Source organism: Hyaena hyaena, unplaced genomic scaffold (assembly GCF_003009895.1).
Source record: "Hyaena hyaena isolate Hyena2069 unplaced genomic scaffold, ASM300989v1 scaffold_605, whole genome shotgun sequence".
NCBI lineage: Eukaryota > Metazoa > Chordata > Mammalia > Carnivora > Hyaenidae > Hyaena > Hyaena hyaena.
The window spans coordinates 317,215-461,393 of record NW_024081237.1 but is presented as its reverse complement, the minus strand read 5'-3'; the positions used below and the strand labels follow the sequence as shown (position 1 = coordinate 461,393).

Here is a 144,179-nt window from a genome sequence, read left to right as displayed (position 1 = left end):
GGCTTTCCAGCCCTGGTGCCAAGGGCTGAGGGTCGGATGCCAGCTGGCCCCTGGAGTGCCGGCGTCTCCTTGCGTGCCTCCTTCCTCGCGTCTTCATCCCTTCCTTCTGATCCTTACGGAAAGGTTGCTGTCAGAACTGATGGCTATCCCACTACACTCCAAAGCAGAATACTGGAAGTGACCGCTAACGATTTGCTGAGCTTTCCACTGGGGTCAGTCCCATGGCAAGCTACCTAGGCCCATTCGATGATTGGTCACATCCGTTCTACGAGAGAGGTACTGTTATCCTCATCTCACTGTTACGAAGACTCAAGTACAAAGAACTGAATTTTTCTGTGGTCCTGTAATTAACCAAGCAATAGAAGCTGGGTTTGAACTTGGGCGGCTCCTATCTTTAACCACGCCTCTATGCTGCTTTCTGCTGCGTCTTTCGGGCCCAAAACGGTGCCTGACATAGTCATCTCTGACTATCTGTGGAGAGGAAGGCATTGTTATTCTTGTGTTACTGATGATAAGCAAGCAGACAGACTTGGTGAGCTAAGCCCCCCCGCAGGCGGGAAGGGGTCTGATGCCTCGCTGGCATATGTCTTCTCCTCTGCATCCCAGGTGGACTTGAGGACATGGGATCGGCCGCCAGCCTGATCCACCCTGCCTTCCCTACCTGGGTCCTTCGGCCCCACCCAGAGCATGAAGTTCTGTGAATTAGGGCTCTCAGCACGGCGCCCAGAGGATGCTGATTTAGTTTTATTTCTGAGCTCCAGTCAGAAGGCCACCCGTTACCCTGGGCTAAACGTTCCCTCCACCTCATCCCCCCAAACACTGAGCGCTTCCAGGGAGGCCGCGGATCGAGAGCTAGGGGTGTATAAGTGTGGGTCGGGGGCTGCTCAGGGCGGCTGCGATCTTGATGTCCCCTAGCACCACAGGCAAAAAGGATGAGGCCAGGAATCCGGTCGCGGGTTGGTGTCTGGAGCAGCCTCGTGGGTGGGAGGGTGAGGGGGCGTAAGCCTGGCCTAAGTGGAGTGCAACGGGGGGGGGGGGGGGCGGAGGCCCGCGCGGGTGGGATGAAATGGGGCAGGGGCCACAGGCGCAGCTTGAGTTGGGNTGGGATGAAATGGGGCAGGGGCCACAGGCGCAGCTTGAGTTGGGTGGGATGGGGTTGAGGGGCGCCGCGCCTGCTCTCAGGAAGATCGCCTGGCCCTCTGCGCACAGACACCTGCCAGGCAAGTCCTCCCCTTGCCCCCTCTTGGCAAAAGCCACGCACGGTGAAGTTGGCCGATCGAGCCTCTGCCTTCAAGCGGGGCGCGACCAGAACGCCAGCCTCTGGGTCCCGGGGACACGAGGAGGGAGTCTCATCCCGGCGGCAGGTGGAGGGAGCCCGGAATCTCCGAAACCCTAGCAGCCCTGTGCTCCGCCGCACGCAGCGCTAGTGCCCGCACAGCCCCAGCCGCTCAGGGCCGCTGGCCACGTGGGGCTTTGGGCGCCCCCACCCCTCTTTGTGCTGCCGGTCACCCTTCTGTAAGACGGGGTGGTAATGTCTCTCTCGTTGAGAAGCTAAAGACGCTACTGAAAGGAAAACGCTGCGATCGGTCAGGGCCCAGCAAGCCTCCAATTTCAGCCCGAGTCAAGATTCTGCGGGGAGTGTGGCTGCTTTCACTGGGTGCGGGTAGACCCCCGAGTCCGCGTTTGTACCCCACGGGTCGGGTGGTCCGGTGCACGTGGTCCAGGGACCTCCCGGGGAGTCCGCCGCAAGCCGCGGGGCGGGTAGGCGCGTGCAGTGCAGTCCGGCCTGGGCTGGGTGCGCCTGTCCTGAGAGCCAGGTGCCGGGGGCGCACGGGCGACCCGGAGCCGGCCAGAGACTCGCCTTCAGGGGTGACGGTTCAGCAGTTGAGAGTCAGGTCGGGGTCCAGCACTCTGCATCTGGGCCTCTTCCTCCAGCCAGCCGGAGGCCGTGTGCCTCCGCCGGCCCCAGTCTCCCGGACCCCTTGCGGCCTGGGAGTCGCTCGCGCGCGGTTGTGTCGTGGCGCACGCGGTGCGCGGGTCCCGGGCAGCACAGGCGTCCCCAGGCCCCGGCAGGGACAGGACCCGCCACGCGCTGCAGCTTTGCTGGGGCCCTGAGCGCTTTGGCGGGGGGCCTGGCAGACACTCCATCCGGCGGGGAGGCCTTTGCCAACTTGGGGAGGGAGGTCACCAGCTGGGGAGCTCAGGGTCCAGTTTTTCCTTAACTCGGGTCTTGCAGCAGTTTGTCCCGAAGCACTCGAGCAAACTGGGTCCCGCTGCAGCCGACCCGCGGAGGCCTCAGGCTCCTTGCAGGGAACGGGAGCGTCGCTTCCTGCCAGCCTGGGCGGGGGTCACGTCAGGCTTCCCGAGCAGCGGCTTTGCGCGCGGCCTGGTGCCAAGGAGAACCACCTGCGGAGGCCGCCGGCGAGGGCCGAGCTGAACCCACACCTGGAACTTGCCCCTCCCCGGCTTCCTCCTCAAAGCCCATTCCCTGCCGCTCTGAAATGGAGCGAGAGGTTCGGCTCCTCCCTTGGGTACTGGGCAATGAAGTTGTCCGGGATTCACAAGCAAACAGTGTTTGCTCGCCTTTACCTATCCAGGTGAATTATTTGCGGTGACTTCTAATTTCCTTCCCCCAAAGAAAACCATGTTCTCTCACTTTTCCACCTTCCCCCCCCCCCGCCTTTAGCATAAATGCTTATGAAAAATTGATGGAAAAACATCTTCAGTGGCCTTTGGGTTTCTCCCAAACCCAGACCTTCACCAGTAATCGTGAAAACCTTAAAATTCAGCTCTTTACCCCATGCTTCCCCAGTTTTCAGCTGACAACTCAAACATGTTTGAACCTCAGACATCAAACTAGATATCTGGCTGGCTGTTTTACAGAGATGGCTTGGCTGAGAAAGGACGGAAAAGGTAAAATGTTAATTCTGACAGATATGGGGCTCTTTTTCTTTTCCTAAGCCGGCCATCGGCTTGCTGAGTGACCGAGCTAGTCATTGAAAATTGTGTGTCAATATATTGGCAGTTTATAGGGAAGAAAAATAAGGTGGAATATTGAGCTAATGAAATTTAGTAAGAATACCATTAGAATTTTCCCTCATTCGTCATTCCTCCTTGGTTTCTTTTACATGGAATTCCATATAAAACACAAACTATTTACATAAAAGTTTGCAGAGTGTTGCATTAACAGAAAATACAGGGAATGAAACAATTAAGGAGCACATATAGGCATATTAATTACCCCCACCTTGCACATGCTGCTATATGTTCTACATGGCATTTTTCATTACTACATGAGCTGTTAAATGTATAAAGTAGGTACATTTGTGGGCACATTAACACACTATGAGAACTTGAACTTGTTCATTTCCTGGCTTTTATGGGCCTGGTTGGGCTGTATGGGCTTGCTTTACACAGGCTCACATGCCCTGAACTCCCATTGACTTCTCGAGTCTCCACCTCTATGGACAGAGGGAGGCAAGTAGAAAAAGGCACCTTGAAATGTAAGCTGGCTAAATCTGTGTTGTCCTATAGCCTAACAATAGCCCTCCCCCCCTCCCCGCCCCCCCTCAGTGGCTGTGGCCCTGGCCCCAGGACAGAAGAAAGCTCTTGATTCCTCAGGAAACTGGGCCTGGGTAACTTTCTTCAATCAGTTTGTCTTTTCAGAGACCACATGGCAAGAACGTCATTGTATAGGAGGTGTGTGTGTGTGCCCGTGCTTTCCATTGGTTTGCCTGGGCTATTTTTTCCAACTTTACCTTACAAAGAGGAAACCTAAATTGAAGCTTCTCTGCTCCTTTAACAGCCTATCCAGTTATCTTCTTTAAAGTAAATAAGTATGAAGTAATTCTCACCCCTCTGGCAGACAGTGAACCATCTGGAGCTTTCATCTTGGGTTTCTCTACTCCTTTATTTGTAATCATAAAACTGAAAATAATTTTGATATGGAAATTAGACCCCAGAAATGGAGTACACAGTAAAGAACAGGTAGATTGGCATAAACATAAATAATCTTGGGTCCTGATGGGTGTTGCAATGTAAAAGGATTATGTTGAAGAAAATTGCTTGTGTATGCAAGCGTACTGAAGAAAAAAAAACAACCCTACCTACCATTAATACAGTTTTTTAAGAAATCAAGACTCTAGCAAAAAAAAAAAAAAAGTAGTTTTTTTTTGAATCTGGAATTAGAATAAAGAGCAAGGCTTGAGAACTCTACTTGACAATGGACAATGAAAAGAAATTTTAAAGTCTGCTTCAAGATAAATCTTGAAATAAAAGTTTAAAATACAATTTGGTTTACATGTAAATGGCATAAGAAGGAAAATAGCACAATTGTTTTTAAGATGGCAAAAGCCTTTGAAGAAAAGTGAAACATGCTTTTTGTCACTTTAAGCCCTGTTTATAGAAACAAATAACCAGAGGGGCGCCTGGGTGGCTCAGTCCAGTAAGCGGTAAGCGAGTAAGCATCTGACTTTAGCTCTGGGCATGATCTCATGGTTCATGGGTTCGAGCCCCATGCTGGGCTCTGTCTGTGTTGACAATTCAGAGCCTGGAGCCTGCTTTGGATTCTGTGTCTCCCTCTCTCTCTGCCCCCTCCCCTGCTTGTGCTCTCTCTCTCTCTCTCTAATATAAATAAACATTTTTAAAAAAGAAACAGATAACCAGATATTTTAGAGGGAGAAACCTAATGTGTGTGTGTGAAGTATCTTATGAATGATCCAGGTTTTCACATTCTATCTGGTGTGCATAAGCAGTCTAGGATGGGTCAATTGAAATCTGAACTGAGTACTGATAAGGTTTTAAAAGATGTGACTAGCCATTTTTAGTCTAAAACTACTCCATCTAATTTTTAAAAATAATCAAGTTGAGCATGGAGATAACTACCATTAGGGAGGGCTTCCTATGTGCTAGGCACTACGCTTGATGCCTCACATACGTTATTTCATTTCCTTCTTATGAAAATCTTTGATATCATCCCCACTTAACAGATGAGAAGGTGGAGCCTTGCAGGGCATAATTAACTTTCTTACAATCATATGGATAGTAAAGAGTGGACCCAGGAATCAGTTGACTTTCAGATCCAAATTTTAGCCACTACACTAAGCTACTCTCTCCATTGATATGAATAGCCATGTTTCACTGAACAGACATGAATTCACAGAACCTTGTATTAAAAAAAAATGTTTACTAAATTAAATGGTTCGAGCTGAAATGGAAGAATTGGCCATGAACTTAGACTTTGAGAAAAATTACCTGGCTTTCAAGAAGGTGGTCTTATTTGCAAGGCCTAAAATGTTTTACTTTACTGTTCGGTTTTGAAATGTTATTTTTTGGAACAAAACCAGTGGTAAGGTTCAGAAATGGAAATGCGAATATAAAGGATGAAATGCTGGAACTTTTTCAAGTTGTAAACCAGAGGGGTCTCAGCTAGGGGACTGAATATGCATATCAATTTCGTATCAGATCATTTCATATATCTGATAGATTTCATGTAGCCTCTTGCTGTGGAAAACATTTTTCTTTAACATTTGTTTGTTAAAAAGTGAAACTCCAAGCACCACATTCCCTGGCTTGTGTACTGAAGATATTCAGCGTTTTGACTGTTAAGAAGAGCTGTGAATTAATCCCCGGGAAAAATTCCTTCCATTTCCAAGTCTGCCAATGCAGGATTTTCAGAAAGGATAGTTGACCAAGGAAATTAAACTCCCTTTTACTATGCAGATGTCAAGAAAGAGCATGCTCTTCAAAGCAAAACTATGAAACAGAAGAATTTTTCCTTCCCTTTGAAATGTATTTTCTTCTTGCTGTTGGTATCTAAATGGAGTTCCCTAGGAAAGGTCTTCTTTCTTTATTCTCTGTTACTGTGTGACACTGATTTTTTTTTTTAATCACCCAGCAACAACATCGTGTAAAGGAAATTTAGAATTTCAATGGCAGCATCCACTTCTCTAAAATGGCAAAAGAGTAAACTGAAATTAACATACATACCATCGAAGGTTGGAATTTTAAGTTTGGTCCTAATTGTCCCGATTCTTAGAATTTGCAGAATTATTCTGTGGTTAAAGATTCTTTATTTGATAGTATTTCTAGAATGTGGTGCATGCTGATTGAGCAGGTTAATGTGCTGCCTTTTTAATAGGGAGCTCTTGCTACTGGCTTCCCTTCCATAAGGCATGCACTTGGAGCTGTTTTTCAGGGCTGTGAGCACTAATGAAGGCCAATTTAAAGCAATTTTCTTGAAGATTGCTGCTCAGCGCTGTCTGACTTGTAATTCCAACACTTATTCCAGGCAGGAGGGTGTAGCAAGAGGTTAGTAAATACAATTATATTAATATTGGTGTTATTTTAGTTACTAAGAGTTCAGTTATCTTGAAGGCAGATACAGACCCGGTATACTCAATGCACACATTACACCAATAACCCTAGCATTTTAACAGGCATTGAAACTAAGAATCTGAGGAAGGATCAGCATGCAAATATTCATGGTCAGCCTGAGCTTGCTCTGAGCTGATGAATGAGGGCAAAAGATCCTTCTAAGCTGTAGCAGATGAGTTATGGGCACACGTTACCTTAGACACGTCACTGCCATGTTTACTGTGGAATTATTATATTGTTAGTTTTGTTTTCTTCTTTCGAGAGGTGAAATTGTTTTGCTCTGTTAGAGATGTTATAGTTGTTTATATTTTCTGAGCAGGATGTAATTTTTCAGAATGGACTGAAGACAGGATCAAGCTGCTCAGTTGGACATACAGAATTCAGACAGAGGTTAGTTCAGTGATCTCTGCACCATGAAAACTCAGTAGGGTCCCTCTAGCCCAGTGACATCATTATTGGGAAAATAAAAAAGAGAAAAGATGGCTTTTATACATTCTTCTGTCATTTTGCAGCCTCCCAGCCATTTTCAGGTTCCACTTTTCATTTTAAAAACACCGTTTCATAGACTCCCTTCCCAACTATTTAATTCACTTCTGGCAACTAAAAAGAAAAATGAGGCATTAGTTGCTTTCGAAAACTTAGAAAGATACCTGTATTACTGAACATAATATTGTATATGACTTAATTAGTATATTTTATACTCTCAATTTCTCTGAGACCAAAATGAAAAAAATGTTCTCTTTGAGGCAAAAGATAAAACTGATTTCAAATGTAATGACTAAAATAGGGTATTTCTTTTTGTTCTTTCCTATTTCTAAATTATTCCTTCTTGATTAAGAGAGAATGAAAAGTTCCAGGTAAGAAAGCTTAAGGGTATCTAATATGCAATCAAAACTAGTAGGTTGGTACTTGTAAATTCTTTTGCAATTTTCAAGCTGTCATATGGACATTATTTGATTTATCAAAAACATTTCATGAAACTTAAATTGAAATGAAGATAAATGATGCATGCTACATACATTTTGACATTGAAGAAAATTTTTTCCCCTCCAAGTATCAGTTTATATTGACATGTAAGAATTGCCCTTTTATATGATGCCCCAATTATAGAAATAATTAAAACATTTTTTAATGTTTATTTATTTTTGAGAGACAGAGACAGAGCATGAGCAGGGTGGGGGGCAGAGAAAGAGACACAGAATCTCAAGCAGGCTCCAGACTCTGAGCTGTCAGCACAGAGCCCGATGCGGGGCTTGAACCCATGAACCGTGAGATCATGGACCTGAGTCGAAGGTGGATGCTGAACAGACTGAGCCATCCAGGTGTCCCAGAAATCATTAAAAAAAATTTTTTTTAAATGAGGTCATTTGAATTTCCATTGTTGTCAGTGATTTGCATTTAGTTCAATAATTTAATTTTTAATATTTGAATAATGGCAAGGTAAATCGGGATGAAGTTTCCACTTTGGGCCTTTTTTCCCAGTTTGTGTTGCATACAGAGCAAATGCAGTCTAAAAAAAAAAGTGAAGGCATTGAGGTTGGCATTCAAGGCTTCTTTGAATGTTAAAAGAATGAGATATTTTATAAGTGCAATGAGCATTTTTTTGGTGCTCACTTCAAAAGAATACCAGATTCATATCTGTAGCAAACAATTTTAAGAGATTTTATTACAGTGGCCCTTGTAAAAGTGTGAGAACACATCCTCTCTCTCAGAGTTTCTCTTTGTCTTTCCATTTACGTGGAAAATAAGGAAGTGTGTGTAATTTATTACTATTAAGGAACTTTATGAATGGTCTTTCTCATATTTCCCCCTTGGAAGCCATTAGATAATCTGTTTTTGTAATACTGAGTCAAACATTTGGTTTAATATTCTTTTTCAGAACAGACCACATAATCATAGGATTATTAGACATGTCATAATTTTTAGAGGCGTCTTAAACCCATGCATGGTTATTCCTGTGCTGAGTTTCCTAAAGTTACAATCTTTAATTCTTGTTCTCAAAAGCAAACAAACAAAAAATGTTACCCAAGATGCACATAAAACATGCATTAAAAGCGTTTCCTACTCTATGTTTTTTTATTATCCCTCTACCTTACCACCCACCAGTGTTGTGGATTTAAGAGAGTCGACATAATTGAGTAAGTAAATTACCAAAAACCTAGGCAGCTGCTGCAGACACCTAGCAATTGGCTGTTCCTTGGTTCTAATGTTCTCGTATTAGCACATTAAAACAAGCAGAAAGGGGGCTCTTAATTATGCCTTGCTTTATGGGAGCACAATAAATTCCTTTTGTTGACCTTACTGCAAGCTCAATGGTGTTTTTGTGCAGTGTTGAATTAAGAGATATCAAAAGTCATAGATTGAAGGATTATTCTGAGCATTTCAAGAACGTGTAAGTAGGTAGTAATGAACCCCCAGTACAACCCAATCTGCTCGTCTGAATGCGAAAGTACCAGTTATTCAACATTTCACACTGACAGCTTGTAAATGTAAATTTTATTAAATGCACAGCAATAAAAATTTGTAGGTTTCTGTCACTTTGAATTTTCGTGGCTCAAAATGAGGCCTCAAGCCTTTTAAATCACAGCAGGTAAGAGCAGAGCTCTCAAGCGTTCAGCATTTTAAAACGGGAACCTTTTTTGGGTTTCACGATGTGCATTTGCTCACATAATACCCTTTGCAGGATTCAAGAATGGATGTGTTATGTCACTTAACAGGCTTGCATTTTCCCCTGCCTTTATATCACAGTTCACGAAATGTTTCCCTTGCAACCCAGGAGAGAGGGAGCGAGATAAGAGAGAAAAAGTGTGTGTGTGTGGGGGGGGGGGGGGAGTTCAAAAGGAAATAAAGAAATTAAAGAGATAACAAGAATGATTAAGAAGGTTAGAAGAAAGTGTATCATGTTAATGTTTCGCGATGTGGATTTTTGGAACTAGTCAAGCTCCTTCTCATGGAGATTGTGGAAAATATAAACCTGACTGAAGTCATATAAGATAAACATATAGTGAGAAAATATTGTGGGGAATAAAATCTTGGTTAAAATGTCCCAAAGACTTGTAAAACCTAGAAGGAAAATCAAAACCATGAATGTATCAAGGCTCAGTTTGTTGGACAAAATGATAATTGATGTTTCATTTAAGGAAGTCTGATGCTAGACTTAAGTAACAATTATTTCCTACGTTCTCACCTTGCTTAGTAACATAAGTATTTCATTTCTCTATTTGTCCTATGGAGAAGCAGTTTCAACTGATAACCTGACAAATATCAGAGTTTAAACTAGTACTTGAATACGCAGTTTGTCAAATAATATTATTTTACCTTGGTGAATATTGTTGCCAGAGTGACTTTTCTGATGAGACTTACGAAAAGGCATTTGGCCACCTGCAGTTGTTAAATATCCCCCTGGCACTTTTCCTAAGAGTTGAAGTATTACCCCGTGTTTTGGCCACATTCCAGTTTGGGCTAATGGCATTCATCCTTTCGAAGTTTCCTTTGCAGATTTAATTGGGTCTGACCCTTTTCTTCACTTGAAGGAGACTTTCCCCCTCCAAACATTTCCATTCTGGCAGAAAGAAGACAGTCATCCCTTCTTCAACTAAATTTCTGAGTATGAGGATGTTCTGTACATTATCAAAGTGGTTAAGGGTAAATTTCAACACTGCACGTATTAGGATTAGATGACTTTTAGCATTTATAAATTATAAACATTATTTGGCGGGTGCATAGAATGTTCCTTCAAAAGATTTTACTTTTAGGATGCTTTAAGGGAGGATGAACAGCAGTTATTTTAATTTCAGAGTTTCAACAGCTTATTTTTATTTCTATTGTATCTTTTTAATGTTTATTTATTTTTGAAAGAGAGAGAGCAAGACAGAGCACGAGCAGGGGAGGGCAGAGAGAGGGAGACACAGAATCCAAAGCAGGCTCCAGGCTCTGAGCTGTCCCCACAGAGCTCTTCGTGGGGGTTTGAACTCATGAACCATGAGATCATGACCCGAGCCAAAGTCAGCCGCTTAACCAACTGAGCCACCCAGGCGCCCGTCAACAGCTTATTTTTAGAGTAGTGGAAGTCATGAATGCCTTATGGTGATAATTTATACATATTTAAAGATTGTGATTACTAAGATAGTGATCACATCTCAGGAGGCTAACTTTCTTTTCTGTATTAAAAGTCAAAATCCTTGGAATGCCTGGGTGGCTCAGTCAGTTGGGCATTCTACTCTTGACCTCAGCTCAGTTTGTGATCACACCTACTCGTGGGATTGAGCCCCACACCCCACATCTAGCTTTATGCTGACAGTGTGGAGCCTACTTGGGATTCTCTTTCTTCCCCTCTTTCTGCCTCTCTCTCTCAAAAATAAATAAATAAACTTAAAAAAAGTCAAAATCCTTTCTTAAAGACCTGTGGGGATCAGCTAACATCTATTTGAAGCTGTTCCAATTTTAATAACTCTTGCTATTGCTATGTCTGCTGAATCAAAACTGGAGTCAACTTTGGAGTACGTATCAGTCATATGGTTCTTACGTTTTCCTTAGCTAATATGTTTAAATTTGAGAGGCAGTCACTTTTGAGACTGTTTCTATTTCTGGTTTCTTACCTTCCCTTGTCACTTCCGGTTGGATCTGCTACCAAGGTCAACTCTCTGCCTTGGTTACCAATATTTTGGTGGATGTCTGTTCAAGGGAGGGAGGTGGAATAAACATGGACAAGTGGCCTAAAATCATGGAATTTCAGAGTTAGAATTTCAAGACTCCTTTTAATCACCTTATTTTAATCTGCTTCATGTTTTTTAAAATGTCAAATTGCATAAGTGATACATGACTATTAAAAATACATAAGTTACATAAAAATAAAATAATTTACTCTCCCTCCATCCTCCTCAATCCTAGAACCTTCCCAGTGGTGATTACTGATGTTACTTTGGCATCGGCCCCTCTAGACACAAATGTATTTTTGTACATAATTTTGTGTGAGTTATTTCAAACATCGATGGAATCATACCATACCTGTTATGCAACCTGCTTGTTTTTCACATTTTAAACATTACATCAGGGGCGCCTGGGTGGCTCAGTCGGTTGGGTGTCTGACTTCTGCTCAGGTCATGATCTCGCAGCTCATGGGTTCGACGCCCGCATCGGGCTCTGTGCTGACAGCTCAGAGCCTGGAGCCTTCTTCAGATTCTGTTTCTCCCTCTCTCTCTGACCCTCCCCCACTCACGCTGCCTTTCCCTGTCTCTCAGAAATAAATAAAACATTAAAAAAATTTTAAACATTACTTTAAAGTTTTCCATATTAGAGGCACCTGGGTGGCTTAGTCGGTTAAGTGTCTGACTTCAGCTTGGGTCATGACCTCAAAGTTGGTGGGTTCAAGCCCCACATCAGGCTCTGCATTGATGGTGGGGAGCCTGTTTGGGATTCTCTGTCCCTCCTCTGCTTGTACTCTCTTAAAATAAGTAAACTAAAAAAATATATTAAAAAATTAAAAAATAAAGTTTCCCCCATTAGTACACATAGATATACCTAATTCTTTTTGCCTGGGGCTTCTAAATTCATACTATGAGGCACCTCCCAAGTGTTGAATGTTTCATTATTATAACCGTGCTCCTTGCCTCTCTTTATATATATATATGTATATATGTGTATATATATATACATGTGGGATTATTGCTCTAGGGTAAATACCCATGGACTGTGCTGCAATCCTCTTATATTATAATCAAGGCATGCAGGCTCCACAGAGATAAAGTGATTTGCCTAAAGGACACACAGTTTTGGCAAAGCCTGGACCAAAGCCCCAGTCTCCTGCCTTGTAGTTTACTGACTTTTTGTGCCATGTATAGTGGCTACACAGGTGCTCTGCCCGAATCCTCTGTTCCCAGGAAATGCTCTCCTCCTCAGAGGCTGGGGCCGCTCCTGGCCGCTCACAGCTGCATTCCTCACAGAGAATTGCCCTTGGCTGCAGGAAACTGCTTGGGCCCAAGTTATACCTCCCCTCCCGGAGAGTGTCTCAGGGTGAATGATTGGCTGATTTCAGAATACAGACATCTGGCTCCCCTCTTTTAATTTGTGACAACTCTGAGGAGCCACCCCAGCCACCCCCCACCCCCCACCCTCCTCCAGCACCAGGTTGGGCTAAGGCCTCAGCTGCAGCCACTTTCAGGGTCAGGTTCGCTCCCTGCTCAGTACAGACTCCCCTATGGGAATATCACACGGAAGCACCCAGCAATCAACCTTCCCCCCCCACCTCACCAATCAACCTTCCACATGTGATTCTCTGGCTCAAAACCTGTTTTCAGGGAATCGCATCCAAGAAACATACAGCTTCAGGTATGTCTCCCTGAAATATGAACTTGGAAGATGAGAGGCAGCGAGAGAAGTGATGTTCAGAACTAAGGAGTGTCAACAGGATCAGCGGTTCCTTTAGGCTGGAAGGCTCCGTTTGAGCGTTTAAAGCTACGCATTGTGCGCAACTGGTAGTGGAGAAAAACTGCAGAGAGGGAAGAAGGAATGTGGGGCGGGGGAGAAGTAGAGATGAGAGGAGCTTCTTTTTAAAATAATTTTTGAATGTTTATTTTTGAGAGAAAGAGACAGATTGCGAACAGGGGGAGGGCCAGAGAGAGGGAGACCCAGAATTTGAGGCAGGCTCCAGGCTCTTGAGCTGTCAGCACAGAGCCAGTGAGGGGCTTGAACTCCTGAACCTAGAGATCAGGAGCTGAGCCGAAGTCAGATGCTTAAACCAATTTTTTTTTAATGTTTTTAAATGTTTTTTTTTTTTTTTTTACAAATAGTTTATTGTCAAATTAGTTTCCACATAACACTCAGTGCTCATCCCCATAAGTGTCCTCCTCTATGCCCATACCCCCCTCCCCCCCACATCCATCAGTCCTCAGTTTTTGTCAGCATTCAAGAGTCTCTCATGGTTTGCCTCTCTCCCTTTCCCCCACCATTTCCGCCCTTCTTCTCCCCCTTGTTCCTCCGTCAAGTTCCTCCTAATCCTCCTATACGTGCAAACATATGATATTTGTCCTTCTCTGCCTGACTTATTTCGCTCAGCATAACACCCTCAAGGTCCATCCATGTTGCTACACATGGCCAGATTTCATTGTTTCTCATTGCCATGTAGTATTCCATGGTATAGATAAACCACATCTTCTTGATCCATTCATCTGTTGATGGACACTTAGGCTCTTTCCATGTTTTAGCTATTGTGGAGAGTGCTGCTATGAACATTGGGGTACATGTGCTCCTATGCCTCAGCATTTCTGTATCCCTTGGGTAAATTCCTAGCAGTGCTATTGCTGGGTCATAAGGGAGTTCTATTGTTAGTTTCCTGAGGAACCTCCACACTGTTTTCCAGAGGGGCTGTACCAGTTTACATTCCCACCAACAGTGTAGGAGGGTGCCCGTTTCTCCACATCCTCGCCAGCATCTAGAGTTCTCTGATTTGCTCATTTTAGCCACTCTGACTGGCGTGAGGTGGTATCTCAGTGTGGTTTTGATTTGTATTTCCCTGATGAGGAGGGATGCTGAGCATCGTTTCATGTGTCTGTTGGCCATCTGGATGTCCTCTTTGGAGAAGTGTCTGTTCATGTCTTCTGCCCATTTCTTCACTGGGTTGTTTGTTTTTCGGGCGTGTAGTTTGGTGAGTTCCTTATAGATTCTGGATATTAACCCTTTATCTGATATGTCATTTGCAACTATCTTTTCCCATTCCGTTGGTTGCCTATTAATTTTCTGGGTTGTTTCCTTGGCTGTGCAGAAGCTTTTAATCTTGATGAGGTCCCAACAGTTTATTTTTGCTCTTGATTCCCTTGCTTTTGGGGATGTGTCAAGTAAGAAGTTGCTGCGGTGGAGGTCAAGGAGGTTGTTTCCTGCTTTCTCCTCTAGGGTGTTGATAGTTTCCTGTCTCACGTTCAGGTCCTTTATCCATTTTGAGTTGATTTTTGTGCATGGTGTGAGAAAATGATCTAGTTTCATTCTTCTGCATGTTGCTGTCCAGTTCTCCCAACACCATCTGTTAAAAAGGCTGTCTTTTTTCCATTGGATATTCTTTCCTGCTTTGTCAAAGATCAGTTGGCTGTATACTTTTGGGTCCACTTCTGAGTTCTCAATTCTGTTCCATTGGTCTATGTGTCTGTTTTTGTGCCAATACCATACTGTCTTGAGGATGACAGCTTTGTAGTAGAGGCTGAAGTCTGGGATGGTGATACCTCCCGTTTTGGTTTTATTTTTCAGTATTACTTTGGCTATTCGGGGTCTTTTGTGGTTCCATACAAATTTTTGGATAGTTTGTTCTAGTTTTGAGAAGTATGCTGGTGCAATTTTGATTGGAATTGCATTGAATGTGTAGAGTGCTTTAGGTAGTAATGACATCTTAACTATATTTATTCTTCCTATCCATGAGCATGGAATGTTTTTCCATTTCTTTGTGTCTTCTTCAATTTCCTTCATAAGTTTTCTATAGTTTTCATCATACAGATCTCTTGTATCCTTGGTTAGGTTTATTCCGAGGTATTTTATGGTTTTTTGTGCAATTGTGAATGGGATCAGTTTCTTGATTTCTCTTTCTGTTGCTTCATTATTGGTGTATAAAAATGCAACCGATTTCTGTACGTTGATTTTGTACCCTGCAACTTGGCTGAATTCTTGGATCAGTTCTAGTAGGCTTCTGGTGGAGTCTGTCGGGTTTTCTATGTAGAGTATCATGTCATCTGCGAAGAGTGAAAGTTTGACTTCCTCTTTGCCAATTCTGATGCCTTTGATTTCCTTTTGTTGTCTGATGGCTGATGCTAGGACTTCCAGCACTATGTTAAACAACAGTGGTGAGAGTGGACATCCCTGTCGTGTTCCTGATCTCAGGGGGAAAGCTCTCAGTTTTTCCCCGTTGAGGATGATGTTAGCTGAAGGCTTCTCATAGATGGCTTTGATGATGTTTAAGTAGGTTCCTTCTATCCCAACTTTCTCGAGAGTCTTTATTAAGAAGGGATGCTGTATTTTGTCAAATGCTTTTTCTGCATCTATTGACAGGATCATATGGTTTTTATCTTTTCTTTTATTGATATGATGGATCACATTGATTGATTTGCGAATGTTGAACCAGCCCTGTAACCCAGGAATGAATCCCACTTGATCTTGGTGGATGATTCTTTTGATATGCTGCTGGATTCGATTTGCAAGGATCTTGTTGAGAATTTTTGCATCCGTATTCATCAAGGATATTGGCCTATAGTTCTCTTTTTTTGCTGGATCTCTGTCTGGCTTGGGAATCAGAGTGATGCTGGCTTCATAAAATGAGTCCGGGAGTTTTCCTTCGACTTCTATTTTTTGGAATAGCTTGAGAAGAATTGGGATTAATTCTGTTTTAAATGTCTGGTAGAATTCCCCAGGGAAACCATCAGGTCCAGGGCTCTTATTTGTTGGGAGATTTTTGATCACTGATTCGATTTCTTCACTCGTTATGGGTCTGTTCAGGTTTTCTATTTCTTTCCGTGTGAATTTTGGTAGTGAGTGTGTGTTTAGGAATTTGTCCATTTCTTCTAAGTTGTCCAATTTGTTGGCATATAATTTTTCATAGTATTCCCTGATAATTGCTTGTATTTCTGAGGGGTTGGTTGTAATAAGTCTATTTTCATTCATAATTTTGTCTATTTGGGTGCTCTCTCTTTTCTTCTTGATAAGTCTGGCTAGAGGTTTGCTTAAACCAATTTTTAAGCAGGTTCTTAAAAATCATTTTTGGGGGGCGCCTGGGTGGCTCAATCGGTTAAGCATCCGACTTTGGCTCAGGTCATGATATGGTTCGTGGGTTCAAGCCCCACATTGGGCTCTGTACTGACAGCTAGTTCAGAGCCTGGAGCCTCTCTTCCGATTCTGTGTCTCCCTCTCTCTCTGACCCTCCCCTGATCAAGCTGTCTGTCTGTCTGTCTGTCTCTCTTTCTCTCAGAAATAAATTTAAGAAAAAAAATCATTTTTGGGAAGAGTGAAGATAAGCATCAATAAATGAACAGATGTATTAGGGTGGAGAAATTGTGTTCACTACAATTTTAGGTACAGGACTATCTTTATGGGCTAATGCGGTGATCAGTGTGATGTTCTCTCATTTCCCAACCTTCCCCCCAATACCCTCAACCTGAATATGTGGACATACGCAGGGTCCAAGACCTCAGAGTATAGAGAAGGAGAAATCTAAAGTTTGAAGGGAAATCAGAAAGAAGGAAAATGAAGACAGGGCAGCTAGGAGTTGTGTTGCTTAGAAAAAACAAACCAGAGAGATCTGGGCAGAAAGGAGGCTGAACTAGAGCCACTGAAGGACAAGTCTGAGGGACTTCTGTCAAGTTGTTCCCTACGGACCATAGTCCATAGCTTCCTCTCACCCTTTGTCAGGTTAAGTGTCCTCCCCTACCAAGGACTCTGCCCAGTGACCTCAGCCCCCAGCTTCAGTTGATTAGACCTGTAATGGACCCCTGAACTCATGTGGGCCAGTCACAAATTTGGAATTGGGATTCAGAGACAGAGAATTCATGTCCGCATGCAGTTGGAATTATAATAATGTAAGCCTGGGAGCTGAGGCATGGCTGTCTTCCAGACAAGGAAGCAAAGAATGCCAGGCTACATAGAGTGGACTAAATTATGTGCACAGAGAAAAATACGAGAGATAGGCAGAGAACTCTGCCTCCCTCATGGATTTCTAGGTCTTGCTTAAAGTCTTCTGTGAGGCTCAGCTCCATTCTGGTCCTTTTGTTTTAGAGGAAGCTTCTGTATCCCAATAACAAATTAAGTCTAGTCCAAGGTACGTTTTACTACTTTAATTAAAAGAGTTTTCCAGGAGGGCCTGGGTGGCTCAGTTGGTTAAGCATTCAACTTCGGCTCAGGTCATGATCTCAAGGTTCGTGAGTTTGAGTTGTGCCTCGGGTTCTGTGCTGACAGCTCAGAGCCTGGAGCCTGCTTTGGATTCTGTGTCTCCTTCTCTCTCTGCCCCCCTCCCCCCCGCAAAAAAAATAAACATTAAAAAAATAAAAAAAAGAATTTTCTGCTTTCACTATCTGAAAAAATGAAAACACTATCTCAGAAAGATATCTGCACCCCCATGTGCACTGCAGTATTATTTACCACAGCTAAGACATGGAAACAATCTGTGTGTCCATTGATGGATGAATGGATAAAGAAAATGGGGTACACATTGGAAAATTACTCAGCCATATAAAAGTAGGAAATGTTGGCACTTGTGACAACATGGAAGGCCCTGGAGGGCATTATGCTAATTAAAATAAGTCAGACAGAAAGAAAAATGTTGTATGATCACACACTTCTATGTATATATATATATATATATATATATATATACATGTATATATATAAAATATGGAATCTAAACAAAAAGAAACAAAAGAAAAAAGAAACTGAGCTCATAAATACAGAGATCAGATTGCTGTTTGCCAAAAGGGGGGGTGGAGGTGGAGGAAAGGGGTAAGGGGGTCAAAAGATACAAATTTCCAGTTATAAAGCAAATAAGTCTTGGAGATGTAATGTAGAGCAGGGTGACTATAGTTAATAATACTGTACTGTTTCCTTGAAAGTTGCTAAGAGAGTTGATCTGAGAAGTTCTTATTTCAAGAAAAATCATGCAACCAGGGGAAGTGATGAATGTTAACTAGACTTATTCTGGTGATTATCTTGCAATATATAAAATATCAAATCATTACATTTTATACTTGAAATTAATATAGTGCTGTGTGTCAATTATATATATATATATAAAGTCTTAATGAAGGATAGTGGTAACAGAAGTTGGGTTGCAAACAGTAATAGTCCTTTAGAGAACATGTAGAATTGATTCTGTTGAAGTGATATAAAATGGGGTAAATAATGGAGATTTCTCTTGAGTGGGACAGGAAAGCAGCTTGATTTTGTAACTTGCAACCATACACATTTGGCTCATGATTAAAGTGGGGAGAAGAAAAGTGCTGAGGGAAAACCATTTCACAAGTTCCCTCAGAGATCACTAGACAAAAGACATGGGCATGGAAAGGAAAATCCAGTGTGTATGGGTGAAAGTGTTCAGGAAGTGAGTTGATAGCAATACTTAGGTCTTCAGATGAAGGGAATGTTAGGAAGAAGTAAAGCCAATGTTACATTTATATTTGTGTCAACAAATGGAGGTGTCGTGTCTTAGTTTTCCAAGTAGCACAGGCTGAGTGGCTTCAAACGAATTTATCCTCTCATAGTTCTGGAGGTGAGAAGTCCAAAACCAAGAGCAAAACCAAGAGCATGACTAGAGGCCATGCTCCCTCTAGAGGCTCCGGGGGAGAACCTTCCTTTGCTTCTTCCCAGCTTCTGGTGGTGCCAGTGTTCCTTGGCTTGTAGCAAGATCACTCCAATCTCTGCCTCTGTCTTCACAGGGCTTCCTTCTCTTTACGTGTCTCTGTATCTTCACATGGCATTCTACTCTCTTCTCTCTTATAAGAACATCAGTTTTATTGGATTAAAAGTCCACACTAATGACCTCATTTTAACTTGATAACATCCACACGATCCTATCTCCAAATAAGGTCACATTAACAGGTACGTGGTGGGGTGGTGGTGGTGGAGGTGGTGGATGGTTAGGACTTCAACTTTTTTTTTTTTTTTTTTTTTTTTTGGTGGTGGTGGGGAACAATTCAACCCCAACTGGACTGTGTGGACATGTTTCATTATTCAGTAGACAAATGCTTTTCTACTGTGGATATCATAGCTCATATCTTCCAAAACAGGCTGCAACAATGTCTCCCATGCTAGGTCCTCTTCTGCATGTGTCCTTATGACTCCTCCATTGACAGATGGGGTGTAATTCCCCTCCCCAGAATACAGGCCTGCCTTCACTAACCAATAAAATGCAGCACAGGTGACACCAGAGAACTTCTGAGGCCTTGCCCGAGGGAGCCTGGCAGCTGCTGTCAGGGAAGCGCGCTGTCTTTGGGAATGCATGCTTTCTGGCCATACCTTCTTGGGATGCTCTCTCTGGGAACACAGCCAGTACTGTGAAAAGCCCAAGATGCAGTGAGAGGTTGCTTGTAGATCCTCCAGATGGTAGCCTCAAGTCATCCTTACACAGGATCTAGGCATTGAGTAAAGAAGCCTCCAAGTTACTCCAGAACTAAGGTATTTAAGTCATTCCCTAGCATTTGATTTCTTCCCAGCTGTAGCCCCAGGCATTGCAAAACAGACAAACCACCCCTGCTGTGCTCTGTCCAAATTCCTGACCAACAGAAACCCTGAATGTAAGAAATTGGTACTTGTTTCATGCTTAGTTTGAGGGGATTTGTAATGCAGCCACAGTCATTGGATGCTGGGTCGCAACTCATCAGTTGTATTGTAACATGAATTTAGTGGGGCACTCAAAGTTAAGCTAAAAATTAAAATTTATGTATTCTAGATCTTGATATTTTATATCAAAATATAAACAGCATATATTTGTCGTTAAAGTTCATAGTTAAGTTTATTAAATAGGATTGCCGGTATATCAATTAAGAATACCAGTGAGAGTGGGAATCTTCTTCCCAATCTCAGATGGAAACTTTCAATGTATATATATTTTAAGTTTATTTATTTATTTGGAGAGAGAGAGGGTAGTGGGGGGAGGATTAGGGGACATAGCAGAAAGAGAGAATCTCAAGCAGCTCCCATGCCCAGTGCAGAGCCCAGTGGGTTTGATCCCACAAACCAGGAGATCATGACCTGAGCCGAAACTAAGAGCTGGATGCTTAACCAACTGAGCCACCCAGGCCACCCAGAAACTTTCAGTATTTTAACACTAAGTGTAATATTTGCTGTAGGCTCTTTGTAAACTGCTTTATCAAGATAGGAGATAAAGTATTTTATCCTGGTTTGCTAAAAGTGTTTTTTAAATTTTTAATTTTTGCTTATTTATTTTTTAAAGTTTATTTATTTCTTTTAGTAATCTCTACACCGAATGTGGGGCTTGAACTCATGCCCCCGAGAACAAGAGTCACATGCCATTCCAATTGAGCCAGTCAGGTGCCCCTAAAGGATTTTTTAAAATCATGACAGGATGTTGAATTCTACTGAATTCAAATCTTTTCCTCCATCTATGGTCATACTTTATATCCTTTAATCTTTAAATGTAGCATAGGATGTTATCTAATTTTATATTGTCAAACCAACCTTATATTCCCGTGATAAGTGTTACTTCATCATGACTTTAAACCAGGTTACTCTATTTATGCCTCATATGCAACCATTGTCATGTATTTTAATCCTACCCTTTTAAATTCTACAGGTTATGATTATGATTATTATCCTATATATTCAATGTTTATTTGTTCACTCACATATTTATCCCTTTCTTTGCTCTTCTTACATGTCAGTCCACATGGGATCATTTTTCCTACCTGAAGTATATTTTTAAAAATTTTCTTTAGAGTGTGTCTAAGGTGGTAAGTCATTTTTACTAGTCTGGAAAAATCTTCATTTAATCTGTTTCCTTGTACAATATTTTCTTTGCATATAGAAACCTAGCATGACCATTATTCTTTTTTTTTTTTTTTTTGCACTTCCTTTTTTTTTAAAATGTTTTATTTATTTCTAGGAGAGAGAGAGAGAGACAGCGTGAGCAGGGGAGGACCATTATTCTTTCGTAGAACATTGAAGGTTCCATTCCTCAGTCTTCTGACTTCAACTATGGCTATTGAAAAGTCAAGGGTCAAGGTACCTCTCTTTCAGTGATAACTTTTATTTTATTTATTTATTTATAATAGTTTATTGTTAAGTTGGCTTACATATAACACCCAGTGCTCATCCCCACAAGTGCCCTCCTCCATGCCCATCATCCCCTTCCCCTCCCCCCATCTGTCCTCAGTTTGTTCTTGGCATTCAAGAGTCTCATGGTTTGCCTCCCTCCCTCTCCTCCACCATTTCCCCCCTTCTTCTCCCCCACAATCCTCAGTTAAGTTCCTCCTAATCCTCCTATACGTGCAAACATATGGTATCTGTCCTTGTCTGCCTGACTTATTTCACTCAGCATAACACCCTCAAGTTCCATCCATGTTGCTACCTGTGGCCAGATTTCATTCTTTCTCATTGCCATGTAGTATTCCATTGTATAGTAATAACTTTTAGATCCTGTCTTTGTCTTTGAAGTTCTGTATTTACATAGGATGCATTTGGGTGTGGATTTATTTTTATTTAACTTGTTTAAGGTTCACTGTGATTCTTGAATCAGTAGATGAATGTTATTTATCAGTTTTTGGAAAACTCTTCCCCCCCCTCCCCTTATCATGACAGCTCTCGCCCCTTAGCACCTGCTCTGTTTCCTCTTTCATTGTGTTCTGGAGCTCAGATTAGATACTTGATAGATCTTTTCACTTTATCCTATAGGTTTCTCAATTTTTATTTCATATTTTTAAAAATCTTTTTTCTTTCTTTGCTGTATTCTGGAACGGTCCTCTAGACTGCCTTCTAATTCACAAATTCTTTTATCATCTGGTCAAATGTGTTGTGTTTTTAGTCTTCATTATTTTAATTTTCATGTTATGAAATGCTAGTTTATTTTTTAAAATATCTGTTCTGTTGTATTTAATAAATTCCTTTCCCTGCAAATATATTCATGCTTTCAAGCTTACCTTTTATCTCTTAAAATTTTTTTTAATATTTATTTATTTTTGAGAGACAAAGAGAGAGAGAGAGAGAGAGAGAGAGAGAATGAGCAGGAGAGGGGCAGAGAGAGAGAGAGACATAGAAACCAAAGTAGGCTCTGGGCTCTGAGCTGTCAGCACAGAGCCTGACGCGGGGCTTGAACTTGTGAACCACGAGATCATGACCTGAATTGAAGTCAGATGCTTCATCTAGTGAGTCACCCAGGCGCCCCACCTTTTATCTCTTTAAATTTTTTTTTTAATTTTTTTTTTTTATTTCTAGGAGAGAGAGAGACAGTGTGAGCAGGGGAGGGTCAGAGAGAGAGGGAGTCACAGACTGAAACAGGCTCCAGGCTCTGAGCTGGCAGTCAGCACAGAGCCCGACGCGGGGCCCGAACCCACGAACCGCGAGATCATGACCTAAGCGAAAGTCGGACACTTAACCGACTAAGCCACCCAGGCGCCCCCCACCTTTTATCTCTTTAAACATATCAAGCAGATTTTCTTCATTATCTGTATCATGATTCCACTGTATTGGTCATGTTAGGTGTGTTTATGCTGTCTCTTATGTCAGCTGATTATCATTTACAATGATATTTCCTTGTGTCTCAAGATATCTTTGTGAATTATTTCTTTTTCTTAGAAAACTAATTGTGGGAATGCTTTGTGCAGAGGGTATGGGTGCCTACTCCCAGAAATAACTTGTTTTTGTTTTTTTCTACATGCCTAAGAACACTAAATTCGGCAATCCATTTTAAGCTAAATTCATGGCTTGAATTTTGTCAGTTATATATGTGGCATAGGTCTTCCCTCATAGCTTGCCTTTTAGTTTTGTTTATAGTGTTTTTTATTGAACTCAAGTTTTTTTTTTTTTTAATTTTAAGGAGAGCATTAAAATTTTCCTTTGTCATTTTGTTTTTATGCCTTAAGAGGCCCCTGTTCTAAGTCATATGTTCTATACTTTGTACCTAAAATACAAAAGTTTTAATTTTATGTCTGTAAATTATTTTTATTTATAGTGTAAGATAGAAAAAATTTTTTCCTAATGACTATCCAGTCACCCAAGTGCCATTTAGTAGATAGTTTATCCTTTCCTTGTTAATTTGAAGTACCATGTTGCAGTGCATGTAAGAGTCTATTTCTGGGTTCTCTAGTCTGTTCCATTGGTGCCTTTACCTCTGCATAGTCTACTTAATTTACTCTTCTTTTTCAAAATTACTTGACTACCAAAATGTAGGATCATCCTATCAAGTATCACATTAAAACCTGCTTGAAAATTAATTGAAATTGGGTAGAATTTTTGTAGATTTGGGTCTATTTTACAGTAATAACTTTAAAAAATGTTTGAGTCTAGGGGTGACTGGGTGGCTCAGTTGGTTGAGTATCAGACTTCAGCTCAGGTCACGTTCTTGTGGTTTGTGAGTTTGAGACCCAAGTTGGGCTGTCTGCTCTTAGCACGGAGCCCACTTTTGATCCTCTGTCCCTCTCTCACTCTGCCTCTTGACTACTCACAAAATAAAAAAAATAAAACATAAAAAAATAAAAACAGACTTTATTAAAAAAAATTTTAGTCTACCTATGAATATAGTATATATCTTCATTTATTTCTTCAATGATGTATTATAATTTTCTCAACAAAATACTTGCACATCTTCTGTTCCTCATTACCTTTATAATTTTTGTGTTTGCATGTAAATGGTATCCTTTTTTTCTTTATACTTTCTACCTGACTTAGCTGTTCTTTAGAAATACTATTATTTTTTGTATGTTGATCTTGTATCCAGCAACTTTAATTAACTTGTTTTAGTACTCTATGTTTATTAGAATGCTTCCTTGGCTTTTCTATGTCTTTGATCATATCATCTACAGAGACAGTTTTTCCTTTTGAATGTTTATTCCACTTAAAGTATTGATTAGTAAGCATTTTTGTTTATTCCCAACTTAAGAATGCTTCACTATTTTTGCCATTTAGTGTGATGAAGGCTGTGAGAGTTTTGAAGAATTTGAGAGGTTTTTTTTTATCAGATTCAGTAAGTTCCCTTCTATTCCTTTTTTCTAAGAGGAAATTTTATTTGTTTGTTGTTTTTAACCATGAATTAATATGGACTCTTGTTGAATGCACTTCTGGTCTCTGTAATCTTGAACAAGATCAATTCCTTTGTTTTTGCAAGACCTGAAGTCATTTATGCCCATAGTTTCAGTTCTATCTATGGTTTTAATCTTCTGGTTCAACATGATTTGCACCTTGAATTCTATCTTTATACTTTCTCTATATAATTTTATATTTACATAGTAAAGGAATTTGCCTCAAATCAAAAGGTTTAGAGGGTATTATGCTGAGTGAAATAAGTCAGGCAGAGAAGGACAAATACCATATGTTTGCACATATAGGTGGATTAGGAGGAACTTAACGGAGGACCATGGGGGAGAAGGGGAAAAACACTAGGGGAAAGGGAGGGAGGCAAACCATGAGAGACTCTTGAATGCTGAGAACAAACTGAGGGCTGATGGGGGTGGGGGAGAGGGAAAGGGGGGTGATGGGCATGGGGGAGGGCACTGTTGGGATGAGCACTGGGTGTTATATGTAAACTAACTTGACAATAAACTATAAAAAAATAAAAATAAAAAAAAGTTAGAGAACTATTTTAACTAGAAGTCTGATCAAAAGATGTAGTAGGTGTCTCCTAAAAAGATATGTCCATATCCTAATCCCTAGGACTTGTGAATGTGGCCTTATTTGAAATGTGTCTTTACAGGTCTTATTAAGTAAAGGATCTCAAGATGAGATAGATCACCCTAGATTATCTAGGTGAACTCTAAATCCAATGATAAGTGTCATTCTAAGACACATACAGAAGAGGAAGGTAGATCCTTTACATGGTCTTCTCCTTCTCTCTGTATGAGGCCACAAGCCAAGGACTGCTTGGAGCCACCGGAAACTGGAAGAGGCAGGAATGGTTTCTTCACTAGAGTCTTTTTTCTTTTTTAACTTTTATTTATTTATTTTTTAAAATTTATTTTTGAGAGAGTTAGACAGAGCACAAGCAGGGGCGGGACAGAGACACACACAGAGAATCCGAAGCAGGCTCCAGGCTCTGAGCTGTCAACACAGAGCTCCATGCGGGGCTCAAACTCGTGAATCGTGAGATCATGACCCAAGCCGGTTGAGTGCCTAACCAACTGATCCACCCAGGCACCCCTTCACTAGAGTGTTAAGAGATAGTGCAGCTCTATGGACAATTTGGTTTTGGACTTCTGGCTTTCAGAACTGTGAGACAACAGATTTCTGTCACGGCAATTTGTTATGGCATCCCTAGAAAACTAATAAATCTTTATTCTTGTTATTAATTCTTTCTCTACTTTATATGTTGCAAACCTCTTCCGTGAGCCTTTGCTTTTTAATTGAGTATGGGTGATTATTGTCTCTTTGCACACAGTGACTACCATTGTTTTCTGAGTTTTTTTTCTAGAGAGATTTAAAAAAATTTTGTAATTACCGTAAACGTGGAGTCATAACAGTCTCTTGAAAAGGTATGGTTCTTATTAGAGGCACTGATAGTAGATACGTCTATTGGCAAAAACACAAATCAACTTTGAAATTGTAACGTTATTGACAGTACTCATCAAGGAAGGATTGTACTCTCACACGGAACAGGAAGACAACATTTTTATTCTTCTAGGAGAATCAGAGAGGGAAAATAAATCTATAAGATGTATAGAAAAGTAGCTGAAATCTATTCATTCAGTGTGTACTCAGATGAAAAATTCCATGTGCATTTGTGTGTGTGTGTTAAAGTGTCATTGCTTATAGTATTTAAGATGTAGCCTTTTGTGATTTCCTGTGCACTCTTTTCTTAGTCTGAGACATATAACTTTGTTTTTATAAATATTTCCCTTTAGAATACTTAAGCCTAGAAAATCCCAGACAGATAATATGGTGCCACCAATAGTTATTATTATGCCATCGCTATTAATAGGTCACTATTCAGTGGCTCAATCATGAAGTGCATTATCTAAATAGAAAATTACTTTCAAGATTTTTAGGATAAGTATTACAGTGCCATCATCTATCAAAGCCTGCATCTTCCCCCACCTTGGGTCACCAGTAGAGGATCTTCATATGCTTTCCATCGGTTAGTATTTTTCTCATTCGCTAACAAAAAACATTGATATTTTGAGTGAGGGTTTCAGAGAAGAGAACCTGGAGTCTCTTAGCTTAGTGATCATACAGTGGAGCTCTGAGACGGGTATTTTTCCCTCAAGTACTTCAGTGGTGACCTGAACTCCTGGGGCTCAGATTCAACATAATTGCAGCACAGCAAGGGAGGCCCTTCTGGAAACCAGCTGCTTGATCAAGGATTCATTTATCAGGAGGATTATGACTCCACACATTTTTCTAAACTGTTGTGGCCATTTAAAGGGGAATAAAAGAGAGGAGTCTGGGGAACTAATTAGGAAGGAGTGGCTCCCCTCCGAGTCGTGACCTTAACCCCACTGAGAAAGTATGGGATTTACTTTACCTAAGTAAGAAAAGAACACAAATAGTTGGCAAAAATGCTTTGTGCTGGGAGTTCCAGCAGGTAATGAATTGGCCTGATACACAGACAGAGAAAAAAAACTGAAATGCAAGAAAAACTCCGAATGCTTTAAAAACAGCAATTAAATGTATTATTGTGGCCTATTATTTTGCGCTTTCCTGATTACAAGAAAATAAAGTGAGTCTGTGATTAGCGTACAGAGTATAACATGTAACCTTACATGTATTTTTTTTTTTTTTTGTCTTTGGTAGGTTATGAAGTTTTACCGCAATTTGTTATTCCCTTCTGTATATTGCGTTTTCTCTTTCTCCATTAAATGCCCTTCACTAATTTGGAAAACCCTTAGGCTTTGCCTTGCAGAATATTGCTTCTGCATCTTCTCTACCCTGTCCTTTTCCCACTCCTGTTGAATATTACACCTTCTCATCTTATTCTCCATGTTTTTTTTAATCCCCCTTTCATTGTTTTAATCTCCCGAAATATTTGTGTTATGTTCTGAGTAATTTCATCATATCCACCTTCCAGTTGCTGAGCTGTTTCAAATGTCCTGCTTAATCCATTCACTAAGATTTCAATTTCAATGGCTAGAGTTCTTCTTTCTCAAAGTTCCATTTTTAATAATAATAATAATAAAAAAAACCCAGAGCGTTCGTTTTTGAAAGTCTTTAGTTGTGTGTTGGGAGGACTTTAGAGAGTATATAGTTTGCAGCACTGCTAGACACAGAAATTTTGCCTCTTTTCAAGTCCATTTCTCTAGAATAAATAAACTGTAGACAGAAGAAAATGTAATAGCGAGAAAGCTCAAATTAACAAAAACAAGTACTTGCACATCCTTGTATAGTTTATAGAATTCCTTAACATATTGGCATTTAGTTTGATCTTCATGGCAATGTTATGACGTGCTTACTCTTATTTCCATTTTATGAGTAACAAAACTGAGGCTCAGAGACTTCCCTTAAGGTCTCCAAAGTAGTAATAAGCAGAGCTGAAATTAACACACATGTTCTGACTCTCATTCTATCCCATAATTTCCCACTTTATAATCCTTAAATAATGTTTGTGTACTTGCCATGGGATAGTGGATAGCTGAGTAAATAGGGAAAGGTGTCTTTATTCCTTTATCTAAAAATTAAACTTTCTTTGGAAAAAGCTAATTAGGCTCAGCCCAATAACTCCAAATGTTTCCTCAAAATGACAACGACTTTTCAGAGTTATTTATTTTTCCTTACTCATTATTTTTTTTTACTACTTCCTTCTTTATTTTTTCCCTACTTTTATACCCCTTCTTTTAGGATCTGATGTTCTATACAGCAATTTACAAATTGCAATTGATAATAATTTAAGATCTACTACTTTTTAATTTGTTGGATCTTTAGGATGAAGTTAATGATGTACATCCAGGTTCCTCACGAGGCGTCTGGTTGATAATGGGAATTCAAACAAACAGAAATTTATAAATTGTTTTATTTGCAAAGAAAGAATAAATGCTAATCCAATGAAGTCATAATTCATCTTGTGTCCCTTGCAGCATGTATCAGACATGGTTCTCCAGAGAAATGGAACCACTAGTGTGCACATGTGTGAGTGTGTGTGTCTGTGTTGAGAAAGAGAAGAGAGAGAGAGAGAGAGAGAGTCTGATTTTAAAGAATTGGCTCATGTGACTGTGGAAGCCTGATAAGTCTAAAATTTGTAGGGTGGACTGCTAGGCTGGAGACAGGATTTCTATGTTGCCATCTTGAGGTAAAATTCCTTCTCCAGGAAATGACGGTTTTTGAAAATTAGCCATCACACAGCGTGTAGTATTAATCCACAGCTTTGTGTAAACAGAGCCTATATCACATGTTTTTATTGAATTCAGTTAAATTAGTTTTTTAGGAGAATGTTTCTCATGTGTCACACCAAACTTTAATTTATCCATAGTTCATCGGAAAACTTACTCCCTCCCTGCACCCACCTTCCAAAAACGATATTTGAAAAATATTGGCACCACTGGCTTAACTGTATGGCTTGCTGTGTTTACTGCTTCTTGACAAATTTCAACTGGATATTTGTATTCTAATGTGCTTAATTGGTATTAACATGAGAAACTTTAAAATAGGTCCTAACATAGATTTGGTGTTGTACTAAGCACTGTATACGTGTTTTTTTGTTTTTTTTTTGTTTTTTTTAAGGATTTTATTTTTACGGTTGGCTCAGTCAGTTAAGCATCTGACTCTCAATTTTGGCTCAGGTCATGATCACATGGTTTGTGGGTTCAAGCCCCACGTTGGGCTCTGCACTGACAGTCTGGAACCTTCTTGGGATTCTCTCTCTCTCCCTTTCCCTCTGTCCCTCCTCTGCTTGTGGACACATTCTCTCTCTAAGTCAACAAATAAACTTAAAAAAAAGATTTTATTTTAAGTAACCTGTATACCCAATCTGGGCTCTAACTCATAATCCTGGGATCAAGAGTTACACACTCTACCAAGTGAGCCAGCCAGGTACCACTATATATATATTATTGATAAGCTTATAAAAACTCTATCAAGTAAGTACAATTACTAAAATATCTTTTTTATAGATGAGGAAATTGAGACTTATAGGATTTAAATTACTTGTCCCAGATCATAAACTTGACTACAAGATAAAATCAGATCTGTTTGAACCTAGGCTATAGCTTATAGGCTGAAGCTTTAACCACTAAGCTTGAGCATCTCTTCATGTTATGATACTAATTTATTTTAGTAATAATACATAAGGCACTGGAAAAGCTTTGAATACGTTCTTAATCACCTGTCTTCCGATTCTGTGTCTCCCTTTCTCTTTCTGACCCTCCCCTGTTCACACTGTCTCTCTCTCTCTCTCTCTCAAAATAAAAATAAAAATAAAACATTAAAAAAATTAAAAGTAAAAAAGGGTACCTGGGTGGCTCAGTCAGTTAAGCATCCGACTTCGGCTCAGGTCATGATCTCACAGTTTGTGGGTTTGAGCCCTGCGTTGGGCTCTGTGCTGACTGCTCAGAGCCTGGAGCCTGTTTCAGATTCTGTGTCTCCCTCTCTCTCTGCCCCTTCCCTGTTTACACTCTCTCTCTCTCTCTCTCTCAAAAATAAAAATAAAAAAACATTAAAAAAAATTTTAAATACATTCTGAATCAAAGCATTTGTATACAATAACTGAACTCTTGAAACATGTAGGAGAATTGAGGCCTTTTTCATATGAACTTCTGTACAATAAGGTTGTAAATAATGAAAATCAGTTTCTTAACTACTTTTAAGATTTCTCTCCTGGAGTTTTTTAGTTTAAAAGTAGGATTTCTGAAATAATGTTTTATACAACATTAGTTCTATATGACATCAGTAAATATAATTTGGAAAAAGGGTTCTTTGGTCAAATACATTTGGGCAAATTTGGATTAAAAAAGTCCAAAGAGACTGTTTTCTTCAGTATTTCTCAGAGTATGACATGCTGAAAGGGCATGATCACTTTCCAAATGTGGAGTAAAGTATAGCCGTTTCCAAACTTTATTTAAAAAGCCGTTCAGGGGACTAGTGTCCCAAAGAGCACACTTTTGGGAAATGCTACCCCAATGTTAAGATAACGCTTTGTAATAGCATTTTGCTTGTTGGAATGTTTTAAACCTACATTTAACAAAGGAGATAAGCTGGAAACCCAGACAGCGAAGGGACACCACCAGCAAAGCAGTTATGCGGTAGAGGAGAGCTGTGTAAAACAAGGTTCCAGAAGGGATCAAAGTCAAGGATATTATGCCTCAGAGAGCATTTGTGCCACGACTCTCCATGGAATCTGGAAGTGCAGCGTTTCCTTAAAATCACTGACTTCTCTACGCTCGCTCTTGACGGTCAGGGAAATCCACATTCCCAAAGCTCCCACAATCAAGTTTCAAATAATATTTTGCATGTGTACCATAACTTCTCTTTTTCAAGCCATGTCTACATGTATTACCTTATTTAACCATGTCAGACTCACTGGTAAGTTGTGATAGGTCTGGTTTTCACAGCTGTAGAGGTGATTTGAGAATTCTCCTGCTTTACAAATTTTTGGTTTTGTCTGGAGTTATGCTTTAGGAATCAGTGAAGCAGATCCCCAAGCAATGAGGCAGAACTACGGACAGCTGGGAAACTGTAGCTCACACACCAGCCTGGGGATCTGTTACCAGTGAGAGGTGTTTTTTGTTTTCTTTCTTCCTTTTCAAACAAAGGCTCTTAGATGATTATGAAACTAACAAGTTTTCCGTATTCGTGGAATCTACTCACATCACAAAGTTCTCATCTTCCCACTGTGAGAAGGACTATAATGAGTCTATTTAGTCTTTTACTGTTGTTGATATCTTTTTCATGTTTTTTTTTCCCTGATTATAACACACATGCATGCTCACTATAAAAAATTCATACAAGGCAGAAATGTATAACATGGAAAGTGACAGTTCTTGATTAATTTCACTGCTATCAATGGGTACTAATATGGTTTTTATTATTCTAGACGTAATTTTACTATTTATTTACTTTTAACTATATATTATATTATGTATAGATAAAAAAGTTTGATTTAAGAATAATACACAGAAAGTTGCACTATCTTAAGAATATGCCCTAGTGAATTACAGGAAAGTGGACACATTCATGTGACCCACATAAAAAAATAGAACATTACTGGTACTCCAGATCTCCTCTTGTGCCCTTCTCTGGATCACTACCTTCTTCCTTCCCAGAGGTAACCATTAATTTGACTTTGAATACCAGAGGTTAATTTTTTGAACTCTATATAAACGGAATCATGGAGAATGTGTTCATTTGCATCTAGCTTCTTTTCATTCCCCATTATATTGATGAGAATGTTCCACATTGTAACATGTAGCAACCCATTCAGTGTAACTGCTGCATAATTTCCCGTCTTGTGACTATACTACAATTTCACCGTTGATGGACATTTGGAATGGCCCCAGTTGTGAGGTATCATGAATAGTGCTGCTGTGAACATTGTTGGGTATGTGTTGAGGTGCGTTTTGGTAGGATGGGCACTAAAAAATGAACCTGTTGGTCTCTTGCACAGACATTCAGCTTCAGTTCATGATGCCACACTTATTGCCGAAATGGTTTCAGAAATGTATACTTCTACAAACAGCACGTGGAAAGTTGAAATGTTCCACATCTCCACCACTTGGCAATACCAGTCTTTCTCATTTTAGCCATTCTGGTGTGGGTGTAGTGGTAGTTCATGGTGGTTTACCTTCACATTTACCTGGTTATTAATGAAGTTAAGAAACTTTTTTGGTTATTGGTTATTTTCTGAAGTGTTAATTCAAGCTGTCATTTCCAATGTTCGATGGGGTCACTTGTGTCTTTTTCTTATTGAAATAGGTGTACTTTACAATTCTAGATACAAATCCCTTGTGAGTTATGTGTGTTGAAAATACATTCTTTCACTCTTGAGGTTTTTAATTTTCTTAAAGACATCTTTTGATGAGCACAGTTTTATTTTATTTATTAAATGTTTATATATTTATTTTAAGAGAGAGAGAAAGGGAGTGAGGCAGAGAGACAAGGAGAGAGAGAGTGAATCCCAGATTCCCAAGCAGACTCCAATCTATCAACACAGACTCCATCCCACAAACCGCGAGATCATGACCTGAATGGAAATCAAGAGCTGGTCACTAATGGACTGACTCATCCATGGGGCGCCTGAGTGGCTCAGTCTGTTAGGCATCGACTTCGGCTCAGGTCATGATCTCATGGTTCCTAGGTTTGAGCCCCACATCGGGCCCTGTGCTGACAGCTAGCTCAGAGTCTGGAGCCTGTTTCAGATTCTGCGTCTACCTCTTTATCTGACCCTTCCTTTCTTACGCTGTCTCTCTCTCTCTCTCTCAGAAATAAATTTTTTAAAAAAATGAACTGAGTCATTCAGGGGCCCCTTGATGAGCACAATTTAAAAATTTTAATATAACTCATTTAATTATCTTTCCCTGAAAGATTGGTTTATCTTGTGTCTTTTTTAAGAAATCTTCACCTAGCCCAAGATCATGAAAATACTTTCTTGTGTAATCTTTTAAAAAATTTTTTAAATGTGTTTTTTATTTATTTCTGAGAGAGAGACAGTGTGAGCAGGGGAGGGTCAGAGAGAGAGGGAGATACAGAATCCGAAGCAGGCTCCAGGCTCTGAGCTGTCAGCACAGAGCCCGATGTGGGGCTTAAACCCATGAACCATGAGATTATGACCTGAGCCGAAGTCAGACGCTTAACCAACTGAGCCACCCAGGTGCCCTTTTGTGTAATCTTTTTAAAGCTTTCTTGCTTTATTATATTTATTATTATTATTTTTTTTTAAAAAAGCTCTACATCAAATATGGGGCTTGAACTCATGACCCTGGGATCAAGAGTTGCATGCTGTACTGATTGAGCCAGCCAGACATCCTGAAAGCTTTGTTATTTTAGACTTAGCTTTACAAAATACCTGGGATTGATTTTTGAATATGGCATAAGGTAGGAGTCAAGGTTCATTTTTGTTCTCTATGAGTACCTAATTGGTCCAGGATTATTCATTGACTTCTCTCTTCAACTACATCTAACCTGCTATTAAAACTTACTCATTCGGTTAATTTCAGTTATTATATTTTTTATTGCTAGTTTCCATTTGGTCCTTTTTTAAAATAGTTTCCATGTCCCTAACAAAATTCTCAATCTTGTACTATAAACCCTTACACATAGTAGCTATTTAAAGTTCATGTAGCATAGCTCCATTATCTGGATCTCTGTGGCATACTTCTCTAGCTCATGATTTCTTTAGATTTTTAGTAACAAAGTCTTTCTCCTTATATCCAAAGTGTTTGATGGAGATGGACAATGGAAAATTGTAGAGCTACTCCAGTATTCCTCCAGAGAGAATGTAGCTTTGCTTCTGGTAGTTCACTTAGGGGCACCAGCAAACCCTGTCATCTGAGTCCAGTGAGGGCTTGAGATAATGCAAAACTTGACTTTAGTTTCTGTGGAGATGATTGCTTTCTGGTTCACCTTCCATCACTTCTAAAATGGAGCTTTCAGGGTCTTAAAAAAGATGAGTTGGTTTATGAGGGCTCCTCCTCGATGTGTGCTTAACTCTTATGTTTGCTCAGACCTATGCTCCTGGCTCTTGAGAGCACTATTCACTTATCATTCAACTCAACTCCTTTTTTTTTAATTAAAAAAATTTTAAATTGTTTATTTATTTTGAGAGAGATGGGGGGCATCTCTCCTATGGATGGGCATATGAATGGAGGAGGGGCAGAGAAAAGGAGACAGAGTCTGAAGCAGACTCCAGGCTCTGAGCCCGACATGGGGCTCAAACTCACAAACTGTGAGATCATGACCTGAGCTGAAGTCAGAGGCTTAGCCGACTGAGCCACACAGGTGCCCCATTAAAAAAAAAAATTAATGTTTATTTATTTATTTTAAGGGAGAGGGAGAGAGAGAGCAAGGGAGAGGCAAAGAGAGGGCGAGAGAGAGGCAATCCCAAGCAGGCCCCTGTGCTGTCATCGTGAAGCCTGACAGAGCCTCCATCTCATGAGAACCCTGAGATCATGACCTGAGCCTAGACCAAGAATCAGAGGCTTAAACAACCAAACCTCTTAGGTGCGCCTCAGACTCAACTCTTGAATCGGCAGATGCCTTCTGGAAAGAGTGGCCCTATAGCTGCCTTCTGCTCTTTGGACTTCCTTTCCCCATTAGATCTTGGAAACTCTCTGATAACTTCAAACAGATAAAAATAAATGTTTTGGCCAGCTTTTCTAGTTTGCCTCAGTGGGAAGATGGGTCCTAACCCAGACCTATTGCTGTTGGAAGCTTATATGCTCCTAGTGGTGCTTTTTGCCACATGGATACATAAAGTTTTTGGTACACAAATTATTGGTATTTAATTTTTTGACTTGAATTGTATTGGATGCTTACAGGAGCTATTTCCACTCAAAGTTACAAAGTTACAAAGCCCTAGTGGCTTTATTTAAAAGTATACTTTAGGGGCGACTTCAGCTCAGGTCACAATATCACGGTTCATGGGTTTGAGCTCCCCGTCGGGCTCTGTGCTGACAGCTCGGAGCCTGGAGCCTGTTTCGGATTCTGTGTCTCCTCTCTCTCTGACCCTCCCCTGCTCAGACTCTCTCTCTCTCTCTCTCTCAGAAATAAATAAAAAATATTTTAAAAAATAAAAATATGCTTTAAATTCATGTGGAATTTATTTTGGAGAAATGGATGAGGCAAACATCCAGTTTTGAAAATTAACACCCAGTGGGTAATAACATGTATTCCCCACTGACTAGACAGACACATCACCTTTACCATTTACTTAATGGCTTTATATATTGGAAACTTTCTAAGCTTTTCTGTTGCAGGAATTCATCTATCTAGTCCACTGTCTTTTCCATATAATATTTAAACAAATAAAAAAAATTTTTTTTAATGTGTATTCATTTTTGAGAGAGAGACAGAGCATGAGTGAGGGAGGGGAGAGAGAGGGAGGGAGACACAGAATCCGAAGCAGGCTCCCAGCTCTGAGGTGTCAACATAGAGCCTGATGCAAGCCCAAACTCAAGAACTGCGAGAGCATCACCTGGGGTGAAGTTGGACGCTCAACTGACTGAGCCACCTAGGGGCCCCTAAACAAAAATTTTAAGTGTATTTATTATGAGAGAGACAGAGAGAGACAGAGAGAGAGAGAGAGAGGGAATCCCAAGCAGACTCTGCACTGCCAGTGTGGAGCCTGACACAGGGCTCAAACCCACGAATTGTGATATCATGACCTAACCCCAAATCAAGAGTCGGATGCTTATCCGACTGAGCCACCCAGGTGCCCTTCCACATAATTTTAATTATAGGAGTTTAATAGTACTTTAAAAATATCTGGATGTTCTAATCTCTTTTCAGTATTTAAAAATTAAGCAGGTATCACTTATTTTTTTAGATACTGCTATAAATTGTATTCCTAATCTGGTTAGGTCAGCTTGGATATTGTAGACGGGGTAATGCAAACAGCAGAAGTTTTTTTGTTTTTTTTTTTTTTTTTTTCACCTCACTGTTTTAAAGGCCAGAAGTCTCAGGTCCAGCAGGTCAGTGTCCGGTGAGGGGTCTGGTGTGGGATCTCTATCTGACTTCCAGATGGTCAGTCTTGCTGTTTACTCATGTGGCCTTTCCTTGGCATGTGCAGACGTCGGCAGGGAGAGCACCCTCTCTCTCTCATTTTCTTATAAGGGGTCTTGGGGCGCCTGGCTGGCTCAATTGGTGGAGCATGTGACTCTTGACCTTGGGGTTGTGGTTCATGCCCTACATTGGGTGTAGGGATTACTTAAAAAAATTAAAAAAAAAAAAAAAAAAGGACACCAGTCCTAGGACCACACCAATGACCTCATTTAATCTTAATTACCTCCTAGAAGCCCAAATCTCCAAGTGCAGTCACATTGGGAGGTAAAATTTCAATATATGAATTTGGTGGGTGGGTGGGGGCAAGGACACCATTCTCATGTTAAAGACCTAATCCCCACTGTGATTGTTTCTCTTCTGTTTATTCCATCTTCTTCCCATCTTGAGGTTATCAGTAACTAGAATTTTATGTTTACTATTACCTTTTTGGGACACTTTTTATCATATATATATGTATATCGGCATATACGTTTAGTTTTGAGCCTCTGTTTTAGAGCTTTATAAATAGGGTATCACACTGTATGTAGTCTTTGGGGATTAGCTTTATGCACACTCAATATTATGTTTCTAAGGTTAATCTACATAGCTGTAGTTTATTCATTTCCCCCTCTTATATAATATTTCCTTATGTGAGTATTCATTTTGCTGTTGAAAGATTTTGGATTTTTTTTTAAATGTTTATTTATTTTGAGAGAGAGAGAGAGAGAGAGAGAGCGAGCATGCACACAAGTGGGAGAAGGCCGGAGAGTGAGAGGGAAAGAGAAAATCCCAAACAGGCTCCACACCACCAGCACAGAGCCCAACATGGGACTCGATCTTACGAACTATGAGATCATGACCTGAGCTGAAACCAAGAGTTGGGTGCTTAACTGGCTGAGCCACCCAGACGCCCTTGGATTATTTCTCAGATGAAAATGAGCTTATGAACTCTTGCACATTTCTCCTTGGTGAATGATGGGATTTTTCAGAATCTGTATCTAGGGGTGCAATTGCTAGGTCACAGGGTACAGAGATCTTTAATTATACAAGCTAATGACAAGTTGTTTTCTAAAGTTTCATATACTTTCTACAAGAAAAGTACAAGTTCCTTTTGATCCACTTTCTCCTGACAATTGGTGTGGTGCTGATTGTAAAGACATCATTGTTAAGCCCCAACCCCACCTTCCCTATTGACTTAGTATGATAGGGCTAGTACCCTCCAGTCTGCATTGTTCTTTTCCTCTCTTTCTTCCTCTTAGTTTCTGCCAATGACAGGGACACTAAAGAGAGCTTGGAAAGTAGGAGGATGTGGAGAGGTTTTTCTTCCCCGTTTTTGGCGTATTCCTATCCATGTTCTTCCAACAACGGCATTTCACCTCAGCAGCAGGCGCTGGTCATTTCTAGTTTCCCACTTCTTTCTACATTTCTAGAATCAGCCTCATTGTGCTCACACAGAGGCACCAGAGCAGTGGAACAGTTTTTTCTCCTCTGCGGTGATTCTAGCTCTGGAGGGGACCCCCGTGCCGATCTTCCAATACATGGTCTGCAGCAGCAGGTGGAACTCCATGCTCGGAATTCTGACTCAGCTCCTTGGGTTCTTTCTCTATGTCCCTGAAGCACAGCAGCAGTGAGCCAATAGTCTGGATCCCCCTGACCCAGGCTTCCTTCAAGCTTCTGTGTTAAGATAACTCCTGACCTCTTCTGTGGGTCTTGGGGTAGTAGCTGCTTCCTATAGTGACTAACTTGGTGTTACCTCAGTGTTTCCTTTTTGTTTTGTTTTTTTTTTCCAGTCCGTCAACACCATGTAACCAATTCCCTATGTTATTATTTATTTATTTATTTATTTATTTATTTATTTATTTAAACCAATTCCCTATGTTAAATTCTCTCTGATAACATAACTATGTGGTTTCTCTCTTTTTTTTTAAATAAGTTTTTTCAATGTTTTTATTTATTTCTGAGCAAGAGAGAGAGACAGCATGAGCAGGGGAGGGTCAGAGAGAGAGGGAGACACAGAATCTGAAGCAGGCTCCAGGCTCTGAGCTAGCTGTCAGCATAGAGCCCAACACGGGGCTTGAACCCACGAACCATGAGATCATGACCTAAGCCGAAGTCGGATGCTTAACCGACTGAGCCACCCAGGCGCCCCTTGGTTTCTCTTTTCTTGACTGATAGATTGTTGTATTTCTTAATTTTTGCCAATGTACTGGGCAAGGAATGGTATCTCAATGAGCTGTGTGTGTGTGTGTGTGTGTGTGTGTGTTTCTGTGGTTATTTTAAGGAAGTTGAACATTTTTGCACAAGTTGTATTCCATGTTTCATTTTCTGTGAAATAACTTTATGAATGTGCTCATTTTTCTACTGGATTTTTTTTTCTTATTGATTTGTAGTTCTTTGTAGATTCTGGATATCAATTGGCTGTAAGATTTATGTGTTGGAAATATCTTCTCCCAGTCTGTGACTTCTACTTTCCCTTTCTTTTTATTTTTTTAGATGTTTATGATTTTTGAGAGAGAGAAGGAGACAGAAAGAGAGAGAGAGCATGAGACCATGAGTGGGGGAAGGGAAGAGAGAGAGGGGGAAAAAGGATCCAAAATGGGCTCTGCACTGACAGCAGAGAGCCTGATGAGGAGCTTGAACTCATGAACCATGAGTTCATGACCTGAGCGCTGAGATCATGTCAGACGCTCAACTAAATGAGCCACCCAGGCATGCCTTTACTTTCTTTATGGCATCTTTTTATGGGTTGTTTTAAAATTTAATGTAATTTTCTTTATATTGCCTTTCATGATTAACTCTTTGCGTCTTGTTCAAGAAATCCTTTCCTACCTCAAGATGAGAAAGATAGTCACCTCAAATTATTTAAATTTTGCTTTTCACATTTAGAATCTTGATTTCTTTGGAATTGTGTGTGTGAGAGAGAGATGAGATGTAGGATTTCAACTTCATTTCTTTTTCTATAAAGTTTCTAACTACTACCCCTTTATCTACTACCATATATATTGTGTCATATATCAAAGTTCCATGAATATGGGAGCCTAGGTTTTGGCTCTCCACTTTGTTATAATGGTCAATTTGTTTACCCCTGAAATAATATACTGTATCTTAATTATATAACTTGATGCAAAGTCTTGATATCTGTAAAGCGAATACTTTGTTCTTTTCCTGGAATATCTTCCATATTCTTGGATCTTTGCCTTCCGTATATACCATTCTCAATTCCATGGAAAATTCTATTAGAATGGCATTTACACTGTAGGTTATATGATAGAACTGATATATTTCCATGATTATGTTTCTATACATGGACATGAAATATCCTACCATTTATTGTTTATTTACTGTCTTTCAATGTTTTGTATTTTTTTCCACATACATATTTCAGATACATTGCTAGGTATTGCATGATATAGTTGCAATTGGAAATAGTGTCTTTTAGAAAAATTATGTCACCTGGTGATCCTCTCATCTCTTGCCTCTTCCCTTAATTTTCCTCATTGTTCATTCTTTTGGATGAAGTTTAATGTCATCTGCCATTTAAAACAGTCAGGGAGGTTTTGGTTGAAAATTAGTTCAATCCATTTATTTGTGTGGAACTGGTATGTTTATGATGCTGAACAAAACACTTGTGTGAAAACTGAAGTTTCAGTGGAGACCACTAGATACCATAGATGAGCCACTCGAAGAATAAATCAACGAATCTAGATGTTACAAACGTATATTCAAAAACCAGTTCCATGATTAGTAAATGCTCCAACCATCTCAGGGCTATAAAATGTAGACGGATGACTGGCATGTGTGTGTGTGTGTGTGTGTGTGTGTGTGTGCATGCACGCACATGCGTGTATGTGCATGCATGTGGGAGACAAGAATGCTATTTTGTGGACTGGGGTTTTCTTTGGGGGAGAGGTTAAGGTTATTCATAATATACCCAAACTTGAAACAACCTATTTGTCCATCAATGGTGGAATGGATAATTAAATTGTGGTTAATTCATACAACGGAATAGTACGTGGCAATGAAAAAGTACAATCTACTGCCGTACACAACGTAGATGGCTCTCACAGACGATATTCAGTGAAAGGAGCCAGATACCAAAGAGTACATACTAGATGGAGTCTATTTATATAAAGTTCAAAACCAGGTAAAATCAGTATATGGTGCTAGAAGTCAAAGTGGCAGAAGAGGTAGTGATGGAGAGATTGCACAAGCGAGCCTGCTGGGATTCTGAATTGTACTATATCTTGACCTGGGTGGTGGTTACATGCACATGCAACACACACATGCATACACATGCCTGTATGTGTGTGTATATGTGTATGACCAAGGGAGAAGAGAATTTCAGGAAGAGGGGCTTGAGTTTAATGGACCAATAAATCCTGTGGATCATTTCTATACTTTTCTTATGTTTTCAGCAGAAATACAGTAATACCAAATGCCCAAGCGGAAAGCATGGCCATTGTTCTGCCTTACTCAACAATATTTTACCTTTTTTCCCCGATCCATTTTCACTTGGGCTTTAATCCTAAACCCTGCATCTTCAACATTGTGAAATATTTAAAAAGATGTCAGAAAATTAATGGATGGCTATTGGATTTAAAATGATGGCCCTCATTGTTGGTTTTGAAATCAGTTTACTTGTTAATTCACTTACCATTTTTTTCACCTTAATTGGTGATAAACAAAATGTTCAGATATTTATACTGTTACTCTTAATTCCATCTGTTGACTGTTTCAGTATCTTTTTCACCTGAATCTAAGATTTTCCTATTGATGTATGAAATATCTGTGTTCCTTCTTGGATTAGTTTCCTGTGGCCATTGTGACAATTTATAATAAACTTGATGGCTTAATACAGTATTTATTCTCTCATAGTTTTGGAGTCCATAAATGCTAAATCAGCATTCACTAGACTGCTGTCAAGGTGTGGACAGGGCTGAACTCTCTCCAGAGGCCCTACAGGGAGAATTTTTTCCTTGCCTTTTCCAGTTTCTGGTGGTGGCTGGCATTCCTTAGCTTGGTGCTCTATCGTCCTAGTTTCTCCCTCTATGGTCACATTGTCTTCTCGTTTTGTCCGGATCAAATTTCTTTCTGTCTCTCTTTTATAACGGTACGTATGATTGCATTTAAGACTCAGCCCAGGCACACCTGGGTGGCTCAGTTGGTTAAGCGTCCGACTTTGGCTCAGGTCATGATCTCCCGGTTCGTGCGTTCGAGCCCCGCGTCAAGTTCCGTGCTGGCAGCTCAGAGCATAGAGCCTGTTTCCCATTCCGTGTCTCCCTCTCCCTCTCTGCCCCTCCCCTGCTCATGCTCTGTCTCTGTCTCAAAAATAAACTATCAAAAAAATTTTAATTAAAAAAAAGACTCAGCCCAATAATCCGGGATTATCTGTCCATCTCAAGATCCTTAATTTAATCACATCAGAAAGATACATTTTCTGAACAAGGTGATATTTATAAGGTTCCAGAGGTTGGGACCTGATATCTGTGGGACAGTCACTATTCAAATTGCAAGTTCCATGGGAGCAGAGGCTTTGTGTATTTTGGGTGTTCTCATTGTTTAAAACAGTGTGAATGAGAACGTCTGGCACATAGTAGTCATTCACTTAATATATGTCAAATAAGTCATTAATTATAATGAATAAACTTGAAGACCTTCTTTTAGAATGGGGGGGGTTCTGTTTTACCCCAAAAGATATGTGATATCATTAGTTGGGATTTATAGTGAAGGGCTTCAGTTTATCTCAGAAAGAATATTCTAATAACTAGACCTATTGGTCCAAGTTGCTTCATGAGGGAATAAACTCCTTGTTTCTGGATGTATTCCAACAAAATTTAGATGAATTTAGGAAGGAATGCTAGAAAAGGTATTTAAAAATTAGTTGGGAAGGTGGTAGCAGATAGCAGTCAGGTTTATCTTGTGTAAATACTTTACTTCTTCGTATCTAAAGAACCCTAATCTCCTGAAATTTCTGGAATTCCTCTTTAAGCATTTGTTAATTTATTGGTTTTATAACCAGTGAAAAAGATTCCTCTCATTTATGGCCCTGTTGTGGGTGTTTCACACAGGCTCCACAGAAACATTTTCTTTTCCACGATCAGCTCTATGTCTCTGTAGTCTGGTCACACACCATACTAGAAGCTTTCAGTGCTAGCTAGCCTGCTTCTCCACACAAGAGGGATATTATTTTTCTCTTTAATTTACAGATATGGCTCCAAGTCTTCAAATCTAATTTTCAATCTGGAATTTTGCCATAGATGTATAAAATGTGGTCACTAAAACAATGCAATTGACTTGTTTCATGTAGTAGGACCACTCAGGGATGAATCCATATCCAAATAAGTGATGTCTTTCCATCAAAGCAGTTGTCTCGAAAACTGATGATAGGAAAAGGCAACGTTTTCTCCTAAATTTCCTTTCATATGAAGCCACACATGAAAAGTGATCTTATGACCTTAACTAAATCAAGTTTTTGGCCAAAGTAGTCGTGCCAGTTGGGGGATGTTTCTATCTGTAAGTAATGCGATGCATCGCCAAAGTGCCCTAGAACAAGAAGCCCAGAAACTGGGCTGAAGAAGGTTGTGGCAGTTCCAAATATTATGTCCTCATCCAAATAATGACAGCAAGGGAAGGGAGGGGGAGATATTCCCCCCTCCCCCGCATCTCTTCTCTTCTTCTTCTTTTTTATCAGGGAGGAAGATCTTTTCCAGGTGTTTCCCAAAGGATATCCTCTTCTGTCTCATTGATCAGAACTGGGTTACACAATCATTTCCATTAAGGATGAGCGGAAAAGCAAATTTCTACAAGATTAACTTCCTTCATGGACTAGAAGGGGTTAAATCTGTTCTCATTAGAAACAGATTCCTCACACTAACATTTGCAAATAACTTTGCAAAGCCCTTTGAGGAACTTTTTCCTTCTGATTCTCATTAACACACCTAGTGATGTAGGAAGTTGTTTGTGGCGATGGTAGTTGGCGGTGGTGGTTGGAAGTAGGGAAGGTATGGGAAAATACTAGAAACTGGGTAGTTACTATCATGAACTAACACTATCTACAGACGAAGAGACTAGACTCTTCATAAGAAACCAGTCAAAGCAGCGATGCTCCAATATGGACCATAGTTAATGATGATGATGAAGATGATAATTACACCAGTTAAGGGGCGCCTGCGTGGCTCAGTCAGTTAAGCATCCAATTTCGGCTCAGGTCATGATCTCAGGTCCCTGAGTTCAAGCCCCGCGTGGGGCTCTGTGCTGACAGCTCAGAGCCTGGAGCCTGCTTCAGATTCCGTGTCTCCCTCTCTCTCTGCCCCTCCCTACTCGTGCTCTGTCTCTGTCTCTCAAAATTGAATAAATATTTTAAAAATTACACTGGTTAATATTGAGTGCTTACTAGTATATGCCAGGCATTGTGCTGTTACTTTACATTGATTCCTTCATTTTTATTTTCAGTCTTATGAAGGAGGTAATTCCTCTATTTTGTAGATAAGGAAACTGTGGTTCAAGGTCACACATTTAGGTGTGGAGGTCTGTGATTAGAATTCTAGGGCTGGGCACTTCCCAAAACTGTACTGCTTTCCTATTCTACTTCCTATATTCTTGCCAGGACCACTGCCTCTGAGCTAAGCTTTTCTGTGCCTGAAGCTCACTCATCTGTAAAATGAGATCATTCTACCTACTTTATACGGTTCCCATGAGGAATGAACCATGATAATCCCTGTAAAGTAGTTAACAACGAGACAAGCATAGGAGTAGGTTGGCATTATTATCGTAGAATTTATCACACTATATTTAAATTTTCAAGATGTCTTTTCACCTACCCTAATGGACTGAGATCACTTAGGACTGCAGTTCTTAACACTTTTGGGGCTCAGGGCCTGTCTATACTCTTAGAAATTATTGTAGACTCCAAAGAGCTCATGTTTATGTAAGTTATAGTTATCATGACCGTTTTGCAATTAATACTAAGAAATGTTTGAAACTTCATAACAAGCACATGCTTCCCTGTCAGAGTAGTAATATCATACACATCATGCATCCCCTGGAAAATGTACACTCGTGAGAGAAGGAACGCGGAAAAGGCAAAAAGGTGTTTGCATTATTATGAAGATAGTTTTGACTTTATTGGACCGCCCCCCTCCGTCCCCGCAAGGGTGTCTCGGAACACACTTTGAGAACTGCTGTTCTAACTTGGAGGATGAATGAACCCTCGGATGCTGTTCGGTGGAGAAAATCCACGGTTTGAGACGTCAAAATAAAAGACAGCGCCAGAACTCCGTTAAGGCCACTATCGCTGTTCCCCCGAAGGCAGCGCGATCCTGGGCTACCTCCGCGGCGTCCACACTCCTCGGGGGTCGCCCACCGCGGGCGCCCACAGCACCTTCAGGGGCCCCTCGCGAGCGCGCGGCCCCTCGCTACCCGCTTCCCGGCGCCTGGAGACAGGCCCCGCCCCACCGTCCCTCCGCCTCTCCCGGCTCCCATGGCAACCGCGGCGCGCGGCTCCGCAGCTACGCGCCCCCCCCCCCCCCCCCCCCGCTTCGGACTAAACCATTTGCTTCGGGGACCTACTCAGGAGGTGATGGAAGCAGGAAAATATGATGGAACGTCTGAGAGCTACTCGGCTCCCACTTTCCTACCTGGTTTGGGCGATATATTTTATTTTTCTTCTTCTTCACAGCCGCCCCTGCGAGAGCAGCGCCCGTCTCGCCTGCTCGGTTCGAATGCCTCCCCCATCGCGGGCCGGCGGATGGGCCGGCTCGCCGGGGACGCTCGCGGTCGGCGCGGGTTGGCGCAGAGACGGGGGTGCGCGACCGACGCAGCGCGCGGGGGGCGGGGCCGCGCTCAGGGGGGAGGGGAGGCGGGCAAGATGGCGCCCGGCGAGTGATTCTCCCCAGATACGTCCAGCGGCCGCGGAGACACCGGGGCGGGGGGTCGTGCCCCCGCTGTCGCCCTTCCTCCTCTCCCCCGCCCCCGGAGACCCCCTCCTCTCCTTCCTCCCTCTGCCTCGGGGTGGGGGTGGGGGGGCCGGCCTGGTTCCCGGGACACCATGTCGGACTCTGAGGAGGAGAGCCAGGACCGGCAACTGAAAATCGTCGTGCTGGGGGACGGCACCTCCGGGAAGGTCAGTCCTCCAGCGGGCCCGCCGCCCCTGGCCTGCAGGAACCCCGGCGCGGCCCTGGCACCCCAGCCTCCTCCGCGCCCCTCTGCGTCGCCTCATTACCCCGAGGGCGGGGGCCGCCTGGTCGTGTGGCCTGGGGCCCGACACCAAGCGGGCGCCGGGTGAAGGCTGACGGAGCTGTCCAGCTCCCCTTAAATTAAAAAAAAAAAAAAAAAAAAAGTTCCCGGCTCCCTGCCTGGATCTCGAACTCCCACTTCTTCAAGAGTCGGGCCAGCATCGCCCTCCTGGGAAGCTTTCCAGCTTCTCGCCCCCGAGATCCGCCAGGGCCATCTTACCTGTTTCTACTTTGGTCCCGGTCACACTGTGCCTCCGTCCCCTGAGCCCCCCTCCCCCCAGATCTCTGCACCCCCATTCGCTTTACGGTTTCGGATACCACCGCTGCACTGGCGGCTCCCAAGCACTGGCTCTTGGAGTCAGAGTCCCTGGGTGGGCCCCGGGGCTCCGTCACTAACTGGTCGGGACAGCGGAGGGCAAATTCTTCACCTACTTGTGCCTCATCGGTAAGGTGGGTATTGATAGGGGCCGCCTCAGAGGGTGCAGTGTGCAAATACACATTCAACGTGAAAATCCACACAGAGTTTTCAGAACGCGGTGGGCACCCAGGAAACGCTAGTCGCAGTTTTGTAGCATCGTACCTGTTCGTCTCTGCTCCTGGCACAGCACCTGTCGGCACAAGCAGTCATTCAACAAACATCGAGGAGCTCCTCGGAAGGGCTGGATGCTGCGGGGTGCGGCTGCCATCCTGCCAGAGGGGGTCCCTGCTTAGGGTCTCGTCTTTGGTGACGGTTGCTTGAGCCTGAGCGCGTGAGAACATCCGACAGCCAGTGTCCTCACTTCTTAGGCTGGGGTTTTAAATTCTGGGTCGTGGAGCTCCCGAAATGGTAGAATCGTGTCTCGGTACCTGCTCTTTGGTGAGGGTCCGTGGGATCTCAGAGGGTCAGTGACTATCCCCTAAATGAAGCCAAGAGCTGCTGCCCGGGGTGCCTTCACACCTGTCGCTTCGGTCAAAGGCGCCCACCCTGTTTCTGGGAATATTGCTCAAGTCTGTGTCCTTTCTGCTCCTCGCCCCGCTCCCAGCCAGAGTCTGCAGAAACGCAGGTTGTTACTGTTACCTCGTTTCCGGCTTCCCGAAGCCCCGTTGACCGTGTGGTTCGGACCCTGGCTTCTGTAGGGACGCCTGCCCTTTGCACCTTCCCTGGCAGCTGGCACTGCGAACTGCGCCTGGCTTTGGTTCTGAGGGTTCGGCTCCTGGGACACCTGGGAGAGGTGGCATTCGTACGCAACATTGGGAGCATTCCGTTAATTTCTTTCTGCCTTCCCGGATGGAAATCTTGTTACTCATTTTTATTGCTGAGGAAAAGCGACCTCATGCCCTCTTTGAAGGTTTTGGGGAAACAACGTTTTGAATAGTTCAATTGTATTAAATAAACCGGCATTGTTTCTAACACTCTTATTCAATAAAAAAAAAATTAGGTTGTATATTTGTATAGTTTTCTTATTTAGGTTCCTTTTGAAGACCTTCTAATTTTTCATTTCCTAAATCTTTTTACAGGCAGCTCATAACTGAATTTATTTCCTGTTTTAAGTCATAATGACAGTCTATAGCACCAATACACTTGTTAAAAGAGACAAAAATTGCCCTTTTCCCCATTTCTATCATAATTCTTGAAACTTTGTTCATTTTTTTCCCTCCTAGTATGTATCAGTTTTCATACAGATGTTACTCAGTTGTAGTTTGTTCATCATTATGTATCTGAGTTTTTTATTTAGCCTGCCATGTTTTTTTCCTTATTGCTAATTTAATATGAATAATTACAGTTTTTCATCTCTTTCTAAAATTCCGTCTAGTAGGACAAGGCATAATTTTTCTCCCTTTCATATTGTTGAATCAGGATTGTCATTCTGCTTCAAAGGGTAACAGTGATAACTCTTTATCGTGGTCTGATTGAGTCTGTCATCTTGACTAATCTATTTTAAAACTCTAAAGACATATTCTGCCAGGGATTTCTCAGACACAAATATCAGAAACATCATTATGGGTATATCAAGCTTTTTTTCTCCTCCGTAACCTGTTCAGCTCTCAAGTTATTGGCAGCTATCAACGTTCCCATTCTATTTCCTTTACTATTCCTTTTATGAATTCAGCCTCTCTTTCATTCTTATTTGTATCCTGATTCTACTCTTGGCTGTTTTTCTAGCATTATATTTTCTTGTTAGTTTTAACTCCTGGCATTTAGATGTACATGGACGGAAGCAGTGGAGTATTGAGATAATCACTAACAATTTCTCTAGGAGAAATATAGCTCCTCTTCCTAATAACATGTGTTTCTGTGTCTTTCTGTTTTGATGCATACTTAGGACTTTATTGCATGTTTCTTAAGATTTTTTTGAGGCAAAATATTCTTTTTTGGTCTTTTTTTGGTATTAGTAAATATAGCATTGGTAAAAATTATTAGCAGAAATTCACCAAACAATATAAAGAATCAGATAAAACTGTTTCAGATCTGGTAGATGTTTGTTCACTTCATAATTGTTTAAGAAGGATGTTTCTATAATGACTTGCAAGAACTTATTTGAGTATGAAAGAGAGCAGAAAGTCTAGATGATTGAGGAAGTGCGTACCACTGATTTAGCTGATTCTCTGTTAAATTTTTACAGTATGTCTAGATATGATGTAAGAACACATATTAATATTCTGTGTTCCCAGTGGCCTGTGCTTTTGACACATTATACTTTATTAAAAAAAAAAAATCCTAGCTTTATGTTTGCCTCAAAGTATGAGGGTAGGGCCTTCAGAATCTTGAAGTTTCCAAGAAAAGAACCTTCAAATTTTTTAAAATATTCATTAATATAAAAATACTGAACTTTGAAAACCTTAAGTGAAGGGGAAAAATTACCTTAAATGGCACAATGCCAATGTTATATATGCCTTGAATTTTTCTTTGTCTTATAAAAGTATATCAACCATTTCTATGTTAAAGATTTTGAAACATCTACTAAATAGTGGTATTTTTCTCTAGAACTTTGAGCCTCTTAACAGAGATTTTGTACTCTACATTGGCATAAATAAAGCTAAATGAAAAACAAAACCCAAAAAGCTTTAAAAAGGCATGCTTACCTTTTTTATTCCAATCTCTCAGTTTTTATATTATTGTTCAGGGAAGCCAAATAAATTTTCATTTGGGTATACTGAGTTTATTTCTCAGTGCCTGGCAGAACCTCTTTCCTATGGTGTTCAATAAATATTTGACCAAATATCTTAGAAATTTCTTACAAGTGCTGAGTATTTAAATAACAAAAGAATTGGAGTTAGGGTGTGCAAATGGTTATTTGTGTGAAAAATATGGTTCTTGTGTCGAAAGGAATTTTAGGTCTCTTTGTTTGAAGGAAGTGAAATGTGGCCAAGTTTTCTTTTGCGTTGCTGCACTTATGTCATAATTGATTATACCAAGTTATCTTGGAAATTTTATTTTAGTTTTCATTATTTTGGGAGTTGACATCTAATTTTAACTTTCAAAGTGAAAAAGGGTTATTTTCACTTAGCTTTGGGAGTCTTGCTTAAAAAGCATAAAAGCTTCATGAAGCTGCCTTTCTCCTTTTTGGTGAAGTGTACAAATAAATAGCACATTTAATGTTTAAGAAGCTTTTAAATTATTGAGTTATTTCAATTGTTACCAGAATGATGATGATTCTACTTTGATGTGGAATGATACTTCCAGAGTTTCGAATACAACTTTGAGTTATTTTAAAAAATGTAGATATATATATCTGTACTGGTTGTAATATTCTTGTGACTTTTAATCTTTATGGTTGTTGGATGGAAAATGCTTATTTTTGCCTATAATATTAGTATTAAAATGCTTTTTAATTTTAAAGATAAATATTATCACAGTCATTCTATAGGATCATTTTCAATTAACATCTTTAATGTAGAGAAAAGTTCAACATTTAAAGATACATTTTTGTGGGGAGAAAAGAAAAGAAATATAAACAGTCTTTTCCCCTTTTTAATTAGTACTTCTTGTTATTGGCCGAGGGCACAAATACTCAGAATATTTAACTTCAGAAATGAAACTTAGAATTATCTGAAATTTGTATTTAACTGATATCTTTGGATAAATAAGATTCACATCTTTAGTCATGTTGTTTTAGTTTTCTTGTTGATATGTTTCAAATTCTGATTTCCAGCAGAAGGAGCTTGGCTCTCAGGGGATTAAAGAGATCTAAAGATTAGTCTTTTGTCCTCACTGATAGTTGCAAGTGAAATTTACCTGGTAGAGTGTTAAATCCCTCCTCCCCTTGTAACTGACTAGAACTGCTTAAAGTTGCTTGTGGGATTAATGGGAATATAAATACTAAGATTACTTAATAAGGTTTAGTAGTGATTTTATGTTTACATTTCTAAAACAAAGACATTAATTTTGGTTTTCTATGCATCAATTTTTTAGACCTCCTTGGCTACATGTTTTGCTCAAGAAACTTTTGGGAAACAGTACAAACAAACTATAGGACTGGATTTCTTTCTGAGAAGGATAACTTTGCCAGGTAAGAGACTAAAAAGTGTTAACATAGTAAATTGTATATATCTTACAATAAGAGACATAGGGAGGAATGTGTAAAATAAATTTGGGGGCTGCTTCTGCATGAAAATATATATAATTAGCAAATCAATTTTAGGAGGTTAACTTTCATCAGCATCTACCATGCGGATGTATTGTCCATGGGTGTGAGAGAAAAGTTTATATATACTCCCCTACTCTCCTGCTGTTTTTGACCACTCTACATTTTTTGAGGATAAACAATAGTTGTTTATAAAGTTCTAAAAAGTTAAAAAAAAATCAAATGCTATACAATTATAAACAGATATTGTATAAACTAAATGTGAAAAGACCGGGAAGGATTATTTTTTTTTAAATATTATTTTGATTAGCCTTTGCTTCAGTTTTTTGTTTGAGAGAAAGTTGGAAGAGAAGTATAATGTAGCTATGGAACCTCTGTGCTCTAATATGTGAATGCTGTTTTATGCAAGGCAGCATGAAATTGCTGGCATTTAATAGACCACTAAAATTTAGGGTCCCTAGGCACTCATAAAAATACAGTTTGAGCATTCAAGATGTTTCAGTTCACCATGCAAAGAAACTATTTAGATGCCAGTTGCAGCACATTTTGTGGGAAATACAGGGAAATAATAACAAAAAGAGAGTGGTTTCTGTTTTAAGTTAGTTTCTGAACAATTGGGGCTTTAAAATGCTCTGTCCATTCATTTGTGATGGTTAAATTATATGTTTAAAGTATTTTATTAAAAGCAGTTTATCTTGATTGACTTTCTGAACCAGACCATCCCTCTCCCCTCTGAGGAAACACATTTGAATAAAAACGGTTGCAAGTGTAGTGTCAGATTCATATATTGGAGCATGAGTGATATAGTGGGAAGGGGTTTAATAAATTCCAATATTACTGAAATATGTTAACCTCTCAAGCACCCCATCTATCAGACAACTCTTCATGAAAGTTTTAGAGCAGCTAATGAAAACTCTTGGTAGTGGAAGGCATTCTGTGTATCTCACTAGTAATATACTCTATTATATTTTGTGACTGAAGGCAGCTACCAATGAAGAATAAATTGAAAGATATAGTGTGACAAAAAGAATTTCCACTTTCCATTCTAAGTTATAAGCAAGAGGCTTAATGGGAAACATATGTATATTTTGTGTCATTTGTATTTACTTTTAATGTATTCAAAACTGAAAATCTCATTTTATTTTTATCATTCTCACTAGTATGGATAGGTCAGTGCTACATTCAGAACTTTTACAGCAGTCACTAGCAGAATACATGCTCAGATCACGTAATATACAGGCTGGAAGCTTATTTTTTGCAGCAGTTTTTTCACAGATGCCAATTGTATACAGAACTTTATATATAATTATTGACTGTTTATGATGCTAATCAGCAAAAGCATCAGCTTTCTGTACCATTAATATTATTTAGTTTTTCTGACATTTTTAGTTCAAAGGATTAAATAAAGGAATAAGCACCACTCAGAGATAAAAAATACTTTAAGATTGGTTTTGGACATTTTATATATGTGATATCTATATGGTGATTTCTGATCTGTTGCACAGTGTGACCAACTTTAAAGTTTTGATAACTTTGTAAAAATACTAGGTATCTTTTGAAATCAAAATTTATAGTATTTTAGAGTTCAAAAGTACTTCTATTAAAAATGATATTAGGAAATTTGATAGTCCTAATGAATGTATATTTTAATGTTCCTGATTAGGTTTTTATTTTGATGGGTAGGGTTTCATAAAAATAATTTTTTTAAAGGCAATTAGTTTTATGCTACTTAATAGACTCAAAATTATGTTAGAAATTTCAGTAGGAAAAATTGTTTTAATATAATTTGATTTTATACAATTAATAGTACATTAACAAATAAGATAAATAAACTACAGAATTCATAGTATATCTTTTATATACTTCAGCCTTAATTTTAACTGTGTCAAATGTAGAATGATTAATATTTGTATCATTTGCTAAAACATTACGGACAGCATTGTTGAATTTATAGTAAAGAGTGTAATAGGCAGGTCTCATGTTTATTAAGTATTCTAGTAAGTCTTCTGTCCATTCAGATTGTTAGAGGTGTAATACCTCCTGTCCATCTATTGACATTCTCTTCATGCAAGTTTTCAAGGTCATTACTTTGTAAATATTCATACATTTTAGTATATTTCATGTTCCGGTATGCTGTATAGTCTGGATGCAACCACTGTGCAGATTTTACTGCTTAAAATAGTGTATCTGTTAGTCAGAGATTCTGCTGATAGAGCTTCTTAAGAGCCTTAGTCAAAATACTTTCAGGAAGCTTGTGGGTACAGTCCAGTAAACAGCGTTCTACTGTGAGAAGGATTTCTAAGGCTTTAGTACAAGAAGTGGGCAGGCTTGTGTTTTTAGTTCCATCTTGACTATGCAGCACTTTAAGTAAGGTTAACCAAGGCACCAAGTGTACTTTTACAAGGTCACCGTTGAATCCTCGTGGTGGCTTTGATTCATACCAAGAGCAACTTACCTGTATTTTGTCACCTCATTTATTTTATTTTTTCCCTGGTTACATGTCATTTCTTAACGAGGAGCAGGAATTTTGTAGCATTTTACATTCGAGATTAGATTGCTGACAATTTCCTTAATGTTATTAGTTGGAAATTTATGTTAGATGGATTCTTAGTTTTTAAAAATTTTATAGTATTGATTACTTGACTACTCATATGTAGGTTGTTAGGTATGACAGTTTGAAAATATACTTGGGAGACTTTATATGTTTATTGTTTGGGAAAACTAAAATGAATATTGACTTGAATTTCATCCATATGTGATTTCGTTTCCTAGATAAAGAACTTCCATTTCTTTTTCTTTTTATGTGCCAATAAGCCTAAAATTCAAATGTGGAAGTTAAAAATATGTTTCTAGATATATGAAAGAAATAGGAAGTTAGTATCATTTGTTGAAGCTATAATGATAACAAAAGTGTTTTTTTCCCCTTTTGGCTAGCATTGTGGGTTATCAGTAATGCCTAACTATTTTTATTTCTGAGGCACTAGAATATGTATATTAAAGAAATAAGAAATAGTAAAGAAATAAGCCAACAACAACCAACGCTGTTTATTTGGAAAGGTGTGGATTTAAAAATACCTGCAACACATGAATATAAATAAAAACTTCTTGGATGGAAGACAATTGAATAAAAAGTTTAGAGTCTTCAAATGATATAGTCAGAATTAGGAAATAGTAATGAAAGCCATGTTCCTAAAGTTGTAGTTAAGATGTTCACAATAACTAATTCAGATAGGATCTCACTGTCAGAATGTAAAGGAAGAAAAAGCTTTATATTTCTTGATATGAAGTTAAGTGATAGGAGTTATTTGCCTTGAAGAAAATGAGATTAAGTGCCTTTAATTAAGTGTTGCCTAAAATCCTATAAGAAACTTAATATTGTTAAGCACTATTTGTTTGAAGTAAATAAATGACTGTAAGAGTGTGCAAGTAAGCTGAATAGAGTATTGCCTGTTTATCTAGGGGCTTCTGAAGCTGTCTGACATAGTTCTAGTGACTTCTTGCCCTTTCTCCCCAGCTTAATTTGAGAACACATCAGAGGAGGATGAGTTCAGCTTTGAATCTTGAAAAATTTAGATTTTTTTAGTGTTTTTTAAAATTTATTTTTGAGACAGAGACCGAGCATGAGCGGGGAAAGGGCAGAGGAGAGAGAGGGAGACACAGAATCGGAAGCAGGCTCTAGGCTCTGAGCTGTCAGCACAAAGCCCGATGTGGGGCTTGAACTCACGGACTGTGAGATCATGACCTGAGCCGAAGTTGGATGTTTAGCCGATGGAGCCACCCAGGTGCCCTGAAAATTTTTGATTTTTAAGTAAGTGGGTTTATCCCAGGTATTGGATACAGTCTTAGTCTGTGACATTTTAGTTTTCATATTCATAGAGCGTTAAGAACATTTTTGTCATTATTCTGCAAGCATTGAAAGTGTGTGCATGTGGGAGTGATGACGAATGATGACGAACTTCAGGAGCTCTCATTAATGCTCATGGAAGTTCCCCATGTCAATCCTTTGCCCATTGGCAAAATAATGGAAAGACTGTATTACAAACCCAACAAGACTTACAGTCAAGAATAAAACAGGGGTAGTTAACCCAGCGTGTCCTTGCTTTTCAGTTGAATGGTGTGACTGACGTTCTCCAAGTTTTGTGATTTGCGTTGGTATAAAAATTCATGTCTTTATAATCTTTCCTGTTGCTTTTGAAGCAAGACCATTTATTTTTTACTGTCTTTTTTTATTTTGAGTTTTCCTTATTTGCAAATCAATCAGAAAGATATTTTTAGTATGGGAGCTCATTTTGAAGGTACTAATTGAGACTTTGTCTACCTTTGGAGAAAACTGTATAGTTTTATTAGGAGAAACAATTTGAAATGTTAAACTAAAAGCATGTTGGACATGGTCTTTTACTTTAGGGTTATGCATTGATAAGAAAGAATAGCTTACCTCCTAAATTTTTCAATCAGCCAAATATTTTGCAAAGTAGACAAAATAATTTTTAAGATTGCTTTTTAGTATTTTAAAGTGCTTTCATTAGGCTTGTGTGGGCAAGATTTACAACATTTTATGAAGGCTTTGAAGCAAATGTAATAATTTGTTTGGCTGGAAATTCTTCGAACAGTTATAAATGTATCATAATTCTTAGTGATATACTTGGTATCTATCCTGTGTCTGTTATGAAGAGGGCAATCATATGTGTTTATATTTTATAGGTTAAATTTGAAAACATGTTTTAAAATTATGTTAACTATTGCATTTAATAGGTGATGTTCACATTTTAAAAGTCCATTAATTTGAGCTGAAACTCTGGGACCATTTTTGTAATCTATTATTAATCTGTGAATATTAGCTATAGAGTTTAGATTACAGCGAAATTCATTATGTGCTATATGGTAGGTTAGTATATAAGGTTCTGTTTTTATTTTTTAAGTAATATTTTTTTACCCCACATATAAGTGCTTTATTGTTCTATTCTCTGTTTAAGAAAATTGCTGTTTTTTTAAGTTTTAAGAAGTTTATGAATAAAAGTTTTCTTTTCTTTTGAAGGTGATAATAACTATGGTTCTGTAGACATGGGGTAAAAGTATAAACCTAAATTCCCCAGTATGGTATCTTTTGGCAACATTATTTCACAGTTCCAAATATCTGATCATATGAGCATGCAGAATAAAAGGCAAAATAGATTCACAGTTTATCGTTGTGACTTAGTATTCTGTAACTGTGTTATTTTGTTTCTTACCTTTTCTGCGTTCTTATTTTTATATTCTAAGGAAACTTGAATGTTACTCTTCAAGTTTGGGATATAGGAGGACAGACAATAGGAGGCAAGATGTTGGATAAATATATCTATGGAGCACAGGTATGATGTTCTGTGATTATTCCAGTACTAAAATACTCCTCTCACAAGCACGTACAACTGGGTACACACATGTACACACACACACACACACACACTATAACTATAACTTGATTTTTATCTGATATGTGCAGAGACTGATTTTATCTTTGTGCTAATCCTTTGGTTTCATTGTCCCCAAATTGTGTTTGGAAAGATTTGGGTCAGGGATCTAGTGTGACTCTAATAGCTTTTTTAAGCTTACTTATATTGTTAGATATTATTGTCAGCAGTTAAATAAATACATGATAAGTGATATATTTATTAGCTGATTTGGTATTAGTGACTACTTTCAGAATATGTAAACTGAATGAAAAATATAGAAGGGGAAAATTTCATTTCATTTTAAGTTGCGAAGACAAAAAGCATATTTATATATTTTTGTGCTATGAAATAGTTTACTAAATATTTATAATTCTTCAGATTTAACAGATATATCAATATATGAGCAAACTATGAAAAATTATATATGAAGCACATACAATATTTTAACATAATAAATGTAACTTTTCAGGAGAAAATCTATTTAGAGGGAGAAAAATCACTCAAATAATTATATAACAAAAATTTCTTTCACAACATGAGCTTATGTAGACATAATTTATAAATTATATTGTTAAATCATTACGCAAATAGAAAATATGCATGGTAGTGATATATTTTAAAAAGTTAATTCTTGACATGCTATTTATTTTTGCTTTTTTTCTCCATCTAGAGTGTTTCTTTTAAGCCATCATGAAGCATTAAAGGGGGTAATAGCCATTATCCTTATTTGGTTCTTTACTGGAGTTTAATGTTTTAAGTGGGAGAATTTTACTGTGGTTATGTGGAACTGTGTTGCTTATAAGAAGTGACAAAAAGGAGACAAAGTCAGACTGTTAAGCACTGTTCTGTATGATGCCTGATGCCTGGCATATGCCATTGCCCTACTTTTGGATGGAAAATAGATTCTGAATTATTTTCTAAAGTATTCAGAGAAGAGTACATGAAGCTCTGATGGTTTTGAATCATTTGTGAAGGCCCTTGAGTACTGGTTTTTGCATTGTTAAAATATGGATTTGGCTCTTAGAACTATTTTTTCTATGCTTTTTCTTCTGCACTGTTCTTTGTCTCCTGAAAATCTTTTTGCTCATTTAGCATTTTCACTTGCAACATATGACTTAGTATTTTATGCATATTCATTTTTCTCTTAAAAGGTAAGTCTTAAGATTTCCATGTCTGGCTTTTTGTTTAATTTTTTCTGTTTTTAACTGATTACATTCAAAGTAGATATTAAGCTAACGAGAAATTTCTGGACAGAGATTTGTGGGAAGCCACAGTTCTTATTTCACCCCCCTGCTTTGTAACATGGGTTTTGAAAATAGTAGTCTCTTTCCTCTTTGTCCATTAAAGTATACCTTCAAGGCTGCATATTGGATTAGATGTGTCAAGTTTCTCATAATATTTGACTCTAAATATCAAATAAAGTAACTTTTTATTATTTAGATTTATCTAGAGTTAGTGGAGAACAGGAAGATTTTAAGAATCTTAAATTCAATTAACGAATTTTTTTTTCACTTAAAAATTGAAGGTTATAATGCTCATGATTTGGATTCTCTTAAATTTACCTTCAGATCATTAAAAAATTATTATTTGATTTATGTAAATTAATTTAGTTTATTAATATAAAATTATATATAAAACTATTATTGATGTGAAATTGACATGATATAAAGTTAACCATTTTAAAAGTATGTAATCAGTGGCATTTAGTGCATTCACAATGTTTGTGGCTATTCTTTTAAATAATTTTTTTATCCTGCATATTTTATGGTGTTATGTAACTGCTTAACAATCAGGCTTTATTGGTCAAATTTGTAGAAATTAAAAAATTGTCATCTTTTAAAAAAGTTTTTTTAATGTTTTATTTATTTCTGAGAGAGAGAGAGACAGCGTGAGCAGGGGAGGGTCAGAGAGAGAGGGAGAAACAGAATCCGAAGCAGGTTCCAGGCTCTGAGCTAGCTGTCAGCACAGAACCTGATGCGGGGCTCAAACCCACGAACCGTGAGATCATGACCTGAGCTGAAGTTGGATGCTTAACTGACTGAGCCACCCAGGTGCCCCAGGTTGTCATCTTTTCTGAGAGAACCTGACTTTGGTAGGATGTCTTTATTCTCTTCTTGTGTCCCTCATATCTTATGAGAAAGAGCATGTTATATTTATATTCCTTCTTAGTATTTGTCAAATAAGATTTGTTTTGAAGGTACATATGATATGTTTTTTTCTTTTGATAGTGGTTTATATTATTTATACTTTACAATTTCTGTGAATGTTATAAGGATATGTCCTGTTTTATTAAACTACAATGTAGTACAGTATTTCTGGGAAGCTCATGAACATCTCCATGAAACTGTGCCAGTAAATTGGGAATTCTGAGATGATTAAAATGAATTATCATAAATTAATGATAATATAAATTTTCCCTGCTTTCCAGAGATTCTAAACTAAATTATGCATAATACATAAAGAACATTTACTAGTAGTTTCTTTTGTAAAACATATGTAAATTTTTTATCTAAGCCAGAGAAGCTCTCTATAGTTCACTACCATAAATTGGGGGGAATGTTATTTTTCAAAAGCGTTGCTTTCAGAAGCATTCTAATAGTATTTTAATATACTTAATCACTTTATATTGTGTAGTCATATAATTATTTTTCCAAGTGGATCTGTACTTTTTCTAGAGTTCTTGTAGATGCTTATATTGCTCATGAATACTTTGGATTTTGGTATACATGCTATAGGATGGAAATCTTTTAGAAAGGATGTTTTGACTGGCTGTTTTGAGGAAGGACATGAGTTTAAGGTATATTTAGGATTTTCTCTTAGGTTCTCTATCTTATGTATGTTATATAGAAAGAATCATAGTATACATACCTGGGCTATTAAGCTAATGCATCTATTTTTCTTAAAACATTTCTTAATATCCAGAAAGAGATTTGCTTGTAGGCTGGGAATGAACTAAGATTCAAATGGAACCGATTATTTCACCCTGTTCACATTTCCCCCCTAGTAGCATTAAACTTCAGCAATCGTCTGTTGAACAGTGTTGGTTGAAACAGATTTGGATTGACACCCAAGAAAGAATTAATGAGGTATTTTGACAAGAACTAGTTCTAAGAATTGAAGTATTTCCCAGTTAAATTCCCAGATTTTAAATTAACTTAAAATTTTCTAGGAGTCTTCAGAAAGATGTTATAGGCTATTTTTCGTAGTGGTTACGAGCAAACACACAGTACACAGTGTTTAGTGCCCTGTAACCTGTGGCTAACAGAGGCTAATAACAAACCTCAGAGAAGGACTGGGTGTTTCATTTTTGTAGCACTTTCCGTCCTGGAATCTAAGTGGTTTGCAAACACTGCTCTACTGAGCATAAACTCAATGAAGTGTAGTCATTTGTGAGGCAGAACATAAGTACTATTGTGTGCCAGTCAGTGCCCCCTACAGATGAGCTAGCCTGTTAACCACCAACAAAAGGGTTTGGTTGCTTGGATAGGAGCTGGGGAGAGAGTGCATCTCAAGGCTGGACTCTCTGAGACCCTCTGTTGTCTTTTACTATGCATTTTTAGTTGGCTGTTTGCCAGCGTATAACTGATTATACACCTTTCTTGCATTAGTGTTCCTTCTCACAGGTTGTACTTACACAGCAAAGTGTATGTTGTTAGGACTGTGGTATAATGTGTTCCATCTAACCTATTTCTACATACAATTAAAGACTAACATAGATTATTTGTCACACAAATCAGGGAGAAAAAAATTCCTGCTTTGTGGGAATTGGGACCCTTTCATTTTTGGGAAGGTTAAATGGTGTACGTCCTGTGCAGGTTGAATTTTAGAACTAAATCTGTGGAGTCACTTACAAGACTTAAATGTTGTCACCAGTGCTCACGTTTCCTTGAAGACTTCAGCATTCCTTTGAGAAGGGTATCTGCCCGGTTAATGACTTGTGTTCGTCAGATATGATGATCAGTGAAAGAGATGTGTAAAGTACTGTGTAAAGAGACTTTATGTAATATTTGCCAAAAGTCTTGAGGTTTCTAAAGAGAAGGATGATAGTATCTTCTGGGAATTTCAGGTGGAAAAAGTGAAGTGAAGGCATAGAAGACATAGGGAATTTTTGTTGAAGAGTTTGAAAATATAGAAGAATGTATTAAACTTGAAATCTGATTTCCAAAAGTCCTAGCAAAAAGATTTGGAATGAAGAGGCGTGGTTGGAGGGCAAATTGGGAAGAGCAAGCACAGGGCAGTGTGGTGAAGAGATAGGAGAGAGATGAATGGCAGATAGGAGGGTGAGAAAAGCTCTTCAAGGACAGGAGATGTGATGGGTTTCGATGGCCACCCGCTTGCCAAGAAAATTATTTCCAGCAGTTCCTGGTGGATTCTTCTCGAACTTCCCTTGTTGCCAAGATGTATTGCATTTCTGAGGGAGTTACACCTTCTTGTGGCTGAGAAAATTCTGATAGTTTTCTGGTAGCAGTCAGAAGAGGCCTGGATTGATGGATGTGGTGAGAGACTTGGGCATTGAGGGTGCTTGTGTTCTAGGCTCCCTAAGAGGTGAGTACTTAGTGGTCTGGCTCTGGGGTCCTGCAGCCGGTGGGTAGACTACAAAGGAATTAAACTGGAAACCAGTAATTGGAAGATAGCTGAAAAACTCAAAATCTATGGTGATTTGAAAGCATGTTTCTCCATAACACAGAAGTTTCAAGAGAAGTTTTAAAATATCTTAAATTTATAAAAATACAACCTGTCAAAACTTGTGGGATATAGCAAAACCAGTGCTTAGAGGAAAATGAATAGCAGTGAATATATATATTAGAAAAGAAGAATCATCAGTAATCCAAGCTTCTACTTTAAGAACCTGAGAAAGAAAAGCAATTTAAGCTTAATGAAAGCAGAACCAAAAAATAAAAATAAAAACTAGAGATCAATGAAATTTTAAAAAAGAAAATAATGGAGAAAATCAATAAAACCAAAAGCCGGTAAACCTCTAGCCAGGTTAACCAAAAAAAAAAAAAAAAAAAAAAGGAAAAAGAAAAGAGAGAGAAGACACAAATCAATGAGCGACCATCACTACTAATTCCATAGGCATTAAAAGAATAATAAGGGAGTAATATAAACAACTCGATGGCCAAAACTTGGCTTATTTAGATGAAATAGACCATTTCTTTGAAAGACAAAGTACCAAAACTCATACAAGCAGCCACTAACTCCTGGGCTTGGTATTATTTCCATTCTTTTTTTTTTCTGTTTTTTTTTTAATTTTCATTTAGTTTTTTGAGAGAGAGACACAGTGTGAGCGGGGAAGGGTCAGAGAGAGAGGGAGACACAGAATCCGAAGCACGCTTCAGGCTCTGAGCTGTCAGCACAGAGCCCGACGCCCATGGCTCAAGCCAACAAACTGTGAGATCAAGACCTGAGCCGAAGTTGGCCCCCCAAACGACTGAGCCACCCAGGCGCCCCGGTATTATTTCCATTCTTATAAATTTGGAAATGTATGTTTTTATGGCCCAAAATGTAGTCTGTCTTGGTGCATATTTCATGTGAGTTAATTGATTTTCTCCTTATTTAATGTAACAGTCAATGAAAAAGGGGTGTTGAAGTCCAACAGTGCTAGTTTATATACAGATTTACAGTTCTATCAGTTTGGCATTGCATATTTTGATACTCTGTTGTTAGGTGGGTATACATAAAGAGTTGTTATGTCCTCTTGGAAAATTGACCCCTTTATCATGATGGCAATTTCTATACCTAACCCCTTTCCTTATTCTGAAGTCTGCTTTGAAATAAATAGGAGTATCCAGTTTTGTTTTCATTAGCATTAGCATGGTATTTCTCTATTCCTTTACTTTTAATTTGTGCCTTTATATGTAAAGTGAATTTTTTATAGTCAGTGTATAGTTGAATCTTGGTTTTTCATCCATTCTGACAATATGTCCTTTAATTGGTATATTTAGATCATTCACATTTGAAGTGAGTATTGATGCAGTTTGGTTAATTTCTTTTTTTCTAAATTTTTTTAATGTTTTATTTATTTCTAAGAGAGAGAAACATCATGAGCAGGGGTGGGTCAGAGAGAGAGGGAGACACAGAATCCGAAACAGGCTTCAGGCTCTGAGCTGGCAGCACAGAGCCCGACGTGGGGCTCAAACCCACGAACTGTGAGATCATGACCTGAGCCAAAGTCAGACGCTTAATCGGCTGAGCCACCCAGGTGCCCCTGGTTAATTTTTATCATACTTGTTTTTTATTTCTTATGCTTCTCTTTTATTTCTTCTTCCCTTTCTTTTCCTATCTTTTATTGTTTTATTTGAGCATTTTACCTTCTCAGCCTGTCAATTTTTTTTTTAGCAATTGCCCTAGTGTTTCCAGTATACATTTTGAACTAGTTTAAGTCCACCTTCACATGACAGTGTATTGTTTTGCGTGTAGTTCAGATACTTCATAAAAGCATATTGCCCATTCATCCCCCCTGTCCCTGTGTCATTGCTGTCATTCATTTCACTCATCCATATGCTATAATCACTCAATACATTGTTAGTATTGTTACTTTAAACAGTTGTTTTTTAGATAAATTAAAAATAAGAAAATAAATGCTTTTATTTTACCTTTACTTATTACTTTTCTGATACTCTTCCTTTCTTAATGTAAAAATGAGTTACTGACCCATTTCATATTTCTTTCTCCCTCAAGAGCCTCTTTTAACATTTGTTCTAGGGGCATGTCTGCTAGCAGTGACTTCTCTCAGGTTTTGTTTATCTGAGAAAGTCTATGTCTCCCCCACTTATGAAGGATAATTTTACATATAGAATTCTAGATTAGTCTTTTCCTTTCTTTCAACACTTTAAATATTTCACTCCATTCTTTTCTTATGGTTTCTGATAAGAAATTCTCTGTAATTCTTATCCTTTTTCCTCTATAGATAATATATTCCCTCTCACCAACTCCTCTCTACCCTCAGACTTCTTTCAAGATTTTCTCTTTGTGTTTTGTTTTATGCAGTTTGAATATATGATGCGTCTACATGTAGATTTTTTTTTTGTATTTATCCTACTTGGTGTTTTTCTGAGATTTCTACATCAGTGGTGTGGTGTCTTTAATTGATTTTGGCAATTTCTTGGCCATTATTACTTCAAATATTTCTTTTTTAAAACATTTCTTAATGTTTATTTATTTTTGAGGAAGAGAGAGACAGAGTGTGAGTGGGAGAGAGGCAGAGAGAGAGGGAGACACAGAATCTGAAGCAGGCTCCAGGTTTTGAGCTGTTACTACAGAGCCCAATGCTGGGCTTGAACTCATGGACCTCAGTGAGATCATGATCTGAGCCGAAGTCAAATGCTTAACTGACTGAGCCAGCCAGGTGCCCCTAGTTCAAATATTTCTTAAGTTCTGTTCTCTTTTCTACTCCTGGTATTCCAGTTATATGTATGATATACAAATCAGAATTGTCACATAGTTTTTTTTAATATTCTGCCTTATTCATAGTTTTTTATCTTTGCATTTCAGTTTTGAAAATTTCTATTACTTTATCTTTAGGTTCATGGATTCTTTCCTAGGCTGGGTCTGGTCTACTGATGAGACCATCAGTGGCATTCTTCATTTCTGTTAGAGTGTTTTTGATAGCTAGCATTTTCTTTTTATTATCCTTTAATGTTTCCATCTCTTTGTGTACCTTATGCACCTGTTCTTGCATGCTGTCTATTTTTTCCACTAGAACCTTTAAAATACTTATCATAGTTATTTTATTTTATTTTTTTAATGTTTTATTTATTTCTAGGAGAGAGAGAGAGAGACAGCGTGAGCAGGGGAGAGTCAGAGAGAGAGGGAGTCACAGACTCTGAAACAGGCTCCAGGCTCTGAGCTGGCAGTCAGCACAGAGCCCGACGCGGGGCTCGAACCCACGAACCGCGAGATCATGACCTAAGCAAAAGTCGGATGCTTAACTGACTAAGCCACCCAGGCGCCCCTATCATAGTTATTTTAAAGTCATGATCTGATCATTCCAAAATCTGTATCATATTAGAGTCTAGTTCTAATGCTTACTTTTTGTCTTCAAAGTGCCTTCTAACTTTCTGTTGAAGGCTAGATAGATGTATTGAGTAAGAAGAACTCAGGTAAATAGGCCTTTAGTGTGGAGCTTTGTGTTAATTGGCCAGGAGTTGGTTTGTGTTTAATGTTTGCTGAGGCTCTAGGTTCCAGAGACATCAAATTCCTCTAGTGTTGTCGTTTTTATCTCTCCGGTCTTTTTAGACATCTCAAAGAACTCTTCCTTAGTTGAAGTTTGTGTTTTGCAGCTCCTTCAAATGTAGTATACATCTATTATGCTGGAGCCCAGTTGTTGCTGTGGTAAAGTATGGGGGGTGGGGAACTCTCTCATTCTATGCTCTTATGAATAAATTGTAGCCTTATAGTGGACCTGTGTCCCTGGGCTGTGACCTTCACAGGTATTTATTAGCTCTTCCCACTTAGGTGACATGAGATGGCTCGAAGGGGCTGGAAACAGGAACTGTCCTTCCCCCATGTGATATAAGACACTCATTAAGCTTTTTTTCCTGGACAGTATACCTTTTTTATGGATAATACTTTGGGCATATTTTGCAGTGGTTAATTTCTCCTGCCCCATGTCACAGCCATGTGGGGATCTTTCTTGATTCTCCCAAGAGGATCTGGTAGGGTTTCTGGAGGTAAAATCCATGAAAGTGTGGGGGTACCCCCACAGACTGTGTTGCCTGGGAGTTTTTCATTCTCAAAGTGGACCACAGTCATCCTCCACCAGTTTATCAAAATTGCCATTTAAATTTTCCCACGTTTACTGGCCACAGTGGCATCTGCTCCAGGTTAGCATATGTGGGCTGTGACTCTTTGGATTCACCTGAAATTCATCCAGATTTCAGGATGGCGATTTACCCTGCAAACTCAGCTCTCTGTTTTGTCCAAGAAAAGTCATGGATTTTATTTGTTTAGATTTTTTTCTTACTGTAAAGACAAATGTGATGACTTCTCGGTTCTTTACATGTCAGAATTGAAACTGAAAATTTTAGAACTTTTTTGTGTTTTAATGTCTTTTTTGTTTTCTCATTTTCCTTTTTCAGATTTTGACCACGTTGGTATAGGTTACAGCTGATGAAAAATTGTCATGTTAGGAGCAAAGATGGAATCCTAGTTTTTACGTAGAGTGGTATTGAGAATAGGGTATATGATGTTGGGCTGGTGGAGAGCTAGATTAATGAAAGGCATTTATCCTTCTGCCTTTCTTATGACTTTTGGAAGATTCATAGTTATTGATCTGTGAAAAATATCAGGATACGATGGTTTAGCTCAGGAATTGGCTCCTTAAAGAGCCAGATAGGAAGTATTTTGGGTGTCACAAGCCATATTATTTCTGTTGCAGCCACTCAACTCTGCAGTTATATACAGAAGTAGCCATTGATAACACTTAAATAGGTATGACTGAACTTCAATAAAAGCTTATTTACAAATATAGGCTTTGAGCTGAATGTGACTTGGGGGCCATAGTTTATGGGCTTCTGGTATATAATAGATCAGTAGTATTTAATTTTTATTCTAAGCTCTGGTCTACTACTGATCATCAAGAGATGGTGGCCATGTTTTATTTGCATCATGTACACATATTGGCATATGTTGAGATGAAGATTTTCACATACTAATTTAGAAGGGTTCCAAACATCTTAATGTTTAAGAGGCATCATATATCACTAGCTCAATCTATGAATGTAAAAACTGTCACGAAGTTGCCTTGAAAATATGAGCACTGGGTGTTTTATATAAGCCAATTTGACAATAAATTATATTAAAAATGAAATAAAAGAAAATGTGATTCTTATTCAGAATAATAAAAATTCCCAGCAATTGTGTAGCATGTTAGTTTTTAGAGAAGTCTATTCTTATTACTTCACATAATCACTTAGACATGGCAGGTATTATAAAGGTGGATGACAAAAGCATTGGCCAAGATCAAGATCAGTAGATGGTAGGGCCAGGCCAAGACTGCAGTCCAGCAGCGATGTGACTTTCAGGGCAGAGTAAAACAATATGTGGTATCATTCAAGTCAACTGGATGTGGAGTCAGTAGTTTGAAGATTAGCTTCCTTTCTTCCTCTCTATACGTGCTGCCAAAATGAGCATTGAAGGTTAGCTTTCTTCAAAGGCCAATTCTGGGGCATTATTCTTAATCAGAAAAGTGGGCATATGCTGATTATTTCAAATAATTCTATTGTTGGGCATTATTTCAAAGCATTCAAGAAGACAGAAGTAAGTGTCTATGTTACCAAAATGAATCAGACAAGTGATTTTGCATAAAAATTACAGAATATTTAAACTGGAAGGGATTTTAGAGACCATTTACTTTCAGTGATCTAATTTTAGAGGCAAACAACCTGAGACCCAGAGGAGCTAAGTGACTTGGGGCCAGTGTAATTTAATAAAAGAGCATGGTACTAGATGGTTATAATAGTAGTATGTTATTCTCTGGCTTGAGAAAGGGAGTTGTTAAATTTTCAGGAATTTTTGTGAGCCAGCTGTTGAATACATTCATGATTAAAAATACATAAACTCATAAATTGTCTTAAAAACAAATATATATGCTCAAAATGCATCATTTACTAATTACTTTACCATATATTTTTCTTGTCTATGTTCTTGAAATAATTGATGTCTGTTGTACCTGTGTGGTTCAAAAGCAATATGATGGTGTCCTACCCAGCTGTTCAGTTAAGGACGTTGATAGCTTGAAAATGGCCACAGGGGAGTATTTATACCATGGAAATAGGCAACTAAGACAAATAATACTCTACAATTCCCCACCCCTACCTTGGCACTAGGCAGTTTATTAATATTTACCAGCATATCACTGGCCATTACTTTTTTGTTCTATTCTTGTCTGTTTATATGCCTGGCCTTGCTGTAAGACTCTGAATTTTTTGAGGTTTGGAGTTCGTATCCCTAGGACCCAGCACAATGCTTGGCATATAGTTGACAAACAAATGCTTATAGAATGCATGAGTGGACTCTATATTCATAGAGCCCTTGATTCAGATCTGGCTTCATCACCTACCTAGAGGTAGTGGTATGTGATCTCAGTATGGTCGACCTTGGTTATTGTAGCCTCTCCTTATTAATAAAATGAGAATAAGAGTAGCAGCATTAGATGATTGTTGTAAGGACTAATGAAAAGATCTAAATATATGTCAAGATGGATAGTATGTACAAAAATGCAGTAAAAATTTTGTGATTATAACCTAAGAAGGAGACATAAATGCTATTAGGGTTCAGACTTACACTATATGCAGAGCTTTGTATTAAGTGTTTGACCACGAACTGGATGAGAATCAAGAATGTGGCACTGTTATTTTTGTGTGTGTACATACTTCTCCTTCCCACACAAAATAATGGGATATATTAAAAGGAATATGATATATAAGAGGCAGGAAGCAATCCCTCTGTTATATTTGGCTTTGTTCAGGCTCTTATTACAGTATCATGTCCAGTTTTACATTGCTCATTTTAAAGAGGATGTCAAAAAACTGTATGTAGTGTGTCCTGGGAAGAACCCAACAACTATGATTAAAGGGATAGAAAATAGGTCCTTTGAGGCAAGTTTAAGGAATTGAGTTTGTTTATTCTGGAAAGGAGACGGTAAAGGAGTCACTGAACTATCTTCAAGTACATGAAGGGTTATTACAAGGAGGACACTCCAGTGTTGTTCTCCAAATGCACAGAGGACCAAAAGAGGAAATCGACTTATTTCATTTAAAGAAGATTGTGTTAAACACTAAAATTGACTATCAAGGGATGTCATGGAATCTCATTTTTGAAAATATTTATAGAGAGCAGCAGCAGATGGTTATTTATTGAAAGGTTTTCATGTCTGACCTCATGGAAGTAACAGGCAAGACCATAGACCTTGCAGCCTTCTCACCCATGATAGGATTTTCTCGTATTTATTGTAGCTCACCACGTCCATGCCAGCTATCTGACAAAAAGTTCTGTAACTCTTTTGTGACAGGGGATCCTGCTGGTGTATGATATTACAAATTATCAGAGCTTTGAGAATTTAGAAGATTGGTATTCTGTGGTGAAGAAAGTGAGCGAGGAGTCAGAAACTCAGCCGCTGGTTGCCTTGGTGGGCAATAAAAGTAAGTTATTAATGCTTCTTTATGTATCACTGTTTATTTGCCTATCCTTTAGTCTTTATTCCTAAACAAATTTTGATGTTTAGAAACATGAAAGATACAGCTTTCCTGGAGTGAGTAAATTGCTTGAGGAGAAAACTTTTACAGATGTCTATGATCTTTCCAATACCAGTTTTGATACTTGATGTTACTGCCCCGCTGCTTTGGCAAGTTCCCATTAAGGTGAGTTCTGTTCTGACAGTGTGTGTTTTGGCTTCCTGTGGTCTAAGGAAGCAGCACGGACTATTAAGAACAGCAACACAGCTGCAGATTTTATGATATTGCACTGCAGCTTCAACTCTGCCCCAGAGATTTTGAGAGATAGATTTCATTAAATGATCCCCTGTTCTAGGGAAGAAAGCAGTGTCGGGGTGGAATTTGTGTGTGTTGTTCTTGCTCCCATCTCTCGTAAACGTCTCTGTCTAAGTTTTTGAGATTTGTTCCAAAATATAGATAATTTTTTGTGTTGTTTTGTGTTTTGAGAAAGAGTGTATGGGGGGAGGAGTAGTGCTTGGTAAAAATGGTGGATAATTTTTGAGATCTGTCAGCTGGGCTCTAATATACAGCATATAAAACTATAAGACTCAATTTTGTACAGGACTGTTGGTTCATAGTCCTGCAATGCAGTTACCTGGAAAAGGAGACCTTAATAAGGGTTTTTAAATATCTAAAATATTATGATATGACCTAATCTTCTACAACTATTTGAGGTCAGAAAAAGAGAAAATGAATTTAAATTATACCATGGAGGATTTAGGTCAGGAAGAGTTTCTTGACTACAAGCGTTGTTAAACCAATACCCAAGTATACTACCAAGAGAATTATCTTCTCCAAAGGTCTTTAAAAGTATAGTGCATTTTTTGGTCTGTAATTATATAGGAAATAGTACTTCCTGAAGGACTAAACCAAGATTTCTTCATTATGTGGTTTTGCACACTTAGATGAACATTTAATAAATCCAAGCCTTACTTAAAAACCATTACAAAACAGGTGTGGATACCATTTCTCTGAAGAGTTAAAAATACAAATTTTATAATAGTTTCTAGAAAATAGTATTACATATCATGAAATGGATGCCTTGGGTACAGTTTTTTTAAGCTTTAAGAGAATTTTGCTCTTCTGTTCCATAAATAAATTCTAATTGAGTGAATCTGATGCTTTTCAATTCATTGAAATTCTCCTTTAGAAACTGTAAGTTTTGATGATCTTACATTCTATTTCTGAGTGCAGGTGTTCATTTTAGGAGATTCTTTCTTTCTTTCTCTCTCTTTCTTTCTACAATTATTTATTTTATTTAAAAAAATTTTTAATGTTTTTATTTATTTCTGAGAGAGAGAGAAAGGCAGCGTGAACAGGGGAAGGTTAGAAAGAGAGGGAGACACAGAATCAGAAGCAGGCTCCAGGCTCTGAGCTAGCTGTCAGCACACAGCCCGACGTGGGGCTCGAACCCACAAACTGTGAGATCATGACCTGAGCCGAAGTCAGATGCTTAACTGACTGAGCCACCCAGGCGCCCCAGCATTTATTTATTTTTGAGAGAGAGAGGACAGAGAGCGAGTGAGCATGAGTGCGGGAGAGGCAGAGAGAGAGAGAGAGAGGGAGGGAAACACAGTCTGAAAGTCTGAAGCAGGCTCCAGTCTCTGAGCTGTCAGTGCAGAGCCCAGTGTGGGGCTCAAACTCAGGAACTGTCATGACCTGAACTCAAGTTGGACACTTAACCGAGTCACCCACATGCCCCTAGGAGATCATTTTTTAGTTGCAGTGTTACTGAAACATTGGTTTGTATTATGGATAAATTTGCGCTAATTGGAGGTTTCTCATCACCTTTTAGGAAATTATAGAATAGAGAAGGGATGGGAGTTGGGACTTGTTTTCATTTCTTTCAGGACATAATCTGACTACTACCTTCTGGAGTAATGGGGTAGTGGTGCACAGTTATATGCATTATGTTAGGTGTTTATGCTCTCCGTGTGAGGCATCCACCACTGGTCACTGTGAAAGAGAGGCTGTCACACTAGATGGGCTGGTGATGCCATTCCTAAGTTTTAAAAACAAATACTCATGTAAATTATATGAATTTATGTAAAAAATGATCACAGTGTTATGTTTGAGATTTTAAATAGCATATGAAGTTGAGTTTTTTAACTTTTGGCTTAGCTATAACCCCTTTCTTGTATTTATAATACTTTCAGAATGAGACTATGAAATAAAGTATGCAGTCACACAGAGTGTTACATATTTAAAATGAAGAGATTATAAGCGCAACATTTTCCTTGATATTATTTATTGAAAAATCTGTCACTGGTCTGATTTAACATGGTCTTGCAATGAACAATATTAAAATCTGTGTTTCCAGGTGTATGTTACATTAGCATAGTAGTGTGTACTCATCTTTTTGGGAGGATAAAATTATATTAAAAAGCAGAGAATTTACATACTGATTAAAGGCAAAGCAAAAGAAACATGATGGGAAGACATCTGAAACTGGATTATTATGCTTCTGATCAACACAGTTATCTTCTACCTAAATGTGGTTTTTATTTTTAATTGTTTTTTAAAGAGTTATTTTATTTTTAGAGAGAGAGCACGAGCAGGGGAGGGTGGTGGTGTGGGGGGAGAGAGAGAGAGAGAGAGAGAGAGAGACTGAGAGACTGAGAGACTGACTCAGACTCTCAGACAGGCTCCATGCTCAGTCCAACATGGGGCTGGATCCCATGGCCCTGGGATTATAACCTGAGCCGAAGTCAAGAGTTCAATGCTCAATTGACTGAGTCAACCAGGTGTCCTAAATGTGCTTTTTAAAACTCATTGTGTTCTCTTCTTTGCAACTTGAGTAGAAAGCATATGTGGAAAAGAAATACGTACAGGCTATGGAAATAATGGCAGCAGTAGCCAACTTTTAGCCAAAATTTAGCAGAAAGGTAGGATATACAGAAAATTTCTATACAGAGAAAGAGAAGGAAGGAGGGAGGGAGACAGGGAGGGAGAGGAAGAGGGAGTGTACATATGTTGTGTGTAGGTGTGAATTTGTTTTATAATAAGAGCTTGTAATCAATGTTATAAAATCGTTTGTTTTTTTAATTTTTTTAATGTGTATTTTTGAGAGAGAGAGACAGAGATGGAGACAGAGTGCAAGCGGGGGAGGGGCAGAGAGAGAGGGAGACACAGAATCTGAAGCAGGCTCCAGGCTCTGAGCTGTCAGCACAGAACCCCATGCAGGGTTCAAACTCAAGAACCACGAGATCACGACCTGAGCTGAAGTCGGACGCTTAACCTACTGAGCCAGCTAGGCGCCCCTAAAATCGTTTGTGTTTTATGAAAATATAGTAAACTCACAGAAAATTGGAGTGAAGATTGAAGATAGTCTTAGTTAAGGATGAATTATGCGTTTATTTTTACTTAAAACCGTGTTTTATTATGTTTAAATACAAACAGTATCTAGAGGAGGTTAATGAAGTAGCCATTAACCTAGCCAAATTAAAGAGATTTGCTTTAATGAAATAGAATTGGTAATGACTAAATTATTTCAGTGTATAATGCTTAAGTTTACTTTTTCTGTGTTCTGAAAGGCTGTAAGACACTAGTTAGTGATTTTTCTTTGTACTATATAAGACTATAAGTGAAGTATTGAGTCATGGTTAAGATCATAGGACTTTGAGTTTAGACAGACTGCTTTTACAAAGCCAGGTTTTTTCACTTAAGGGCAGTGTGACCTCAGATACGTTACTTTATATCTTTATACCTCAATTTCTTCATCTGCAGGTAAGTATAGTAGTTTCTGTCTGATAAGGTTAAAGATTAAATGAGATTTACATGGAAAGCGCTTAGCATGTGGTCTGTACACTGTAAGTGCTCAGTAACTATTATCATCATCATTATTATTAATCATAATAGCCTTTTAAAACACTGACTACAGCTTCAATTTGAATGATCACAAATTATAAATTAGTACAGCTGAAACAGACATCTTACAAAAGTGGCCTGGAGGAAATGGTTCCTGGAGAATTCCTTTGTCATTATCTTATGCCTGTTTATATTTCTTTAAAAAAATTTTTTTAGAGTTTATTTATTTTGAGAGAGAGCAAATGGAGTAGGGGCAAAGAGTGAGGGGGGAGAGAGAATCCTAAGCAGGCTCTGCACTGTCAGTACAGAGTCCGATGTGGGACTTGAACTCATAAATCATGAGATGACCGGAGCCCCAATGGAGAGTCCAATGCTTAACTGACTGAGCCACCCAGCCCCCCACCTTTTTTTCAGATGGATACTTCTTGTACCATAAGATGGGTAGGGCAATTCAATTCAGCAAACACTCTTGAGTGCCATTTATGTGTATTCAGTTAGTCATTGTTAATTTGCACAAAGATTGAGCTAGAATGCTTAAGGAGTGATGGGGATCTGTTAACCTTACTCTTAGTGGTGTTTTTTTTTCTTAGCTGCCTTCAAGTTTTTAAAAATTTGAGTGTTTTTCTTTTGCTCTGTTTGTTTGTTGGGATTAATAAATAAATTAATAAATGAAAAGCTTTATTTGTCCAAATCTTCATGGAAGGCCCTACTTTTTCCTAGCAAGGTAAACAAATTCCCACTAGGTCTTTTCCAAAATGGGAAAGAGGGTAAGTCGACTATTTATTCTGTGTATTTTACAGAAGTTCCATTGAAGTTTGATCATGTTTGTGTCTGCAGCCCGATGTGGAGGGAGATGACTGATAGGTACCTGGAAACAATTATATTACCATCTAAAGGCAATTTCTGCAATTCACAGAGCCATATTTACCAGGTCTGATACCTGGTTTCTTTGTTTGGAAAGGCTCAGTCTTTCACTTGACCAGACCCTGCACTGCAGACCCTGGGGGTTTTCCTTTCAAGTCCGCTTTATGAGGCCTGCCCCGACCATGGCCTAACACACCACCATCACCTCTCACAAGAATACTGCAGTAGCTTCCTAACGGTCCCTCCTGCTTCTAGCTTTGCTCTCCTACAATCCAGTTCTCAAATGGCAAATGATGATATGCCTCTTCTAGTGCTTTCTCATCACACTTAAAATGAAATCTAAACTCCTCATCCAGATTTACCAGACACTAGGTGATCTGGTTCCTACCTGCCCCTAGACCTCTTCTGTGTGTTCCCTTGCCCACTCTATGCTAGGGCACACTTCTTTTTTTCTCTACTGGAGCATTCCAAGTTAATTTGTATCATAGGGTTTCTTCTATTTGAAATACTTTCTCTTCCGGTCTTTACTTGACTGGCTCCATTTTATCATTTGGATCACATCTTAAATGTCATTGTTGCTCTTCTTGACCACTCAGTGTAAATGAGCCATGTAGCCCTTTCTCTCAGGGCATTGTTTCATTTCTCTGCCATCTGATGTTGTTTCTTGTTTGTTTCCTGTCTGTCTTTCCCCACTGAAATCTAAGGCTTAATAAAGCATAGGGACCTCATCGCTTAGAATAGTGCTTGAATCAATGAATAAAAGCCTTTTCATGAAGCCTCCGTTGGAATTAGAAGTGTTTATGGCCTGGGATGTGTTATTAAGGGAAAATGGTTTTCTTAATGAGGAAAAATACATATGTAGATACAGGGACTCTATTAGATGGCCTTTGGACCCAGCTGGTCTACTACTGAATTCCACTTTGGTGAATAATGTCAGAGTTTCTCAGGAAATATTCTGAAGTTATAGTATACTGGATCATGTTTGAGATAAAATGTTAATAGATTTTATATCATGATTTTAGGTTAAATAGAAAAGAAGTAAGATTTTTGCTTTTTCCTAATATGACTTTTATGTAATGATAGAAAACCTACAGTTTTGACTTTTTATTTTATTTTATTTTTGTTTAATTTCAAAAACCAAGCTGTTACTTGAAGTAACAGTTTTCTTTTTTTTTTTTCAGTGTTGCAGGGAAGGTTCACTTTTAAATGAGATGAACATTCAAGAATATTAATTTTTTTAAAAAATTAATTTTAAATTCAATCCATGTTGTTATAAGCACATGGCATTTTAATTTGTCATTTTGTTATTTTCTATCTTTAAGCTGTTATGTTTTCCTACTATCTGATCCATCAGCTAGTTTCTCCCTGCTAGCTAACATTCTCAGTTGGATAGATTGTAAACAGAAATTAACAGGGGTTGCATAGAAGCTGCCCTCTTCCTGATTTATAGTTTCTTAGTCAGCGGAGGGGTGGTGGTCATCAGTAACTTGCATTGGGGGTAGGAATTATCGTGCCCCAGGGTAGAGTGGATGGATGAATGATTTCTGCTCTTAACGATATTAACCAGATCCTTTCCCAAATAAAGACTAATAACTCAGATTTTTAAACAATCTTCATGACAGATGAGGGCATCGAGAAGAGTGCATCCACACTAATTAACAATGTTGAGTGTATATTCTTCTTAACAGTGATTGATTGTTCTTGGAGTACTATCTCTGTCCAGGAAGTGATGTTTTACACTGCGAGGTTCAAAGGTTACATTTTAATGTACTCTGTAGTTGTGTTCCCTGAACTCAATGGAAATGTATTAGTAAAACAAGTAAATTTCAGATTGGAAAATTTAACTGATACCCTCAGTAAAACTATCACAATTATTTTCAAAGATTATCCTTTATTCTTAGTGATTGAGGAGGAGTCTGAAGAAATGGTTATGCTTCCAGCTTGAAAAATGTCATGCGAATTTACATGAAAGTGCTTGCCTATACTGTGACTCTTTTGAGTCTTCAAAAATTCTTACGTTATCTGGAGAGTAGAAATAGAAAACTGTGAAGTAGGTAACATTTACTCTGATTCCCAACTTGAAGGGTTCATATCAACCTTTGTAAAATTTACCATCTACAGTATTATGACAAAGTGAATGAGTGACTCATTATTATCAGTTTGAAGAGAATTTGTATTTTACAAAGCATGAACAGAAACTCTTTTGAGGATTCAAAAAATTCATTCTGTTTATACATGGTGAATTAAAACATTCTGCCTCCTTGCCCATTTATTTTAATATTTTGGTTCTTTTTTGTTGTGGGAATATTAATCCCAAAGTATCAGATCTCTGTCTTTTTCAGATAGACTTTATATTTTTGTTTCTATTGCTTCTGCTGCTGCTTCTCTTTTTCTTTTTTCTCTCTTTGCTTGTAAATTTGTTTAACTAGAGCTATGGTTATTTATTTACTAGTAGATGCTGATAGCATCTGATTCTGATAGAGATAGCATCAGTATTCGGTGTACTGAGAGCTAGCAGGGAAGGGGCAGAAGGAGAGAGGGAATCCCTGTAACTGATAGCCCAGAGCCGACGCAGGACTTGATCTCACGAACTGAGATCTTGACCTGAGCCGTAACCAGGAGTTGGATGCTTAACCAACTGAGCTGCCCAGAAGCTTCTAATATATGCTCTTTTTTTTTTTTTAATGTTTTTATTTTTATTTTTAGGGGAGAGAGAGACAGCGTGAGCTGGGGAGGGTCAGAGAGAGAGGGAGTCACAGGCTGAAACAGGCTCCAGGCTCTGAGCTGGCAGTCAGCACAGAGCCTGACGCGGGGCTCGAACCCACGAACTGCGACATCATGACCCAAGCGAAAGTCGGACGCTTAACCGACCAAGCCACCCAGGCGCCCCTAATATATGCTCTTAAAACTGTTCTTTTCCAGGATACTTCACACTTCTGCTGTACTTTGAGAACATCTTGATAGTATTTCCAGTTTAAGTGGTGGAGTTGTTTCCTCAGATTAAATGCATAAGCTTGTATTCATACTGGTGTTAGGACTGGTAATTACGGTGGGAGAAAATGTCAAATGAGTGCTTTTTCATAATACTAATCAAAAATCATTTTCACCTGATGGTTGCAGTGATGTTATATGTCATTTCATAGTTACTTTCTTTTAGATCACCTACTTCAAACCTTTTGACCTTAGCCTGAGAAGTAGTAAGGTTTCTGTGGTTTTGCTTTGTTTGTTTGGGGGAATTGTGTAAACATCGTGTAAGTCATAACAATCTGTTTTTTATGATTTCTGTCCATCTTCTTGTCATGATACAGTTTATTAAATGCTAAAGAAAGGATCATCCACTTTATTTTTTATTTCTTTTATGATAAATCTCTGATTTTAAAAATTAGAAGAAATTATTAAATATTTAAAAATATATTAAAAATTTTTAAATGTATAGCATTGTAAAATTTCTAAATTAAAAATTTTATTGGTATAAAAAACAGATTTATTTGTGAAAAGATTTAAAATTTTTATTAATGTAATTTAAGTCCCTTCAGTAATTTATTTTAATTTTATTTACAGTGATTGAGGAACAAATTCAATACACATTAAAGGAGAACTTATAGTGGAGATCAGAAAACTTTAGCTTTTGTTCTGGAGCTGTCATTTTATGGTTATGTCACGTTGGGCAATTTACCTAATCACTTAGGATCATCCTTCTATATAAAATGAGGGATTATACTCGGTAATCATAAGCACCTTCCATTCCTAATGGAATGGAATTCATCATCCTAATATGATGACCCAAACACGTCCAGTAATAAGTCTGCTTAGTTGAACATATTTACTGCCATATATTCTTTTAAATAATTTGTTTAATGCTTGCTTATTTTAAGAGAGAGAGAGAGAGCACGCATGCACGTACAAGCCAGCAGGGGAGAGGCACACATACACAGAGAGAGAGAGAGAGAGAGAGAGAGAGAGAGAGAGAGAGAATCCCAAGCAGGCCCTGCACTGTTAGCACAGAGCCCGAAGTGGGCCTTGAACCATGAGTTCATGACCTGATCTGAAATCAAGAGTTGGATGCTTAACTGACTGAGCCACCCAGGCACCCCTGCCATAAAATTTTAAGAGAGTTTAATTTTAACTTTAGCTGTACTGTAAACCCTGTCTTATCTTTGCAGAGATGGTTTCTTAGGTCATATTATTCACTTGTTAGATTATTATGAATCTATTTTCTTTATACATGGATAAGTGCCCATACCTAATAACAGCAATAATAAATCTAGCTAAGATTTATTGACCCCTTACTACTTGCCAGACACACCCTGGAAATGTGGTCAGTTTTGGAGTGTTGGCGGGGGGGGGGGCTCTAAAATATCATTTCTTCTTAATTTAAAATTGTTCTTGAAGTTAGGCTTTAATTATTTTTTTATTTTCTGTGACATTTTCTCAAATTTCACATGAATGTCTGGTTTTTGCAGTATAAATAGAGAAATTTAGCAGGTACTTCCTTTTTTTGCTTTCTTATGTCTTTTTTCATTCAGTTCATTTAAAAAATAGTGATTGAACACATACCTGTCTAGGTATTAGGGATACAGAAATGAAGGGACAGAATTTCCTGCCTTACCTAGCCTGGTTCCAGTAGAGGAAATAGTAAGTAAATAAATCAGAAAATATATAATATGTCAAATGATGATAAGTTTTGCATAGATAAAGCAGGGAAATGAGAAAAAGGAAGACTTGGAAGAGGGTGTTAGGAATTTAAATATGGTAGCAGGGAAAGTTTGAGAAGATGACATTTGAGCAAAGAGAGAAATGAAGAGAAAGTGAGCGCCACATAGATATTTGGGTGAAGAGTTTTCCATGGCACCTAGGTGGGTCAGTCAGTTGGGTACCAACTTCAGCTCAGGTCATATTCTCACAGCTCATGAGTTTGAGTCCCATGTCAGGCTCTGTGCTGACAGCTCAGAGCCTGGAGCCTGCTTTGGATTCTGTGACTCCCTCTCTCTCTCTCTGTACCTCCCCTGCTCACGCTCTCTCTCTTTCTCAAAAATAAATAAACTTAAAAAAGGAGAGTTTTCCAAGTAGGGGATAGAGTAAGAGCAGAGCCCTTGAGGTAGTATTTTGTTTTGTTTTGTTTTCTCCCTAGGAACTATGAGGAAGTGTGTGTGTGTGTGTGTGTGTGTGTGTGTGTGTGTGTGGCAATATGTAGGGAATAGTCAGTGAAAGAATAGTGTAGGACATGAAATTAGATATAAAGAAGGAAGGATCTAGGAAGAAGACAGATCAGGAATGACTTTGTAGGCCATTGTCAGGGCTTCAACTTTTACTGTGTGCGAGGTGGAAAGCTGCTGAGGGATTTCAGCAGAGTGAAGTGATTTAACTTGAAAGGATCACTGCAGTTCTTTTTTTTTTTAATTTTTTTTTTTATTTTTAATATAGTTTATTGTCAAGTTGGTTTCCGTATAACACCCAGTGCTCATCCCAACAAGTGCCCTTCCCCATGCCAACAGCCCCCTTCCCCTCCCCCCCATCAATCCTCAGTTTGTTCTCAGTATTCAAGAGTCTCTCATAGTTTGTCTCCCTCCCTCTCCCCCAACTGTTTTTCCCCCTTCCCCTCCCCTATGGTCCTGTTAAGTTTCTCCAGTTCCACATGAGTGAAAACATGGTATCTTTCTCTGCCTGACATATTTCACTTAGGATAATACCCTTGAGTTCCATCCATGTTGCTACAAATGGCAGATTTCATTCTTTTTCATTGCCATGTAGTATTCCATTGTATATATAAACTGCATTTTCTTGATCCATTCATCAGTTGGACACTTAGGCTCTTTCCATATTTGGCTATTAGCACATTCTTATCGATGTTTGTGATTGTCTTATGTATTTGGGTGTTTCTGAATTCAGTGCATAGACATTTATACTTGTTAGCTCTTCCTGATGGATAGACCCTGAAATTATTATATAATGCCCTTCTTTGCCTTTAAAATAAAAAATAAAGTCCAGTTTGTCTGATATAAATATGGCTACTCCAGCTTTCTTTTTGATGTCCAGTAGCATGATAGATGTTTTCCCATCTCCTCACTTTCAATCTGAATGTGTCCTCAGGTCTAAAATGGGTCTCTTGTGGGGCGCCTGGGTGGCTTAGTCGGTTAAGCGGCCAACTTTCGCTTAGGTCATGATCTCATGGTTTGTGGGTTCGAGCCCCGCATCAGGCTCTGTGCTGACTGCCAGCCCAGAGCCTGGAGCCTGTTTCAGAGTCTGTGACCCCCTCTCTCTCTGACCCTCCCCTGTTCACGCTGTCTCTCTCTCTCTCCTAGAAATAAATTAAATGTTAAAAAAAAAATCTTTAAAAAAAAATAAATAAATAAAATGGGTCTCTGGTAAACAGCAAATAGATGGATCTAATTTTTTTAATCCATTCTGCTACTCTGTCTTTTGATTGGAGCATTTAGTCCATTTACATTCAGTGTTATTATTGAAAAATACGGGTTTAGAGTTATTGTGTTCTCTGTTAGATTCATGCTTGTAGTGGTGTCTCTGGGACTTTGTGTTCCTTGCAACATTTCCCTCATAGGATCTCTTGTAGGGCTGGTTTAGTGATGATGAATTCCTCCATTTTTTGTTGGGGTAAACCTTGATCTCTTCTTCAATTCTGAATGATAGGCTTGCTGGATAAAGGCTTCTTGACTGTATATTTTTCCTGTTCATCACACTGAAGATTTCCTGCCATTCCTTTCTGGCCTTCCAAGTGTCAGTAGATAGGTCTGCTACTACCCTGATAATGTCTCCCTTTGTATGTTGGGGCCCTTTTATCCCTAACTGCTTTCAGAATTCTCTCTTTGTTCTTGTATTTTGCCAGTTTCACTGTATGTCGTGCAGATCGATTCAGTTTACGTCTGTGGGGAGTTCTCTGTGTCTCTTGGATTTCAATATCTGTTTCCTTTCCCAGGTTGGGGAAGTTCTCAGGTATTATTTGTTCAAGTACACCTTCTGCTCCTTTCTCTCTCTCTTCTTCTGGAATTCCTATGATATGGATATTCTTCCATTTGATAGGATCACTGCAGTTCTTGTTTTGAGAATTTACTATAGTGGGCAAGAATGGAAACAAAGTAAACAGGTGGCTTTTGACATAATCTAGGTGACAAATAATGATGGCATAGACTAAGGTTACAGCAGTGGAAGTAGTGAAGAAAATGAGTTGGTTTTTGGATATATTTTGATGGTATAGGTGATGGATTGTCTCATAGGTTGGTTGTGTAGTAGAGGAGAAGAGGCAAGATAATGCCAAGATTTTTGGCCTAGGCATTTGGAATGCTGAAGTTCAGTTTACCAACTTAAGAAATTGAGTGCAGGAATAACAGATTTGGGTGAGGATCTCAAGTTTCCTTTTGGACATGTTAAGTTTGAGGTACTTCTATTAAGCATCTCTGTGGAGATATTAAATATGTAGTTGGGCATATGAGTCTCGAGTTCCGAGGCAAGAGAAGGTCTAGAGATAAAAGTCTGGGAGTCAACAACATATTGATGATATTTAAACCCTTGAGACTGGATGAACTTTACATAGAAGTGAGTATAAAAAGAAAAATACAGAGATTAATCCTTGGGTTACAGCCATGTTTTAAAGTTTGGGGAAATAAAAAAATTAGCCAAGAAATTGGCATGTGGCCAGTGGAGATACGAGGAAAATCCTGAGAGTGGAGTATCCTGGAAGCCATGTGAAGGTTTTTTAAGAAGGGAATGATCAACAGGTGATTAGAATGGTTATTAGATTAAGCACGTAGAGGTGATTGGTGGTGACCTTGGCAAATAGACTCATGGGAGTGGTGGAGGTGAGAGCTGAGTATAGTGAGTTGAAGAGAGAAGAGAAGACAATGAATTGTAGACAATGAATAGAAGCGGCATGTATATTTAATGCTACTCTACAAGGGAATTCACACATGAGGCAGCAGCTGGAGGGAATGTGGGTCAGAACTCTTTGGTGTTGTTTTTAAAGGATGGGAGAGATTATAGCATGTTTTGTGTTTATGGCAGGAGAGAGACAGACATGTAGGTATGTGTGCAAACACTTGATGATTAAGCACGTCTTATGTCTTTTGTTGTTTTAGCACTTACTCTATTTTATTTATTTTTATTTTTTTTTAAATGTTTTATTTATTTCTAGGAGAGAGAGAGACAGCATGAGCAGGGGAGGGTCAGAGAGAGAGGGAGTGACAGACTCTGAAACAGGCTCCAGGCTCTGAGCTGGTAGTCAGCACAGAGCCCGACGCGGGGCTCGAACCCACGAACTGCGAGATTGTGACCGGAGCGAAAGTCGGACGCTTAACCGACTAAGCCACCCGGGCGCCCCTAGCAATTACTCTATTTTAGATATAATTTTGAATGAGTCATCTCCACTCCTTGACCATCAGTCTATTGCATTGATTCTGATTTAGTGAAAAAGTAGAACATGAGGGGTTTATGAGGACTTCCCAGATCTTAAACTCATTTTAGAGGGTTGAGAGACATGAACAATAGAAGAGGACTAGGACAGAATACTCGGTAGTTTGTCACTTGATTTTAATAATTATTATCTATTTATTGCTTTTTAAACTGTGTGATTCTTCTGAAAAAGTCACCATTTTTTGAACACAGTTCCCCCCCCACCCCCACCCCCTTTGCAGTTCTGTAATTGCGGTTCAGTGAAGGCAGAACCTGCTTTGTTCACGGCTGTCTCTCTAGTATCTGGCTTGGTCCCTGCACACAAGAAGTGCTCAGCAGGTACTTGTTATGAATGACCAGAAAAGTATTCATTCTCACCTCACTGAAAAAAGCGCTTCTAGCTTTTGTGCAACTCTGAGCCCGGGTTCTTGAATCAGAAGAGGAGTTTAATCCTGACAGACTCATTTCATGCTTACGAGTCACTATCACATCAGACCAGGCAAAGACACTTGCTACGTCACACATGTAGCTCTTTTGAAGACCAGACTCCTAACTCTAATTAATCTCTTAATTTTCATACAAAATTTTAGTTTAAAAAGATGAGACATTGTATTTTCCCTTATAGATATTTACTTTATAGTATGTTCTGGCCTGTTAATATCACCAATACAGAGAGACAGTATAGAGAAATGGTTAAGGGCACAGACTTCTAATATGACCGTTTAAATTCGGATACGGACTCACTTATGAATTGTTGACCATGGTGAGGTACTCACCTCTTTGTAGCTCAATTTTCTCATCTGTAAAGTGGGAGTAATTTACAGGATGGTTGTTGTAAGAGTTATTTATATAAGGCTCTCAGAACCAATGCCTGTATGTAACAGGTGCTGTGTGTGTTAGCTGTTGTTACTGTGTCTCCCACTGTGTCCTCAAATTCTGTCTTCTAATTATGGATAATGGGAAGAAGTGTATATATTGCTAAGTATATATATATATATATATATACACACACACATACACACACACATATGTGTATATATATATTTTTTTACTTTAAGGATTTAAAAGTCAAGAACATTGGGGCGCCTGGGTGGCTTAGTCGGTTAAGCGTCCGACTTTCGCTTAGGTCATGATCTCGCGGTTTGTGGGTTCGAGCCCCGCGTCGGGCTCTGTGCTGACTGCCAGCTCAGAGCCTGGAGCCTGTTTCAGTCTGTGACTCCCTCTCTCTCTGACCCTCCCCTGCTCACGCTGTCTCTCTCTCTCCTAGAAATAAATAAAAATATTTAAAAAAACAAACAAACAAACAAACTAAAAGTCAAGAACATTAAAAATCATGTGAAATGTCTTTGAAATACATACATGATGATTAAAGTTTCAATTATAATTAATGCTTGGAAGCCAGCCTTCATTTAGCTTCTATTTTAGAAATATATTTTTCTGAAAAATTATTTAAACTCTGTGGAGGTGATATGATTTTGATATTTAATCTCAATGGTGAAAGCTGGTGTATAGTTGCCATGAATTTTATCTCAAGTTTATTTTGCTATGTAGACATGTGTCTAATAAAAAAAAAGATGCTGCATAAACCATCGTTTGAGTTTCAATGTGCTTCTGTTTTTGGTGGAGGCATAAATGTTATTTCTGGCCATGTCCTTCATACTTAGCTCTTCTTACAACAAATGGAAAGGCCTTAATTGTACCTAAGGGAATAGTTAATCCACAGTGGACATATGGTGGACAAAAGCCGAGTCTAGTGAATGAAATAAAATTATAAATGGTAAACATGTGAATGCTTGCAAAGTCTGGCAGCCACAAAAGATAGAGTATCATTTGAGATTAGCAATTTTGTGTGCAGTGTAATAATTCTTTTCTTGGTGTGTTTGGATTGTACAGGTATATAGAAATTTTGATCAAAAGATTCTTAACTTTACATATGTAAAGTATATTAGTCTCCTTTATTGTTCATTAAGCTTTGTGATGTGACTTTGATGTCAACAATAGAGGCTGATGATCTCACATTTTGGGAAAGTTACTGCTCTTTTGATTGGGGGCAGTTAATTAGCATTAACCCAGAACGGCTCTTGGGCTTTATGGATCTGAGCATTATATGTGGTTGCACTGCTCCAGCAAAAGGTTAAGTATTAATGGAAAATGGTCACAGCCCTTTTACTTAAAGAAAACATGTTACTTGTAAGTTTTCTTTTGATTTTACTTTTACAGTTACACTGAATGTCTTCATTCATTTAGCCATCCATAAAGCAAATATTGTTGCACACGCAGTGGATAATAAGTCTTTTTAGGACTACTTGTGTGGTATGTCACAGATCATTAACTGCAAGTAACCACCTGACTTGAGGGAAGCCTGGAAGCATCATTATAGTGAAATAAGCTTTTATTTAGGTATCACTGCAGCACATTGATTTATTGAAATGTCACCAGTTGCTACTGTGAAAATATATTCTCATTATCATTCAGGGAATGGTAGAGATTAACTGCTGTAGACTGTAAAAGAGATACATTGCTAACAATGGAAAAAAATAAAAAATTTAAAAAATTTTATTGTTGTCTGTATTTTATCTAATAATTACTTTTAAAGAATTAATTAGGTAATTAGGCTAACTTAGGTGATTCTTTAGGATGCTTTCAAGTCTGTGTGTGATTTTACATATGTTTTACTTTCTCCCTAATTTGAAATACCTTTAAATTAAGCAACATAGAAAGGCAGTAGCAAACTTCATTCTAACAGTCCATAAAGTAGTAAGTTCTTTCTGTGAGCACATGGCTGCTTTCTAGGCAAATATGTTAGGATCCTACTTTCAGGAAACTTCAGTTGTGGAAGTAAGATTAACAAAAAGTACAAAGGAAAGACAATTTGTAATTTGGTACTGCCATATCAATGGGAGGGAAAAATTGTCACCTAAGGATTAAGAGGAATGTGAAACACACTGAGTCTTTGCAAAAGTAGTAGGCTTTGGATATATAAATGGAAGGACTAAGATTCAGGCAAAATGTAACATTTTAAGATAAAGTGTATTTAGGGAGAATTTGACAGAATCTTGAATCCTTAATTATTTGATTAATTTAATACAGTCTGTGCCAGATATTTACTGTTTTTCAAAGCAGTAGAAGCTATGTGTCAATTTGATTTTATTTGGGCTTTATTATTTAAATTATAGTAAAAATTACATAATAGCATTTGACACATTGGTGTCGCGTGCGCACGTGCGCGCGCGCATGCACACACACAGTGCTTATGTGGATAGCTTACTGTTCCTTTTGGACCAATCCAGCATTAATGTTTAAATATAATGATGGGATGATGTTCCCTTTTATAGAGCATTTGTTGTGTGCCGCATCGTGCTGAGTGATCTCCCTTTATGACTGAGGAAACTGAGTATCAGAGAGAGCTGAGATTTGAACATAGCTGTTTTCCTCTAGACTACCTTCACTTCTTTCCATTTTGTTACAGCTGAGTTTTGAGCAAATTCAAGGATATTTGTCCATATGGAATTTAATATTGGCTCTTTTGCAATAAAAAAAAAACCTTAAACATATGTATACATATACCATAACACAAAAAGCTAGTAGGAAGTTAACTTTTGCTTTAGGGATGTGGACTTTACTATTTCTAAAGCCCTGTTGCACCCATAATAATTCAGCTTCTTGGGAAGGATGTCCAGAGCTCTTTTACATATTTATATCTCCAAAGAACTCATTTTAGAGTTTCTTGAAGTAGGAGTTCCATTTCTTTATTTTAGTGTTTGTTTCCATGCTAAGAAAATTTAAATAACTGAAAAATATTATAGCCTGTGTTAATTAGCCAGGGCTGCCATAATGAAGTACATCAGACTGGATGGTTTCAAACAACAGAAGTTTATTTCCTCACACTTCTGGAGACTGCAAGCCCAGAAACAAGGTCTCCTTTTGAGACCTCTCTCCTTTGTTTGCAGATAGCAGTCCATCTCCTTTCGTCTTCACACGGTCTTTCCTGTGTGCATGTCTGTGTCTTAATCTCCTGTAAGGACACCAGATTGGATTAGGGTCTATCCGGAGGACCTTGATTTTACCTTCTTACTTTAAAGGTTCTATCTCCAGAGTCACATTCTGAGGAGCAAGAGAATTAGAACTTGAACATATGAATTTGTGGGGAGGGGGATGACACAGTTTAAGCCCCAAACAGAACCATTATGTTTAATATGTTAGCACTAAATCTCAAAGAATCAAAGAAGTTGAAACTAGAAGAACCTAGAACTTTCTCATTTTGTTATTTTTCTTACTAATGAGAAAACCAAAATTAGAGCTGTTTGGAAACATGAAAATTAGTGAGAATTCAATTTATAAATTACTTTTGAATATTTAGTGTATAAAAATGTGGTTTATTGTGGTGATGAATCAGATTATTTAAATAACTTTTGGTATTAGGAGAAATCAAATGCATATACTTTGCAAATTAAGGAAGAATACATCTAAAAGTAAATGGTGCCCTCCCTCATTTTTTATATTCTAGTACTTCTAAAACTATAATGGAAGCCAAAGAAAGGGTGACAGTGAATTGATTTACAGAAATACAGCATTTCATATGACTTTTAGAAACTTATTTAACATTCAAATGTACTTTTTTTTTTTTAACTGAGTAAGTTTAATTATAGAAGCTTGGTTATTTTTACCTCTTTTTGAACTAATGCTTTTCTATGAATTTTTCTTAAATTTAATAAATGTTTAATATGGAGCTATAAATTTGAAATCATTTTTGGTAGATAATGAGGTACAAATGAACTATCCAAGAAGCTACAGGATACATACTGAAAGTAACTGTGTTTTTAAGAAATACTTTGTATTGTAATCTATTAGTCTCTATGATTAAAGATTTTGATGTTGATCTCTTCTGTCTTCGGTGTAGTTAACATATAGTGTTGTATTAGTTTCAAGTGTACAGTATAGCAGTTCATCCATTATTCAGTGCCTATCAAGGTAAGTGTTTGCTTAATCTTTTCACCTTTACCTATTTCATCCATCCCCCACCTACCTCCCTTCTAGTACTCCTCTGTTCTATAGTGAAGAGTCTGCTTTTTTGGTTGGTCTCTTTTTTTTTCTTTCTTCATTTGTTTTGTTTCTGAAGTTCCACATATGAGTAAAATCATAGAATTTTCTTTCTTTGGCTTATTTCATTCAGCCATCTGTATAGATCTATCCATGTTGTTGCAAATGGCAAGATATCACACACACAGACACACACACACACACACACACACACCCCACATCTTAATCCATTCATCTACTGATGGACATTTAGGCTGCTTCCATTTATAAATAATGCTGCAGTAAACATAGAGGTGCATATATCTCTTCAAATTAGCGTTTTCACATTCTTTGGGTAAATAGTATGATTATTGGATCATAGGGTAGTTCTATTTTTAATTTTTCAAGGAACCTCCATACTGTCTTTCACAGTGGCTGCACCAGTTTGCGTTCCCACCAACAGCGCACAGGGCTTCCTTTTTTCCCACATCCTCACCAACAGTTGTTTCCTGTGTTTTTTATTTTAGCTATTCTGACAGGTGTGCTATCTCATGTAGTTTTGAGTTGCGTTTTTCTGATGACAAGTGATGTTGAGCATCTTTTCATATATCTGTTGGTCATCTGGATGTTTTCTTTGGAGGAATGTCTGTTCATGTCCTCTGTTCATTGTTTAATTGGATTATTTGGATTTATGGCTGTTGAGTTCTAAAAGTTTTTTTTTTTTTTAAGTTTATTTGTTTTAAGGAAGAGAGAAAGTGAGTGGCAGAAGGGCAAAGAAAGAGAATCCCAAGCAGGCTCCCTGCTGTCAGTGTAGAGCCTGATGTGGGGCTCCATCTCATGAACCATGAGATCATGACCTGAACCAAAATCATGAGTCAGGTGCTTTACCAAGTGAGAAACATGGGCACCCCAACTTGTTTAAGTTCTTTATATATTTGAATACTAACCTTTTATTGGATATGTCATTTGCAAATATCTTCTCACATTAGGTATGTTGTCTTTTAGTTTTAGTTAGCTTTTTATTTTGATGTAGTCCCAATAGTTTATTTGTGCTTTTGTTTCCCTTGCCTCAGGAGACATATCTGGAAAGATGTTATTATAGCCAATGTCAGAGAAATTCCTGCCTGTGCTCTCTTCTAGGGTTTTTATGGTTTCAGGTGTCACATTTAGGTCCTTAATCCATTTTGAGTTTATTTTTCTGTGTGGTGTAAGAAAGTGGTTCAGTTTCTTTCTTTTGCATGTAGCTGTCCAGTTTTCCCAACACTATTTGTTGAGACAATAGCTGTTTTTGTAAGTAAATCATCACAGAAAAAAATTCTCATGTGTAATAAAGGCAGTCATGACACATTTGGTTAATCAGTTGTGCTCTGTATTACAAATAATTTAGTAATAATAAGGTAGATCTATATATCATAAATACATAATGTACTATATATATATATAAAGTGTTACCTTGTATTCCGATTGGCTTTCTAAAGAGAGAGAGAAATGGGTAGAGATTCAGTTAGTGCTTTGGGAATTGTGCATACATAATTGTGCTTGATGGCATTATTCATCACGTATTGCATTGGAAAAAATTTTTGAGGATTAAGAGACTATCTGGGAGTTTTGTATGCACGATTTAACATTTTGTTGTCCATATAATTCAGATTGATACAATAGGAATCAAAACACTTTCTATTACCCCAAGAAACTATTGACCATCTTATACTTTTACAGTTTTTTTTCTTTTATTGTTTTAAGATGCTCTAGTTATAGGATCTTTTTTTTTGTTTTGAGATATAATTCATATACCATAAGATTTGCCATTTTAAAGTATATAGTTTTTAGAATATCCACTAGGTTATAAAATATCACCACTATCAAATTCCAGAACATTTCTGGGGTGCCTGGGTGGCTTAGTTGGTTAAGCGTCCGACTTTCGCTTAGGTCATGATCTCGCCGTTCGTGGGTTCGAGCCCCGCGTCGGGCTCTGTGCTGACTGCCAGCTCAGACCCTGAAGCCAATTTCAGAGTCTGTCACTCCCTCTCTCTCTGACCCTCCCCTGCTCACGCTGTCTCTCTCTCTCTCCTAGAAATAAATAAAAAATATTTAAAAAAATATTCTAGAACATTTCTTTCCCCCCCCCCTTCCCCCCCCCAAAGAAACTCTTCCCTTCTTCCCCCTCCCCCATTCCTAGCCCCTGGCAAGCACTAGTCTACTTTCCATCTCTGTGGGTTTGCTCATTCTGGGTATTTCTTATAAATGAATCATGAAATATATGCCTTTTGTGTCTGGATTTTTCACTTAATGATGTTTTCATGGTACTCTCTGTTATAATATGTATCACTACTTCATTTCTTTTTGGTTGAAAAATACTGTTTGAAGACCAATATGGCTGAAGCATATTCCTTTGTATGGATGTACCTTACCACATTTTGTTTATCTGTTTATCAGGTGATGGACCCTGGCTTGTTTCTAAGTTTTGGCTATTATAAATAATGCTTTTATGAACATTCGTGCACCAGTTTTTGTGTAGACCTAAGTTTTTCACTTCTCTTGGGAAGATTTCTAGGAATGGAATTGTTGGGTCATATGTGAGGAACTGTTTGAGGAACTGTCAGGCTACTTTCTACAACAGCTGCCCCATTTCACATTTCTACCAGGCTTGTATGAGGGCTGCAATTTATCTACATCATTGTTATTATACTTGTTAGTATACTCTTCTTTTTTTTAAATAGCCATTCTAGTGTGTTTTGTGAAATGATACTTTATTGTGGTTTTGATTTGCATTTCCCTAATGATTAATGATGTTAGGTATCTTTTCATGTACTTAATGTCTATTTGCAGATCTTCTTTGGAGAGAAAAATATTCAAATCGTTTGCCCATTTTTTAAATACGTTAACTTTAGAAAAATTATTTATTTAAATTCAAGTTAGTTAACATGCAGTGTAGTATTGGTTTCAGGAATAAAACCCAGTGATTCATCAATTCGATGTAACACCAGTGCCCATCCCATAAATGCCCTCCTTAGTGCCTATCACCCCTTTAGCCCATCCCCTCACTCACCTCCCCTCCAGGAACTCCCAGCTTGTTCTCTGTATTTATGAGTCTCTTATGGTTTGCTTTCCTCTCTGTTTTATCTAATTTTTCCTTCCCTTCCCCTATGTTCATCTGTTTTGTTTCTTCAATTCCACATATGGGTGAAATAACATGATATTTGTTTTTCTCTGACTGACTTATTTCGCTTAGCATAATACACTCTAGTTCCATCCACGTTGTTACAAATGGCAAAATTTCCTCCTTTTTGATCACCAAGTAGTATTCTATTGTATACATAGCACATCTTCTGTATCCATTCATTGCTTGATGGACGTTGGGCTCTTTCCATACTTTGGCTATTGTCAATAGTGCTGCTATAAACAGGGTGCATGTGCTCCTTCAAATCCGAACCCCTGTACCCTTTGGGTAAATACCTAGTAGTGCAATTGTTGGGTTATAGGGTAGCTCTATTTTTAATCTTTTGAGGAATCTCCATACTGTTTTCCAGAGTGGAGCATTCCCACCAACAATGCAAAAGTTCCCCTATCTCTGCATCCTTGCCAACATCTCGTTTCCTGAGTTGTTACTTTTAGCCATTCTGACAGGTGTGAGGAGCTATCTCATTGTGGTTTTGATTTGTATTTCCCTGATGATAAGTGATGTTGAGCATTTTTTCATGTGTCTATTAGCCATCTGGATGTCTTCTTTGGAAAAGTGTATATTCATGTCTTCTGCCCATTTCTTCACTGGATTATTTGTTTTTTGCATGTTGAGTTTGTTAAGTTCTTTATAGATTTTGGATGCTGTCCCTTTATCTGGTGTGTCATTTGGAAGTATCTTCTCCCATTCCATCACTTGCGTTTTAGTTTTGCTGGTTGTTTTCTTTGCTGTGCAGAAACTTTTTAGATGAGGTCCTGATAGTTCACTTTTGCTTCTATTTTACTTGCCTCTGGAAACATGTCTGGTAAGAAGTTGCTGCAGTTGACTTTTTATTATTGAGTTGTTAGTGTCCTTTAAATGATATTATACATTTATCAGATGTATGATTTGGGAGTCTTTTCTTTGATTCTGCAGATTACCTTTCATTTTCTTGTTAATGCCATTTGATACACAAAAGTTTTAAACTTTGATGAAATCTGTTTTATCTGTTTTTTTTTTCCTTTGGTTCCTTATACTTCAGGTGTTATATCTAAGAAATTGTTGTCCTATCCAGGCTCATGAAGATTTAAACCTATGCTTTCTTTTATGAGTTTTATGGTTTTAACTCTGTAGGTTACATGCTTAGTCCATTTTGAATAAGTTTTTTGTATTCTGTGAATGGGAGTCTAGGTTTATTCTATTTTTGCATATGTGTATGTACCAGCACAGTTTGTTGAAAATATTCTTTCCCCATTGAATGGTCTTGGCACTTGTCGCTCTCAACTGACTGAAGATGTATGGGTTTATTTCTGGGCTCTCGTTTATATTTCATTGACCTCTATGTCTGTTCTTGTGCCAGTAGCACATTGAGTTACTACTATAGCTTTGTTTGAAATCAGGAAGTGTGATTCCTCCTACTTTGTTTTTCTCTTTTCCTTTGACTATTCTGAGTTCCTTGCATTTCCATACAATGAATTTTAGGATCACTTGTTATTTGCTATGAAAAAGTCAGCTAGAAATTTGGTACATGTTGTGTTGAATCTGTAGGTCAGTTTGGGGAGTAATGCTATTTTAATCACATTAAGTCCTCCAATCCATGAAATTGGAAGTTTTTCCATTTGTTTAGTTTTTCTTTAATTTCTTTCAACAATGTTTTATGGTTTTCAGAGAATAAAATTTACACTTCTTTTATTAAATTTATTCGTAAGTATCTTATCCTTTTTAATGCTATTGTACTATTATAAGTAGAAATGTTTTCTTAATTTCATTTTTGGCTTGTTTATTGTGAGTGTATAGAAATGCAGATGATTTTTGTATATTGATCTTATAGTCTACAGCCTTGCTGAACTGGTTTATTTTTTCTAATAGTTTATGCGTGTGTGGATTCTTCAAGATTTTCAACACATAAGATCATGTCATCTCTAAGTAAAGATAATTTTACTTTTTTTCTTTCCAGTGATATGTCTTTTTAATATCTTCTCTTGTCTAATTACCCCAGCTAGAATTTCCATTGAACGGAAATGATAAGAGCAGATTTCCCTTTTGTTTTTTGTTTTTATCATGATTCACGTGTTGGATTTTATGATATGCTTTTTCTTTCTCTGTGGAGACAGTCATTTGGTTCCCCCCCCACCCCATTCCAGTTTGATTATGAATAGCCTCAATGGACCAGTCTTTGGGCTACTGATTAAGTTTTCTGCCTGCTGGAATCTGCTGTTCTGTTGAATCTGCTGTTTTATGACTTCAACTTCTCTAGTGAATTTTTCATTAGTGTTTGTTAATTAACCCCATGATTTTTATCATCTGGATCTGTTTCTCTGACTGGTTTTTATTCTGGTATTGCTGAGATTTTTTTCCTTTTTTTTTAGATTTTCTTGTTTCTTTATATAAATACTTCCCTTATTGGGCTTTGGACATTCTTGAGTGCTATATTTTGTTACCTTCTTTTGTACTTTGCTATGCACTTACATTATTTGTAGTTTGAGTTTTGAAGCTTTGTTAGAGTGCCTGTGCTCTAGGGCTAATTTAGTTCCATTCCTAAGGTGTTACCCTGTTGTACCGTGTACTCTACTTATTGCCCTGGATATTCAACAAGTTCCTTCCTCTGTAGTTGGTTGGAAGTTGAATACCTCCCACATCTGCATGCATTCTGGCAGTCTTTCTGGTTCTTCTTTGCCCAGCTTCATGGAGTTTTCTCCTGTAAACATGCAGCTTAGTCAAGAACAGGCTCAAAGAGACTCTCCTAAAGATTTCTGGACATTTTTCTCTTTGTAGAATTGTCATTTTCAGTACTCTGCTTACAGATTCCCAGGTGCTTCTGGTGATTTGAGCTGTGTTCCCAGTTTTCCCTAGTTAGTGAGCCGATGGCGCTTGCCTTCACCTCACCCTTTCCTTTGTATGGTCCTAAAGTCAGAGTGACTATAAAGCTCACCTTACTGGTATCTCACCTCTCCGGGGTCATCCGGCCTGATGTTCAGTGTCTGCTGAATATAGTTTGTCCAATTTTCTAGTGCTTTATAGTAGGAGAAAAATCTTGTCCCAAGTATTTTGTCATAACTGGAAGTCGTGGTACTTTAAGAAAGCCTTCAAATATTTTATATCTTCAAACTGTTTTGTATTTTCAAATTTGCATGTCAAATAAATCATAAATTATACTCACCAGTGTTTTGCATTAGGTGTTTTTATGAAGAGAGTTTCAAAATGTAAGTAATTAGAGAAACTCAAAAATAGGTCAGTTCAGAGTCACCTGGGTGGCTCAGTTGTTTCAGTGTCGAACTTCAGCTCAGGTCATGATCTTGTGGTTCATGAGTTTGAGTCCCACATCAGGCTCCCTGCTGTCAGCCTGTCAGTGCAGAGCCTGCTTCAGATCCTATCCCTATCTCTCTGCCCCCTCCCGCTTGCATTCCCCCCCCCCAAACAATACAAAACAAAACAGATCAGTTCATTTCAGAATACCAATCTATAGGGAATTTCACTCATTTGGGTCATGAGGCTGAGCCATTTTCTTACACCATACATATCTTGATTTCATGGAAAGCAAAGAGAACAATGTTAATGATGATTAAAAAGCACACAAACTGATTTTTTTTCTTAAGTGGCTTGAAAATCCAGACCTTGAAGTAATGTTGTTACCCATAGGGTGAAAATACTCTGATTAGTTATAATCTTCAGAGTAAAGGTTACCAAGACTAATAGTTAAGTACTTTAAAGGTCAGCCAAATATATTGACTAATACTCTTGAATAACATGAGTATCATCTCAGCAGTGCAATATGGTAATATCTTATTTAGCAAATATCTGTTAGGGCCTGTTGTGCCTAGGAATCATACTAAATACTGGGAATACAAGAAGACTAACGTATGGTCCCTCTCCTTAAAGACCTGATAGTTTTCTTTTCTTTTTTTTTTTTTTAATGTTTTATTTCTAGGAGAGAGAGAGAGAGAGACAGCATGAGTAGGGGAGGGTCAGAGAGAGAGGGAGTCACAGAACGAAACAGGCTCCAGGCTCTGAGCTGGCAGTCAGCACAGAGCCCGACGCGGGGCTCAAACCCACGAACCGCGAGATCATGACCTAAGCGAAAGCCGGACGCTCAACCGACTAAGCCAGCCCTGACCTGATAGTTTTCAAGATACAGTCATAAAATTACAAGGAAGGTTGGATTTATAAGTTGGAAGTATGGACAGGTAGGGGAGCGTGGGATATTACATGGGAATCAGGGTAAAGGATTAGTACTATGTGAAGATTGTGAAATAAAAAAGGCATAGATGTGGATGACCTATCATTTAGGGTTTTATGGCATCATTTAGTTTTTTTCCTTGTGGTTCTTACTGTATTGAGGTGTCACTTCAGGTTCCCCTCCTCAGAGATTCTGCCCCAAGGTTGCTTCCTGAATTGTGCAGGATTCCTGTGAGATTAGGTGAGACCAGATGGTGACCTGAGGTGAAGAGGAGGATGAATTCTGCTCTGTCCTCTCTTCCCCATTAAGGCTTTTGCCCTGAATCTCTATGGAGTCTCCCAGGAATTTTTTTTCAAAAGATGGGAATGTCAAAGAGGCAGGCTCCAGATTGAAATAGCAATAAGGCAAATTTGTGTTTTCTTCAGTTTGAACATTATCTCAAGTTTAAATCTCTAGAGAAAATAGATTTGATAGTAATATAATAGTCATGAAACTTAAGCTAAAGTTATCAGTGTGACATTTGAAATCAAATCTTGCCTTTAACCTAAGTTTTAATTTCTTTTTTCTTAAAAAAATTTTTATTAGTGTTTGTTTATTTTTGTGTATGAGAGAGAGAGAGCGAGCAAGTGAGCGTGAGTGGGGGAGGGAAAGAGAGCGGAGATACAGAATCTGAAGCCGACTCCAGGCTCCATGCTGTCAGCACAGAGCTGATGTGGGGCTCAGGCTCATAAGCCATGAGATCTTGACCTGAATCAAAGTCCAGCACTTAACCAACTGAGCCACTCAGGTGCCTGAATTTCATTTTTTTAATATATATTTCACTACTATTATACAAATAAGTGCTGGGTGGGAATAGAAGGGGAAAGTAGTACTTCATAGTGATAATATTATGAGGATAGTCATGTATGCATTGTTTAGAATTGATTCAGCTCCAAAGTATGACTATTGTACTGTCATGTTTTTCTTGCCACAGAACTCTTTATACATGTGGTAAATTAAAAAATCAAAACCCAGAAAACTTCCAGGATGTATTAAAGGCAGGAACTTTGCTAGAAGTTAGAAGTTTCTATTGAGTCAGGGCACCTGGATGGCTAAGTCAGGTAAGTGTCTGACTTTGGTTCAGGTTATGTTTTTGAGTTCGAGTCCTCTGTTGGGCTCTCTACTGTTAGCTTGCAGCCCACTCTGTTCCCCACCTCTCTCTGCCCCTCCCCTGTTCTCTCTCTCTCTCAAAAGCTAATAAACTTTAAAATATGCTTAAAAAAGAAGTTTCTATTGATCCTCCTATAATGCCAAATTCATCAAGATCTTGAAGAAATATATGTGGATCAAATTCTAAGAATTTCTCCTGCTCAGTTGCCTTGTGTACACCCACCGCAACCCTCACACCCACTGCCTTAATGTGGGATCTTGAGTGCTCTTCATGATGCTAGAGATTGAATTTGCTAATGTTTGTTTCTGAAATGCAAAGATCTATATGAAATTACTTTGAAGTATTTCAGGAAAGCGGCATTTGTTCATGTAATTTTACATGGGATTCAGTCTTCAATATTTTAAATCTTTTAAAGTTTATCTCTTTTGAGAGAGCACAGTGGGGGACAGGCAGAGAGAGAGAGAGAGAGAGAGAGAATAAGAGAGAGAATCTCAAGCAGGCTCCATGGTGTTAACACAGAGCCTGATGCTGGGGCTTGATCCTATGAACTGTGAAATCATGACCTGAGCCAAAATCAAAGTCAGATACGCAACCCACTGAGCCACCCAGGCACCCCTTTTTTTAATTTTATTAATATCCAAGGAAGCTTATTTAATTCCAGAATCAATTGCCTGCTTGCTGATATTCTTTTTTTTTTAAATATATTATCATTAAGACTGATTTTTTTTAGAGCGGTGTAAGATTCACAGCAAAATTGAAGGGAATGCACAGAGTTCTCCCATTATTCACACCCTGGAGTGAATTGTAACATTTGTTACAATTGACAAACCTACACTGAAACATCGTAATCACTTAAAATCCATAGTTCCCTCTGTGATTCATTCTTGGTATTATACCTTCTCTGGGTTTGGAAAAATAAGCAGTGACATTTGTCTATCGTTATGGTATTATACAAAAGCCAGATTGGAATCAATAAGTATAGATTATTCTGAGGAGTTTTAAGAAAGCAGAGAAATAGAAGTAGAGGAATGGTCAAGAGTTTTAAAATTATTTTTGCTTTTGTTTTTTCAGATAGGAGAAATATGTTTGTATGCTGATAGAGATGAAGTAGTAAGGTGGAACTGAAGATGTATGGGAGTAATGTTAGAATTGCTGGAGTGATGTCACTGGGTGGTTGAGGAGAGATAGGATTTAGTGCGCAAATAAATGTTTGGTTTGAGGTAGGAACACGGACTGTTTATCACTTCATAGTAACGGGTGTATAGGCAATATATTATACCACGTTTGATGTGCAGGTCTGGTGACGTGTGGAAGGTCTTGAGTGTTTCCAGTTTCTCAGTGAAATAGGCAGCATCTTGCTGTGGGATAAACCGTTTCCCTACAAAAAGGTATATTAAAATCCTGGCCTCCAGTACCTGTGACTGTGACCTTATGTAGAAATGGGATCTTTGCAGATATAATCAAGTTAAGGTGAGTCATACTTGAAAAGGGTTAACTTCAAATCCAGTGATGTATCCTTTTAAGGAGAGGGAGGTTTGGGCAGAGACAGACAGATGAGGAAGAAAGCCATGTGAAGGTGGACACAGGGTTTTCAGTGATGCAGCTACAAGCCAGGGAATGCCAAGGTTTGCTGGAAACATCAAGAAACTAGGAAGAGGCAAGGCACAGTTCTTCCCAGTCACCTTCGGAAGGAGCACAGCCCAGCCAGTACTTTGATTTTTGACCTCTAGGCTCCAGAATTGAGAGAATGAATTTCTGTTGTGTTAAGCCACCTAGTTTGTGATACATTGTTAATGGCAGCTCTGGGAAACTATCGGCCTGCTACTGAGAGGGAGAATAGAGGAAGGCTTGAGGTTTTGATTTCTTCTGGATGCCTCTTTTCTTTCTTTGACATAAGACTTCATATGGTGTCAGGCTGCCTTGACGTTTTCATTGGCTGTTGGGTAGAATATTTCTACCCAGTTTTAATGGACATGTCTTCACGTTTCTCAGCTTCATACTAGAGTCTTGGTACTAGTTTTCTCTCCATTTGCATCTCCAAGTAGGTTTTAGAAAAGCTGACTGCAGCACTTAGAAAGGATGGAATCTGCCTTCCCCTCCCAGTGGGCCAGTGTAGAATTAGTTTAGAATCAGTTAAAATACTGATTTTATTTTTTTAGCATTCTATTATAAAATTTTTCAAACATGAAAAGTTGAGAGAATTTTACAGTAAAATTTTCTTAAAAATAAACATTAAAAAATTTTTAAAAAGGAAGAAAAGATCCAGATAGTAGATATTTTAGCCTTTGCAAACCATACAGTGTTTGTTAAAACTGTTCACTTGGCTCGTCATAGGGCAAAACCAGCCACGGACAGTATGTAAGTGAATGCACGTGGTTGTGTTCCAGTTACGCCTTGTTGACACTGAAATTTGTATTTCATATTTCACATTCATGTCATGAGTTATTCATCTAATTTCAACCTTTAAAAAATGTACAACTGTGTTATTAGCCCATGGGCTATAATATAAACAGGTGGCAGACCAGATGTGGCCCACAGGCTATAGTTTGTTGACCCCTGATGTAGAGTTTACAATGAATATCTTGCTGTTTTTGCTTTACCACATATCAGTCTATCTGTCCATCCCTCTAACAGTCTAGCAGTAAATCTACTTTTTGATACATTGCAAAGTAAGTTGCAGACAGTGCTTTTTAAAAGTAAACATTTCATTGGAAATATCATTAGAGTTTCTTTTTTTTTTTTTTTGGTGGTGAGATTTGCTGACAGTGAAATGGAAAAATTCTCAATAGTACCATTTGTTGATTCTGACAGTTCACACACCTGTAAAACCTAAATCCTTATCAAATACAGAATATTACCATCCCAGTTGAGCCCAGTCTTCCTCACTGCCCTCCACAGCCCGCTGCAGCCATTGTCTCTACCATGATACAGAATGAAAGAAGCAGAATTAGTAGCAGCAGCCCCTAGATGGCAAACAGGAAGAGAGTGGGGATGAGAAGGACAGGATCCTTGCATTTTTTTTTTTTTTAACATTTATTCAGTTTTTGAGAGACAGAGAATGAGTGGGGAAGGGGCAGAGAGAGAGGGAGACTGAATCTGAAACAGACTCTGAGCCGTCAGCACAGAGCCCGATGTGGGGCTGGAACCCACAAACCATGAGATCATGACCTGAGCTGAAGTTGGATGCTTAACCAACTGAGCCACCCAGGTGCCCCAGCCTTGCATTTTTTTTAGTTTTTACGTTGTTCTTTTTTTTTTTTTATTAACTCTTTTCAACAGAGCCAACAGCTCTGTGGCCTCACATTCATGTTTTTGATTCCTTATGATCTATAAATGCTTGCTTATTCCTATTTAAATGTGTAGATAGAATTGAATAGTATTAGTAGCTGATCTGGGTTTTAAAATTTATGATGAAAGCCAATATTGGATTTTCGTAGCAGTTGTTATGAATGTGAGGACAGATCTCGGGGCTTGCAGTATATTTCACCCTGTATTGGTAGTATATCGACAGGTCAGGCTTTTAATCTGGATATACAGGCAAGCAGTAGCTGAGACCCCTCCCCGCCCCCTCGTCCATTGTAGAAGTTGAGTAATTTCCTTGCACTGATTTACACCGCTGAGTTACCAATCTGGAGAGCTGTCCTTCACTCTTTATATCTTTGTAATTGTTTGAGGTTGTTGGAGGTATTGATCTGCTTTCTCTCTCTGGTGGTCAACTTGGCTAACCTGAAAATGTTCCCCCAAATTTCCTTCCCTGTATTGTTTTAGATAGTACTGGTGACATTTTGCACAGGGAGTGACAGGTATGCTTTTCGTGTCTCCTAGGTCAGTGCTGAGTACCAGGCACTGTGTCAGCTCTCTTACAGTGTCACTGACTTGTTTACTCACATTGTGGGTGTAGGGTTGCACATAGATCAACAGTTCTTTCCACTTCAGCTTTCTGAGTACTTGCCCTGCATGCACAGCCCTCTGAAGGGTGCAGGCTTCTCCTACAGCTCACCCCTGGCATGACGGTAGGAGATGGTGAGAGGCACAGGAGTTCCAGTGTGTTCAGTGCTAGTTTCTTTTGTCCTCAGTAGTTCCAGTTTGTTCCTTAAAATTTTTTTTTAATGTTTATTCATTTTTGAGAGAGAGAGGGAGAGATAGACAGACAGAACCTGAGCAGGGGAGGGTCAGAGAGAGACACACACACAGAATCCAAAGCAGGCTGCAGGCTCTGAGCTGTCAACACAGAGCCTGATGCGGGGCTCGAACTCACGGACCATGAGATCATGACCTGAGCTGAAGTCGGACGCTTGACCAACTGAGCCACCCAGGTGCCTTGGTTCCAGTTTGTTCTTGACTTTATCAGTTCGAGCTCATCCTCCCAGGTTCCAGTTTGTCTTTGCTCCTCTTCTTATCCATTTCCCTTCCTGACTGCTGGTCTGGCTGACCTGCAGTGGCTTCAAGCTCAAGGTTGGATGCAGAGACAGCTGCCTGCGCCCACTGCTCCAAAGCTTCCACAGCTACCCAAGGGCTAACCACTATAATAAATGCTTCTTTATCCCCATACTGGCTCTGCTTCCTTGACCCAACCCTGACTGACACACATTACCCATTCTAGGATTCATACTAGAAACCTTTCATATGAGATCACATACTTAGAGAGTTATTTCTACCAGCTCATTTTATCTCCCAGGATTTTTTTTTCCTCTTTTACTCTTGACACAGTTTCCTTATTTTTTAAAAATACTGCTATGTATTGCCATTTTTAATATTTCATCTGGCATCTCAGTGGTACTTTGAGCCTTAAATAACAGTTTGGATTAAAAAATCCTCATTGTGCTTAAGGGCTGGTTTTAAAAACTTTTAAAAGCATCTTTTAAAGATAGTTGAAGTCTTTTTATCATAAAGACTCATTTAACAAATCGTTGAGCTGGAGAGGGTACAAAATGCCCCAAGAAGTCCTCCCATTTAAATGGCCTAGAGTGAGACACAACTGTCATTTTAAATCAGCTGTTTGTGGAAGAGGCATAGTGAGAGATGTTTGTCAGCTCACATTCAGACATGGCTTTGCATTATGCGATAGCCATACAATGTGGTGTCACATGATCAACATTACATTTTCTTTTTGGCAACTTTAAAGTTTGAACACCTGTTTCAGTGACATGTGATCGATTCTTTGTTGGGATTGGCTTGCATATTCTTTGTTTTCGTCATGATTATTTAGTATCAGAGGTCGAATATTTTGATTTTTGAGGTTGACTTTTTTTGTTGGCAATAGAATTGTTTCAGGCCGTTCAAATTAATTGATGCCACTTTTGCCCCACACAAGACTCTATTGTAATGCTTTATTTTTTTTGAGACACTTTACAATTAAAAGACAGTGTAATAAATTATTATTGAATGAAATAGTTCCAAATGGGGAGATCTGAAAATATTATTAAATTTTAATAAAATATATTATTAAATATTAGTGGAGTACTTCATAACTTCTTGCAGTGTTATTGATGCCAAAGATGCCATTGATATCCTTGTTTAAAAACTCATTTTCCATATGTTTATGTCTCATATTGAAGTTTTAGCATAGCGAAGTATTTAAAATCTATCACTGTGTAATGTATTCTGAGACATAGTGTTATTCTAGAGTTACTCTATAATTATTATGTAACATATTTTGTAGGATTTTCAAGTAAAGAAGGATCATTACATATTTGATTTAGAAAATGTAGAAAATGTTGCAGCCTTTGAAGACAAAAAAATCACTCATAATTCTACCTACCAGAACTGAGCACTTGTTAATATCTGCATGTGTTCTTTCAGTCTCTTTCTGTGTATGTATTTTTTTCACTTAAGGTTTTAAGCCTATATAGTTTTATTGTATGCAGACTTTTTTTTAAGCTGTATTTTGAAGAGCCACCTAAAATTTCTGATTGGATGCCTTGTAGTTTGCTTATTTATCTACTTATGATTATTTCTTTGTGATTATTTCTGAATTCAAGAACCATGACCTTTATAATTAATTATAAATTATAATTACTGATTATTATCAATAGTTTTGGCTGTTGAAAAGAAGAATGGAAAATTCTTATTAGGTGCTCTCACCTGAAAAGCTCTAATGCTTATTCATTATAAATTCTCAAGGTGTAATCTTCATTTATTTTTCAAATAGTGAGTATTCTGGAAAAGGGAAATCAGAGTTCAGTAATTTCCCTTTCATTGCACTCCCACGATTACAGTATTCATTAAGAAATCTCAGAATTTTATCCATAAATACTGGCTGTATTACTGACATATAATTGGAAGGAAGGCTGTCAGCTTTTCTTATTAAAAGATTTTTGGGGCACCTGGTGGCTCAGTCGGTTAAGCGTCCGACTTCAGCTCAGGTCATGATCTCACGGTTCATGGGTTCGAGCCCCGCGTCAGGCTGGAGCCTTTTTCAGATTCTGTGTCTCCCTTTCTTTCTGTCCCTCCCCTGCTCACACTGTCTCTCTCTCAGAAATAAATAAAAGATTTAAAAAAATTTTTCTTTTGGAGTAGTCAAAAGAAGTCTGTTTTCTGATAGTCTCAGAATCAGATGATTCATTAACATAAGTTACCTATCAGTTGTAGTTTTCAGTTGGATTTTCTGTAGTCCCTTTAACTTATAGTATATTTCATATAGGCTGACAACTTTCTTTTGCCTCTTTTGGGTGTAAATGCGCGTGTTTATTGTTTCAGCTTTATAGAATATATTGCACCCATGAGGTATTTCTGAAGTTTATTTTTTTTAAGATTAAAAAAAATTAAATAATCTCTACACCCAACGTGGGGCTCAAATTTACAACCCTGAGATCAAGAGTCACATGCTATACTGACTGAGCCAGCCAGGTGCCCCTCTGGGGTTTAAGTTTGAATAAGAAGCACCCTGTGCTGTATTTGTATGTATTGAATGTATTTTATTTTATTTATTTTTATTTATTTTTTTAATGTTCATTTATGTTTGAGAGGCAGAGAGAAAGAGGGTGTGTGGAGGGGCAGAGAGAGAGGGTGGCACAGAATGGGGAGCAGGCTCTAGGCTCTGCACTGTTACCACAGAGCCCGATGCAAGGCTTGAGCTCATGAACTTTGAGATCATGACCTGAGCAAAAGTTGGATGCTTAACCAACTGAGCCACCCAGGCACCCTTATTTTAATGTATTTTACAGTTAGAATGTGTCATTTAGTAACATACCCCAATAAAAGAAAGACTGCTACTTTTAAGTCAGATAGTCTTAAATTTGAGATTCTGGCTGTGTGCATTTGTTTCCTCCTCAGCCAGAAAATTTTCACTTAATCTTCCAACACAAGCCATTTACTTCCCTAATATGGATTTACATTTTTATTAGGAGACAGAGATTTTTCTACACAAAAATGATAATTTTTTTGAAAATGAATACCTGAATGTATAGTTTTCATAATCTTCAGGAGTGCTTATTAAATCCTACTTTAGGATTTTTCTGTAATTTATGACTAGCCAAAAAGTACAAAGTGGTCCGTTCAATCTTAACAACAACAACAAAAAAAACCCAAATGGCAGGTATCTGAAAACAAAAAATAAGTGAGTGTTATTAAAACTTATCAACTGAATTTGTCCATTTTAGTTTCAGTTTAAAAACGTATTTTTTGGTTTATTTATTTAAAAAATTTTTAATGTTTTATTTATTTCTGTGAGAGAGAAAGAGAGAGAGAGACAGCGTGAGCAGGGGAGGGTCAGAGACAGAGGGAGACACAGAATCTGAAGCAGGCTCCAGGCTCTGAGCTAGCTGTCAGCACAGAGCCCAACGTGGGGCTCGAACCCACAAACCGTGAGATCATGACCTGAGCTGAAGTTGGACGCCCAACCGACTGAGCCACCCAGGCATCCCATATTTTTTGGTTTAAAACTGAACACCAAAATGACTGTATAATTTTGTTTCATTCTTTATTCCATCTTTTTTCCCACCGCTGCTACATATAGCCATAGAGTTATAACTTGATCCACCAATGTATTGAGACTGGACTGAATTCTTTGTCAGTGGAAAGGAATATTTTCTAGGTTTTGCATTTAAGCTCCTTCTATTTTGGGATCTCTTTTTTTTAAGCATTAAAGATTACTGATCACTATTCCATACTTAATTAAAAATTTGTACAAATTGATTAAATTTTACATTTAATCTAAGGTTCAGGAGTGAAATTTTCCTCTTTCAAAGGAAGTTGTCTGTTAGGAATTATCTATATTTATTTCTTGCTTATTGACATATTGGGCTAGCACCATCTTCTGAGAGTTTGTTATAGTTTAATATCAAAGTATAAGGGACATTTTATAATTCAGAAAATGCTTTCAGTTTTTATGAGGTTTAAATTATTTTTTCTAAAATCAGTTTGGTTAAAATACATGCTGATGACCATTAAAAACAACTCTATGTTAGAATTTGACTGTTATTATTAGAAATAGTTGCACACGGTTCAATTTCCACTTACATTTAAAAGTATGCATCCGTTCATTAATTCATTCGTTCGTTCGTTCGTGCCTTTGCTGTACCAAGCACAGTGGTGGAGGAGACCATATGATAGTGTTGTCCTAGAGTGATGTGCTTGGTACACAGGGCACTTTACAGCGGAAGTAAATACTTAAACAGAATCTTAAGGGATATGCAGAAATGTACCATACAGTGAAGGCCAAGAAAGACCAGTCCAGGACTTTAGAAGCTAGGAAACAATTTGAAATATAAGAAAATTATATTTGTCCCAGCTGGAAGTTAGGGTGTAAGGCAAGGAGAGTTGAGAAACAGAGATAATGTTTAAGAATTTAGATTTTCTCCTGAAAGCTACTCAAACATGGATTGTCACAGAAGAGTGATTTGAGGATTAGTGTAGAGCAAGGGTCAGCCAACTATGGACCATAGCCTCTTTTTGTATGGCCCACTATCTAAGAATTTTTTTAAATATTTTTAAATGGTGGAAAAAATATCAAAAGAATGATATTCCAAAAATTATATGAAAATGGTCTATAAATAGTTTTATTGGAAGAGAGCCACACCCATGTTTTACATTGTGTTTGTTGCTGTTATTTTCAGTACAGTGGCAGAACTGAGTAGTTGCTATGAACATATGACCCACAAACTCTAATATATTTACTGTTTGACCCTTTGCGGAGAAAAGTCTGCTAAAATCTTGTCTAAATACATCAATTAAAATATGAAGATATTCAGAATGGATAAAGACACTTATATGCTATCTGTAACAAACCCACTTTAAATATGAAGATTACAGGGGCGCCTGGGTGGCTCAGTTGGTTAAGTGTCCAACTTCAGCTCAGGTCATGATCTCATGGTTTGTGGATTCAAGCCCCACGTCGGGCTGTGTGCTGACAGCTCAGAGCCTGGAGCCTGCTTCAGATTCTGTGTCTCCCTTTCTCTCTCTCTCTGTCTCTTCCCCACTCACACTCTGTCTCTCAAGAATAAATAAACATTAAAAAAAATATGAAAATACAGATAGGTTAAAGATAAAAGGAATGAAAAAGATATATTCTGAAAACTAATCAAAAGAAAGTTGGAGTAGCAATATTAATAACAAGGAATTTAGTTCAGGGATTAAAAAAGATATTACATAGTATTCAGAGGGTTAATTCACAAAAAAGTAATCATAACACTTAATGTCTATAAACCCACAAACAGAACTTCAAAATACTTAAAGCAAAAACTGATAGTAAAGAGAAATAGGCAAACACACCATTGCAGTTGAGACCTCTCACTGCTGGCAAGACTCCTCACTCCTCTCACTGCTGACAGGGCATATACATCGTTAATCAATCAGGACATAGCAACCTGAACAACATCAACCAGCTGATTGGCATAATTGACGTTTATGGAACATTCTGTCTGACGATGGCAGAGTAAATGTTGCTTTCAAGTTCACATGGAATAAGACATTATATTTTGGCCTATAAAAAAAAGTATTAACAAATTTAAAAGAATTGAATATGTTCTCTGTCAATAATGGAATGAAACTAGAAATCAGTAACAGAAATATATTTGTAATATCCCCAAATATTTGGAAATTAAACAAGTCACTTCTAAGTAAACAATGGGTCAAAGAGGAAGTCACAAAAAATTAAATATTTTGAATTAAGCAAAAATGAAAGTACTGCATATCAAAATTTATGGGATGGAGCCAAAATGTTAGTGTTTAGAGAGAAGTTGTTAGCATTGTTAAATGCTTATATTTGAAAAGAAAAAATTTTTTTCAAAATCAGTGATCTAGGCTTCCACCTTTGGAAACTAGAAAATGAAGGGCAAATTAAACCTAAAGCAAGCAGAAGGGAGGAAAAAGTGAAGCAAAAGTAGAAATCCAAGGCAATAGAGAAATCAATGAAACCAAAAATTGGTCCTTTGAAATCGGAGCAGTAAAATTGATAAACCTCTAACCAAACTGAGCATGAAAAAAAGAAGGCACAAATGACAGTATCAGAAACAAAAGTGAAGAATTTACTATACATCCTGCTAGTGTTAAAAGGAGGATAAGAGAATATTAAAAATTTACTTCCATAAATTTGACAATTTAGGTTAAATAAATTCCTATAAAAATACAAACTATCAGAGTTCATTTGAGAAGAAACAGATGAAATGAACACTTATGTATTTATGAAAAAAATTAAATTCATAACTTAAAATGTTCTCAGAAAGAACACTACAGGCTCAGATGGTTTTTACCTGTGAATTCTACCAAGCATGTATGGAAGACATAATACCAGTTGTATATACACTCTTCCAGAACACCAAAGATGATACAACAGCAGCATTAATCTGGTACTGAAATCAGATAAAGACACTATAAGAAAACTACAGACCAATATCCCTTATGAACACAGATGCACACAAAAAAATCCTTAATAAAATACAATGAATTTAGCAATATACAGTATAAAAGTGATACTACATCATGTCCAACCAAGTGGGGTTTATCCTGGAAATGCTAATTCAGTATTCAAAATGAATTAATATAATTTGCTATATTAATAGGCTAAAGAAGTTTAAAGCTGTTTGATGATTTCAATAGATGTATAAAAAACATTTGATAAAATTCAACATCCATTTAAACTCTCTGCAAACTGGGAATGAGAACGAACTTCTTCAGCCTGGTAAATGCATTTGTGAAAAGCCTATAGTCAGTATCGTACTTAGTACTCAGAGGGTGACCACTTTGCTCCTGAGGTCAAGTACAAGGCCAAAATGTCTGCTCCCATGACTTTCATATTCAGCATCATTCTTGAGGTGTTCTGGCTATTGTAAAACAGTAAGAAAAAGATATATACGGTACACAGATTAAAAATGAAACAGAATGACTGATGGATGTGGGGGGGAGGGGGGATGGTCATGGAGGAGGGCACTTGTGGGGATGAGCACTGAGTGTTATGTGGAAACTAATTTGACAATAAACTATTTGTAAAAAAAAAAAAAAAAAAAATAGAATGACCAAATTCTCAGATGTGATTAACTATGTTGAAAATCCCTGTGTTGAGGGGCACTCTGATAGTGTAGAGCCTGCTTGGGATTCTCTCTCCTGCTCTCTCTGCCCCTCCTTCACTTGCTTTCTCTCTTAAAATAAATGTACATAAACTTAAAAAAAATTTCTATGTTGAGAACACTGTTTAAGCATAAATAAGACGCCAAATAAAATGAAAACATACAGTATTCAAGGATATAAAGGCTTAATATTATACATATGTCAGTTCTCAAATTGATTTGTTGATCTAGCATCTTTTCAGTAAAAGATGGCATTTTTGTATGTGGTGTTTAAGTAAATCTAACTCCATGTGGAAGGGTAAAGGACCCAGAATAGTCATTGTGCTCCAGGATTGTCAGGTGGGGGGGCATTTGCCGTGCCAGTGATCAGGACTTTTTATCAGTAGCTTGTAATAGCAACCATGTGGAATTCATTCAAGGAAACAGAATAGACATACTGGCAACAAAGCTCACATAAATGGAACTTTGATGATATTTTGAAAATGGTCTTGAAGACCTTGGAGAAAGAGTAGAATATTTCATAAGTAGTCCTAGGACGGTTATTTGAAAAAGGAAATGGATCCCTATATTATCCCCATACACAAAAAATTTTTTCACTTGGAATGAAATGTTAATGGCACAACTATTTATTTATTTATTTATTTACTTATATCTATCTATTTTTTAATTAAATTTTTTAAAATGTTTTTTCCTTTTTGAGAGACCGAGAGGGACAGAGTGCAAGTGGGGGAGGGGCAGAGAGAGAGGGAGACACAGAATCCAAAGCAGGCTCCAGGCTCTGAGCTGTCAGCACAGAGCCCGATGCAGGGCTCAAACCCACAAACCATGAGATCATGACCTAACCCAAAGTTGGATGCTCAATGGACTGAGCCAGCTAGGTGCCCTGGCACAACTTTTTAGAAGGAAAAAAATGAATTTCTCTCTTACCTTGGTATGTAGAAGGATTTCTGAAGTAAGATGCAATTGCTGAATTTAAATATTGAATATATCAACCACATAAGATAAACACGTTTGCCTCTATCAAATGATACATTAGAGAATTCAGAACATAAGCCATAAACTGGGAGAAGCTATTTATAATAAAAGTAAATGACAAACGATTAGTATACTTTACAAATATATAAGGAAAAGACAACTCACTAGATAAATGGACATAAAACAGAAATAAGAATTTCACAGAAGAAAGACAAATTGCCCAAAGATGTGAAAATAAGTGCAGTCTCATCACTCTTCTTAGTGATGCAAAATAGGACCACAGGTAAGTAATGTACAGATCAAGATGCCTAATGATAACAGTGATGGAGACATAATATGAATCTATAAGAATTCATACTCACTGGGTGGATTACAGATTGGTACGATCCCTTTGAAAGTGATTTGGTGTTAATCTATAAAGAATGTTCATTGACTATGCTTGGTCTCAGCCAAAAGGCCAAGAAGCAATGAGCATTCATAGACTATGATTCAACAGTATTACTCTGTGATATATCTTAGACTGCTTCCCATATGTGTCAGGTGACATGTACTGTGAATAGTCACAGTGTTTCATTGTTGGTAATAGCTAACAATTGGGAAAACCTTGAGTGTCCATCAGTGGACAGAAAGATCTCTAAGTTGTGTTGTGCCCATACAGAGATGTCTTCTATGGCAGTGAAAGCGAGTGAACTGTTCTACTTGGGATACCATGCAGGAAACAATGCGGTATGGAAAAAAGACAATTTCAGAAGACTACCTGTATGAAAAACAAGTTGTATGGGAGTTACGAATGCAGACTCTGGAGCTGGATTGACTTGGGGTGGAATTCTGGCTCCTCTCCTTACTAGATGTGTGTCCTTACATAAGTCCTATACTTTCTCTTGAAATACTTTGACAGTTGTTTCATCTGTCAAAGGATGGTTGCTGTGAGAATGGATGGATTTGATATGTTTAAAGCGCATGAAAAACTGTGCTGCTATGTACATGTTAGCTGTTCCTTGCTCTGAGTTCTTTTACTGTTTCCCCTTTGTTGTTATCTTAAATGATGTTCTTTCATTCCTTCTCTCCCAGTAGATCTAATATATGATAGGGAATTGGAAAATATAAAGAAGATTTAGATAACCATAATATAATTGCCAATTGAGGCAATTCTTAGTGTGGCTTCTATTCTTTGCAAGATTACAGGGTATTCTGGTATTTAGGCAAGACAGATAAACTTTTTTTGTTTCCATGCAAGTCTATATATGAAAGGCATAAGTGAACTTGGACTTTATTGTATCTATTATGTCTATCTATTATATAAGTACCATGCAGAATTTTGCAAACAAACCTGTATAGTTCTGTGCAGGTATGAAATTCCCTAGTGAGAATTCCTATGGAGAATGTTTAAAACATGAATTTTCAAGTCCCTTTAGGCTTTTGGCATGTGGGCAAATGCTAATCTTCATGATTTATGCACACATGTTATGGAAAGCAATAAAAAGTTGTAGACAGCCACAGATGTAGAAAGATTTACTTACTCTCTGGTGCTGTGTTCTCATTTAGACCTGTTATTTCATTTTAGCATGAAGTTAGAGGAGAAGTAGTTATCCATTGTGTATTCCCAGAAAGAATGTGGGTGATCTAATCAATGAAGCTAAAGAAATTGAGGAAATAATATGAGTTCTGTCCTGTTGATTCTGGCCGCTGTTGGTGGTGTTCTGGTGACTCTACAGCCCCCAAGGCCTACGAAGTGTCTTTATCAGTCCTCTTTCTAGCTTTGCAGGTAACTATTATCCTTCGTCCTCATCTTTTCCGTGCTGTTGTTTGTGGTTTTATCATCCGATGTTCTTCACGGGCATCACTGTCCTGGGAAGTGTGATGTGCAGGCAGGTCCGCTCTTTATACTGCCGCACAGATGCCAGCTTGCAGCAGGCCTGGCAAGAATTAGCTTCTGGTGTCGTCTACATTGCGGGACAGAACTTAGCTGCTGCTGCAGCCACTGGGACTCGAAAATGCCTCTGGCCTCTGTGAGCCCTGACTGGGACGCCCCGGCTCTGCCACTGGCCAGAGCTGACTTAGCCCCCATCCGAAAGGTCTCTGGGGCTTGGTGAGACATCACAACTTGATGCCTCCTCTCCGGTGCCCCTAATCCCACAGTGGAGCTACTGAAGCTGAACCTGATGGAGGGGTGTGGGGAGCCCAGTGTGATCGGGCCCTGCTTCCCTTCCACCCTCTCTCCCGACCTCCCCCCCCCGCCCCCTCCCGCCCCATTAGGTCATACTACCTACTGCCATCTCCAGCACTCCAGCCCAGCCTCCTTCTGCTGTGCCAAGGCATTGGCTTTGGTTGTTTAAATAAAAAGGAAGTGGGACTGGAACTCAAAAAAAAAAAAAAAAAAAAGAGAAAAGAATAAAGAAAGGCCAACATGCAAGTAGACTTGTGTAGTTCAAACCTGAGTCCTTTGAGGGTCCGCTGTGTATTATTTTTAGACACGGTTGATACTTTGTAGTTCTTTTAAGAGCTTAAAAATACTTTTGTCTTTATTCAACACCTACTTTGTGAGTGGCTATTGTGTTGTGTGCTTCCTTGTTCTTATCTGCTTTTGTTTTTAACTGCATGTAACAAAAGAACCAAATAAGCAGGGCTTAAATAATGAATTTATCATTTCAGTGTATTTGATTTCATGAAATCCTAATTTGTATGTTTCTAAAGCATCATGAAACAATTGAAAGGAAAATCCTAACCTGAGGCGAATGTTTGGAACATATTTGGCAAATGTCCTTATCAGAGAAAGTGCTTATATACACTGTTAAGGTTAAACACTTAAAACACAGTAGAAAATGGAAAAGGAAGGAAGAGGCATTTTATAAATAAATATAAAAACTGATGTGTATATATATATTTGTGTATATATATATATTTAAAATATCGTATATAGAAAAAATGGTAAACTGCCTTGCGGTTTTTAAGTTTATACTAGAAACTACAGTAGTTTCTTTGATGACACCTTTTTTTTTTTTTTTTTAATCTTTGGAACACAGTGATTTCCGGGCAGTTATAGTTTTTTAAGAAGGTTGGTTGAAGAATCTATAGTCAAAGTCAAGTTCTGGTAATTTTTTATTTTGTGGCATTAGCCATTCTTCTAATACACTATGATTTACTATGTCATCAGAGAAAGACAGCATTAGAGAGTGTGCGTGGCAGGGTAAAATTAAACACATGCTCACAATCAAATTAATGTATTTCATCTGTCTTCAACTAATAACAATCTGTCATGTTATCTATCTGAGTAGGGGCATAAACAGTTTATTTTGTGTTTGGAGTAACTTCCTGGAGGTAGTTAATGTGACAAGTAGTTTGTTTGAATTGAGTATAACCAGATCAACACTCTAGATGTTTCCTTGATACCCTAAAAATTACTGTGAAAATCTGTACAAGTGCTGTATTTGTATTTTGATTTTACTTCTTTAAGTTAGACGGCGACATATTTTACAGTCATTTCACAGAGAATATTCTGTTTCTGCCATCATACATGAACTGAAGAGCAAAAGCAGTTTATCCTTTTAATGCTTTCTTTCCACTGATAAGGAATAGACATTAATAATTATTAGCATTGTAGAGTGCTTTCCCTTTTTGTAAAAACATATATTATTCCATGTGTAATGTAATAATATGTACATATGTATTAACATATGTAATGTTAATACATTCTGGTTTGGATGAAAAAGTCAGATTCATTATAGAATATATTTTTATATCATGTTAAAAAATGAATATTAGGAACAGAGGAATATTGTAAAGTCTCGGGCAAAAATAAAAAAATGATACTATTTTTTTAGATTTTAGAAATCTTAAAATTTTTCATCATTTAATATGATCAGTAGCTCTGAATATTACACATTTGATATGTTTTTTTAATATGCCTAGATTTTAAGCTATTTATTACATCTGGTGCTATAACTTTGAAGACTGTTCTGTTCATTATATCAGTAATCCTATTGGTAGATGTAGTGGAGATCCTAAATAAGGACGCCTGAATGCCAGTAAACAAAGAGGACTTAAAAAGGGAAGTTCTCATATACTTGGCTAATTAATGTTAGTGTGTGTGTTTTAGAAGTCAAAATATATACGTATTTTAAGCACATGTAAATCAAATTTAGTACATTATTAAGGGTATTTTACTTGTCATATTTGGGCTAATCGTGATGGATCATTTTTAAACATTATGTAATTTCACAATTTGTACAGCTGCAAGTACTTTGTAAAAGACTTTATATAATCAAGTGCTAAGGCCAAGACTATCTCAGTATATAATGTGGATGGACTCAGTTTTATGATTTACTGTTATTAATGAATACTTTTAAAGTACTACCAAGTAATAGCCAGGTATTTAATAGTTCACTTTTTTATAATGATGAGAATTTAAAGTTTGTACATTTATATTCTTTTAACTAAAACTCTGAATGAAAGACTGTTAGGTGATCATCCCCAAAGCTGACGTTCATTCTTCTTTGCACGACGTTATAACTCGAGTTGTAATTAAATGGCTCAGTTCTAATTCTGAGTCTAATGCCACTGATGACTGGTGCTGGGACTTTGGTTAAGTCACTCCCAGCCTTGGTTCTTTTATGTGTCAGATAGATGAGCGTGTTACCTATTTGCCAGGAGTGTTACCACGTCCGCGTGTTTTGCAGATTTTGAAACGGAGTTTAGATGGTTTCTGAAGTCTCGCAGAGTGGTTTCTCTCTGCTTTTGCCCTCCCATCCATTCTCCTCATCCTTTCTATCAAAGTAATTTTTTCAAAACACAAGGTCACATGGTGCCATTGGCTATGACCCTGCAAGAGCATCACGTTGCTCTATGTGGCTCATATCCTCCTGTAACACGCCCTATGTGATCCCACTCTTGCTCATTATGTTTCTTGGTTTTCCAAAGTTGTACACGGTCATCTTCCTCTGTTCAGTTTTGTCCCAGTTCCAGTGACTGAAACATTTGTCTCCTGCTGCCTCCTCTTAGCCTGGTTGGCTTGTTCTCACCCTTTATGTCTCAGATGAAAGAGGTCGTCTCCTAGCCACCGTATGAAACTGTCATCACCACTGTCTTGGCTCCTGTCACTCCCCGTCTGTTCCTCCCCCCCTGCCCCCCCAGTGAGTCATCTGTAGGTTGATTAATGTAGGATTGTTACAACTTTTGGGAGGAAGAAGAATCAGCTGCATGTGTGTAGCACTTGCCGTCTTCTATTTTGAAAGTTATAGATAATGTCAACTATTTCTGTATACACGATGGCTAAACAAAAAAAAAATGCCATACTCATGAAATCTGTAGGAGTGCAACCTTTTTTTATCATTTGTAATTCCTTTCAAATGGTCTCTGAATTCAGAAACAAGGAGTTGTCACTGTATAGTGAAAGAAAGTGCTTTGAAATAGGGGAAGTTGAAGATTTGCTAACATATGTCACAGGGATTTCCTTTTTGTGCCTATAGTTTTTGCTCAGGTGGATTGGAGCACATAAGGTAATATGGGTGAAAAATGTGGCTGTGTAGATGGAACCTATATGCTGAACCCCTTAGCATCCCATACAGGACCCTCATGCCCCAGCCCTGCTGATTTCACCAGCTCTTGGAAGCCATGGTCTTCCAGATTCTCATGCATAGTTTTCTTTGTTAAGGAATGTTCGTCCTCTCTGTCAGCAAGGTTGTGGGACTGTTTTTTCCCCCCTCATTGTTTAGGAGGCAGCTGACATCATCTTCTCTGTGAGGTCTTTCCTAGCCCTCTGAATAATTCTAGAAATTTTTTTTCTCTTTTCTCTTGTTCTACCTTGTCTTATACAGACCCCTATTGTTCTCTTGGTCTCAGTTTTCCATTGTATAATGTCTGTCTAGATGTGTTTCTCTTAGCCATCCTAGCAGTTATAGCACTAACAAGGTGCTGGGTAAACAGTTCACAAGTAAATGAATGGATAGACAGACTATAGTACACTGGCTAATACTTACCAGGTGTGTGCCAGTCACATACTGTGCGCCTTACCATGTACCAGTCGTTGCTGTATGTGCTTTATACATACGTACGTATTTTATCTAGCACAGTAACACTATGAGGTAGGTACTGTTATTGCCTCCTCTTATAGATGAGGACACTGAGATAAAGAGATTGATTTGTTCAAAATTCCGCAAGCGGTAATAGAACAGGAAATCAAACCTAGGCAGTCTGGCTTTGGAGACTGCATTCTTTACCGACTATGTCGTCTTCTTCAGATAAATCTGTGGCTTATTGAAGAACCATAGTTGTTTTTTTTTTTCTATATTTGCCTTAGTACAAACAAGTGAGAAGTTCAGAAAAGTTATTTCTTGTATGAGAGTAGTTCTTACATGTAATCTGTCACTCCAGATCAATAAAATAGTAACAAAGATCATCTACTGGTGTATGAATACATTTTTTGTAATAATTCTTTATGATGACCTTTGATGTGATGTGACTTTATTAGAATTAGTGTTTATTAAACTTCATTTATGTCTTGTCACTCATAAAATCTGTGTCTGTATCCTAATATACAGGCCACTTTATCCTGGAAGTTACCCAAGTGGATACATTTTGAACTATCACATCAATTTATGGAGTTAGTGTTCCATTGGAATTAGCAGGGCCAAATGAAGGATGAAGTGACCACTTTAGATTCAAGATTGAGTCTTGAGTTGTTAGCTCAGTTAACTAACGATTCAACACCCAATATGTAAAGACCCAATACCTACCTTATCAGTAAGGACTGGAGGTGGGGTAGGTGACCTTGTTTATATGGCTCTTTTCAGACCATTCTCCTTTGACTTCCCTAACACCCTTAGATTTGAGTATCAAGCCATGTGATTATACCTCCTGCTACTTGTATTTGTTGACCTTATCAGCCAACCCCTGCCTGAATCATTTCTTGAATTTCTCAGAGAAATTTTTCCTGGATTACAGTCACTCCCTTACTGTTGCTGTCACCATTCTTGGTAGTTTCAGTATCCATATGGACTGTCCTCGGTCTCTCATGTTCCATGAATCCTTTACCTCCAGCCGTCTTGCCCCTGATTGACACCAGCAGAGGTATTCTGAAGACCTAGTCATTAACAGTTTCTGAGCTCTCTCCATAATATTGATATTAATTTCATGTATCCCAATCTGTCCATTATCTGTCTTTCCAGCTCAGCTTCTTTAGTAACTCAACTCCAGTAATTTTTAAACCCACACAAAACTTTAACATCAGTTACCAATTACATCTTAACAGTTTTCAATTTCCTGAATCTCTCTTTACCCAACTTAGATTTCATGCTTCATCAAAATAACACTTCCTTACGTTTACTGTCTTCAACTTACCTGGCCTTCTTTGCAGTAATTGTACATGGTACAGTTTTTCTGCTTAATTAGTAAGTAATTTCTCTGCTTGAATGCACCTCCACCCATGCAGCTAAATGTGGCTGGAACAAGACCTGTAATGCACTGTGTCTCATTTTAAATCCAGGTTACTATCTGCAAGTGATTTCTCAGACTCTCTCACATCCCACATCAAATCCATTAGTATTTTGTATTTACTTTTTATTCCAAAAATATAGTGAGAATCTGCCCTACTTTTTACCATCTCTACTGATAGAAACTAGAGCCTTGTCCAAACTACCATCTACCCTCTCTTAAATTTTTTTTGCCAAAATTGGAGAGAATTTTATTGCCTTACATAAGTGAAAAACCGGGTAACTATGCTGTCTTTAGGTGTGGTGTGATCCAGGGACTCAAAAAATACATATAATCTCTGTAGCCCATTCTCTCTCAGCTCTGTTTTCTTCCCTGATGTGTTATTTTTTACTTAGAATTTTCTAGTAGCTTCCTCAGTGGCTTCTCTGCTTTGCATGTGATTCTGTAGTTTATTCTCTGCAGAGCAGCCCAAAATAACCTTTTAAAATGTGGCCTGCATACCCTCCATGATCTGATTCCTAGCTTTTTAAACCTCACTTCCCACTGTTTCCCTTTCTTGCTATTCATTTCAGCCACTCTGGTCTCCTGGCTTTTCTTTTCCTGCTATGCATAATCTTCCTTTAGTGTAGTTGCACTTACAGTTCCCTCTGCTTGGAAGGCTTTACCCAGATTTCCTTGCCCTTTAACCTTCTGAAGGTCTTTGACTTACCTGTTTAAAATAGTACTTACCCTCCTGTGCCCTTTATTTTTCTCTGTAAGATCTATTAGCAGTTGCCATACTATGTTATTTTATTTGTTAGTCTCTTGCCTTTATTAAAATGTAAGCTCCTTGTATCCATAGCACCCAGGACAGTGCCTGACCATAATAGGCATGCATACATAACCAAGTGAATGAATGAATGATCAGTACAGTGGCTGCCCTTAGAAATCTTTAAGCCCAGGGGTGCCTAGGTGGCTCAGTTGGCTGAGCATCCAACTTCGGCTTAGGTCCTGATCTCATGGTTTGTAGGTTTGGGCCCTGCGTCAGGCTCTGTGCTGACAGCCCAGAGCCTGGAGCCTGCTTTGGATTCTGTGTCTGCCTCTCTCCCTGCCCCTCCCCTGCTCACACTCTGTGTCTCTCTCCTAAAAAATAAACAGACATTTTAAAAAATGATTCTTAAGCCCATGTTTAAGCAGAGTACTTGTAGTGTGGTTGAGGTGAAAGGAACCACATGTATATATGTTGTTAATGCCTTTGTCCTTCGGTTGCTTAGATGTTGGAAGGATATATGCCAAAATGGGAAGTGAGTGTGTATTACTGTTATTAGGAAATTTTTATTCCATTTTCAAAAACAAAATGTGAGAACTAGAAAGGTGACGTGGTTTACTGAAAGACATAAATGAAATTAAATCATAGCAGTTAGAGTATTATCACATGTTTGATAGATGGGTACTAGATAATAATCTTAAGGATGCCCTTAAAAGTGAGGAAAGGAAAGATTTTTACCAGTGTCTCACTATAACTTTTTCTTCAGGATGTACATTTCTGGATTATATAGAATTAATATTCTGTAGTGTTGCCCACTAAATTCTAACAGAACAGAGGAAAACTTTGTGGTGAAGTTCTGAGGGCCTTTTCTTGATATGTGTCTTTTGTCAGAATCTCAGTTATTTAAAAGAACATTTATGATGGTCTTTCATGTTCCTAAAATAGGGTGGTGGCTTTTTTAGGACCTGGATTGTATGCTTTTCTTTCCTTTTTTTAAAAAAAAATTTTAAGTGTTTATTTATTTTTGAAAGAGAGAGAACACACGAGCAGGGGAGGGACAGAGAGACAAGGAGTCACAGAATTTGAAGCAGGCTCCAGGCTCTGAGCTGTCAGCATAGAGCCCAACATGGGGCTTGAACTCGTTAACTGTGAGATCGTGGCCTGACCTGAAGTTCGATATTTAACCGACTGAGCCACCCAGGTGCCCCTCTTTTTTTTTTTTTTTTTTTTTTAATGTTTATTTATTTTTGAGAGAGAAAGAGTGTGAGCAGGGAAGGGGCAGAAAGAGAGGGAGACACAGAATCTGAAGCAGCCTTCAGGCTCTGAGCTGTCAGCACAGAGCCCAGCATGGGACTTGACCTTGCGAGCCACGAGATCATGATCTGAGCCAAAGTCAGATGTTTAACTGACTGAGTCACTCAGGTGCCCCATGGATTATATGTTTTTTATCTTTGGGTTCTTGCTGCCTCCTACAGTGCTTGGTATATAATAGGGACTCAATAAATATTTGTTGGATAAATGTTGCTGCTGTTTTCACTTGACCAGTGATGGTACTAGTTTTTCACAGTTATCTTTATTAGGAAAAAAACTTGTACTTGGGTAGTAAATTCCCTGATGTTACAGAAAAGTGTATGCGGTAGTTAGGGAGTTGGGGGGCAGATGGAAGGAAGGAAAAAAGAGAAAGAAAAAAACAGAACATTGATAGACTATTCCATTTGAAAAGACAAATGCATACACATATTAAATGACAAACTTCATGTTTGTTTCTTTTTGATTGGATGGTGATTTCATTGGGTAATTTTCTTAGTGACATGATTTGTTCTTACTCATGTTGAATTAGGAAAGCATTTTAGCCTCAATATTATGATAAACTAGATGTATAAATGTCAGTGCTAATAGCTCAGTATTTTAGTCTTCTACAAATTGATGCCTGTGGTATCTGGACATTTTTTGGCTTGTTCTTGTAAATAAGGTCTCAGTGATGTTTAAGGAACAGCACTTGTGGCCAGAAAAGAAAAAAGCTCCACATTATCCAAGCTGAGCAGTATAAATGGGACTCAGAAATCCCCCACTAGATCAGAAATCTCCTAGAGAAAGATCTGTTGAGCCTACAAACTAAGACCTTCAATATAATATTAAATAAAGCCTTTTATGTAGTATGAGAGCATTTTTTAGTTGATAATCAATTGCCACTATTATGTAGGCTTAGTAGATTTGCAAATTTACAAGTTTTTACAAGTCAGTTGGGTCCCTTCCTCAGGAAATCAGTTTAAGTTTTTTTTTCCTATATTGACTCAAAGAGCCTAGTTGTCCTTAAATCCTGTGAATATATTTGCCTTAGAATTTGACAGCATTGAGTCAACACCCTTATAGGGTCTGTAGTGTTATAAAAAGAGAAACTGTTCAATAAAGGATCACATTTGAAAAATAGACTGTGCTGGATAAAACCAGTATTGGCTTTGAGTGCCGTGCTTTGCTTTAAAGTACCTACAACTTTCAAGGAAATACTCGCTTGCCCATTACTTTCAAAATGTACACTTTAGGTTTGGAAAGCAACTGAGCTGTATGTTCGTGAAATCAAACTGTGGCTGTAAATAAAGTAAACATGCAACAAAATATTGCTGTCCTTTGGCACAAAATTAATTTTGTATTTGTGTTAACATTAAAGGGATTATAGAACTATTGTTATCTTTAAAGTAATTAAATTGTTTCAAACTAAATATGCTTGGATAAGCGCATCTGGCTTTCAGTTACAGTGACCCTTGAGCAACATAGGGGTTAGGTGTGCCCATCCCTCCCATAGTTGAAAATCCATGTATAATTTTTGACTTCCCCTAAACGTAACCACTGACAGCCTACTATTGACTGGAAGACTTACTGATAGTGTAAACTGTCAATGAACACATTTTTGTTCACTATATGTATTATACATTGTATTCTTCCAGTAATGTAAGGTAGAGAAAATAATGCTATCAAGAAAATCATAAGGAGGAGAAAATACATTTGCTGTACAGTAAAAATCCATGTATTAAGTTCAAACCCATGACATTCACTGGTCAACTGTAATCATTGTATTTAAACACGTTATGCTGAGATGAGATCTTTTTTTTGCGTCTCATCAGCGTGCCTGAGGCTGTAGATAATAGGCATGAGCGCTTTCCATTTTTTGAGTACTTTCCATGTGCTGGTCATTGTGCAATGTTCATGGATTCATTCTCAAATAACTCTGTAAGAGGTAGGTCTATTTGTTATTCTCAGTTTTTAGATTTATAGACTCAAGCATGAAGTTAAAGAAATTGCTCAAGGTTACACTGCTAGTGTCTAAGCTGGGATGTAATATTGGAAAGTAAAAGCCACAGCCAAACTTGTTAACAGTGTATTGATTGATTCTGATACTGAGTTTTGTTCTGTTTGTTTTTGTTCACTTTTCTAGTTGATTTGGAGCATATGCGAACAGTAAAACCTGATAAACATTTACGGTTTTGCCAGGAAAATGGTTTTAGTAGCCACTTTGTCTCAGCAAAGACAGGAGACTCTGTAAGTAAAATAATGAATACTGCCTATTATAAGTGATCTTTTGTTTATTAATAATATTCATAGGAAGTCTACTTCCCAGAAGTAACTTTTGGAACAAATTAATTCCTAGTGAAGATATAAAATAGCTATAATGTTTAATCGGTCTATATTACATTTGCAATTCATGCAGCATAATTTTATGGTTCTTTTAGGGAATTTGAAAACATGAGAGTTAAGAAGAACATGAGCACTGGGTGTTATGTGGAAACTAATTTGACAATAAACTATTTGTAAAAAAAAAAAAAAAGAAGAACATGTAACTCACGCATTATCTCAGCATCTAGAGAGGACCACTCACAACCTCATATGATTCCTTTTTTTTCTGATGTGCACAAATACACGTTACTGCTGTTGCTGCCAGTGAATTGATCTCACTGAATGCTCGCTTCCTGACTGGCGCTGTGCTTCTCTCCTTCTCTCACTGTCTCTGTGCTGTAGATGCATCCTGGAGAGAGGATGGACTGAGGGGGTGCCACAGCTAAGGAGTGCTGGGGACAAATTTGTAAACCCAGGTGGTGACACTCCAGCATTGTGAACTGTACTAACTGTTTATTTAAAATATTAAGATCATAATATAGAAATAATTTTGTGTTTTACTTTTTTATTTAAACATTTGCTTATATGCAGAAAATTTTGCCATGTCACTTAATATTACTATAGCTTTAATAATCCACACGACCAGCCCTGTCATGGTGTGAGTGCTTTATCATGGCACTGTGTTTTAACATCCAGGATTATTTATTTACTTTTAAATCTTTGTCAGCTTGGTAGGAAAAATAAAAAGGTATTTTGCTATTTTAATTTCTTTGATTGCTATCAAGGTTAAACTTTTTAAAATTTCATTACCTGTTTATTTTCTGATTATCATGGGAACCCTTTCCCCCAAGATAAGTCAATAGTTTGTGTTAAACTTTCAGTATTTTTTGTGTACTGATGTTGAGCCACCATTGAAAAATCCTCATTATTTTCTTCTTTTTTTTTTAAATAGTTTATTGTCAAGTTGTTTTCCATATAACACCCAGTGCTCATCCTCACAAGTGCCCTCCTCCATACCCATCACCCCCTTCCCCTCCTCCCCATACCTATCAGTCCTCAGTTTGTTCTCTTAAGAAAATAATGAGGATTCTCTCATGGTTTGCCATGAGAGAATCCTCATTATTTTCTTAAGATTTTTTAAAAACATTTATTTATTTTTGAGAGGAAGAAATAAGAGTGTGAGCAGGAAAGCAGCAGAGAGAGGACGAGACACAGAATCCAAAGCAGCCTCCAGGCTCTGAGCTGTCAGCGCAGAGACCGATGCAGGGCTTGAACTCATGAACCCATGAGATCATGACCTGAGCTGAAGCCGAACACTCAACCAACTGAGCCACCCAGCCTCCCCTCATTATTTTCTTTTTAAGTGCAACTTTGAAGTGGTTTGTTCTTAGGGAATCACTTTGACACTTGTCCTCTCCATCTAGAGGTCATTCCCCTCATCGCTTGAGGGACTGAGCTCCTAACTTACTGTACTTTCTCTAGGACTACCTTGGTCATAATCCTGGGTTATTTCATGATCTTTGTCTTCTCCTTCATCTCAGCTGCTGGCTCCCGTGCTCTGTCATTACAAGTCACTGCACCTCTTTTGTGATCCCCTGTCTCAGTGTCAGACATCCTAATCACTGACCACACTCTTGTCTTTCCCGCTCATACCCCTGAGTGCCCTAATCCAGTCAGTCTGCAGTCTGGTCAGGACCTGTAGACACTGATCTGAACATATTTTTAATGTCCCTAACCTCCTGTCATGTTCTCATTTTCCTCTTTTCCTAACTTAAACCTCAGGCCCAATCAAAATCATGGCTGTGCATATGTGCTTAATTCCATTTACCCACGTTGTGTTTATCAGACTCACTTGGCTAAGTCTTAACTCTGGTTTATAGCAAGCCCCCACTGTTTTGTGCGGCACCCGGGTATTTGAATAGAGGCATGCTGGAGGTTTCACTCAAAATTCATAATCACTGAAGTGGGCCCCTTAGTGCTGCTCAGTAATTATGCCACTTGTCCCTAGGCCATCGTCTCTTCTACTCACCCAGATGACTGTTTTCATCACTTCTCTTCTCTCCTCAGATCTTCAGCATTTCCTCACCAATTCTCTTAGCTGGTGACCTTTTTTTCCTAGTTTATAAGGAATTTGAAGCCAACAGAAGACAACGGCATACTCTTGCCACATTTACCTCCACTTAACCATGCTCGCTGCTTCTGTTCCCATGTCTTGTCTTCTCTGTGATCACCGTGGGACAAGCCGTCTGTGCTCCTGGCTGGGGCCCAAGCTCCAACGTGTGTCAGTCCCATTTCTCCTGCCTAGTGACCAACGCTGCTCTGCCATTCTCTCTCCTTCCTGCATCATTGCTTGTTTTCTGTCCACTGGATTATTCCATCCACATATCAAATATCATGACTTCTCTTATCTTAAAAACAAGGAACTCTGGATCCCATATCCTTCTCCAGCTCTTTCTTTCTTTCCCCTGGTTTCAGTGGGATGTTTTGAAAGAATAGTTTCCAATTCTCTTTTTGCAGTTTCTCTTGAACAGTTGCGATTGGACTTTTGCCCCCAGTATTTCACGCAAACTACTGTTACTGAGGTCACCAGTGACCTCCTTTTTGCCAAATGCAGTGGTCAGTTCTTAGTCCTCATCTTACTTGACTTTGTTGTGGCTTGTAAAATAGCTGGCCACTCTCTCTTCTTTGAAATACTTTCCTCGTTACCTTCCAGATGCTGCCCCTTATGGTTCTCCTCTTCCCTTGCTAGCTTTTCTCTCTCAGTTCCTTTTGCTGATTCCTTTTCTCTCCAACTTCTGAATATTGGAGTGCCCTAGGGCTTAGTCCTTAGATAGCTTTTTCTAAACTTATTCCTTTCTGCCCTCATTTAGTCTCAGGGCTTTGGCCAGACCTCTTCCCTAAACTCTAGACTCATATATCCAATTGTCTGCTTAGCACCTCCACTTAGATGTCTAATAAGTAGCCCTAATTTAATTCAGCTTCAGAACTGAACTCCTTTTTTTAAAAAAAATTTTTTTAATGTTTATTTATTTTTGAGAGAGAGAGAGTGTGAGCAGGGGAGGGTCGGAGAGAGAGGGAGACACAGAATCTGAAACAGTCTCTAGGCTCTGAGCTGTCAACACAGAGCCCAACGTGGAGATCGAACCCACGAGCCAAGAGATCATGACCTGAGCTGAAGTTGGACACTTAACCGACTGAGCCACCCAGGCACCCCCAGAACTGAACTCTTAATGGTCCCTCCTAAAATCTCTCATTGTCTTCCCCAGTTCAATAAATGGCAGATCTTCTACTAGTTGCTAAGGCCAAGAAAATTTGAGAATCAGTCTTGACTCCTGTCTTTCTTTTATGCCCCACACCCCACATCAGACTATTGCCAAGTCCTGTTGGCTCTACTTTCGTAATACGTGAAGGATCTGGTGACTGTTTTTTACCCTCTTCATGCTACCACTTCGTTTCAAGTTGCCATCATCTCTTACATCAGTGTCCTTATTGGCTTCTCTTTTTGTACCCTTGATCTTCTATAGTGAGAATACTCAATACAACCATCAGATTGACCCCATTAAAACAGAGGTCACATCAGGCCACCTTCTCATGGCTTCCATTTAACTCAGTAAAAGCTGAAGTCTTTACAATACAAATTTTTACAATACAAATTTACAATTTGATTTACAATGCAAATCATAGCCTACCAGATCTTATGATTTATATTGCCTTAATCTCTGCTCATTTTTTCACAATCCCTCTCTTTATCTCCATTCTACCACACCAGCTTGCTTATTTTCCTTGACTGTTGACCATCAGACTATAATGTATAATGCTTTTTAAGATGTAAACAACATATGCCTTTTGAGTCTCTGTATCTCTTTTTTTCATTAGAAATCAAAATTAAATTCATTGCAATAAATATTCAGTAAGTAATCATGAGATAAGTGGGAGTAAGAATATGATAATCCACTTATGAAGCAAAGACAAGTTTGGATTGGGGCCCTAACAATCATAGTGGGCCCAGTATAAGCCACGTATGGATGAAAGGCTGTTTATAGAAAAGTATTATTGTTTTCTATTTAATGATAACAGAGTTTACTGCTCCTTTACTGTGAAGTGATAAAATACAGTAAGCATTACTAAGTTGTTTTGCTCAAGATATATGGAGGATTTATTGAAATCGATGAGAGCCACAAAGATTAGTAAAAGGTTGGAAAGTAAGATCTTTTGAGATAGGCTAAACCCAGACCAAAAAACTGATATAGGATCAGCAGTGAAAAACCTGGCCATTGAAGTGCAGGCTAATTTATTTTCATTTTCTATAGGGCTTCTAGGAGTTTGTTATACTAGTAGTGATTTTTTTTGTTTGTTTTTTTGTTTTTAATGTGGTATCTAGAATTAATTGATGTTAAAATTTTTAAAATGTAAAGTTTTAGGGATAAATGTCTTTATGTTTAGACCAATTTAGTGAATTGCATGATTTTCAAATTATGATTCAATCTTTTAAAAAATTATTACTCTTAAAATGTGTTTTGACAAAGCTATTTTTGGATTAACCTGGTACATCATATTTTTGCAATTCTTGCTGTTTATCATTTTCTAGAAAATTCAATTTATTTGAAGATAACTTAAGCATGCCTGTTTTAAATCATTTAAACCTATTTTTGTTATGTAGGTCTTCCTGTGTTTTCAGAAAGTTGCTGCTGAAATCCTTGGAATCAAGTTAAACAAAGCAGAAATAGAACAGTCACAGGTGATTATATTTGAACTTTGTATATTTAAAAAACAACTTATTTCTTAAAAGATGTTAATTTTCATCACAAACTCCTTTCACATTTATGCATTCTGTGTACATAGTTTTTATTTTTCAAGACATTTATTTTATCACTTATTATGGTCAGGCACAGTGTTAAGATATTTTATGCCATTTAAATTGCTCTGGGACGTATAAAAATAGTTACAGTTGACTCTTGAACAACATGGGAGCGAGGGACACTGATACCCACCCGCCTCCCTCCGCCATAGAGTTGAAAATCCACGTGTAACTTTTGATGTTCCCAAAACTTAACTACTGACAACCTAGCATTGATTGGAAGCCTTACTGATAACATAACCAGTTGATTTTCATATGTTATGTGTATTATATACTGTATTCCTTCAATAAAGTAAGGTAGAGAAAAGAAAATGTTTTTAAGAAAATCATAAGAGGAAATACATTTATAGTACTGTATTTATCAAAAAAAACCCCACATACGCATCTCAAACCTGTATTGTTCCAAGGTCAGCTGTGCTTGGCTGTGGCTTAGGAGGAAATCGCCATGATTTGCTTGATTGCTCAGAACTTGGCAGACTCCAGAGGTCGAGTGATTCCTCTGCTTTTTAGTTTCTCTTTTTTTGTTTTTTAAGTTTATTTTGAGAGAGAGAGAGCATGAGCGAGTGTGTGCACATACATGCACAAGCCGGGAAGGGGCAGAGAGAGAATCCCAAACAGGATCCGCCCTGTCAGCAAGAAGCCTCATATGGGGCTTGATCTCAAGAACCATGAGATCATGACCTGAGCCAAGATCAAAAGTTAGATGCTTAACTGACTGAGCCATCCAGGTGCCCCAGCTTCTCTTTTTAAATGATTTTTGTCTCTAGTTAATTAGAGAGTTCATGAGTGATTATCAAACAATCATAAATGATTTATTGATCCTATATATGTGGTGTAGTGGTGGGTCTAAAGAAGATTTAAAGGAGTTTAGTTTTCTGCCTTAAGTGAAGAAAGTTATCATGTACGAGGCACTGTGTTACCTCATTCAACCTTCTTCTTAACTCTGTGGGGCAGGTGGTATTTAATCATTTTACGAGCAGATACAGAAACTGTTGAGAAATTGAGTAACTTGATCCACTGACCTATGGTTAGGCAGTGGTGGTGGCATGATTTGAACCCAGGGACGTTTGAGAATGACACTGCTCTATGGTGGGGAGGATTTGCCAGGGAGTTTGAAGTGGGAGGGAGAAAATAGCTGAAAGAGAAGCTGGTATTAACAAGCTGAAAAGCTTAGGTATATTTAGGAAGCAGAAGAGTAGTTTGGTTAAAATAAATGACCATTGCATTGTAGAGTGAAAGAGTTTTGAAAAAAGATTGTGGAGATTTATGAATGACAAGCTGATAAATTTTATTTAACATGTGGATAGTGGGACACCATTTTTTAAAGCAGGGAAATAAAATGGAAGCAGTTTTTAGGCAGGGTTAATCAAATGGCTGTATGCACACATGTGCATGTGAGAATGTGTATGGTTGGTAGGGAAAGAGATTGAAGCAAGGAGACTATATCCTGCCTTTATGTGATAATGACCAGAGTCAGGGAGGAAGGGAAATACTGGATGTAAGAGAGCAGAATCAACAGGGCTTATGGAATAACTGGATAAAGGAGAGAAGTCCAAGATTACTTTGAAATTTCTCTCCTAAAGGAATGGACAAAGGGGAGCCCTGGTGATTGGTGGGCCCTCCCTAGAACAAAAGGTGTGCTGACGCATTACACGCAGCCACTGTGGCAGAGTTCTCTGTACTGCCTGATCTTCACAACAGTGCTTAATTTCAAGAACAACTTGGACTAACTTGGATACTTTTGAAGGGAAAATATTAGGGAGGTTTTATTAAGGTTCTTAGCTTACTCTTAGTCACCAGAGCCAGAAAGCTACTATTTTGACTTTAAAGATGGACTTAACATCTAGGCATATTTTTAAAAAAAAATTTAAATATTTATTTTTGAGGTGGGGGGAGACAGAGCGCTCCCGCGTGCGAACCTGAGTGGGGGAGGGGCAGAGAGAGAGAGAGAGAGGGAGATACAGAATCGGAAGTAGGCTCCAGGCCCTGAGCTGTCAGCACAGAACTCGATGTTGGGCTTGAACCCGTTAACCATGAGATATGACCTGACCCGAAGTTGGATACTTAACAGACTGAGCCACCCAGGTGCTCCCTTTTTTAAAAGTGTTTTTTAAATGTTTATTTATTTTTGAGAGACCGAGCACGAGTGGGTTAGGGGCAGAGACTGAGGGGAACACAGAATCCGTAGCAGTCTAGGCATATTTTAACTAAAGAGGACCCAGATGTGTAAACTACATAGCTCTCTACACTTTCTGTACACCTTACCTTTTTTTTAGTGCACCCTGTCATCTTGTTTATTGTGCAATGACATTTAATTTAATCTTCAGTTTGTTGGTGGTGTTTACTTTGAATTTATTCCTTTGAAAATGAACTCAAGCCACTAGAGCCTTCCTTTGTTATGTTTGTCAGAATCCTTTGTGTAGGGAAGCCTCATTTTTCTTTCCTGAATCTCATGAATTTGGTGCCTTTGCCAATTAAATTAATGATTTCACGATGAATGTTTCTCACTGGAAACATTTTTGAAAGTTCATTTTTTAAAAAGAGATTCTAAGAATCTACTTGCAAGCCAGCAAGCTGTGTTGAGCACAGTTATTTCTTTTTTTGCAGTTGAAATCTATTTGATATATTACATTGGATAAACTTAAGGTGTATGACACATTAATTTGATACACTTATATATTGCAATATGATTGTACTTGTAGCGATAATTAGCACCTTTGTTACCTTATATCATTATCTTTTATTTTTTGGTAGTTGGCATAATCAAGTTCTAGAGTCTTAACAGATTTCATGATTAGAATACAATACTATTGTCTGTTCTCATGGTACTCTGCGTTTCCTCTCTAGAGCTTATTTACTACTTGTTGTAAGCTTGTACCCTTAAACAACATATTCTCGGTTCCCCCCATCCCCTATCCTGGCAACTACCATTTTATTCTCTGATTTTTTAAAATTTCACACATAAGTGATACCACACAGTGCTTGTCTTTCAACATCTCTCATTTAGCCCAGTGGGCTCAAGGGATATCCATGTTGTTCCAAATGACAGAATGTCTTCCTTTTTTGTGGCTTAATGACACTCCATTGTATATATCTATATGCACTACATTTTCTTATCCATTCATCTATTGATAGGCAATGGGTTGTTTGAATATTTTGGCCTGTTGTAAATAATGTTGCAATGAACATGGGGGTGCATATACCTTTTCAAATTAGCATTTTTCTTTGGCTAAATACCCAGAAGTGGGATTATTAACTCATATATATGGTCATTCTGTTTTTAATTTTGGGGGGAACCACCATACTGTCTTTCCAATTTACATTCCCACCAAGAGTACAGAAGGGTTCCTGTTTCTCCAACATTTCTCTCTTTCTTCTTGATGATGGCCATTCTAACTGGTGAGAGAGAGAGCGAGCGAGAGGGGGGTGGGGTTAGGGAGGTAAGGCAATGAGGGAGAGCCCATGCACACTTGTTTCCTGTGTTTTATATGCCATTTGAAAGATTCTTGAGGGGATTTAGTACAGATAGTGTTTTGTATTATTTTATGGAGAAGGAGCTGAATGGTAGGCTCACCAAATACCATGGAAATTGATACTATAGTAGTTCTGTTTGTGACATATATAATATGTATTTATAATCAGATTAGAGTCTTAATTCCATTCAGTGATTATTTAAAGAGATTTGGCTATTTTAGTTCTAACCTACATTGTTCCTCTCAGGGAGTTCTTTAAAATGAGTTACCATCACATTTTGCAAGGTTTGCAAGGAAGGGAAAGGGGGAAAGGGAGGAAAGAAAGGGCACACAGCTCATTAATACAGCGTTTGATGTCCTCCTTCATGCCAGGGACCACAGCAGAGTCTGGGGGTACAGACAGGAATACGTTAAAGTCCTGTCCACAAGGAGCTCCCAGAATAAGCAGGGGCAGATGGCTATTCAGATACTTATATTCACTCTGGATACCTTGTCCGCAATCCCTGGTTTAATACTGTATACATCCTGTATCTGTTTTCTCCCCCGCCCCGCATCTATTCTCCTCTAACATATAAAAGTTGGGACTAGTTGTTAACACGTATCCTCACTTCCCATATTGTTTAAGTTTTTGGTTTGTTTACAAAGTAGTCAGACCTTTAGGAGAAAGAATGAATTTCCAATTGCTGTTCTCTAAAAAGTACAGCGTTCAGTTTTTCGGTAATGCATCAGATCACCTAAGAAGAAAATGCATCATCCTGTGTCTTCCCACTTTCAGTCTGAATTGCAAGGAGGTCTCGCCATATATACTTGGTGTTAAGAGTTCTTAATACATTTTTAAGCCTTGACATTTTCACTTGCCAGTTAATAAGCTGTTATATTTGTTTTTGTTTTTGTTTTTACAAATAGTTTATTGTCAAATTAGTTTCCACATAACACCCAGTGCTCATCCCCACAAGTGTCCTTCTCCATGCCCATCCCCCCTCCCCCCCACATCCATCAGTCCTCAGTTTTTGTCAGCATTCAAGAGTCTCATGGTTTGCCTCTCTCCCTTTCCCCCACCATTTCCCCCCTTCTTCTCCCCCTCGTTCCTCAGTTAAGTTCCTCCTAATTCTCCTATACGTGCAAACATATAAGCTGTTATATTTGGTTTGAACTTGGTAAGCATCAGTTTCTTTAAAACAAAAATTTCTCTCATGTCTGAGATACTGAACTTGCTAAAAAAAATGTATATTCCTTATGTCCCCTCTGAGTATTTTCATACTATATATGAACTTATCTAGCATAGGGCCTGGTGGGTGGTAGGCATGCTCAAGACTTTAGTTAAGTCAGCCCATTACCGTACAACTCAAGCACTATTTGACCCCTGATCTTAGGGTCCCTCTCTTCAGCTTTATCTGAATACTGACCTTCCTTAAAGAGCATGAGGAACTAAGATTCTTAACCTACGCATTAATCTTTATCATTTTTTTCAACCTGTTTACAGAAACTGCACTGGGATTCCTTTCTCGCCCTAAATACCCTTGTCTTCCTTGTGGAACATATTTACTCACTTTTACACACTTTTACACACTGCTCTGATTCTCGGGTACTGAACATCGCTTAATGTATTTCCAGATCCTATCCCATATTGTTCTTTCTCTCCTCACCTTTCGGAGTTACGTTCTCATATGATTTCCAGATCTAAAGGTGGGACTGGAGAGACCATGCATGTGAACCTTGTGTTTTATAGATTTAGGAGGTTGTGAACACCAAAGTGGTAAAGTAACTTGCACCCAAAGTTATAAAAGTTACCGGCAGCATTTGATGGCACATTGTATGGAAGAAAAAGAAAAGTAGTTTCTTTTAAGTTCCTCAGTGTGCAAAGCACTGTGCTTTTAAAAATGCAGTATCTACACTTTAAATGGTAATCTCTAATTTGGTTGCACTTTGAAATTATATCCATCATGATATTCTTTTAATAGTTTACATACCTGTATTCCATGCTAGATTCTTATGTACCTCAAAAACAGAGATTATGTGTTATTTATCTGAATGTCTTCAGTATCTAGAATGGTGATTGGCTTTGAATGAGTGATAGTGACAAGTGGTTTAGCCTTCAAGGCATGTTTACTCCACATCCTGCACAGGACAGACTACGTCTTGTACAATAGTAAATGTGTTGCTGCTGTCTGGATTAAGACACAATTACAGAATTGGCCAAATTGATGGTTAGTGTCTTCCCAAGAGCCTGTCTATACTCCGTATACTGTATTGCCCCAGCTCCTAGGTGGCTTTCTTGCTTGCCCTCTGCATAGACGCCACTTGGTTTCCGGTATCCACTCATAAATAGTCTTCAACAAATAAGGGTTAAGCTGGTGTTCTTCTTACCCCTTAGGGCCCCTTCTTTATTTTGAATTCATTGACTAATAGTAGAGAATAATAGCAGAGTGTACTTTGTGGCTCCACAAGTAGAGGCTGGTGTTTTGTAGGTAACATTTTCTCTGAAAACATCAATGAGTGACTTGTAAACAAGCTGACTACTGTGAAATCACCTACCATGAAGTTTATGCCATGGAAATTATGTTTTTATCCTCATAGAAAGCAAAGCTTTGAATCTGCAGAACCTTGGTCTGACTTTCAGTTCAGAAACTTTTTACAAGGCTTTTATGTCAGACAGCCAAGGAATCCGAGAAAGATATTGCCTTGTTAGTTCTTCATTACTTTGATGAAAATTAATGGTGAAAATCCAGATCATTTGTGTTAGTCAATGCTTCAACCAAAATGTTTTGGCCACAGGTCAGTAACCTGGTTGTGTTTATAGGATAGGGTTTAAACCAACATTGCAGAGGATTAATGAGTTGCTTACTGATTATAAAAATCCCTTTTCTTTATTGTAACCCATGGTTTGGCATGAAACAGTTAGGTTTGAGGAGGTCAGATAATGGTGTTCCACGTTAATACCTCATGTGGCAGTTGGTAATGCTTCTGTTGATAGCATCAGGCTGAATGCCTAGTAAATCATGAGTGTCGTCCAGCAGTGAGTGCTGCTTGCGGAGAACTGGAGTGGAGCCCGGCCAAGGCTCATACACCAGTGCATCCTCTTCGTTTACTTTCAGTTGTCTGACCAGTCTCTGTGAATGTTTTCACAAACAGCTGCCCAGATTAACAGGCCTCTCGGTGTGTATTGATAGATCCTATTATGAAGAGAGGTTTTCTGAAATCAGATATTTGAAATCATAAAAAGTGAGGATAATTTCAAGTCTAAAAAACTTGAGGGGAGCATATTATCTTTATCAGACCTGCTTGTCATACATGCTTTTCTCATACTCAGGGTCCTAGTATCAAAACCTAACAAACTCGTTCTTTTTTATTTAAGCAAACTCTTAGATATTTGAAACAACAGCTCTTATGCTTAAATATTGTATGTCAGGACTTTTTTTTTCTTAATGATAGAAAAGTATGTTTTGAACTTGTTTCTTTGTATATGGAATTTGGAAGCATGAAGATCAGGGTTGTATGGGATGAGGGAATGAACATCAAAACGAAGTCTTTGATAAGTAATAGACACTATTAAATATAAAGGTTGTAAGTGACACATGGCTTCCTCGGATTTATGCATCCTCTGCCCACCTTCAAAGAAAATTACTCCTTCCCCTGAATTCCCACAGCGTACTGTAAGTTCCCTAGTAGAGCACATATCTAGTATGGCAATTAGCTGTGTCCGTGTTTCTCCTATTCAGTCCAGAGCACCTTGTGAACAGGGCATTCCCAGTGCAGGTGACCGGCACATAGAGAGAGCCTCAGTAACGTTGAAGGAGATGGAATTAAGTACTTTCACTGCACTTAAAGGTAGAAAAGTCCTGTAATTCTTTGTTGTCCTTTGAAATTCTGAGCTCTACATATATTATGTCTAATTGTGATACCAAAAATAGAACTCATAACTTGTTGGGGAGGTTCAGTAGCCATGTCTATTTCAGTAACTAAGTAGCATTGCAAAGAATAATGTTTCATGGATCTTTGTTCATTTTCTTTCCTTTTATATGCATATATTCTGCTGTTTCTTTTGTGATATATTTAAAGTTATGTGTGTATTTCCTTTTCTCCTTTGATGCTCCCTTCTATTATTGTCATTGAACATACTTTCCTTTTTTTTTTCTTTCTTTCTTTCTTTTTTCTTTCTCCTTCATCTTGTTTATGTCATACGGAATTGACAGCATATTGTCAGGGCAGAAATAGTGAAGTATCCGGAAGAAGATAATCAACGTACCAACTCTGCTCAGAGTAGAATCTGTTCAGTACAGTAGTGCAGGTATTAATGGGTAAATGATTGCAATTTGGGGGAGGAGGGCGGGAGAACTAGTGGATGCTGTCTTGTTCTTTATTCTGAAGGTCAAATGATTATTGTACATTATTGGGAATTAATATTGTGTAAGTCCTCTTTTAGAACTTTGAAAAATTGATTCTTTGCCAGGAGACTGACAAACTAAACAAGGAATTGGAACAAATTAAAATAACATTTCAGTTTCTTTCAAACATATTTGTCTTTATAGTTGTGTTTATTGCATGTGCAGTGAAGTGGAGAATTGAGACAGTTATTTCATTATTCATTCCTTCCCATTTTTCCTGAAATAGCATGGTAATCAAAAGAGTATTTTTAAAATTTGCCTTGAATTACCTTTCTTTGTCTGCCTGTGTGTGCAGACTTAGTAACAGAGTCGAAAACAGTGAAGGAGCTGTCTTAATTTAAATTACTACTTAGGGCATAATTGCTAAATTCATCATTGAAGATATTCCTTGAAGTGTGGGTTAGAGGGATGGAAAGAAGAGTTAAAAGTGTCTTTTGGTTTAAATTACTTTAAAAACTCGAATATGAGGTAATCTTCCAAATTTTTCTTTCTGTATTTTGTTAGAATCATTATTCATAACCTAATAGCGAGCTCTTTGGAAGTAAGTTAGGGATTTGGGAGGAAAGTTTTAAAAATTGGGTTGTTCAAAACATTTCTCCTTTACATGTGACTCCTGTTTAACATCTACACATTTTCTTACTAACTCACAAATTGCTGTAAACATTCTAAACAAGTTACTACTGGGAATAATGGTCTATTTAAATATTAATAAGTAATGACTTTTCACTTCGACATTATGAGCTCTTACCTATGAATTAAAATATGCTGAATGATTAACTTTAATTCCTTTGCCTTAAATTATAACCAGGGTTTAATTTTTCATATTGGTTTGTCAATTTTTATTAGACTTTTGATGACCTCAATTTCATAAAACCAGGGAAGACTCAGTGAGGGAATTAATATTCCATCCTTAAAAATCAAAAACAAAACAAAACAAAACAAAAAACCCCAAATCCCTCTCTCCCCAGCATCTCAGCTCTACATGAGTTTGTTCTCTGATTCTTTTAATATCCGCTCCGGCTTCAATTATGACGTCTGTCGTCAGGAGTTCACCAGAGTTCAGAAAATAAAAATATACTTTAAGGAGCTCTTTCTAAATGTTCTGATGTCCTGATAATAACTCTGTTTTCTTTTGTGACAGCGAGTGGTGAAGGCAGATATTGTAAACTACAGCCAGGAGCCCATGTCGAGAACAGCTAACCCTCCTAGGAGCTCTATGTGTGCAGTTCAGTGAGCGCAGCTGGCTTGGACGCCCATGGGCCCTGCCGCCCCCTCCTCTGTGTGGGCCCGGTGCCTCTGGGGGCTTGTGTCACCCACGGCCATCCCTGCTGTCCTGTGAGCACTTTCCTCCCAGCTCCCTCAGCCAGCTGCAGGCCGTTCCCTGGCCTGGAGGGAGCTCCACTCCTGGACACACACTCGGAATCCGAAATGAAAGCCCCTCTCTGGAATCAGACTGCTCCACTGAAAAAGAGTAATGTCGGCTCTCTTTGCGTTCTCCCTTCTTTGTCACCTGATGTAAACTTTTGTAGACAAACCTGAAAGCCACACAAGTCTGGATCAGCAGCCAGGATTTGGCCACAGCGAGGTGTCATTCTCTTATCGGAACTCCTACCTGGCAAAGTAGCGTCGGAGTGCAGACATTTAAACAAGTAACATATTTTATCTACAGATACTTCAGAAGGCATTCTTTTGCTATCTCTTGTGAGTGAAAATATCTAAAGTTGTATCTATCTGAAAATGCTTGAAATAAAGCTGTAATAGATATATATTTTCCATTTTTTAAAAAAGGGCCTAAATTGTTTATATAGTAGCTATAGCTCACAAAGTAGTGAGTATTTGATATTGTATTTTTATTACTGTATCATGGTCATGGTGTATTGTGTACCACGCAGGTTAGCTGGCTCTATGAATTTGGAGAACTGCCCCACTGTGCCGCACGCAACGTGGCCTGGCAGACTGTGCAAGAGCCCTCCCAGAACCAGTCACGACTGTTGTTGGATCGTTGTGGGGTTCAGACGTTCTTCTGCAAATAAACTTATTTCAGTTACTTTTTGTGGGGTATTTTCTTTCAGCCGTTTTCCTTTTAGTGACAGTGAACAGGGTGTTCAGATACAGGATGAGCGATCATGTCACATTTCGTAAGCATTCTGTCACTTCGAATTGTTAGGTTGTCCTGTTGGACGATTCAAGTCCAGACCCTGCAGCCTGGCACGTCAGGGTCCCCGCCTCACCTGTCCGCCTTTCTGCCTTCCCTGGCCTGTGCCCCGGCTGAGCGTGGGCTCACTCCTGTGTGTTTCCGGAGGCCCTGGCCTCCTCTCTTGAGGCCCAGCTCCCTCTGCCTGGCCTCCCTCCAGCTCCAGATGTGTGCCTCCTGCCAGCCAGCCTCAGGCACAGCGAGGGCATGGCTCTGGTTCTCTCGGCCCCAGTTGTTCTGGCTGCAAATGTTTGTGTTTTTTGAAAGTTTAAATGTTTTTCGTACTGAGGCACAGCACTGGCATAGTGGGTGCTTCCTGTCCACCACACAGAAATGGGCACGGATACTGCCCTGCCACAGAGCTGGCCCTCGTCTACACAGCACACATTCTGCATGAGCACCTCTTGGATGGCCATTACCCCTTCCCGCCTTGAGTCACAGTCATTTGTGTCCTTGCGGCTTACTATTCACTAAGCCATGAGCCTATGGAAGGGCAGTCCAGGTCTGTTCTGTTTCTCGCCTCCCGGGAGCACCTCACGGGGTGTGTTTCTCGGGGGAGACTTCCCACAAGTACGCGCAGAAGTCTGGGATGCCTATTTTACAGCTCTAAGGGGTCCTAGAAAACTTGTGGCTAAGGGAACTGAAGTTTGGAGAGGAAAAAATGGAACTTGCCAGAGGTCACGGAGTCCAAGCTAGACCCGATAGGAAATCTGCCTCAAGGCCAGGGTGACCCTTTTTCAAGAGTGATTTGAAGTTGAAGAAATTTAAAAAATCGTGACTTCTGTAGTCCTCAGGCAGCAAGGTCCAAGCTTTTATAACTTTATTTATTTTTCATTTTCTAGCAATTAAGCCCCCTTTTCAGCCTTGCAAGGCAATAAGCCCTTCCTTCAGGGTTTTTCATTTTATCCTCCCCTTCAGCATCTCCTACCATGCTGGCCAGGCTTCGACAGAGACTGTGTTCTCCCTATACTCCTCAGGAGAATAGAAGTTTGAATAAAAGAGTGCTGAACTCTCAAGGATCTTACCATCTAATAGGAGAAATGTTTGTTGTCGCTGCTGTTGTAAAAGCTGCGAAAATCTATTAAACTAAACTTGCCTAAGATAGTAGGTTCAGTAAGAGACGAAGCCATGCTCCTGGGGTCCTTCTGTGTTGTTTTTACACCTGTGTGAAAACTGGAAGGTTTTCACAGTTCTTTTCATAATCCAATTACTGCAGCACTAAAAGGTATGACTTGAAAAATACATATGATTGTCCAAGCTGAGTGCACCGGCATTCTAGCAGAGACAGAAGTTACAGAAGGTCTGTGGTCACCCCAAAGCACTTCAGTTGTGTGTTTATAAAGTTAAAGCACTGGATGGGACTGGGCAGGGGCGGGAGAGAGAATGGTTTGTGTAGGGTTGCTTTGTCCTGGACATTTTCAGTCACTTGTCACATGAACTCTTTTTTTTCCTCTCACATCAGTCTACGACCTGTGTCATGGCCCTCATTTTGCACATGAGGATCCCAAAGCTTGAGAGGGAGTGATTACACCAACTCCCTCCTCTAGCAAGTGGTAGAGCCAGGATCCGCACAACCCATTTCTGAGACAGGACAGATGAGGCTGGGTACCGATTTCGTCTGCCTTCCATTTGTGCAGATCACACAGCTGACCTCCTTCCTGGGAGCTGGCCACACCTGAATGTCTCGAGAAGTAGTAATGTCCACTGCTGGTCCCTCCACCTCTCACACCGACCACCTAGACCACCAGTGTCGTCTAAAGAGGCTGGCGGTGGTTAGGTTTGCCCTCTGATCACCGAGGTGAGGACAGAAAGTGCACCCCCCACCCCACTTTGCGCCTTTGGCCCCATTGGCTTTCTGTCTTTCCCAGCTAAGCTTGACCCGTCATCGAGAGCCTGTTGGCCCAAGGAAGGCAGGCACAGCAAGCTTGCAGTGTAGCATATGGCCAGAGCAGATTTCTGAATTCCATATTACAATTTTCCCCATACCTCGGGTTTTATTTTTGAAAGAAAAACGTAGGATTCATGCTTATTTTACTTTGACTGTTACCTCTCGTGTCTACAGTTTTTAATTTAAAAAATTACAAGTCTTTCCATCTAGTTTTAGGCACTTCGTCTCCTGAAGACACATGCTATAAAGTTTCAAACGCATTGTGGTCACTTCTGCTGCTTATTGAACTTTCAAAAAACACAAAAGTTTTCAGCCAGAACTGGTCATTGGATGCTGCCTTTCAAGTGCCCCCTCTGTTATGTGTGGCAAACCGCTCTGGAGTGGTTTTTGGAGTGGCCCAAAGAACTCCTGTGACTGCTTTATTATTCCAGGAGGAGGTAAGCCAGGGCCCTTTAAAGTCGATCGCTGAAACAATGTGATGGAGCATAATAATTTGTGTGTCAGATTTAAAAATAGGAAAGTTTTCTGGCCACCCCCCAGGCTAGCGATTGCTGTATTGTTGGCCATCCTGGAAAACCGTTGCAAGACTTAAAGGTCACGGAAATGCAGACCCACCGAGCACTGTAGTAGACATCTGTTCACTGCCTCCCCAGCATCCACGCCACCACACCTCTCACAGTATTCCCTGGTTGCCTGGTGGAGCCCTCCTCCATTTTCAGCCACTTGCAGCTCTAGGAGTAGATCCGAACTGGCTTGAACCCATCAGGATATTAATTTCTCCTGGCCTCAGGAATTGATTGGCTCCGTTACGAGTGAATAACTCCATGAAAGCTAATGAAACTGGAGGGGATATTTGCTGAGGTTTCAAAAAAAGAAAAGAGAAGAGAAAATCTCCCCTCCCCCCCCCGCTGAAGTTTCCAGATTACTCTTTGCCCACTGGACTTGAATGAGCAAGGCTATGGCTCTGAGCAGCAATGGCAGCCATCTTGAGAACACAGAGGGAGGGGCTGTCCAGGTACTGAGCTAATGCCAGGGGGAGCAGAGGTGACAAGTGGGAGGGTCCCCCTGAAAGCGAGCCCCAGATCCAGCCATGCCACAAACTGTTTTTTAACAGTGTGACTCAATATCCTTTCTCATTTCAGCTAGTGTTGGTTTATTCTTAATTCTTACATAAGCACCTGTTATGTACTGGGGCCTTTGCTTGGCACCAAAGACGGGTGAACGTGATCTGTGTTTTGTCCTCAAGATCTTAGTCCAGGCACATGTATGGCTCATCAAAATGTAATCAGACTGTTAAATGCTTCAGTAAAACTAATATAGGAAGATGTGGCTTAGCAGTGTGTGTGGTAAAATAATAAGGATTTCAAATAACAGGAATCAGAGTCAACTGTGGGACATAATTACCTTCAAAAGCTAATGAAATCTTAAGGCTACATTAATGCCAAGACAGTCCGTTCTCTCTTGGCATTAACAAAATGGTTGTTAACCACTTCTAACCCATGTAGAATCATTGTGCCAGTTGGAAAAACAAAATGTTCCCTTCTGAAGTCACTTTGTTTCCCTTTTAAAGAAAGTTGCCACAATATTTTGTTAGAACAAGGCATTTTACTGTCCTGGGAAATGGGTGATAAGTCTACCTGGGATATGAATGGCAGCCCATGGGTGGGGGTGAATTCAGCCCTTTGGTGGCCAGATTTGCACCCTTGTGACTGTAAACCTTAGTGTCTGGATGGAAAACTGGTGGAATTAGGAGAGACAATTATTTGTCAAACATGTACTTGGAAAGCAAAATCCTAGTGTTCATACTGGGCCCTAGGGACATGCGATGCCCAGGGAGGCATTCTCTGCCCTCCAGTTACCAGGCCGTCATGGCATCCTGGGTGTCACGAGCTGTACACAGGTAAAGAGTGTGAGGGGCATTCAGTAAGTCACCATGATATGACGGCTTCAGGGAGCCATCGGGACAGATCTGATAGGGGAGGTGAGGCTTGGACCGACAGCCTGGCCTGGGACACCTCCCTCCTAACACCGTTAGCCCCAGCAAGTGACCCTTTCTGTAGAGGGGGGCCTTTGGGCCGAGCTCAGAACCGTATACATTCCATTCTGTCTGGTCCTTCATTGTATCAGTTTTCCACCTCGGACAGCCAGAAACAGGAAGAAAGGTAGACTATTTGTTTTCAAGCACTGCTTCCAAGTTGTATTGAATGCTCCGGGGCCTCCCACACTGTAGGCTGAAGTGAGGCTCAAGGATGGAGGTTGGGCTGGAGGAGCAGATAGCACTGGCACCATGCACAGGCCAGCTCAGTGAGCCACTGTCACCTAATCCTGGTGACCTGGCCACTTCGGTCCTTAACTAACCTGAATCCACAGGTGGCAGGTAGGTAGGATTCCTAGCCACCACATCTCATCCCTTGATGCCTGGATCACTCAACCAGCCTGCTTCTGCAGAGACCGCCACAATCTGCTGCACACAGCTTTGAGAATGAACTTGACCCATGGGTTTGAATTAAGTTACTCTTGTTCCAAACTCCTCTGTGGCTCCCATGGCCTTTTCCATGAAAAGACAATGGCCTCCTCAGCCTGACATTCAGAACCTCTGACTGCGCCCCCCCGCCCCCATTCTTCTGTGACATCCGTTTGTCTTCAACTCTGATGATGCCTTCATTCTAGCAAGTGGCCCCTCTCCTCTGGGTCTCCACTGCGATCTTCTCTGTGTGTGGAAAGAGAGACCCTGAAGGGGCAGGTTAGAAAACCTGCTTCTTCTGCTGGCTTAACAAACAATGGGTTTGAACCACTTGACGTCTGTGGCTCAGTTTCCTGGGACCCATTTGTGAAGCACAGTTATATTATGTTTGCTCTTTATCATCACCGTGGCTCATTATGGGTGCAGTGCAGGTATCCTGAGCTCTTTGGAAACATCTCCATGGTGTATATGGTAATCAGCCTTCAGGACGGCCCTCCTGGTATTCACATCCTGTGTTCTCCCCTCCTGTGCCGAACCAGGCTAACCCACATGACCCATAGAATACTGTAGATGTGAGGGAGTTTAAGAGGCATTACAGCCTCCACCGTGGGCCCTCAAGTTGTTCCTTCTGAGGGAAGAGAGACACCATGCCACTCAAGCAGCAGTGTAGGGAAGGCCATTGAAGGAAGACATCCCTCCAACAGTTAACCTTCCCTTGCCAGCTTGGAAGTGAATCCTCTGGCTTCTCATTTGACTGAAACCACTCCAGAGCCCTTGGGCTAGAAGCTGAGGTGCCTCCAAAGTCCACAGAAACTAGGAGAGATAATATGCCATTAATGTTGTTTTAAGCCACTCAATCTTGGGACAATTTGCTTCACAGCACTGGGTGACCAATACAATGGGTATTTGTGTTCTCTCTGACAGGTGGGGAAACTGAGGCTTAGGGCTGTTTAATAACTTGTTGGAGGTTGTACAGTTGGGGAATGATGGAACAGGGATCCAAACCTAGGTCTGCCTGGCTCAGAAGCCTGACTTCTTTTTTCTTTTTTAATTATTTAAGTATTCTATCCACCTAACATGGGCTCGAACACAGAACCCCAAGATCAAGAGTCACATGCTCCTCCAGCTGAGCCAGCCAGATACCCCAGAAGCCTGACTTCTTAAGTATTGTGTGATTCTCCTTACTTATTAGGATCCCTGTGGCTGAGTCACAGTACATGCTTATTAAGCAGTTTCAAATGAATGAACAAACTTCTTTCATGCCTGAACATATAAGTGAATTGCATGTATAGATATATGAAAAATAATGAATATTTGCAATCTCCATTAAGTCAGGTTGGAGTTTCTTATTGCCTAGGACTAATTCCTTCAAAAATCTTAATCTCCCAATGAAAAGACCCCTGTCATTTTTCTGATCATATAGATATTCTAAAATACTCGTGCACTGTTGGTGGGAATTTAAATTGGTACAGTCACTGTGGAAAATAGTATGGAGGTTCCTCAAAAAACTAAAAATAGAACTAGCATGTAATCCAGTAATTCCACTTCTGGGTATTTTTCTGAAGAAAACAAAAACACTAATTTGAAAAGATATATGTGCCCCTACGTTCACTGCATCATAATTTACAACACCCAAGATTTGGAAACAACCCAATGTCCGTGAATGGATGAATGGATAAAAATGTGATATGTATATACGTGCATACAGTGGAACATTAGCTGTAAAAAAGGATGAGGTCCTGTCATTTGTGACAGACCTACAGGGTCCTATGCTAAATGAAATAAGTCAAAGAAAGACAAGTGCCACATGATTTCTCTTTTATGTGGAATCTAAAAAAATAAATGAACCTAACAAAACAGAAAGAAACTCTTAGACTCAGAGAACAAGCTGGTGGTTGCCGGAGGGGAAGGGTGAAACAGGTGAAAGGGGTTGGTCGGTACAGACTTGCAGTTATAAAATAAGTAAGTCCTGGAGATGGAATGTACAGCATAGGAAAAATAGTCAATAATATTATAATTATTTTGTGTGATGACTGACGGTAACTAGATCCGTCATGGCGATCATTTCATTGTGTATAACGATATTGAATTGGTATCTTGTACACCTGAAACTAATATTGTATAGCAATGATAATTTGAAAAAAACAAATAATTTCCTATTTCTCAGTAATAAGCATTAGATGACTTTTCAAATCAGTGGGGAAGGGGTGTATCAAAAATATTAGGAAAATGCTCTACAAGTAATATTCGGAAAACCAGCCAGCAGTAAGGAGTAAGTATAAACCTGGATCCCTGCCTCATACCACAAGTCCACTCATATAAGATAGAGCTTTAAGGGGGCGCCTGGGTGGCTCAGTTGGTTAAACATCTGACTTCAGCTCGGGTCATGATCTCACGGTTTATGGGTTTGAGCCCTGCATTGGGTTCTCTGCTGACAGCTCAGAGCCTGGAGCCTGCTTTGGATTCTGTGTCTCCCCGTCTCTGCCCCTCCCCTGCTCATGGTCTGTCTCTATATATCAAAAATAAATTAAAAAAAGATAGAACTTTAAGAATTACTTTAAAATACTCAATACAGAGAAAACTAGAGGTTATAATCACCCCTGCCCTGCTCATTATTGTTGATGTTTTGATAAAAAGCCACCTTCTAGATCTCTCCATCACAAGATCTCTCAGTCCACAAGTCCAGAGGCTATACGAATAATGAGGAGCATTGTATTAAAAAACTCATTTTGAAATTTATGTTTTTCACTAAGTGCTATCTTAGGTATTTTCCCACACCCATCAGCATAAACACACATCATTTTTAATGGCTTCCTGGTCTTTGAGTGTATAATATAACAACTTATGTATCATTCCTCTATCCATGGACATTCGTTGCTTTCCCAAGTTTTCACTGTTACTAGAAACTATGCTTTGTTGAGCATCGTATGTATAACTTTCTGTATTTGCCTTCATATTATTATCCATGGACTAAATTTCCAGAAGGAGAATTCTGGCTCAAAGAGCATTTTGAAAACAACTTTACATTCTCATAAATTTTGCCAAACCGCGTTTCAGAAACATTGTACAACTTATTCTGCTAATGGCAGGTGACAGTGTCCACTTCCCATGACCTTGGCAACGTCAGAGTACAGTGAATTCCTCGTGTGAATGCAGCAGGTTCGCCGACCTGCTTAGTGCCTTCCAGAAGCACGGGTGTGGACGTGGGTTATGGGCTGTGTGCAGGCTCGTGTCTACAGGAATGACGCGTTCCTGCTGCCTCTATTTTGGTCTCGTGTTAGTATGTCAGATCGTTCCTCATATACCCCGTAAATATCCTGGGGATGCTCTCGTTCAGAATCGTTTATCCTACCTCGAGTTGTAGAAGATCACGGCACCAAGTGGCTTTATTAAAACAAAAGTAACCAGCCTTCCATATGACGAGCCTTTGTTTTTCTGGTTTCTCTCCGCCTTCCTCTGAAGTCGGTGTCCTCCCCACACGCATGCCATCCGGCAGCGGTTACTAAGCCCCCTCATGCCCCTGGCTTGGACGTGGACTTGAATCCCGGCGCTTGTCATCTGACCGCAGCCCCAGCCCGGCCCCCCCCACCCCCCCGCGTTCACGCCCCTTCCGACCTTGAACTCTCCTTGTCTGAGCCACTCGCTGGCTGTGTGACGGAAGCAAATTCCTCCCCCGCTGTCAGGCTCCGTTCCTCCCCCCCCCCCCCCCCCCCCCAAGCGAGTTTGGTTCTGCCGTCAGTGGTTCCCAAACCTGGCGGATTGTCAGAATTACCTGGGCGGCTTCACCAAGTACCGATTCTGGGGCTCGACCTCAGCTGCGGGGCCCTGGATTCTGTTTGGAAATCACCAGACAGGGGCGCCTGGGTTGAGTGTCTGACTTCGGCTCAGGACCTGATCTCACAGGTTGTGGGTTCGGGCCCTAAGTGGGGCTCTGTGCTGACAGCTTGGAGCCTGGAGCCTGGGATTCTGTGTCTCCCTCTCCTGGGCCTCCCCCACTAATACGCTCGCTCGCTCGCTCTCTCTCTCTCAAAAATAAGTAAAGTTTAAAAATTAAAGAAAAAATTAAAGAAAAAAGGAAACTACTGGACAAACATCTCTCAGTTTATCTATCGCCCCCTTATGTGACCCAGAACATACGGCCAGTTTTGAAGCCTCAATTTGCAAATCTGTAAAATGGAATAATAATGATGGTGACTGTCCTAGGAGCTTCTCGGGGCTGACGTGAGACTCTAATCATGGGAGGCAGTGCTTGGAAAGCTTACAACAATTCCAAACAAGCCTGGGAACCATTGGCCTCTTCTGTCTGCTTTTCTTGGTGCAACTTGGAGTCCAGTTTTGGCTCAGCTCTCCTGCTCGCTCCCCCTTGTTACAGATGGGCAATCTCCTGCTGAGGCCCCTCTTTCTCTTCTCCCACCAGCAGATTGGATTCTCTTGAAATCTCATTTGTTTCTAATTTGGGGGTGGGGTGGGGGGTGGAGTGTCTCCTCCTGGCTTCCCAAACACCCTCGGCGGTTGAGCCAGCTTAACCATTTCCTCTCACCCACCCCACCCCCTGCTCTGTCCCTTATCCCGATCCTCTGACACTTTCTCAGATTTGTCTTCCAAATTGGCAGGTGGCCCACTAACAGACTGGCTAGCCGCCCTGTGTTTGGGTCAGGCTGGAGGGAAGATGCCGTCGAAGCTGACAGAAAGCTGAGTGAACCAAGATGTGTGCCCCATCCCGCACCTCCTTCCCCATCTGAGAACAGAGGTGACCGCACCTGGCTTGTCTTTGGAGGTTCACTTCTGAAGACGGTAGAGGATGAGAAGCAGGAGAGGGAAGGTAGAGGGAAGCCATCAGAGGTTTACTGGGTAGGCTGCTCCGCGCCAGGTACCGTTAGGCACCTGGTACGTATTTTTAATAACAGTCAGCCTTTCTTGGACCTCTGCTTTGCTAGGCAGTATTTACACAGGCCATCTAGTTTAATCCTTGTCCCGGGCCTGCGGTGGCAGTTGTGACTGTCATCTTATGGACCAGAAAGCAGAGACTCAATGGAGTGACGGGTCCTTGTCCGATAGCACACGGTCAGCAAGAGGCAGAACCAGGATTTGAACCCGGCTCTTAACGACTCCAGTCTGTCCTACCCAATGGCAATGGAGCTTATTCACGCTCCACATTTAGCCTTTCCATTTCCAGGGACGTGCTTGAACCTGGAATGGGGTTTCTTTTGGGTTTTTGGAGCCAAAATTATTTTAATTTTATGGCGAGGAAAAATGTAAACTTACATTTTCAGCAGACCAGAGATGATAAAGTATGTATTTGTCAAATAAAATTCTTTGCTGTGATAAAGTAAATCATTCCTTGGCCCTGTAAAAAATTAGGCCTCACTTGAACTGTTTTCACTTCAGCCTTTGCTAATATTTCTGTTATCTCCATTAGGGATTACAATGATGAATGCCTTTTATTCGCATCGTTAAGCACTTCGGTGAATGTGTGAACACACAGGGCATCATAAGTCATAGGGAAATGAAACAACGTGGTCTCCTGCAAATAAGGAAGGTCTTGCGAGGCTGACAGATTGGGGTGAGCATTCCGCCCCTGCCAGTCTCTAGCTTTGCAAACTTGGTCACATTCCTCACCTTCTCTTGGTCTCAGTCTCCGAATGTGGAACACATACATAATACTTATCTCACTGGTAATTTTAAGGATGGGATGAAATGACATGCTTACAGCACTTTGCACCGTTTCTGGTGTGAAGTAAGTGCATAATAAATGTCAGGGTTGTTATTGGAACAGCTCTCAAGGTAACTGGTTATTTAATGACATGCCTGGGGCTCATGTTAGTTATTAGTCTTTTGGGCGGCAAGACGGAGCCCCGCTAGGCCCTACTGTCTGGTGGGCCCCAGCTGCTGATGTCTTTCTGCCCCTGTTAGAAATGGCTCAGGCAGTAGGCGGGTGAAGCTCATTCGTGGGTATATCTGTTGAGATCTTTTTGGCTGGAAGTAATGGAGCATTTAACTTCAAGTGTCTTAGACAATTAAGAATATTAATCGCCTCTCACAACACATATTCTCAAGGTAAGCTGATTCCAGGATTGTTGAACGAAGCTGCTCAAGGATGCCACCAAGTACACAGATGCCTTCCTGTTTTCATCGCCATTCTCAGCCTGTAGGCTGTTAGGCTGGCTACCTCATGGTCCCAAAGTGGCTGCAACCACTCCAGGCTTTTATGTCTTTATACTGCAAATGCAGGGGTCAGAAAGAGGAAAGAGGGTCCATTTTGTATTGGGGTCTCCTTTAAAGAAAGAAGAAAAATTTCCCCAAAGCCCCACCTCCCAGAAGACTTCTCATTCTTTTTATTGGTCAGGGTTTTATCAAATGCTCATCCCGGACCAGTGTAAAAGGGGAATGGTTAGGGCCAATGGCTCTCAGTTCTGGCAGAGAATGAATTGGGAAGTCTTTAAAATACATTCAGGCATCTAGGTTATACCCTTAGAGATTGATTTAATTGGACTCAGTGTCCTTTTGTGCACTCAGGTGAGTACGTACGTACGTGTGTGTGTGTGTGTGTGTGCGTGTGTGTGGTGCGTGCATTCCAAAATGAGCACCTAGGGTTAAGAATCATTGGTGTAACTCTCCCAAGTTTTAGTCCCTGGTATGGGGGGTGCCTTAGGATATCTTAGCCAACTTGGAGTTTTGGAAAGGGAAGTATGGCTATTTGAGTGGACATCCCAAAGAATCTGCCAACCTAGGCGCAGTTCCAGAGAGCTAGGGAAGCTCTGGAAAGAAGAATGGGATAGGAGCTGATAGCCCCTCCCACCTGAGACACTCATGATGCCCTAGGCAGGGGTTGGGGGAAGGTTTTCGATGGCCTCGGAGGAAAGAGCAAAGTGTGAGTTCTGGCTGGATTCCAGGCTGTGCTGGAGCCTGAAGAGTCCATGCCTCACAGCTTAATGGAAGCTCTGGGCAT

At 39.0% G+C, this 144,179-nt stretch overlaps 1 protein-coding gene across 3 annotated transcripts; it reads left to right on the top strand.

The window, feature by feature from the left end:
• Positions 1 to 44,523: 44,523 nt before the first annotated feature.
• On the top strand, positions 44,524 to 132,731 carry RAB28 (RAB28, member RAS oncogene family). Of its 3 annotated transcripts, none has more exons than XR_005532671.1 (8): positions 44,524 to 44,800; positions 49,306 to 49,402; positions 54,737 to 54,825; positions 66,920 to 67,049; positions 117,790 to 117,893; positions 122,629 to 122,706; positions 131,826 to 132,385; positions 132,577 to 132,731. XR_005532671.1 is itself a non-coding variant. In XM_039257181.1 (8 exons), the coding sequence occupies exons 1-7, from the start codon at positions 44,726 to 44,728 to the stop codon at positions 130,580 to 130,582; spliced, it is 663 nt and encodes a 220-aa protein (XP_039113112.1). In that variant the 5' UTR covers positions 44,524 to 44,725; the 3' UTR covers positions 130,583 to 130,587; positions 131,826 to 131,907. The 3 variants fall into 3 exon arrangements, 2 of the variants coding, with proteins under 2 accessions (XP_039113112.1, XP_039113111.1); XM_039257181.1 differs by lacking the exon at positions 132,577 to 132,731 and adding an exon at positions 130,493 to 130,587 and having other exon boundaries at positions 131,826 to 131,907; XM_039257180.1 differs by having other exon boundaries at positions 131,826 to 132,731.
• The last annotated feature ends 11,448 nt before the right edge of the window (positions 132,732 to 144,179 follow it).

Bases quoted from the DNA above. Each gene is read 5' to 3' on its own strand.
- RAB28 (XM_039257180.1), top strand. From the start codon at position 44,726: ATGTCGGACTCTGAGGAGGAGAGCCAGGACCGGCAACTGAAAATCGTC. The intron at 54,826-66,919 runs GTATGATGTTCT...CTTTTGTGACAG, and splicing joins AATATATCTATGGAGCACAG to GGGATCCTGCTGGTGTATGA. The intron at 67,050-117,789 runs GTAAGTTATTAA...TCACTTTTCTAG, and splicing joins TGCCTTGGTGGGCAATAAAA to TTGATTTGGAGCATATGCGA.